The sequence below is a fragment of the Anomalospiza imberbis genome, chromosome 7 (assembly GCF_031753505.1).
Source record: "Anomalospiza imberbis isolate Cuckoo-Finch-1a 21T00152 chromosome 7, ASM3175350v1, whole genome shotgun sequence".
Classification (NCBI taxonomy): Eukaryota; Metazoa; Chordata; class Aves; order Passeriformes; family Viduidae; genus Anomalospiza; species Anomalospiza imberbis.
The window spans coordinates 23,288,012-23,422,458 of NC_089687.1; the positions used below are offsets into that span (position 1 = coordinate 23,288,012).

A 134,447-nucleotide genomic window follows, 5' to 3' on the forward strand; every position below is an offset into this window, starting at 1 on the left:
CTGAAAGCAGAAGCATTGCAGTGGAAGACTTCTCCATTATGCTGACTTAGAGAGACTTTCTCTTTTCTGAAGACCTTCCTGCTACTAAGCAAGCATTAAACAAGGTTTGCTAATATATGTAACCACTCCTTTTGGTGGCTGACTTCCAAAAAATGTCTCAAAGCTGTTAGAAATATGACAATTAATACTCTATTTAATAAACTGAAGAATACTGTAGTTATAATTTTGTTTTAAATTCTAATTCTCTATATTACGTAGTGGGAATACCTATTGATAGAATTAATACCACTGATGGAATTTGTAGAATACAATAGTGGATACTAGTGAATCACCAAGGAGATCTGCAGTTTTGACAGAGAATGTTTATTTTCTCCATCATCACCTTCTGTTAGATTTGTCCAACAATCCAGAGCAAACCTAAACGAAATTATAAATCACTGTCTAATAAATGCTGTGCACAGGTGAATTTTAATAATGATTTATTTGTAAAGAAACAAAAACAAAAATTTAGATAAATATTGGATAGCACCCAAAATTCATCTGTTCCTCACCCATGGCCAGTATCTACTAATGGACACAGCAAATACCACAAACATGCTCAGGAATCAGGCATCTTGCAGTTCAGTACATCTTCTATTCCACTGCATCAGGCAGAAGAATGGGATCATGTCTCAAATCGAAGTTAATCTCTTATGGCCTCTCAAGTTCAAGATGCACTCCTTGAAACCAGAGTTTCTCTTTAAACCTGTTTGAAAAAGGTCAGTTAATATTGCCCATATTTTTAATGGTGGCATAGACAATTCTTTGCGGTCTAGTGAAAATAAAAGATTAGGGATCAAATAAACTTGATTACAGAGAAAACATAAAATATTCTAGATCTCATCTGACTGACCAGAAGACACTGTCTATAAACAACAGAAGATAAGAGAAAAAATTAGGATAAATCTAACCTTTCCATACAGTCTACATATTTTAATCATACTGAATTCTCTGTGTGACTTATGTAAAATTATGATGATCTTGAATGTCATTTTTCATTTAGGAATACCTGCAATATAGAAAAAAACCCTAAATAAAATATCTGGGATCAATGTCATGAAGCAAAGTGTGCAGACAGGTCCCAAGGAAAAGGACAAAGCTTTTGAATCAACACATACAAAACCTTTCCTTTATGTTTACATGTTGTGCTACATCGATATAGATAAACGTCAGAAATTTAAAGACAAAAATGCTCTTTCTTTTTTATCAGAATCTAAATTCACGAGGCAAGATTTCAACCTGTGCTGAAAGTCACGGGGATTAGTGACTTCATCTATCTCATTTATTTAATTTGAAATTGCACAGTGGGAAGTCCTGTTGATTGTTATCTTTAATCAATTAATGAACAACAACAGTTCTTGTCTTATTAGGATTGCTACTTATTCTTGAGAATAAGACTTGCTTAATAGAAATCCTCGGTTAGATATTCTGTTCAAGAAACTTCACATAACTGCATCAATTTGCACTTCTGTAGTACTTTGTGTTTTAAACTCTTCAATCTTACTTCAATATCTAGATTAAGATGACTAGATTTCAAAGAAACATTTTGCTAAACATAAATACCTTGCACAGGCTCAATTTTCTAATGTATTACTAGCTCTTTGATCTAAAAATTACATATCTTTTTATGAAGAAGTGAAAAAGGGAGTCACATATTATGCACATAATGTAGAAATTCATAGATGAGGAAGAGTGTTTGATGTGTGCTTTTTAAATTAAGGTTCTTACAGTTGTTGCAGTAGTACAAGTTGCAGCATGGAGTAAGATACAAGTTACCTTATTGGAGTACATTCAGCCACTAGCCTTTCTTCTCTGTCATGTGGTGTGTCCTGGGCTTGTACTAGCTCCTTTGTGGTGACATTCACTTCTTTTGAAAAGTATCCATCTTCACATTCTGGTTTAGCCTGAGTTACACTGGAAGTGTTGGGGCGTTTATTTTTCTCTGAAACAAAATATGTACATCAGTTGCTCATGTAATAAGGCAAGAGGGTGCTAAAAAGCATGCAGCTGGCAGGACGAATCACCTGTCACTGTCACGAAAGCAGAACAGTGTGCCTTTCCAATTTCATTGCTGGCAACGCAGATATATTTCCCAGTATCAGCAAGGACTACATTTCTTTTTAAAAGGTAATAGGTATCTCCTAATTTCTCAATCTGTAAAACAAGAGAATACACATAGGGGATAATTAGCACCATAAAGCAACATAAATTACCTTTCTCCCAAGAAAAATTTCAAGAACATTAAAACATACACTGATATCTCCAGATACCACTTGGATGTCATCTTTTGTCCAGCAGACATGTGGTTTGGGCTTTCCATGTATAGTGCAATGCAGGATTAAATCTTCTCCTTCTTGCAGAGTTCTATGTCCAAACTTTTGGATGAAGTTTGGCTGTTTTCCTTGTACTGGAAAAAAAAAAGTCAAATCAATATTCATTGTGTTTTAAAAGACACAGCTAAAGCAACTGAAGAAATACTCAGAACAACTCAGAATAACTTGTTTGCATGACAGTCGGCATATATCGTTTATCTATCTAATATAACATTTGTTAAAAAACGTGGATCTTAAGCACCCAAGAATTTCATGCATCAGCATAGTGGTATTAGTTCCCTAGAAGTGGTAAAGAATCACATTGTTTGGTACGATATTAGGCAAGTCTGTGTGAATTATTGCTTCAGTGAAGGCGGAAGATGAATCATTCCACACAAATTTAAAGTGACAAAGTCATGAGAGCAAATTTTATAATTTAGTGCATTCTTGTGCATTCTTGTACATCACACTTTCTTCACTTCCCTCCCCTCCATTCTTTTAGTTTAAAAAAAAAAGGTATTGTAAAGATTAAGAAAATTTGTATTTGCAACTAATATGAAGGGTAGAATGATGCCTCTCTACAACTTTGACCACATCATTATTTTGGCCATCATTAATATTGAAACCATGTGCTACCACATCATCCAGTACAAATTTGGTTCACATGAAGGATGGGCAATAATTGCTTTTCTATTGCAATACCCAAAGCACATGAGATTGATTTTGTGCTAGCCTCATGCTAACTGTGGAAGGACATATGACAACTGAACCACTACAAGGAATGATCAATACAAATTAACCCATCAAAATTGAAGAAATTTTGCTCATCAGCATCAGTTTGTACTGAATAAAAGCATTGCTTTCTGTGACTTGTAACTTAATGAGCTGTAAAGTTGGATTTATTGAATCATTGTATTACCACCTGTGGTTCCACTTATATTCCACCTATGAGGTTACACTAAAAAGAGACGACAAGCTTAGAATTGACTAAGTATTCTTTACACAGGGAATGTAAAGCAGAAGATGTTAACACAAGAAGAACACACAAAGACATCCTACAATAAAAACTATCTTTTTGCGTCTCTCTCACATGAAGAATTTGTCCTTCTTCCTCTTTAATATAAATTTTACCACATTTCCAAAATATTTGACAAAAGTTATCACTGGCCTTCTCTGAAATAGAAAAGTTTGGAGTTGCCATGCCACCATTACTCCACTGTTTAACGATGAAAATTTTTTCTTTATGCTATTATGAAACAAAAATCAGCTTATTTCACACAAGTGCCCATCAACTTCTAAACCCAAATATTGAGCCAAAGGCTATTTTTGCCAAGTGTGGGCCTGCTGGCATCACGAGGCAGACATTTTGACTACTGTATTAATAAATTCACTTCTTAGGTGAGCTCTTAGTTGCAATAAGCTTTCAAGTTTGGCTTCTTTTCTATTCTTCCTAGATACTGCAGGACTGCAGCACCAAGGCAAAGCAGAAGAATGTAAGTTTTGCTTTCCATATTCCTGCTAACCTTGTGTGACCTCCACATTAGCCAGCCAGAGCAGCTCAGACAACTCAGTTCTTAGCTATTGAAGGTAAGCATGTGCAAGCTGCCACCCCCATTGCATTGCATGCACCTGAAGCCCAGAAATGTGAGATCTTTAGCTTCATTTCAAGCAAGAGACTCAAGTTTGCATCCCTGCCTCTTTGCAGGCAGTTAGCAATAGGTCACAAATAGAACATGATTAGCTTGTATTTGTGGAAAACATTAAGTGGGCTTCAGCCAGTCCTTGGGATAATTTTGGCTGGATTCCATAACTTGTGTAGTTTGGATTACCTTGTTGTAGTCATGTTACATCTCATACCAGAATGATTTTTACCATTAAAAAAAAAAAATTGAGTGGAATGGTGACTGTAATAATGATCTCGACTTTATATCAGTAAGGCAGCAGACCATAAAAACTGAAAGGTTCGGTTTCTAGAGAGCAAAGGGAAAAGTATGTGCAAATAAATAAAACCATAAAGTGACAGTTCTTATAACTCTTTCAGGCACAGGCTTTACCTCAACAAAGTCTGCTGTAAAAGAAGATTTTATCATTTGACAGCAACCTTCAAAATAGAATGGATGGTTATATTTCACCAATGGTTTTCCCATGATATCATAATGAAAACTCAGAAGACAATTTGTTAATTTCAAATTATTTCTTGGCTGGCCATCCCATGTCCACATCCACAAAGGTTAGAAAGAACAGATCCATTCCTCCTTTGTGGGAAAAGTAATCAGGTAGCCAGTGGTACTGAAATACCACTCTTACACCTGCAGACAATAAATTTGTCAACTATTAAATATTCCATGAGTTATCTGTAGGAACTAGTAGAGTTATGCTGCAAACTGAAGAATAAGCACAGAAAATCATCAACCTGGAGCAATGCAAAAACTGCAGGAGAAAAGTTCACCTTCATCTGTCTATTACACAGCCATCACCCCTGCCTAAAGTCTCTCTTATACACAGGTGTGCAGGTCAAGCCAAACTGGTTTTAACAGCCAGTTTTTAAATTAAATTACTTCACCGTTATTCTCAATCTATTTACTGTAGTTTCCAGTCTCTGTAATTTCCAGTCTCTGATGTCTTGGAATGTGAAATTAGCAATTTTATGAACTTCCCCTGTCTTCTCTATGAATTTAGGCTAGGCACATTCCCACCATGCTGCTTAGAGACTTTGGATTTGCTCAGCGTTACTCTAAATCAACAGTGCACTTTATTGTTTTGAGATTTTGTCTCAGTCAAGCTCCTAACACTAACAGAAGGATTCCTTTATTAGGAATATTAAGCATGTCTCATGACCCAATTGATCTGAAATATTCATAACCCCAGAGCTCCAGTCTCCTTGAATACCATGTGTAACCTCTTTAAAGTCTTGGCAGTAATTTTTCAAGACACAGTTCCTCTAGACCACAGATGATAATACACACACAAAAATTACTCCTTTACCCTAGAAAAGTCTCCAGAGAAAGGTGTAGAAGCAAGCATACCTTACCAGTCATTTGAGAGGAACTCGCCTTCTCCTTTGCAGCTCCAGCCACATCTGATCCAATCTGGGTAATGACTCATCCTCCCTCTGCCTACTGACTCAAACCTGCGACCCCAGACATGCTGCTTCTCTTGAAAAATTAAAATAATTAATTCCTTTCCCCCTCCAAATTTAGGTACCTTTTGTAAACACACCTTCACACGACTCCATGTCTGGTAGTCAGGCAATATCTTTCACCATTTTCTTAAAGAGTGTCTTCATATGGGGAAGAAGGAAGGGAGTGTAGGTTAGTTATATGCTTAATGTCTTTCTTCTAAGGATGGGGGGACTGAGGCTTTAATCTTCACTATAAGGGAGCCATCGAGAAGATGTAAACGTTTTGGGATCTTGAAGTAACTGTAGACTCAGAACTGTGACAGCAATGAGGGGAAGTCAGCGCTATGAACCAAGAAAGAAGCAGAACCATACAAAACACCTAGATGTATTCCCTGCTCTACAGTATGGTTAAAAAAAGGAAGAGGTAAAGCATGCATAGTACAAACTATTAAAAAAACCCAATGAGAGTGGGAAGCATTATGTTAAGATTATTGCTGCAACAGAATGAATGTTTTTTCCTTCAAAGAAATACTAGTGCATCATGAGACTACATCACTCTCACTCCTTTCTTTCCCCCCGTTCTTTTAGATTATCTAAACAGAACACAGATGGAATTTTCCAGTAATTTTTTTAAGGACTCATTTGAGTCCTTAAATAAAGGGTATTTAAATCCAGACTGCCAGCACAGCAGTAACCAGTGTTGATTATGTCTTTGTTTACAATGCAGAACATTAAAACCATGAGAGTTTCAGAGTCCTGCTGTGAATCCAATATCTCTAATCACTCTTTTTGAAAACTTGTTTCTTGCAGCAATTAAAATTGTGGCTGATATCCACCCATTAAAAACTGTGCATTTAAAGCGATTCCTGATTGAAAGTAGATGCAATACCACACTCACAAAATCAACTTTTGTTTACCTAAAATTCACAGAACAGTCAAATTCTCAGAGGAAATTTTTAACAAACAAACAAACAAAGGTATTATATACTTCTACAATGATTTATTAAGATCTAAATTACCTTCATTGTGAAATGGAAAATACACTGCAGGAAAACAGGTGAAATTTATACCTGAGAAAATTCTTATGAATCTATATTTTTGGGAGATGACTGAACTTAGAAAGTGATTCATTAAAAGTAATACCAAGTTAGTTAGTGTGTTCCCCATCTGTTCACCACTTCCTCCTCCCACTCCCTCTCATTGCTGTGAGGTTATATCATAAGAACCTCTCTTTTTTCAAAGTTACAGGAATTTTTTTAATGTTGCAGTCACTAGGCCAAAAGATCTGACCCTCAGCAAATACAATATATATTCTTTTCATAGCATGCTACACAGTAAAAGGTTTATTTAATTCCAGCAAATTATGCAAGAGAAGGTACATATTTCCTCTTTAAACATTTTCTACAGCAATGCAATTGTAACACAAAAGCTGGTAATCAAAAAATGCAGGAAAAATCATGTAGCTGTTTGTCAACTCTTTTTACTGCATAAATACAACAAATACTGAGGCTGAAGAATGACATTTTATTTGAGGATTTATAAATTGAGTCTTCCACTGGCACAACTACATCGTTATGTAGTAGTTAAACAAATTAGAACTTTAATTAAAAATATATTTGTGGTTGTTCTTGTCTAGAAGGAAATACAAACTGTAGGTGAACAAAGTATTGGTTTGGATTTACTGTTTTGAATTTAAAAGATAATTCTGTTTGACTGGTTTTTTTTTTTAATTTTAATACACTTTTGGATATTTCCCTGATTTGGTTGATTCTGTTTGAAATCAGTGTGTTAAAATTTTCAAATGAGTGCAAATGCTCACTTCATAAATTATTAACTTTCTTGTATACTAACTAGAAGATTATTAGGAATATTTGTATCTTTAACTTTGTAAGAAGGCAGAGAAAGTATCACAGACATCTATTTAAGCAGAGTGGAATGTTGGAATGTTTCATTTTGTAAACATTTGTTCTATTGTGTACTAGATGCCACTAACACAAATCCTGATGGTTCTGGGTCAGTTCTGTAGCACAATCACAACTCTATTGAACTACTGCAGCTTTCCTTTGTGAAGACTGTATGCTGGGCTGAGACAGATTTAAATCTGATCTATGTTAGTTCAATCATGAATGGTATGATACCTTTCCTAAGAAGCTTTGTCCTAAAAATAATTTTTTTTGTAAGCATACATGCAAACATGTGCCTGGAAAAAACACATTCTGTGTTTAAAAAAAATTCCAACACCTTCCACACCCCATCCCAAGAGGAGACATATCCCAAAATATACAGTGATCTGAGCACTCTACCTGGGTCTATACTGGCATTTTTAGAAAGCAAAACTCAGCCTCAGATTCTAGAAAAATCTTCATAAAGTTTTTATCTCAGCATCACTATGAGAAAGTAGAATAAACACAGAATACTGGCAATAAAGAAACAAGCAATATATCCATTTTGCCATAAAAAGTGGTTTGGTACATGTTGTGAAAATGCAGTGTAAGAAAATAAATTCAACATGTGATAATTAAGTCCAGTGCAGTCAATATTGTACTTATTTTGTGACTAGCCAGTACATTAGTGATACACTAATATAGATGACACACAGCATTATCCAGTCTATTCTTGCAATAAGTGGCCTGTTACCTTGCACGTGAAGGATGGCACTTGAGGAGATAGTGCCGTTCAAATTTTTAGCCCGAGCAACATAGAGGCCAGCATCTTTATCACACACCTTCTGAATGAACAAAGTATGCTTTGTCTCCTTTTGTAAAAGCTTTAAGTGCTCATCTGCAGTCAGTTTCTGGCCCTTCTTGTACCTAAAGCAGAGAGTCAGTTTTCAAGTCAGAGTTTTATCACTGCATTCTACACAGATCTTTGCAAATTTAGACAATCTCTGTAACACTATAGTAACAGTAAGAGACAGAGAACTGCTGTACTCTCATTTCTTGAACTTTGTCAATATGCATGAACAGTTAAACAATGCAAATTACGGGATAATACATTCTTAACAGTAGAAAATTTGGTTCTGAAAATGGTTTTCAGCAGACAAGCTACAACTCTCTTACTGCAGCATTAGAGAGGTAACATGAGGACCTGGGCCCTGTTTTGTGCTGAAACATTTTTGCTAACAAGTTCTTAAGTCAGTCCACATCCAGCTCATGAAGAGGCTCCAAAGGATCAACAAACTTTCTAAACTTGTATCTTTTGCATAAAAGACAGCCAAGAACCTTCCTCCATCCCAGCCCACTTAACATTTACTTAGCTCACATCATCAAACAGGATAGAACAATGCATCAGGAGTTACTTCAGCAAACTGGTGCCATATTCTAACACTTGAGGATCTGTCACCGTGTATTGGTATTGACTCCTGATTTAAAAATGGAAATTAGAGAAAATTCTGGCTCTCCTTGCCCCATGATATTTCAGCATAGGCTACATTTAACCTAACACAAACATGAAAATATTTTTCCACATGTATATCCAAAGAAATTTCTGCATCAGTAAAAAATACATGTTATTGGTGATTTTTTAATTAAAAACATTTTTTTCTGTTTTCATTAATTTCTAATTTTCAAAATAATTGCAGTTGAATGCTATCTTTTTGAAAGACAAACTGTTAAGAGTGTATATATTTTTGGACTAAATTAATGCTTTCTTACAATAAAATTAATATCTTGTTTCACCAATAATACTCTTCAGTCTGTACAATACTGGTATTTAAAACAAGGTAACTTTATTGATACCAACAGAGTATAGCACCAAGGTTTCAGTGTACAGTATTCTTTTCAGTGCCACCGAAAAAAAATTCAGTTTAACAAAAGCTTATAGTTTAATTCTTTAAATGTGTAATACTAATATTAACATCAATTTTTTTCCAGTAAGAGGCATATTTAATTTTAATACATTAAAAGAAAGGCCTCCATTTTGAAAGACTAATGGAATAAGTGGAGAAAAGACAAATGAGGTAAAACTATGAAAAAAATCCTGAAATCCTGTCCCTCTTTCAGTCCCTCTTCCCTTTGGCAGGGAAGTTTTAGAGTTCAGATGTTTATATTACATCATCTGTATTTCTCACAAATCCAATAATAAAGTAATCTAAATAGACATGTAGCAATTAAGAGAGAGATAGACCATGCACACCAATATATGATATAAAACTGATTCTCTTAGTGTAGATATTTAGGTGGGGTTTTTTACATGCAACCTTAGTTTTGATACCTGACTTTCACATATGTGTACATGTGTCCCCATCTACATAGTGACTACATAAATATTTCTGTGTGCATGCACATCTATGTGTCTGTCCATATGTAGTGCCCAGAGCCTGGGAAAGCACAGGTGAATTTATTTATAGTAAATCTGAAGCATGCAATGATTTTAAGAAGTCATTGAACAAGTAGAATGCCATACTCCAGATTATGAAAACTGTACGATGATTTTGCTTGAAAACACTGGATAAGTTTGCAGTACTTTGATACTCTCATTTCTAAAACTTGGTACAGAGAGATTATTTCAAGCTGGTTAATTGTTGAAAACAATTCTGAAGGTGGAAATCATGCAGAAGTGTGGAGTAGAAGGATACAAGCCATTTATTCTAGCCTACAGACTAATTGATTTGGTTATAAGAGGTTCGTGGTGGCTCGCTACTAGGTATATTTACTACTTCTCATTGCAAGCTACCCACCATGTCAGTGTAGGCTCTGGGAATCCCGTTACTTCTACTTCCAAAGTTACTGGAGAACCTTCCATGACGGTTTTGTTAGACAGGAGCTGGGAGAAGTTAGGCGCCTGTCCAGTTAGGCTGGCCATGCTGTTCTTTTCTGGAGAACTTTTAATCTCTTCTCGGGTAACCATCTGCCTCTGACAGCTTCTGGTGGCGTCTGGTTGAAACATGAAACCTGAGAATGCATCAGGCAAAGCATGCAGCCTGTCCTGGTGTTTAGTACAGTTATTCAAAGCATGCAATTTTTCTTGCATTTCTGCCATGCTTTCATGAAGTTCAAGGTGTTGTAAATGTGTTTTGCATGTTTCACTCATCATGCTATCTACTGGTTTGGCTTTTATAGGGCAGGAAGCAGTGCTAGTTTCAGATATTCCTTGTGAGCTACAAGTCAAAGGAGATACTGCTCTGACTTTTGGACCAGAATCTGTGAAAGAAATACATAACTTTTGAAAGTGATCTGATGGGCTTTCCATTCTATTATTTGTTGCATCAGCAAAAGCAGAATTTGTTAAGGGGCCAGGTGCTTCCATCAGTTTTACCATTCTAGTGTTTTTCTGCATTTGCAAGCTATAGGAACTGACATGCAGACTATGAGAACTACAACAGAACTGCTCTTCTAGCTCTGTTTCCGAATGTAAGAGGTTGGATTCTGGTGTCTCAGAAAGTGGTGGCAAAGATATATCATCAGGTGATATACACTCATATTCATCTCCAGAGGGTGTTTCTTCCGCCAGGAATTCGGTCTGTAAACTATCCTCTTTGGTTGAAGATGACAGCTCTGTATCCTGTGATACAAGATCCTCACCAGCTGGACAGATAACTGAAATATCAGCCAATATCTTCCTCTCCTCAAACTAGGAGGGGGAAGAAGAGAAAGGAAAGAAGAAAAAGAAAAACAAAGAGTTATGATTAAATATGTGCCCTTGTCATGTAAAATCTAGCAACAATATTTCTTCTAATTCAGCTTGATGTATTCTGAGAGGCAGAAAGAAATGGGGCAAAAGGCACTTTGTCAGAAAAGGTTGCAGCAGCTTACTGAAATTTCAAACTGTTCAAATAGAACCTAGAAAATAGGATTACAACTATGTATAAGCATTTATTATAACAGCAACAATAAAACAAAAAGTACCTTTCCATAAACAAAGGGCAACCTGTGGATTTCCTGTAGCTGCTGTTTATACAAGCCTTTGCAAGGGAAAGGTGGTGGAGGAGGAGGAGTGGTTGGCCTAATTACATCTAAAGGGGACACAGTTACACGGTAATAAAAATATATTAACAGCCAAATTGCTGGACTTGCTCCTGTGAGAAAAAAGTTGTCAGTCAAGAGTTAAATAATTAAGCCAACATCTCTATAACATTTTCTGAGCATTTTATGTTTCCTTCTTTTTTTTTCTTTTTCCTTTTTTTTTTTTTTTTTTTTACTTTGCCAGCTGTTAAAAGATCCTCCCAAATATTAAAAGAAAAGCAATGTAAAAATTATTTTTGTGTTAACTTGGATCCAGAAAAAAAATCCCTCTCATCATGTTTCAAAGATAATTGGGTGAGGCATAAGTGCATTAATTTTAATCACAAAGCATCAAAGTCATCTGCTTTGTTAATTACTTCTCTGCCTCTTGATTTTTGTGTGAATGTAATCACATATTCAGATTGATTTCATTTGTGCAAAGGCTTTCAGTAAAGGTGTGCATAATGTTTCTCTTTGCTGAGTTCTGTACACAAATATGTAATCTACTAAGCAGCGTTTCTATTACTTATAAACTGCCCACTCAAATAAATTGGGTGATACACTGAATTTCATCGCTTTCCAAAACAGGTCTCTCTGGCAGTATCCAGTACAAGAGTGTGGTGGTATATTTATTTTGGTTTTCTTTTTCCTTTACTGCTCTAAATACAATCTAACAATTAGTGCAAAATTTTTTTAAAACACTCAGAAGTAATAGAACCTCATATGTGCCCTGGTTCTTTAGACATGCTAGTTTTAATATAGATGCTTTCCCAAGTTATTACCTTTGTTATTTCAAAGCAATGTCATTCATGCCAGACCTATGAAAAAATGACTGGAAGCAGGTTGGGATTGTACTGTGTCTATTTTACTAAACAGCTCAATTCATTTGTTAGATGAAGTTCAAGTTTTACTATAAAAATGCCCACAAGCATCCCCGATGAACTCTAACCCCTGAAGAGAAGAAGACACTGGGGAAAATGCTGTGGAAAGGAATGACAGGTGAGCTGTGAGTGAGCAAGCTGCCAGAGAGGCTTTGGCAGCATGAGACCAAAAAAGCAGGAGGATCAATGTGCTGTGAGAAGGTCTAGCACACTTTTAAGAGGGTTATATTTGAAGCAAATTAATACTGGGAAAGCAGCTTGCAGAAGTATAGACAAAATTAGAGATTGCTGGCCCACTATTCAAATCTCTAGTGAGATGAACCTGCTACTTCTTTAAGTGAAGTATGGAGTGATGAAAAGGGTAGAGGCATCATAGCTGCCACAATCCTCATATGATATTTCTGTTTCACATACCCTTGACTTCTCTCCTTGGCAGCTGAGACTCAGTCTGATGAGGACTGACAAAGCTGTGGCTTAGCAAAACAGAGCTATGGACATCTGCTGAAGTGATTCTCATGAGGGACGCTCTTTGGAGCAGTCTCAAAATTTTGAGTGAAATCTGGGCTCCGAGTCAATGCTGAAACTCCCACTGACTTGGAATGGAGGTAAGAAAATTAATTAGTTTTCATGTTGGCCCATCAGCAGATTACAGGACATTTTGTATTGAACTGAAGGGAATGATATTTGTTGAATTTCTACAAAACATCTCTGTTTAATACCTTGCAGTATTTGTCTATGTTAGCAGTTTGAAAAATGGAATTTTTAGATCTCTAAATCTGTTACCAATGGATCCTACCTTTCTAAGGACTTAAACCCACTCCAATTTATCAGACTATTTTACATAGGAAATTATTTATGTTTATGTCCAGGATCCCAAGCCTTCAAAATGTTCTTTAAACTAAAGTAATTAATCTCATAAAACATAGATCTGGCTTTGCTTTGCCTGTATTTCTAAGATTTCATTTATTCATTGATTATTTGGAAAATTTCATATTTTTTTATTGTATCTCCATGAATAAAAGATGTTTGTCTGGATTTTGATCATTCTAAATACATATTCAATCTTGTCTTATGTTTTGTGAATTGTCCTCAACATGGATACAATCTCTACTTTGGATTATTTATGATCTGTGATGCAGAGAATCCTGGCAACTGAAATCCAACTTAATTGTTTAGAGATGGGGATAAAGATGATTATTTGATGGTGAGTTCTGTTATTTCTTCTGTAGTGCCATACCAATATTACAGCAAATAATATTTGACATGATGTCCTACTGAACTACTGACAGCTGAAGTTGTGTTCCATCATTGTTTCTCTGTTTCCTGTTATTCACACTGTTTTTAAACTGAATCTATGTGCTTTTTTGTTTTTGGCAATACTGTAAATGGGAATATAATCAAAGCTTACCAATAGAACAATAGTCCTCACTTTTGATACACAACAAATTAGGGAGTAGAATTCCCTTGAGAGTACACAATGATGCCCATCAATCTGATTAAAGGTAAATTGGTATGAACAACACATACTTGTTTAGTGGCTGTAGGAGACAGAGTATTGCTTCTCTTCTCACCAATGCTTTCTGAATTTGCAAGCAATTCACCTGGTGCCATCTGAAAGAAAAATGTTTTAAAATCCCACTTTTTTTTACAATTAAGACTTTAATAATTCATCAAATAATCATCATTTCCACCATTATTTAGTACAAATTCTGAGCTATGTTTCTCTCATAGAATATTACTTATAAATCAAATATTTTCCTAACTTGTATCTAGGCATCATAAGAAGTCTAGGGCTCTGGGAATACTATCAGCAGTCTCCACTATTACTTATATTCCCTTAAGTTTTATTTTTAAAGGAGAGAATTCAACAAGTTCTCTTTTTTAAGGAGTAATGGTCACAAAGAGGACCTCTACATTAAGAATACTGTGGCAATAGGATCAAAAGAAAATTGGTAAAAGGTTACAAAAGGAATAGTTTTTAGGAAATAAAAGGATATACACAGGCATGTGGAAAATGCTAAAAAATAAAAATTCATAGGGGAGAATATGTGGACTGGATAGAAGGGAAAGGGGTAATTGAAAATAACTGAAAAACAATTGATCAAGACTGCACTGATAACACCCATCCAAATGGATGCCTTAAGACTGAGAAAGAAGAACCTTTCTAGCAATGCACAGAGCCTTTTAAGAAAGAGTTCTAGTTATTAAAAAAACAATTTAACTGAACTAACCCGCTGGTTTTGCTCCACTTCTTTAACAGTCTCACATGCTTCTTGACCATGTGTTTCTTCTTTTTTAACAGTAATCAGCTCTTCAGAAACATCAACTTTCTGCCATGTGAAGAGAAAATTAAGTAAGTTTATCCACAATAGAAGGTAGGAATTGTTAGCTCTATGCTGATTTATGCTCTGTACAACAGAGAAAACACTGTAGTGAAAATCTGTCATCAGCACAGGTGCAAATTGCTTCTGGCAAAAAAATACAGCAAAAACCCAATTAATTAATTCTTAGAAAAGCAATGACATTTTTTTGAAGCCGACAGGATCTTTGCAGAGGCACGGAAAGTATAGAAGACTATAATTCTTCAGTATATAAGACAGAAGAATTCCAGTGGCTAATCAAGAATCTGAGGAATATTATCCAATTTACACCCAGGCTCAGTAAGGGGGAATAAAGGATTAAGTAACACTGTTATATGAAAAAAGAGAAAAACAACAATGTCAGAAAAGATATCGGGATTTCAGGAAAACAGTTCTAGGGAGGAAAGAAACATCTGTGAACATCTATAATAAAATTGTTTTTTAAAGGTATAAAGGGAAGAATGCAGTCTAAGCATAAAACATAGAAATAGAAATCTGGACATCCACAATGTATTTTATGAAGACTTGATAAAACCTTCAAAACTGTCATGGAAGACTTATACAGACTTCAAAGAACCTAATAGTGACACAAGATAAAGAAAGTCAAAGGCTTTATAGTTACAGTTTTGTGTCTTCCATATCTTTAGCTGCCCAGCCAAAAGTTATAGTCTTAAACATGTTTCTTATAAGAAAATGCTGCATTATTAATTTGCCTTTCTAGCAATAAACAAGGGGAAAATTCCATGTGATCCTTTCAGTCTATTTTATTTTTCTTTTAGGAAGAAAAAGTAGTATTTAATTTTGCACTTTAAAAAATCTAAGTTTTTTTTCTGGCATTCAGAAGCCATGTAAAATTAGGAAATATTATGCAATACATTTCCCCTTAATTTGTCGTGCCTTAAAAATAACAGGAAGTAAAACTCAATTTATAGTCATGGTACTCCATACAGATGGCACAGACAATTTGCTAAATTATTTATTCTTCATAAGATACAGATATTGACTATTGATATATTCTGGAAATGTTCAATAAGAATATTAATTTTTAAATCTTAGAATACCACATAATGTAAAAAAAAACATCCATTTAAAATAGTTGTGAAACAATATTGTAAAAAAAAAAAAAATCAATTATTCTGTGGAAATTAGTCAAAATCAGGTAGTAAAATTAGTTTGAAATTCCACTTGTCCTGAAAAGATCGTACAATGTTGCTGTAGAAAAGATGAAAGGTTCAAGCCCTCTTCTGACAGAACCTGGGACTACTGTCCTCCACACAATAGTGTTTATGAAATACACAAATGGGGACAAGAAAGGGTATTTATGTTGAGGTTTCTATGTGGTCACAGTGCAAGACAAAGCCTTCTTCCCATTCACCTAATGACTTTTGGAATTCATGTATATTTTTGGCATCTCTTACTCCTTTAAAGTGTATTAATGGATAATTTCAGCGTTTGTCAATTTTATAGTATAATTCCATCAAAGAAAAGTGAAACAACATCCAGTACCAACAAAAGCAGGATATTTAAGCATCTTAATTTTCCCACTTCACAGAAGAATTAACTCGTCAGCTGCTGCTGTATGCAGATTTTTCAGATATTACTTTGAGAATGAAGGGCAGTGGAGTAGACAGAGTCTTAATTATCTACCCCATCACCAGGCTTCCATAATTCCTCTTTAGTTAATATGTTACATTTAAATATACCTACAGCCATGTATCAGAACATGAAACTAAAAATGCTGTTCTCTTAAATATTTATGTAAAACCAAGGCATTTCTAACTCAATTACTTTGGCCTTAACACAACTTGCTTTTCAGGATGTCTTTTCCAAGAGGGAGCCAAGCGAGGTTGGTTGGCATTTGGTAGCTCTGCAGTTACCTATATTACAATACCAAAGGAAGAAGTATGAAAAAAAATTATTTGCTAGATAAGATACTCAAATAGAATTTAACATTTTCTCCTAAAAGTTTCTTGAAAGGAGTAACAGTTTTGAAAGAAGCAAAGAAAAAGAAACTCAGAAGAAATATTTAGTGCCCAAACAAGTAGCACTTCATTGATTCATTACAATCATTACCTAAAGTAACAGAAAAGTGAACAATTAAGAAGTAATTCATGCTACCATAGATGTTCCTCACTAAAAGCACTGATTCAGACACCAAGCAAAAGTACCTTTATCTCCTTAAGTTCTCTCAGAGATCTGCACAACCCATCAACAGAATTCATGATTTCTTCATACTTTATTACGGTTTTTTCTACATACTTTTTTCCTTCTTCAATACCTACAAAGGCAAAACAACACAAAAGTAGAACAGAATGCTTCAAACCGACATGCAACAATCCGTGTAATTTGTTACCCCAAGGCACCACAATAAACACATTTTTCTGTGTTTCCTTTTGCTGGAGGAATTATGTAATCCGTAGTAATGTGCTTTCCCAGCTCATACTAGCTTGAGATGAATCCTCATAGTTTCTGCAGGTCTTCTCTCTGGTTAGCAATACTGCTTTAAAAGATGCTGACCTCATAAAATGTCCCCTAAACTCGTTGCTACATTATACTACATTATAGGAGGCACTTAGATCCCTGTTATAAGAATACAAAACAAAGGCTGGAGAAGGGTTTTCCCATGAAATGACTTAAAGACCACCAAGCAACTCCTTTCTCCTGGTCTTCCTAATAAGCTGTTGTCAAAAATCTGTTCTGTCATCTCCTTAATTTTTTTTAGCTTTACTACTGGAATTGATAGGCTACACAAAATCCCTGCACGTTTGGACTGGCACATTATCTTTGGAAAAATTAACTTGAAAAGGTATATAAAAATTACAATTAGGGAAAAAAAAGCAAAATACGAAACTTTTTTTACTTTCATTTTTTTTGATCAACAATATTCCAAATCAATCCAATTGCAAATACAGTATCTAAGTAACAGTCTATATTATTTGCTAATAAAAACTTGACAATCAAATCCTACCAGTTATTTACAGTTATGATGTAAAAATTAATTCAGCACTAAGGTATATCATTATAATATCCTCTGGTTTCAAAGGCTTGCTGTTATGAGAGAGCTTAAGCCATGAAATCCTAACTTGAAGCTCATTAATATTGCAAGGACATTTTGATTTCAAGGTGAACTCAGGCTGTATACAGAAAACTAAGTAAATATCAGACTGAAAGAATAGTTTCATATTTTTACTTTTTGTAAATATTTGTACTGAAATCCTTCACCTCTTCCAATTAATACTTTAAAACAACATTTATTTTTTTAAAAAATTCATCAGATTTTCATCTTAAATCAACAAATCTAGGAGTCTGCTTACTTCCATCCCAAGTTACTGCATTTTGTCCACACAGTACATTACCAAATATCTCCTCACCATATAACTGTCTAGCAAGGTCCATAATCTGCTGAATTTTTTCTTCTTGTTGAGGCACTGCAGGTTCAATAAACTTGTTGAATTGCTTATAGAGAGTCTCTATTGCTTCTCTTGTTTTGCATTCTGCAGAGTAGTTGCCAACTCTAATCACTGTTGCACTCACATCTTCAAACCAAAATTGACACTGGGGGATAAAAAAACCTGCATTATAATGAATTAGTGTCTGCAGCTCAAGCTGTTGAAGAATAGACTGGATTATTCTTAGACTTTCTGTAATCAGTGGCACATAGTATGTCTTAAATATTCTGACTTAAATTTAACCTGAAAAACATTTGTTCATTACTAATGGTGCTTCAAGCATTAGTGGCTGTTAAATTTCCATTAAATACTAGACCCATGCTCATCTTGCAAGCACAGTGAAGTTATTATTTAATGGTTCTACAAAAACATGTTTTATTTCTGAGTTCTTTCCACCTTGTATATCAATCGGCTAATTTCAAAAACTTCATGTTATGGCCTCAGCATAGCTGTGTAAGGGCATAAGAGTTCTTTAAATTTAGCATTCTAGCAGATAGGATTTTAGGTCTCAGCAATCACTGAAATCGTTAGGAATCTTACTAGTGACAAAATGGGCTTTAGAACATACCCATAATAAACATCTTTGGTTAACAATACTCAGAACAGAACACAAACTGGAGTTCACTCAGAACCATCAGTATTGCATCATTACAGGAAGTGGCTAAAAATCACCATTTCTAGCCACTGTTGAAATCAGCATTTAAGACTATTTGCTGAAAGAAAAGTTTTGAGTAAAAGGTGATACTTTACACTGAGTTAAAAAAAAAAAAAAAAAAAAAAAAAAAAGCAGTGTTAAACTTTAGCTCTTTAGGAAATAATTTATTTCTGTTAAGTAAGTGGGGAGTTTGAAAATGTAAATATTCAACAAATATTAACGAATTGCTATGCTAATGGTATATGTAAGAACACACTGATCAGGTCACTGGACATTGAAAACATCTCTTAAACAAAGCTTTAGTATTGTGATTCATTATTAAGGGAATTTGTCACATACTTAGATCCCTTTGGAAATAAGAACAATGTTATTTCTAAAAAAAAATGATATCCAGAATGAGCTTGCCCCATGGCAAGAGCACCAACACAACACAGCAAGAGTAAAAATATTTACAGCAAGTAAAATGCTGTTACAATACTGTCACAAACTTTTTTCTTTTAAAAAAGACAATGCATGAGACAGTCCTCAGACACATTAAAATAAAGTTATGGAAATATCCAATAAGAAATATTACAGTTCAGAAAAAAAAATTATAGATATATTTAAAAATTTAGTTTACTAAAAAACCCATATTCTTCTATTAAGGAACTGAGTGTTTCATATTTCAGTTCCATCTTTACAGAAACCACAGTGGGTACTGTGATAACTTGCCTCGCATAATTTGATGGCCACCAAAGAGGACTTGTGGCACTTTCTGTTGCCTCAGAGCTTACTTAGAGAAAATGTGCTCCTAAATATGACCACAGACGTGCTGAATGACTGTGGAAGTCATATGGTCCTATGGAGGTGGGGACCCCACTTGCATGAATATGGTCACACTGCACATTTATTTCCCCCTTTCACAGCAAATTTAGAAAGAAACAAAAAAATAATTTACCAATTTATTACTTTTGGAATGTACAGATTAACCTTGAGGGAGTTAAAGCACTTTTATCTATCCCTGTCCTGGATTGTTATTGCAGCCACAGTGGGGCTGTCAGGTTTACTAATACCTCTTTCATCATCTGCTGCAGATGCTCCATGAGATCCAGATTTTGCTTGTAATCTTCCACAACCATGTTAAAATCATTCAGCTGTTTTTGTAAGTCACTGATAGAGCCTAAGAGAACTTGAACTTTAGCCTTAGGTTCATTTGCAAAAGGGTCAGTGACTTTCTTCTCTAAATTAGCCATCTTCTTTTTAAGAATCTGTTTAAAAGACATAGCAATGTTAAATACCACTACAAAATGCTTCAATTTTTAGAAATTTAATATAAAAAAGCAGCGGGAAACCATGCATACATACTTCTTGTCCTATGTTTTAAAAACTACAAGCTGCTCTTTCAAAAATCAAAGGAAACTGAAGGGCCTCTGCAAAGCTGATTAAAATTTATATAAATTATATTTATTAAAGGTATAATTGAGTCAACTTTTTTCAGCTTAAAAATAAACAAATAACTGCAGTAATAAAACATGGTCATGCAAGACTTGCAACTAAAAAGGCCATTGAAGGAACAGTTTCTGAAGAATGCAAAAAATAGGTGAGGCTAACAGGATTCTAAGGTGCCAATGAACATGATCAACTCCAGGCAATGAATATAGCCAAATGCTCTGAAGAAAAAAATTATCTTTTACATGATGAAATCAGAAAGACAAGAGATAGCTTGATGCAAGACATGATTATTTTGGGTTTCTTTAAGGAGAAGAAAGACTAGGTCACACAATAGAGGCAAGAAGAATAAAAGATTAAACAGAAAAATAATGGTGGATTAAAGGAGTGAAGTCAGGAATTGAGTTAACATCATTTCACTGAAGTAAATGGCAGAACAACAGGAATAGAATAGTGAAAAATGTTTCAGTCAATGACAGACAGGGAGGATATAATGAGAAAAGTAAGAGGGAAGTGCACCATAAATTTTGTGATGTGCCAATCTCCTGTGATGTGTTTGGCATAGGCCAAGTAATTCAACTGGTGAAGCTTTTAGTAAAAAGCTTTTGGATTTTCTGTTACCTGTAGCTTCTCTGCATATGTATCTACTTGCTGAATCTGTACTTTAAGTACTTTCATATTTCGAGCTTTTTCAGTTTTCTTCATATAGTTAAACTTCAAATTGTTGAATTTCTTTTTGAGATCCTTAAATGATTCTCTGAGCTGCAACAGTGTAAACATATTAGTTAGTAAAAAAAAAAAAAAGCAGACATTAATTTATGTTTTTTCAAGAGCTGTTTAATGGACAATTTAAACACTGAAAATTTAATACAGAAATTAGTAATACTATGCCATGTCATAAAGCATCCTTAGGTCCTCAGGATTTCTTTATATTAATGGAAACTCATAATCTTGCTAAAATGATGTTTTTGCATTTTGAATGAAAAGTTCTGTTTCCAGAATAACTAGGACAAAAAAAGCATTGGAACAAGAGATGAGATTATTATTGCTCAGACAATCTATGAAAAAATCCTGTCCAGGAGCTTCCATTGTTTTTAACTAGAGATAGATGCCCTTCACATACTTTAGTCCATTTAGTAGAAATGGTAGCCATGTAAGTGTCCCATTCCTCATCCCTTTTTCAAAAGTCCTACTTCTGAAAAGAAGTTATACACGGGCTTAATTTTATACACTGTGCAAGTCCAAACATTCTAGTACAATAACTCACAGCATACAAAGAGGAACACAGCTCTTTGCAGGATGAAGATGCAGACTGCATGACCACCTGACTTTCCAACAACTGTGCTCTGAGTATGGCAGCAGGGAGATCCTGCCTAACAGATACAGAAAGCCTTGTCTAACTACTGCTAGATGTACTGTGTGAGAATACTTCTGCCAGTCAGCACTGACTTGGTGCAACAAGCCCAACATTAGGAAAAATTATTCTTACAACAATATAAATTAAAATTAACTAGTAGGTCCAATTATGAAGTATCCATGCCTTTCAAGACTTTTCAGATGAACTCATACCAGCTACCTACTATTAAATCCAGTTACATTGAATTTGTTCTAAAACTCTTTTTTTAATTAGATGGAATATAGCTACACTTTCTTTAATCTACAGAAAATATTATGAAGTGCCAGAATGATAGGAACTACACTGATGAAGCTCTAGAAAGCTGCAATTTGATTTACACACATACGGATCAGATACATTGCCAATTTACCAGAAAGAGTTTAATACATACCAAAAAGAAGAGCCATATCTGATGAACAGAATTTTAAACCCAGTGTTTATTTACCATAGGAACTATTTAAAATATAGGGTAGCTATAGTCTTTATCTTTTGTTTTCAAGTGACAATTATGTTTCCTTTAATATTGTCTTACAAGTAGGCTTTTAATAAACCATGTCATTTTTTTCATTATCAATTTTATATAAATAAGCATATCAAAACTGTTTAGATAAACCATTGTTAAAGGCCTATGAAAATTTTAAGCATAGTTTTCATAATATTTTTTCTCTGAAAGCTGTTCAACTTCCAATTTTTATTTACAACTTTAAAAACTCCTTTCAGATATTACTGTTACTTTTTAATTTATTTAAGCAAGAGATACAAGAATCAGACAAGTATAAAACCTGCTTAAAATCAGTATTAATTGATTAATAAAATTTGAAATAAAAGAATATAAAAATGACCAATATATTGATTTTAAGAATTTCAAATCCTTTAGGTAGATAATATTTTGTTTTTAGGATAATGTATAATAATAATAATACATAAATTATGTAAAAGTATGTTTATTTAAAGACACTGATACAAAGAAATGCAGAAATTCTAATGCTTTAGGAACCATTACTCCATACACACAAATGAAAAGAACTTACTTAACTAGTGTTAACAAGTTCAGGTCGCATCTACAATTGGATATCTAAAAATGTATTTGAGGCTTTTTTAATATAAAAAACATCCTACAGACTTCACCCTCCACGCCCTCCTCCTTCATGCCAAAGAATCCAGGGAGTAACAAAGGCTTATTTTGCAGCCACTCTCATTGGAATAGCTAACAATCAATCATTATTATTATTATTATATACTAATGTTAATCCATCAAGGGATATATTTTTCATTTTCATTTCATCTAGTGGGATGTTGCCACATTATTTCAGCAGTGAATAAACAGATGGTGCTCAGTCAGTGTAATGGAAAGGAAGGGAATTCTATCACTGGCCCTGTGATCTCCATTTAGTTTAAGCTCTTTATCCCGATTAAGTACACAGAATAATAAAGTCTATCTAAAAGCCCTCTGTTAATATAATCACTTCTGCAGAACATTATTTTTTTATTCAGAAAACAAGAGTCTTATTTGCTGCTTCAAGTCTGTGGGAAAGAAAAGATGAATAAGAGTTTGTTTTAGTTTGTTTCACTGGCTTGTGCACATGCAGACTAGCAGTGATAATTTATAAGGCCAGAGGCTCTCCTCATAGCAGTATGTGAAATTAGATCTCCTTGTTTCAGATATGATGGCTTGTGTGTCAAAGGTCTGCAGCTGCTGTCACTCTTCTCTTTTAGCCTCAGTGGAAAAACCAGGTTCAGCTCTGACTTGTGCATCAGACTGCATTTGCACAACTCCTGTTGTCATCAGCAATTGTACCAAGGACAATGTGTGGCTTCCAATTTTTAGAAATCTAAGCATATCTGAGTTTTGCAAGATTAAATGAGAAATACTGAAGGGACTATGCTTCCAAATATGCTTCAGTGACTTCAGCCCATTGCTTTAACTGGACTTTGTACCTTGTCTATTGTGTCATAGTCTTTAATCAGGCAGCTGTTCTAACTATAGTTGCCCTGTCAAGGGTGGAGAATGATAGTGGAGGAGAGGGGTTGAAGTACCAATTGCTTCATTTTATCACAGGACCACAACAATAAATGGAAAAATCAAGTTATAAAATGCTTTAAACATTTTTTGTTAACAGTACCATTCCAGTAAAAGCTTTGATTGCTGTGTGAGCCACTCTAGAAGAAACTTCAATGTTGTTAATCCCTCACCTTTCCCTTTCTATTCATATACAAAACTTTTCGTAGCATCAATACTCAAAATACCCTAAAAAGCAGGTTGCTGAAAACAGATTTTCAGTCACAAAGAATAAGAAACAGTAAAACAAAAAGTGGGAAAAAATGCTGTCCAAGTCATTAATGACTATATGATTCCTGGGGCAACAATTAGAATAAATTACAAGGTGAAAAATGTGGCTTCATACCTGTTCCTACTGACCTGTGAATAAAGACAATCATTACCATTTGTGGTTAAACTCCATATTTCCAGTCATATCTTTCCACAAGCATATAAGTAATGGCATGGTGAAGAAGAAATGAGATGACTGGGAAGAGCTGTGAACCTGCTTAAGGAGCTGTTGCTTTTTTGTTGCAAGTTTTACGTGGACGTGCATAAATGTTATTTTTAAAGTGAACACCTAAAGAAAAGGCTTTTTCATTGCAAAAGCTACCATGGGTGATTAACAGTGTTGCTCATAATCCCCTGAGCAGATCCAGTGCAGCATTCCTCTATCCAGTATATCAGTATACCTGAGGCTGAGCTCACAAATGACTGCAGTGTAACACAGTGGAGGCGCAGCTCTTCAGAGGCTGCTGCACAAACTACCTCGTGAAAAAAGAAGCCCCAGCTGGCAAATACAGACCCCAAAGACGAGCTTTCCTCATATTTCTCAAAGGTGTTGAGGATATATACACTTATTTTTGCCTTTTCCCTTCTCTTTCAATTAGACAAGGCACAGAAAAGGCATGCATTTTACTCTTGTCTCCTCCAAGGCTGTTTAAAACTCATGCTATATATTCTAGTCTATAAATTTCAGTATTTGTTTCCTTGTTTCTTTTAGAAGCACCAACATCTTACAAACACAGGAAACTTCCTATGTCCTCTAAGGATCTCTTCAAACACCACTGAGTCCTAAGCCCTAATGCACATGCTGTATTTACACACTTAATCACATCAAACATAAATTAATGTATTTACAGCAGAATCCCAAATATTTTCAATCAGCTTTAAACTTTGCTCTGTAAACTGGTAAATCACAACTAAATTATCTGATTGGCTGTTTACTATGTGACAGCCATGAACAGCTGCTGCTTGCTGCTGGCACATGAAATATTCATTTGATTAGACACAGTAGACAGTAAAGAAATTGTTCGTTTAGACAAGTCTAGCAATATTCATACTAGCATACTAGCAATTTTCAATTCCTGATGAAAAAAATTGACAGAATTTAAAATAATGAAGTTAATACTCATAAATAATATTCTTGAAGTAGTCTGGTGTCTGATATCTTGATCCCTAAACAGAACTAGTTAGAAATATTTAATGGAAAAAAAAAAAAAAAAAAAAAAAAAAAAAAGAAGAAGAAAATGGCAGTATATTAGTGCATATACGGGCACATTAGCCAAATATTTGTTTAGGAAATACCTTCATCTTCTCTGCTTACCTACTTACTGAAAAAGGTATCCACATGCCAAATTAGTATATTTCAGTAAGTTCATGTACAAGATTTAATTAGATTTGGGGATGACAGATTTTAACAAATCAACATAGCTTTCCCAGCTGAAACAGAAAATAAACTAAAAACCCTAAGAGTGACCACTGTAATTGCTATGCAGTTATTTTAAAGAGAGTATCCAATAACCATCAGAAGACAAAAGATACATTTTGCCATATATGGTATGTGGTGAGTAACCCACCTAAATTTGAGAGACAGATTGGCTTTTTCCTCTACCTTGTGCTTTCCCTTGTAGTCTAACAAGCAATAAAAATAGAAAAATAATTCTTCTTAGAAGGGAGTCACATTTGGTCCCAGGACCAAAGGACGGAAACAAGAGATTGTTTTATTTAACAGTGTGTGTGAATAGGGCCAGCCTTACATACAGACTCCTTTTCTTTATTAAATTTGCAGGGTTTTCAGTAAAAACCTAGAACACTTTATTTTAAACCTCAAATACTCTGATTCTGCCATGACACTGTGAAGTATAGTGGGATTTCTTAGATACTTCATGCTTCATTCTCTTCTACAGCATGGTTCTCTCTGCCAGAGTGCTTCTCCTGACCAGCTCCTCTTCCTGCCACGTCTTACCATCAGACAAGGAGAAACAGAAGACCAATGTGAAACACCCTCAGCTAATAACCAAAGTGCAACTCATATTCAAAGCAACTTTCTTGATGAAAACATTTTTTTCAATTTCAAATTATCTTTTAGTGAAAATTGATACTTTTTACAAACACACAAAATACTTTTTAAAAGGAAAAAAAAAACCCAAAAAACAATTTTCTCATTAAAAATAGTTGGGAAAAAAAATCTCAGTCATCTCTTCTTTAGTGATTTTCAGAAAACACAGTGTGTCTTTACATAGGTGTGGATTTACTTAGCAAAAGATAAAAAAAAAGAATATATAACTTTCAGTGTCCTGTATTTTTATTACATATGCTTCATGCTACATTTCCCTGTAGCATGAAATGTGAAAATCCTTCCAGCTCAGAATCCACCTTCTGTACTCCACTGATGCAGAGGAGTACAATCTACAGAACATCAAGTGTAGAGCCCATCAGCCTCTTACTTTAATGTATCCGTCTGGGAAAGTTAGTTCTTTGAAATGTTTTTCCTAAATTAATTTTTTTAGAGACATCTAACGAATGTAGCTTTCTAAATTGCAAATTCATTTGTATTTGGCCTACCAAGATGTTACACTGATAGTCATATTACCTGAGTAATTATTCCTAACCTAAGTTCCATAATGCTAATTCTAACATCTCTTGTGCCAATGAACATTTTCTTTCCTCCTAGTAGTTTTTCAAGTATATATTTTGTTTCTGAAAAAATGTTAGTACTAAATTATTCTGAACATTTCACTGAAATACTGAAAGTTCTTTCCAATGTCCTGACAATATGTACAAATCCTACTTTTGTTTGAAACTTTAGCTTCATAAGAAAAAATTATGCAGACTCATCTTTCAGATGAAGCTGACTCAGCTGAAAGCCAAAGAAAATATAGCTGCTCTATTTCTAGTCCTCTTGGTACAGTGAAGGCATTTTATTGCCAGGCCAACAGCTTGATGGAATCCTGAACAGCAGTGCCATGAAACATAGATTACTGTTCCTGCTGTGTTGATCCAAGGTTGCTGCTAAAATGAAAGTCTGTTTTTCTGTATACATATGAAGCATTTAGGGGAATGGTAAACAGTAATGTATATTACAGAGCACAACAGCTCTTTTAACAGTCGTTCAGTGAGTTGGGATTCATCTCATTTACCTCATTTATATCCTCTTGAGTGGTGCAGTGTTGGAAATACTGTGACAATTCTTCCTCATACTTATCAACTCTGGAGCTCCAGTTTATGCTATCACATTCAAATCTAGCAAGTTCTTGCTTCAGATTCTTTACAGAAACATTCAAGCAATTCTAATGAGGAAAGAAACAAATTTATCAGTCTCAGGAAATGTATTGATTTAACTAATCCAAAATTAAAATCATTGAGGCAGAACGTGCACAGCCAGCCACAATGGGCTAAAGTAAACTATTAAAACTCCAGTGGAAGGAGAGCAAGGACATAGCAGTTTCAGTCACTGGTAGTCTGGGGAGTAGTTTTGGGTCAAAGTCACAACGTAAACATGGTGTCTTCTCTGAGCAAAGAGGGAGTGACCTACTCCAGTCCTTTGCCACCTGGAGAATAGCTCCTTTCAGCCATCCATCACTTTATGGTGTCTGAAGAGCAGACTGCCAATATGAATGATCTTGCCAAATCATAAGGAAAGCCTTGCTTTCTTAGTAAGTGAATGAATACTGGACAATGAAAATTCTTCCCTGAATAAATAATTCCTTTCTAAAATTATATCCATCCTGTCATGCAAATCAGTCTTGAATCCACTGATAAGGTAACACTGTTACTACATTTTCTCTTTTGTTCTTACGTTATCCTTTCTTTACAGGAGAACAAATCTGCAAAGCAACCTTTACAAAATAGCAGGATTGTAATGTAGAGATTCAAGGAATCACCATCAGGGCCTTGAACTTCACAAAACTAAAGTAAATTATGGCTTGTGGTTTTTCCAAGCAATGATATTTTAAGATTGATTTCCTTAAGGCTCTCTCTGTATTTTTCTCAGAGTAGTAATACATATTTTCACATCTAAAATTCAGCCAGATAAGTCCAATAATCTTTCATATTTATCCTTGATTTCATAAATCATTCTATTTATACTCACAGGTTGCTGCACTGCAGACAAGATATCCACTCCCTGGGTAATAAGTAGAGTATATAGCTGTCTAATATGTGCATGCTTCTCCTGAGACTTCACGAGGTAGGCTTTGGCCTGGTGCACATTTTCAGGGTCCCCATATATTTCAGGAATATCCAGTTCTCCTAATTTTGATAGACATTCCAGCTGAAATATACAAAAACCAAAAATCAATGTCTGTTTAAAATAATTTTTTTTCCTTCCCTTTGAGTTTAAGTAATTAAAATTGGTTTCAGATCTGAGTTTTAAATTCAATTGTTTTATGCAGTTTTAGATGCAAGATTTTAATTCTGATCACCAGGCTGATTAGTCTTATTTCTCTGGTGAAAAGGAAAGAAAAGCAACAGCAACCAAAACCAAAGAGATTTTAACTACAATGGGAAGAATGTATGTTTTAAAATGTTATACTCACTTCTTTTTTAATGTGATGGAATTTGACTGTCTTGCTGAAAATCTCATCATATTCTATCATTGCATCCTTTAATGTTTGATGGAAATGAATAAGCTCACTTATTCTCTCAGAATTCTCTTTCACAGGAAATCCCTTCTGGCTTGGTAATTCCAATAATTTTGTCAGGTACTCAAGCTCAGCATTCAGTTGCTAACAAAAATCAGAGAAGTTACTCAATTTGCATAAACATTGCAATTTTTCCTTTACATTTGATGAAATAGCCACCTAACAATGGTAAATTGCCTTGGAGAGAAGTCAATGCCCTGCACTTTAAAACACTACATTCTGTACTTTTTGGTAGGCATGAATCTCAGCTATCACCCAGCCTTACATAAAAACAAGTCAAACAGAATTAAAGGACAATGGCAGAGTGAATTGCTCAAACTCAGAGACAGTATTCATAGGAGGCAGAAAGGCAACTATGATGTACCTCAGCCTCTGAGCTGCTCTAAATTCAAAAGCTTGGAGCTGATGCTGTCCTCGTACTTCCACCAGCCCAGTGCTTGTGTGTCCCTTGAATACACAGCTAACACAGCACAAGATATTCTCTGGACACTGAAGGCAAACTCTCTTCTTCCCTACCTTATAAACACACACAAACACTTCCTCCTGGAAAGCTGTTGTGAAACATAAAACACTTAAACCCCAGACAGACTGTCTGGCATTAATGAGTGTGTGGATCTTTACGGGACCAAAAAGAGATTTGGATGTACCCATCACTCCATTAGCTTGGTTTCTCACCTCATAGTGTGGTTTCATTTGGTTCAGCTTTTTCTGGAGTTCCAAAACAATTAAAAGGTCACTTCCAAGGTCAACTGGTACTGCAAGCTGGAGGGCCTCTTGAAGAATCTCTAATCCACGGGTAGTCTAAAAAAGGATCAAACATTTCAGCATTTCTAACTGCAATAAATTAAAAAACCCCAAATTTAAAGTCAAAGCTAAATTTGTAACAAAACCTTCTTCAAACCAGGCACCCAAATGCTGTCAGTAAAGCCTCTCTGTCACAAACCTTCTGAGTGACAAGGGTGATAAGATATCTTTAAGACAGCATGAAAAAGACACCAGGCCTGCAGGACCACAGACACACGATTTCTGTGACAACAGATGTGCTGCTGTACTGCTGAGTGGCACTAGAGATGCAGCAGCTACAGGCCTAGCTGGTGTTTCTGGTTCTGCTACTAGCCCAGCTAGTGTTTCTTTTAAAGAACACTGCACACTCTCCCTGTGCCAAGAAGGTTTCAATCCTCTTTCTGCATGAACCATGTTGGACTTCAGTTTACTAACTATTAGGACACAGTTGAGTTTAGCAACTCAAAAGCGTCCAAAAAAGGACGCTTTTAAAAAGAATTTTAAAATCACTGCTGATAAAGCATTGATTAAATTTTATAAAAACGTAGAATTTGAGGTGGAGACTTGGACTTGTATGCATTTGAGTAACGAGAAAAAGATCAAAAATATTTCATGGTTCCTGATGACTGACTGACAGAACAGAGAACAGAATACGGACAAGAATCATGTCTTACTGATCATCACTCTTAAATAATACCTGTAATAATTAATGAGAGAGCCACAGAGAAGCTAATAAAATGCTAGAAATATCTGCCACAGTTGCTTTCTTCCTAGCTATTTTACTTACGATTTTTAGTTGTTCTTTAAATATCTGGCACTGTTGCTTGATGGGTTTTACTTGAGTAATTTTAAAATTCCAGATTGCCCAAAGATCAGTCAGCTCTTTCCTCTCTTTATTCAGATTAATAATGATATCTTCTGTTACTTTTATCGCTTTTTCTACTTCTAGTATTAAACTCTCATTTACCTGGCAAATAAACAGACACATTTTTTTCCACACATATTTTTATAACATACAATTAAAACTTCATCATTTTAAATAAAGCTTAATAAAACCTCAACTATTCTAACGTAACTTTTAATAAAAAATTTATACTTTTGAATGCACCTTTCCCTTAATATTGTCTAGAAATAGGCACAGATTGACAGAATTTGTAAACTGAGGACATATAAAGCTGGTGTTTAAAACATAGAACATAATTTAGTAATGACTGAATTATAGCCATCTGATATCTGTTTCACACTCAGACAAAATAAAAGAATTTCTGACTAAACAGAACTACCCAAAATGGCCTTTTGGAGAATAAATAGCAACTGGAAAAGAAAGTAGGTGAAGAAAAGATCACCCCTTTGTGTTGATAAACATAGCAGCACTGAAGTGGAGGAGAGCTAAAGTGTTTAGTATTTGAATATTTGGTATTTTTTCCTCTTTTCAGTATAACCTCTATGAGAAATATCAGAAAACTGGGTAATGCCATTTCTGGATTTCCCATTTAATTATTTTTTTTTTCTAAGAGACGCTGTTTTTGTAAATTACTAGTATGATCTGTATCTTCCAGATATTTAAAAGCTACAATCTGGGAGTATCATGGGAACAGAGTAGTAGAAAATATGGTGACAACACATATCCAGGCCGTTAGGGAGGTAATGTCTGAAGATGTGTCAAGATTTTAAGTGACTTTGCCATTACTCTGTCTTACCTTTGCTTGGCTGCATCCAGCTGGGACACACACCCTGCAGCTGTACTAACAGCCTGAGCACCTTCCCTCCCTCAGCTGGGTTTTCCAATTCACCTTGCACCCTGCTGTAGTTTACCAACACCACCTCCCCCTTCCCAGCTTAATGTCTAACTGTTCCCTAGTGTGTCCTATAAAAGCAGAAAGAACAGCTGGGTATTCAGGCTGACCTCATTAATTTGGATTACATTAGGAGGTGTAGCTTACGGAATGATTGCACATCTCAAACGATCACCTCATGAAGTGTTGTTGGAAAATTAAACTGGGATGCATAGGCAGTGTAGCAGTTGGACAGAATGTAAAGACACTGGGAAAGATTGTCTGCAAGGAAGTAGCTCTTACATCCATTTCTTCAGAAGAATCCATATGCTCAGTCAGTAAAGACTGCCTGCCTCTTAGTGGAAATAAAATAAACTTAATATTTTACTTGTGTATATGCTGCTTTCCAACATGAAAAAAAAACCAGATATGAGAATGTATTACATTTGTATGCATGGACTGGGTCAATAAGGGCTCTGTCATTGCTAACCACAAAACTTTTTATATTACCATAACCTCTCAAATACTTTCTTCTTCTGAAAGTATGTATCAGCATTAGCCCCTTTAAAACTAGGTACACAATCCATCAGGCATAGAACTAGGACTGGACCTCATCACAGGCAAGTATAAAATATTCAATATGGTTTATCAGATCATACTCACCACATTTACTAAATTAAGAAAATAGCAACCCATATTTTGGGTGGAAAAAGTCTTCTTTATAGTCTGTTGCCACTGAGTATTAGCTGACTCTATTGCAATTTTATTTTCAGTCTCTCTGTTTGTTGATAGGGGTTTTGAATTATAGAATTCCTTCAGATTTTTAATATCATCATTCACCTATAGAAAGACATCAAATAAATATCAAAAAATAAATCAAACTTTGAGGTGCTATAATCAGAAGTTATAGAGATATGATAAGTTTGAATAGCACCCTCTGATTCTTCTCTTAATTTTAAGATCTATGAGTCCCTAAAATATTTACAACCACCAAATAATAAAATAGTTTTAAATAACTTTCCCACTGGTAGATGGCAAGCAGACAGGTGGCAGCAATTAGCTCAATTTCTGTCACATATCCTTACATGGATTTTATGTACCAGTATATCAATGCACTGATTTTCACTGATTTGCATAATATGAAGTAACTGAAGTCAACAATAATCAGAAGTAGATGTAATACAATATTTTTTGTAGCTTATCATGCAATAAATAAATCCTATGTCTAATGTTATCTGATAGGTTCCATGCCATCCTCAATTTTTTCTAAATGTCAAATAACAGCTATCATATTATAGAATCTTAAAATGGAATCCAAATCAAAATGAAAATTAACTATCCTGGACATCACTAGCTCAGCTACCAAAATTATGTTGGTATTGAATTGATTATGCGTTGAGCTAGAGCTGGTTTTCATTTCATTTTTAAAAACAATCATATGAATTAGCATGTCAGTGGAAATAGTATAAGACAGCAACAAAGATCCCTATGAACATATCATAGGACATTTTTTAAAGTTATATGAAGCAAATGAGTAAATTTAATATTCAAAATAACTACATGGAAGCATTTTTATCATGTATATAATGAGAGTGCACATGCGGAGAGGAGAAAAATCTAAATCAATTACAATCCTTCCGACAATGGAAGCAAATTTTTTAATTGTAAGATTTTTACAGTCTAGTCAGAGAATAAATAAGTAATCCATACCTCTACAGCTGAATGTAAAAAGGCCACATAAGTTTCTAGAATTTCTAGCTTTGAGCTAATATTTTTTTCAATTTTTTTCAGCTCTTTATTGAGAAAATCAGCTCTGCTAGAAAAACCTGCCATCTGCTCAGGTTCCAACTCTTCCATATTTTTGATGATTCCCTCAGCTGCTCTCAGTTCACATGAAGTTTCCTTTGAAGGTAGAAGCATAGAAAAAAAATGTATAATGACTGGAAAGGACTTGTGACTATTGATATCACATTGTTAATTTTCATTAGGATTGCTATTTTATGTGTAATTACTTGTTTGAAGAAGAGCTCACAATGGAGACTAAATCACAGAAATATCTATTTATTTCCTAAAAATGATAGGTGTAGTCATTGAAATAGTTATTTTGAAAGCCAGCACATCACAGTCCCAAGAAGGAATAGTTAGAAGAGGCATAGAGCTATAAGAGTGTATATATCTGTCAGGACAAAGTAGATACTGCAGCAAACAAAAGTAAAACCCTGACATGCAAAATTTTGGCAGAAAAGACACTTAAAACTATTATAAGGTCTTGAGGAATAAAAAGATGTTCTTGCTTATCTGCTGAAATTTTAATATTGTTACTATGTGCTCTTCAGAACTGTTTTAATGTGAATTTAATTTCCACAGGTACTGTACAGATCCATCTCTTGGACCCCATAAGCTGTTGCCTGAAACAAAAAGGAGCTCTGCAGGAGTAATGGAATTTTAAGTACTGAAAATATATAGGATACTCCTAAAATACACACTGCCATGTTGTTCAGCTCAGGCTGAAATATGCACCTATGCCGAGGCTATGGAAGGCATTCAAGTGGTTTTACCCCACTTCCAGATACTGCAGGGCTGCTATGGGACTGGGAAAGGCCCTGGATAAAAACAGCCTCAAGTGACAGAGCTGAGTGCTGCAGGGCTCTCATCAAATGGCTGCACTTCCAACATGAACAATGGATCTCTTTACAGCTCTCTTCACAGCTTCTCTAAATGGGAACTACTTTTTTCTTTTTTTGCCAATTCATCCCTTCTATTTGGCACAATAAACCACAAGAAGTTTTTTCTCTGACTCTGGCTGTCTAGACGATTATTAAACCTGGTGCCTCACATAGGAGTAGCAATCCTATGTGACATTTCAAGAGTCTTCCTACTGAGAATCGGTACGTGGATCCTGAGGCAGTAACAAATAACACAGTGAGATAGAGACAGTGGAGAAAACCAGTGATTTAATGACTGTAATGTTATCTGTGGTTTTGTTCATTAACTACAGTTTTAAAACAAACCACAGACCTATTTTCTTTGCAAGAAACTCTCAGCCTCTCGCCTTATTTAGAATTGCATACAGGAAACATTTGTTTCTAAAAGCACTCAACACTATTGAAAAGTTTTTTTACCTTTGTTTGTTTAGCCAGTTCTAGGTGCTTATTCAAAACTCTTTCTGACTCACACAAATACGAGCCAATCTCCATTCCAACTGCGAGCATCGGGGCGAGTTTTTTAATTGATTGCGACACCTGTATTTGAAAGTATTATTCACATGGTTAATTTATATAAATAGACATCATAAACCAGTATAAAATATCACTTTTTATACAAAAAAAATGAGGTAACACTTCTCTGTTGGTGCATAGATTATGTTTCTGGGCATAATGTTGTGGTTTAAACCCAAATGACAACTGTACCACACAGCTGCTCTCACACACTTCTCAACCCTAAATGGTGGGATGGAGAGAAGAAATGAAGAAAAGGTAAAACTTGTGCTTTTATATCATGTATACTCAGAGAAAGATGGGAATTATATTAAAGAAGACAACTCTACTATTTTTTCCACAGGCATGATCAAAACCCCTTCTTGTTTGCTCTCGTTTTATTGACATTGCTTTCCTTTCCCCTAAATATCTGAGGCTTGTGATTTCAATATGGCACAACTGCATTATAATCTTGCTATTATAGCCCCAGCAGAAATATTTTGATTCTGTTCCAGGCTTTTTTCAGAAAGCACATTTAAATCTTCTCTGACAGGACAAGAGACCTATTTTTGTGCAGACACATGTACAGAATTTGCTTCCACTGTCACTAAGATATTATGTATGCACTATAATAACAAAACAGGTTATGAAGAGCACAGGCAGATGACACCAGACACAACACACATAGTTATTATTAGACATGTGAATTTACATCTAACATTTTTATTAAGAACTGGCTGCCAACTGAGGTTCAAACTTTATTATATGAGGCTGAGGGACAATTGAATTTGGCACCAGATTCCTTGGGATACTTTGCTTTAGAGAGTTGGGATTAAAAGTGTATTGCTTGGAAACAATATTGCAATAAGCACTCTTTACTGCAATGAACAATCTTTTTATGACACAATGGGCTCTAATGCAAGGCTGGGAACAAAGTGATTGGAACAAATGGCACATTGAAACCCTATGTTCAAATTAAGGTTATATTTTAAGTAAAAGTTGCCTTCATAATTTAACTTTTAGGTTAAGATTCACAACAAGATAATGACATAATTTCTATAAACATAAATGGTATGGAAAAGAGCCAATTTGTAGCAAATTAAATTCACATTTGATTGATAATGGTTCATTATAAACATCATGCAAATACAAAACATCAGATTGGAGACTTAATTATTCAGCCAATAAATTTTACTTTTCTCGTCTCCACTCCTGGTTTCTTTCATATGAACCTTGCTAAAAGACTATACTTTTTTATTTGAATTTATACACGGAAACTTATTTAGGAGCTATTTGTCTATTCCATCTCTGACGAGTCATTTAGAAGGTCTGTAGTACTATATGACACTCAACCATTTATAGAAGGTTGTCATGTCCTTGATGCATCAATACCTTAATTAACAAAAGGAATTTTTTATAGTGAATAGAATCTTGTCTCCTTCACATTTACTGAAAACTTGCTGTGGTTCAGTCACTGTGCTTATTAAACCTCAATTCTTGCCACACTTATTTTTATCTTCAGCCACATAAAACAGAAGACAGAAGCAGTATAAGAAACCTGCTTACGGGTCACAGGACTGATTGCTCACTTTTCTGAAAGAACAAATTATAATAGTTCATTATCCAAGCAAATTCATGCTTAATTGAACATCACTGGTAAAATGTTCTTGTAGAAATGGCTCAGTTTTTCAGAACAGCTTTTGGTTTCTTTGTGTTGATAAAAGCATTCAGCATTCTAACTACAATTGTGCTCTCTCTAAAAAACTTATTATTTGATTCAACTTCAAGATTCACTGTAGCTAAATTATGGAAATACAATGCACTGTTCATGAATGCACTAAGAAGATGTGCTACAATGATGGTAATAACCATCACAAAGATGATCAGAATGCTGGAGCACCTCTCCTGTGGTGACAGGCTGAGAGAGCTGCAGTTGTTCAGCCTGGAGAGCAGAAGACTTTGGGAAGTCTTTATAGGAGACCCTTGCAGTACCTAAAGAGGCCTATAAGAAAGCTCAAGGGTGACTTGGAGTGACAGAGCATGGGATAATGGCTTCAAACTGAAACAAGGTAGGTCTAGATTAGATACAAGGAAGAAATTCTTCACTATCAGGGTGGTAAGACATTGGCACAGGTTGCCCAGAGAAGCTGTGGCTGCCCTGTCCCCAGAAGCATTCAAGGCCAGGCTGGATGGGGCTTTGAACCACATGGTCTAGTGGAAGGTGTCCTTGCCTATAGCAGAGGGGTTGGAATGAGATGTTCTTTAAGGTCCCTTTCAGCCAAAGCCGTTCTATGAATCTATGATATACCTTACTCAGATGATCTTCAAGTGAGGCAGTCCATTGTTGTTTCTTCAAAGTAAGTTCTTCATAATCTGGACACTGGCTGTTTAATTGATCTACTTTTTTTTGAACATATTCCATCATTTTCTGAATTCCTGCCACCCAAGAGCTAAAATAGAAAAGTAAAACTGCCATTTATTTCTCTTTTTTTGCTCAACATAGAGGATGATTATGATTTAAAAAAAACAACACTCATTCTGTTGATTTGTATGATGAGTAACTTACAAATTTTAAACTGTTACCCTTAAAAGAAAAATAACCAAGAAAAAAATTAAAATTAATCCAAATTAAATTGATAATTAGTAAAACACAGGAATGAAATTTCCAAACAAATAATTTGTCACCAGTACCTAAGGTTGATTCATAAGACAGATACATTAATTCTCACAAGACACATAGCATGATTCACTGAGAAATAGCTCATTTCCCTTTTCACTCTAGCTATACTATCTAAAAACTAAAATGACAAATGGAAGAGCTTAAAAGGGAAAATATATGGAATACCAGTTCTATTTTAAAGATAATATTTTCTTTGGACTCTAAAATATTTTAGTGTTTTTACAGTAGCTGATAAAAAGAATGCCATATACATTCTAAGTCAATCTCTCCTTAAGGGTGTTATTTTAATGGGACAAAAAACCCCACCAATTTACAAAACAGTGGCTTGCATTATAACTTAAACCATAATATCAGGGAAGCAATTCAGAACCCAAATACTTGAGGCATTCCACTTTAGATTGTAAAGAAGTTGTCTCATACAATTAAGAACTGAAAGTTTGATATTAATCCCCTCTCCCCACACATCAAGTTATTTCCTACTTAAATTTATATTTGTCATAAGAATTTTTGTAAAACTAACATGTTCAAAATAAGTTTTTTCATTACTTTCGTTTCATCAGAAACTTATGTTAATACCTGTGAGAATCTGCTTTATTAACTAAAGTTTGTCCCTTCTGCATGGTAGTTGCTGTACAACCTTTAATTGCTTCCTGCAATTCCTTGTATTTCACTGTCAATATAGGTAAATGTAAGCCTTCTGAAATAGAGATTTTATGGTAATTTTCAATACTTTCAAGACCATCAAGTACCTGAAGAAAAAAAGAAAAGCATATGTTATCAATATTTCTGTTGGAACCATAATTGGAAATTATCTGTTTTTAAAACTTCTATAAATTATCTCAAAAAATATACCTGAAGAAAAATACAAGACGGCCATTTGGTCTTTGGACACCCTAAAATATAAACTTTTCTAAATAGTCTTCTAACTGAAAGATTTTTGGAAAAAAGGTTGCATTATTAATAATACTGATTATAATTAGCTCCTGGGGAGACCACTGCAAGTATAGGCATTGTTTCTGGTGTCCCCAGAAAACAATCTTAGAGCCCAATTCTTGGCAAAAAAAAATTCCCAAATACCTTATTTTGAAACCAAGCCCTACATATACTTAAAGGAAATAAAAAAGAAAATACATTTTTGAATGGATTTGCTATTTTGGATAGGAGTTTGAGGCAAAAAGTCATATGAAAAGGGTAATTGGGTTTGAAATTTTCCACTTCAAATTACTTTGCCTACTGTTTGCAAAATCTCACTTCCACCAGCCTTCAAGAGCACACTAATAGTTTCATTGTCAGGTTATTATGAAACACTTGGCTTCTTACCTACCTTGACAGCAGCACGAAAAAAGTCATTGGCCTCTTGCAGCAGGGCTTTCCTTTCTTCCATGTGGAAGCATACTTCTTCTTGCAACAGACAGATTTTCTGATTTGAAAGTTTTAGATGTTCTTTTTCTGTATAGTCCTCTGAAAGCAAGATCCTCAATGCTTCATCTTCCAATTGTTCCACAGTGTAATTCCATTCCTAGTGGGAAAAATTCCACTTTAGTCAATTACACATAGAAAAATAATATATTGCATGGTAATAATATAAGCATTGGAAAATGTGTGTTTTTATAGGCATGAAAGCTATCATTATTTAAAACAGTATTTCTACTTGGAGGAGCTTCCCAGCAAATCATGGTTTTAGTGATAAGAGTTTCCAGCAGTGGCATTCTACATTTTTGACACAATTTCACAGGCAGGAGCAGCAGTTACTAAGGTGTCTGCTGCGAAAAATGGTTGGGATAACAAAGACAAGAAACCTCCTGGTAAGACCACACTCTCATGGCAAACAGCCCTTCAGCCCACCTGTTTCATCAAGAACAAATTAAAATATTGCCTAGACGACAGCTCCTTGCAGTGAGAGAATTTCTGCTAAGAGATGCCTGGTAATCACTTCAATCAAATGACCCTCCCTTACAGCAGGTTGTGCCATCATCCTTGGCATTCTCCATTGCACAGTTTCCCTGATTTCCTACACAAAATCTTAAGTCCACTCAAAAAATATCTCTGTATTATTTGGTCTTGAACCTTTCTAGTGGCAGTGACAGAAGGAAAAAAAGGAAGATTACACTTAAGAATTTCAAGTCATAGAGCCAGAAACATTTCTGACAATTGAGCCAGGTATTTTAAAACTAAGGTTCTTTAAAATGGATTCTGTTGAATCAGCACAAGTTTGCATATAGGTTTTTGGTCTACATTGCACCACTTGGAAGCACATTTAGTTAATTATGACTGATTGTCTATTTAACTCCTCTTTTTTTTTTTTCAACTACTCACACTGACCTGACTTGTGCTTCTACTGTGGTGACCCAAATATACACCAACTTTTGGAATGTTATTTCTCTACTGTGGTGAATACTCCCACCTTTCTGCCATGGAAAGACTAAGTAACAGTAAAAATCTATAGAACTAAATTAATGCTTTTTTCTTTACTTTTTGCATATTAAACCTACCTTTGCCTTTAACTTTTACTTAAAGTTAACTTTATAGTATTACCAATTTTAAAAAAGTGTTATAATAAAAAAATTCAATAGCCTTAAAATGTTTCAATCAGATTTTAAGGGCTTTAGTAAAAAGACTAATTTCACATATTTCAACAAACCTATCTTTGTTTTATTTTTGTGTTCTGGTTTTGCTTCAATATACCTGCACTGTATGCCTACAAAGATGCAAATTTGTCTCACTCATTTTAACTCTTCTTTCCTTCCATAAGGGAATGTAGAGGGAAAGCCTTCTCAGATAATTTTAAAGTTCATCTCTTCCCCAAACAAGCATCTGCCCACTGTATTTCCTTCTATGCTTCTTAAAATACTGCTGGTTGAGAATATCCTGCAAAGAAATTGCTCACTTTCTCAAGAAAACACTCCAAAAATCGCCCAAATATCTTGAGTTGGATACTCTCAGCTTCCTACTGAAATTGAGATGAATCCTGAGAACAAGAAAAGCAATTTTTCTTCTCATTTTGTCTATTACTGATAAACAGCTATAGCAAAATCTTTCTAATTTTTTAAATTTCTTTTTTCAAATTAAAATAATGACCATTACAGACATCTAGATGCAATAATCATCCTGTACTTTTAATTAAGTGAAACCTTGCACTCTATTATTTAATGCACAGTTCCCCTTTCATAAAATCCTTTGTCTCTCTATCCTAAGCAATATTAAGCAAGAATGAGGATTTTAGGCATAATAAATCACAGTCTTCTGTGCTGTATTTGTAACTTTTTACCTGACAAATTTATCTTGGGGGGAAAAAAATAGTAAGGATGTGTCCCCATACACACTGCTGAAGTGACTTGATTTCCAATTATATCAGCACTAGAAAATTGTCATGTTCCAATATTTGCAGCTGGAATGACTGATATGAATTGCATGGTCAGATTTTAATAGTAATTTTACTTACATTTAAACATATAGATATTTATGATAATTAGAAAACAAGCCTGAAGACAGGAGCTTTTAACTGGGATTAATAATAATTCACCACAAAAATGGCAAAAAAAGTGCAGTTGAATATGTGAATCCTCATTTTGCTATTATTTTTAATTGCATCATAATTAAAAAATAATATTTTATGCAAGAATTAAAAATGCACAAGAATGAAAAATGCTCATGTATTAGTGGAAAGAAAATTGTCCATAATTAGCTTAGAAGCAAATATGGAAAGACAAAAGTTCTGAATTGTTCCAGTGTATTATATGCTTAAATTATAATTATAGCAGGCAAGACTAATTATAAGAGAATTAATCAACTTACAGTGAAATTATTCCATGTAAGAGTATTTCATTGTAACAAAATTCATAAGTTTGTTTGGTACAAGATGCCCAACAGCAGCTTCTAGGTGATCTAAGAGCAGATATTAAACTCTGCCTTGTTTATGTTGAGGCAAGGCTCTTCTCTGACTTTTCACACAAGCTCAAAAACCCAATTTATTATAGTAATTTATATTTTAAAACATTCCACAAACATTACAACCTTGCACACTTTCTGAGGGCATTAAATTTGGTTAGACTCATTTGCTATCCTGTTTAAACATTCCTCAGCTTGTTGAATTTTCTATGAAACAGCTAGGGACAACTTCATTTTCAGCTTTCTATTTATAAGGAAATGTTTCTACACATAAAAAGCCAAGGCTTTCCATCAACAGGACATAAAAACTCAGTGGAAAAATCTTAGTTAACTTCTTCTGTTCTTCAGACCCCAACATGTTAAATTCATAACAGTCTGCCAGTCAGCACTAACGTATTTCTTACTCATTTTCCTTGAAAGAAACACACAGCCTTCTCTTACACTGACTCTTCAATTTACCAGGAGATGCTTATGAATTGCTCTGGCACGTTAAAGACACATTGAATGTGCCTCCGTAGCTCTTGTCACTATTGTTTTCCTCACACTAGTAAGTCTTAAAAACTTGCATTCGCTATTCTATTTGGTGAGGAAAATGAGTCCTTTCTAGGTTCTTTGATTAAACAGGTATTTTTCAAGAGTGTTAAAACTGATGAATTAAAAATATTGTAGCTTTAATTAAAAGTCTTGAACATTTTCTGCCTTCTAAAATATTCAACACAAGTCTGGGGGGGAAAATGTGAAAATACCTAAAAATTTACCTTGTTATTAAACAATTATTGTGGGATAAATTTACTTTTCTTGTCCATACAATAAAATATTTGAACTTTGAATTAAAACCTCAGAATCTGTATCAAAGTTTTTTCACTGGCATGTTCTAGATTTAAGCTTAGAAAACATGGAAGCACATTTATTTGACTTCACATCATGATCCATATATTAGATAAAATAGCAATTAAAACACAAGTCAATTAAACATAAAAGCATGCATTTTTTTCAGAATGTGTGATAAATTAGCTTATTCTTTCATATGCAAAAATGTCCACATCTGAACTTTTTCTGAGCTTTTTCAAATCTGTCTGTCATTGGTTCACTGCATACATCAGCACATTGATAAATTAGTCCTTGTGAATATTCTAAAGGCTTTCCCCTTCAGGAACTACACTGCAGTATAACTACCAAGATAATCACATCATATTATTATAATCAAAGTTCAAAAGAAGTAGTGGGCACTAATAAAACCACAAGGGGCTATGACCATTACCATATGATGTGTCTTCTGGGAAGTTCAGTGAACGGCTGTAGCAGTGCATTTAACAGTGAGCTGATAAAATCAACAAGCAGAAAGAGCAAAAAGAATTCAAAGTCTGTCAGCCCCAGAAAATTGCTGAGATATGTTGAAAATTATTTGGCCACAAAGTGGTGCTAGCAGTTCTTCTTTACCATGTCAAGCACTTCCAAGATGCAGAAATGTAACAGCAGGCAGGTAATCAGTGCTAGCACACCCTTATTGAAATATGAGCTCCTAAATGTGCCTCTTCTCTCAAATCTTGGTGGCAACAGGTGGGGGCAGCTGGGAAAGTCCTTGCAGGAATGGGAGGCAGGAGGGTTCTTTTAAAGTCTGTGAGGGTTGAGGGTTTTTTTTCCCCAGTCATGATTTCTTAGGTTTGTTTTTGGTCTTGATTATTTTACAAACTAGTGATAATGTTTCTATGGGCTTTACCCCTTAGCAAGGTGAAGTTCAACATAAGACACCAGCTTGAGAAAATAATAATAATAATGACTCATTCTCCTTTCTCCTCTCAGCCCAGTCCCATAAATTAGATACTAGGCCTATAAATCCCTCTTAGGCTGGCCTCTGAACAATGTAAGAAACCATTTCTCCTGTTCAACCTAATGTAACAATACATGTAAGTAAACACATTGTGTGACATTTCAGACATTGGAAATTTCCACTTTCTTACTCCCTGTGAGAATATTGGACTTGCTCTGCATATCTTCTACGCACAAACATTTTGCTCTGAGCTACAGTACACATGAAATGATACTTGAAAAGATTTATTTATGCTACTTTGGAACAGGTACCTCTTTTATTCTGTTTTCAACATCTGCAGTTCAGTGCTGCAAAAACCAGTGCCTATAACTGACAGCTTTCTCAAAGCCCCATAACTCACAGCTTTCTCAATTATATTTTCAGCGTGCAGTTTCAACCTGGCCACTCTTCTGCACATCATAAGCAAAACCCACATGCTCAGTAATATTCCCTTCAAGAATTTAATTTTCCTCTGCTGCAACATGCTGTTAGTAAGAAATGCAGAAGGCTTAAAGATAAGATGCTCTAAATCATAATTCACCTGGATGCGTAATAAAAAGGCTTAATGCTAAACACTTCAAAATGATCTCATTAAAAAAAGCAATTAATTATAATGATATGAATGATCTATTGCATAATGTATGGGAGAAGAAATTTTAGGTGAAATTGCAATAATAAGTGTTATTATTATAAGTTAGTTTCTAGATACTCAATCATGAAAAATATTATTATGCAAAATGAAAATGCATATTATTTTCCTTTCTGCACTTACACCCAATTTCTAAATCAGACAGCAAATTACAAGAATAGCCTGTGAAAATGAAATGTGGAGAAGATTAATTATTATTTGGTTAAAATTCAGGATGCTTTAGAACACCTATTGTTGTGTGTCTCTCTGAAAACACTCCACAGTGTACTCGTTTACTGCTTTATCTGTTTTTCTTGTGTCAAAGGTCTGTTCAGAAGAATTTATCTTTACATGTTCATCTTCCCTTTAAAAACAAAAAGTATTTTTGACATGCTGCTTGGAGAAGCATTAGAAATATTGTTGTATTGTGTTTACATGACAGCCTTGAAGCAGTTACCTGTTAATTATGCAAACAGGCAAACATGTGACATTTAACTACAAAGCTTACAAGGAAACAGATCTGTGAACAATCAGAAGCCTCTTACTATCAACACAAGAACCTTTTAAAAGACATTTAGTTCTAGTGGAATAGTTTCTGGATGAAAAAGGCCTCCTTGGTCATCCAGGTTATCCAAATTCAATTGCATGGAAATGATATATTGGGGAATGGTCCTGACCCAGCAACGGCACTTACCTGATTATGGCACAGTTCAGTTACCTAAAAAAGGTTCTAAATATAGGCAATTTATTTCCTACTAAGATTCTTTCTTTTTATAGCAACATTTTCTTTAATATCACCTTTCTTTTATGAGTGGCAATAACAGATTCATTCTCTGGAAAACTCATATTAGCTATGAAAGTGGCATTTTCAATTACTTTTAATCACAAGAAATAAATGGGCAAATACCTCTTCCAATCATGTACTCAGTTCACTGACAATTAATTATGGTAGAAATGGCTGGAGTTTTGTCCTTTATAAACATTAAAATTTATTAAAATGGTAATAAAATTGTTTTTTTGATTTTTCACCACAGGATTTTACATGTGAATTACCATTGTCGAATTCGATCACTAGATTTAAAAACCAACTAAACAATATTAAGGGTTATTCTTCTTATAACTTATGGGTAGCTTTTAAAATTTTAAATGGGAAAAAAAATGTGAGAAACATGGAGGCCTTGCATTAAAAGCAGTAAAATTGCTAAAATAATTTAGACATATAGATATATATATCTCATGTACATATAGAAAATACCTACTCCTATATGTGCTTGTTCAATGCCCATGATCATGTTTTGCTACACATTTTTAAAGTTGTTTCACCAACCAATTATGGTATTTCTTACTTTCACTTTGACTTCCATTTCTTCAAGTTCCTGAAGTAACTCTTCATTTTCCAATAGTGATGAGCCTAAGTTTTGCTTCTGAAAATAATCTCTGATGTTTTTCTTATACCAAGACGTTACCTAATTAAATAATAAAAAGAACTCAGTGAGAAGCTTGAGAAGTCCATTTTAAAAAATATGTACAAGGTAGTTTAATTAAAAAAAAAAAAGCTCACATTTTCATTCCTTTCATTTTTCATTCCTAATGTTCATCTTCTATTTAAACGCTTACATTTGTGTCATAACAAAGGCAGAAGGAAAGGACTAATACCAAAGCAAACACACAGTGGATTTATATGACAAAACAGACAAAAATGTATTCATCAAGTATGAGCAGATTGTAAATTAACACAGTAAAAAAAGAATCAAGTTATAGCCACGCACAGAATAAATGCATGTTTTTTGATACCATAAAGATATTGTACATTCTCCATTGACATACAGTAACTTAAATATTTGCATACACTAAAATACTACAAATCTGAGTATTTCTGACCTAATAGAACCTCTCCATCCCTGGCTTGAAAAACCCAGTAAAGATAACGGGATACTATTGTGTGGAACCATCTTATGTAGATTTACAAATTTATTACATCTTACAAACCTCTTCAGCAAGTATATGCAGCAAACATGTGCAGTGTACAATTAAATCTTCTAAATTCCACAGAATTACTTGCATTTGTATCTGCTTGATTCATAGTAGGTACCTCTCACATTTTTGGTAAACAACACATGGCAAGAATTCCTGAGTGAAGTTCCGCATTTTAAAATAGTATCCAGAATTAGTTATTGGTATCAAGAGGACTTCCTCCAATATTTCCAGTCTGGAAAATCACCACTATACTTAGATCATAGGCAACATACTAAGAATTTCTGTACTCTACAGATTTTAGTAGCCCATTAGAGATTTTGTGGTGTTGTTTTATCTGCTTATGTAGAATCATGCTATTTTTAATAAATTTAAGTAATTACAAAAAAAAAAAAAAGAAAAAACTTTTAAAATATATTGGAAGTATTTTTAGTTACACATTAAAAATATTCACATTGAGTCCAAGAGACCTAGGGAAGTAAGAAAATGATTTTAATACTAAGCCTTCATTTCTTGAGTATATCCTCCAGATGTGTACTTACTGACTGAAACATTTTTCCTGGAAGCACATTTTCACAGAATATTTACTATGAGATCATCAAAAAACAAATAAATGGAGTGGACAATAAAAACTGTGCTAAAAGGGAAATAAAAATTTATTTCCAAATTAGGGCAGGGGATTTTTATCATGTATCTGTTTAGTAAAACAAGCCAGTATTTCTGTAATGTTAGGCAGAGGAAGAAGTAATTTTTTAACCCTGTTATAGCAAAGTGTTCACCCCTTTACCATTTGGCAATATTCCTTTCCATTACAGTGAGTTTAATCAGCTGGCTTCCACTATAGCTAAGACCTCTGAGTGATTTCACTGTGCTACCCTAGCCCTGAAGGAACAGCTGAGAATTCTCAACTTGCTTTATAAGCAAGAAACCCACAGAATTTCACTTTTGGTGATTTTGTTGAAGGTATGGGAAAGGAGACAAGGTTAACACAGCTGTTAGAAAAAGACAGTGGTTTTCCTTGATTGGTTGAAATCTAAAATCACTCCTGTTTTTCAAGAATCAGATTTTATCTTTCATTTATAATAATTATTGACTAAATGAATTACTTTCTTCTTCCAGAGATAACTAATTATGCATAAAATAGGCCAATCTGCCTTTGATTTTCATTAATGAAAAAGATATCAGAAAATATGATGCTGACACTTCCATAAAGGAAACTATGTAAAATAAATATGCTTTATTTATTTATGACTATCAGATCATCACATTCCAGTTAGAGATCAAAGGGAGATGTTGCATTTTCAGTGTTCCATAACCTGGAAGCAAGGGCTAAACAACACACAGACTGTGCATCCTTCTAGACTACACAGTTGTGCCTAGCAAAACAGAAGCAACACAAAGAGCAAAAATCTACTCTTAAATTCAATACAGCAGAGCATGTCTCCAGTACTCTGCTTCATCTGTATCCCCTCAACTCTCACTAACATCAGTCAAACATTCAAAAGTTAGGATTTCCTCAAACAGAAGTAGCCCAGAAATATAGGCCTAATAAATATATTTAAGCTCCTTTTCTGTTCGACAGTTGCTAGGTTGGTTTTTATACTGTGATTTCCCTTGATATTGTATGTGTTACCTGGGTCTCTTGTTGGTGCCACAAACAAATTTGCAGAACCTGCTCCAGTCCTTGGCGCTGATGTCTGAGGAATTTGTCCAGCTGTCGTCTCCTGTCCTGCAGCATCTCAAGGAGATTGTCAATCTTCAGGCAGCTGCTGTGGGCCCCTTGAATCAGCTCTGGATTTGCATTTGGCCCCTCACATTTGAATTCTTCTATGAATTGAGTTAGGTCATGGCTTTTGTTTAAAAGAGCAAATGACTTCTCCAGAAGTTCTGTAAGAAAATAATTTCATCAGGAAAAACCCAGAATGCTTTGTGATTCTAGTACCATATTTCAAATATTACTCATGTATCTGTCAAACTATCTATTTGCATACACAACCACAACATATTTTCATGAACTGCATGAACATGAATGCTCACTTTAGAATATATATATATTCTAAGATCTTTCAATTTGGACAGCTCTTATGTAAACCTACGAAAGTACAATGGGGTATACACAAACATATATACACACACCTGTAATGGTGTACTGAGAGACATCAAAACAAAACACAGAAGTCTCATTGTTTTCTCAAAACTGAGTTCTTTTTGATGGTTTCCCAACCAGTGGGTAAGCCAAAGTGGAATTTTCTACCTTGCTTCCCATGTAGATCATTACCCTCTGCAGTTTTTCACTAGTGATGCAAGCTAAGTTTAGGTCTTTACATCCCTCACAGGCACTGGGGGAAAAAAGTGTTCTCATGCCTGGGGGCTGTTATAAATAAGTCAGGGGTATCAGGAACTCTTAATTTCTGCTATAGCTTTTCCCTAGACACATTCAGGGTTAAAATTCTGGTTAAAAGTGGACTACTCCACTTTAATGACCTATTAGTGACGTGTCTATCTTTGTTCCATCTCCTGAAAGTCATATAGTTCAAAATCTATTGGATGGACAATGATCAATATTTCTAAATTTTTCAAATGAAAAGGGAAATTTTTTTTCCCTTTTCCTTATTCCACAGAATAAGGAAGAAGGGGAGACAAATCAATGTAAGTGGCAAGGTAGACATGAAGAAAAGTATAAAGAAAGGAATATTTACCAGGATCTTCCAAAAAAAACAAGAAGCAATTCCCCTGAAACTTTGAACTCTGAACTCTTCCCAGCTGAGTACTTGTACTGATAATTCAAGGCAAAGCACCCTAAATCCCCACCTTTCACAAAAACACTAAGGGAAGAAGCAGAGTGGGAGGTCTCTAGTTCTTCAGTCACCAAGGGCTAACAAGAGAGATTAGTTTCCATGAGCTCACTGCAAAAAGCCTGTCCATTTCACTTCTTGCCTTCCAGAAAACTGGTATTAATCAGAAATGTTTCATCTCAGTCCATCCCAAATTGAACACACATAGAAATGGATAAACAAATGTATTTCATAAATTTTCACTTTTTTATTCCATTTTGGAGTGCATTTATGGTTTTTTTTTTTTTTTTAATTCCAGAGATATAAGCATTTGTGATAAGCTACTTAACACATACTGGTAGAGTCAACACTTGGTCAGGGTTGTATTTTCAGACACCTTTCTTTGGAGTGGGTAGAGAGTATCCTTCTTGTAGAAAACATTGGTTTTTATCAAATAGCTCAATATCAGCTTTCAGAATTTTTATTTTATTTTAGGGTAGAATAAGAAGTCAATAAATTGCAGCCACTTTCCTCCATCTGAAGGAAGTCTTATTTCCATCAAAGCAGACTTTGTCAGGCAAATGATTTCATCTGATCCTTACAGTTATAGATGATCTTTTCAGCAGTAAATTACTGCCAGATACTTCAAGTTTAAATTGGTATGCAGTGAGCATTTGGCTCCCATGAAGATCTATTTGGAACACTCAAAACCCATATTAGTGTTATCCAAGTTTGATTCTCTATTCAGCCTTCCAGAAAGAATACCTGGTGTTCAAGGTAGCTAAAAACGCTTTAGCTAGTGCTTCACTAGTGAACAATAAAGTACACACTGATATTCTGACAAGTTTAATTTTAAAATTTGATTAAAATTACAAAGACAGAGTCTTAAGACTTATAAAAAAATGCAGAACCATATAGAATTGCCTGAAGAGCCACACAATGAGATTAGTTCTAAAAACCTTTTTCTCTTTTTGATTTGAATGTGTCACAATATAGTAAAAGGTGCTTCACATGAAAGCTTGAATAAAGAAAAATAATTTATGTGAAAGAAACTTTATGGGCAAAGGTATGTGCAGGAAAGTTGTTGAAGGCAAGATGCAAGGGCTAGCTTGAAACCAGGAGTTTCACATCTTTCAGCAAGTCTGCTAAAATCTATCTCACCATTATATTTTTCCAAACAAAACATATGCATATTTGTTATAAGATTTTTTTTTTAATATGCACAGAAAGAATAGAATTACCCCATCAAGAAGTCAGCACAAAACCACATGCCATCAGAAGTGGAGTACTGTTTGTACCTTTTGTATGATGCTCTTGTTGCAGAAGAAGTTCTCTCAAAGAGTCAATATTATCAAACTCTTGAGCGTTTTTCAGGAAATCTTCAACTTGGTCAATTTTAACAGCAAACTGCATTAAGGAAACAAAGGATAGTGAGAAGCACACTGTAATTGTGTTTTGCCTAACTACATCATAATCTCTGTGTTATTAGAAAAGTTCATGTGAATTTGTAAATTCTTGGAGAAAGACATTTTTAGTGACTGCCAGATACAGATGCTTTGTGGCCTCTATGCACTTTCTGAGTTGTTTTTTTCTTTCAGGTACTGATTGAAGGATTTTAGTTGACACAATCTGTAATTACAATTTGCCACTTTGCTAATCATCTTTCCTTGTGCCAAATCTAATTTCTTTTTATAATACACATTATCAGGACACAATAATTAGTAGATTGTTCATCTTGGACTTCTTAGGATAGTCATTAATCCCATGGTTGCTTTGGCAACTTATAGGGGACACTGGAAACAAAATTATCAGGGAGAATTATTAAACTCTTCAAGTTCCAGGATGTGGGGACAGTTGATCATGAGGCTACATAGAGTGGGCAAAAACCTGCAGGGTCTGGAATCCCTCCCTTCTTTAGCTCCCTGTGTGTATCAGTGAATTAGTATGAGAGAAATGGGCAAACAGGGATCACACAGTTTTTCTTTTGTGTCCACCTGTACACCAAAGTCTGAAGTAAAGCACTGTCATGTTCGACTAATGTTTGCTTTATGAAATTACAATACCTTATGGATATTTTGGTGTAAATCTTTCAGTGACCAATCATCAATGTGCATCAGTGAAGGCATCTGAGAATAAGTTCTTTCAATGCCAAATATTTTTAATCATAAGGGATGAAAGCTATTCTGCAGAATGTCCATTGCCACTGAAATAGGTATTTTAGGGCTTGGTCCAGTTCCACTTTTCATTGGCATTTTCTGTCAAGTACAGATTTGGGAGACATCGTGACTAAAATATTTCTTAAAGTCAACATGGTGTTTTGTTCAGCTTCATCCTACACTATCTGAAAGGTGGAAAAGGAAGGATCCTGAGGAAGTATCCCAGGAATTTAATTTTCTTGTTTGCGCCAAACTTTAGGAATACAATGAACAACATAAAACACATTAAAGTTACAGTGGTCAGAGTACTTGTAAGATGAGGGCGGCTTCAAATTAAGTTATTTCATTTAAATACAAACCTCCAGAGCGTTTTCAAAGAACACTGAAGTAAGTTCCAGAAGTGCCTGTCGCTTCTCTAACATAATGATGAGAGCATCCCATGCATCCCCAAGGGTCTCTGCCATGGCATCATAAACCTGACTCTTTTCCTTGTTCTCCTCTGCAACCTTGTCTGCTTCCTGCAGCAGGTCCCATACCTTGTCTTCCAAAGCCTGAGAAGGAAATACACCAAAACAATACAGAACAAACATAAGAAATGTGTACACAAAATCCGAAAGACCGTGCTGATACCGGTGTCAGGATATTTTTACAGTGGGTCTGTACAGAAGCCACAGGCCTCCTACTCCTGCTTTATTTCCAGTTCCTAGTGATAGGAGAGTAGCTATTTCAGCATGTTTTATAGCAAGCTTCTGAATTTCTACTGCACTTAAGAGTTTGTATGTGAATTTACAAAATTCACAAAAAAACAAAATTTAAGAGAGTTTATCATGTTATCTCTAATATTTACACTCCAAAGTTTTTACGTCTCTATAAACACGTCTTCCTGGAAATGGCAGCAGTGCAGATATTTTGATTCCTCCTTAATAAATCATCATATTACATTACTGGACATTAGAAGTTTGTGAGGTAATTTACTCAAAGGTTTCTGATGACTACAATGCAATCCAGACAAGAGTGGTTTGAACATAAGCACCTATTCTCCAAAAAAACTACACCTAATTTATGTAATGTTTCAAGTTCAGCTTGCTGCATTGCTCAAGCTGGCCACCAAATAATAATGCTCTATTGTCAAAATAATTCTTCTATGTTTCATTCCTAATCTCACCCCAAGAAAAATAACTGCTGGCCAGCTTATGTTACAAATCTTCAGTGTGTCAGAAAAATTGAGAAACATTTGTTCTGTGTTATTCCCCACCCCCATCTTGGGTTTTATCATGAGCATGAGTTAATGAAGTGTCACCTTTTTTTGTTATTAGAGGTGCTACCACATTAATATGTAATATAAAAAGAAATTTTTATTAGGCAATTCAAACAGCCATTCGTATACTACTGGATAAAAATTTGATAATCAACTCTAGGAGAAGGCTTTATGATGATTCCTTCTTGATGAGGCATAAAATTGTTACATGCATAACAACTCAGTAAAAGCAGTGGCATTCATTAATCATCCAACATGAGATATTAACATTCTAGACTGGCTCTGTAACAAATATAACAGGAATTAAATGAGTAGATGAGATACTGATAGTCTCTTTACTAACTCAACATCTTGATATCAATTAATGAGAAGCATTATAGTCATGACAATGCTGATATTAAAAAAAATGGGGTAAAATATTCTCAGAACCTTACACCCAAACTGCTTGTCACTAGAAGGTTAATTTTACCAAAACATCAGACCACTTTCATAGCTGTTCTGAATACACTGTAGAAAACCAGATGACATCTGAGGTAGTTCCATGTGAAATTTCTTGGCAAAGACTAGTTTTCAAAGATCTGGCTATTTTATATTTTGAAATAAAACTAGGTATGCTTTTATCCTAATATTACATCAGCTTCAGCATATTAAAAGACATTTCAAATGCTAAATCTTTCCTAACTACACAAGATGAATGCTACAAAAATGGTATAGGACCTAGAAGTAGCTTTTCTTCTTTTAGAAGCCTTTTATCTGAACAGGTTGTTAATTACCATTTATCCCTGGCAAGTAGGCTCTGTTTTCTAGTAATTGATTAGCTGTGAGGCATAGCTAATCCCTAAGACACAGAGAAAACCGGAATATTCTTCAAGGTTATCAGACATGCTCCCTGACTTTTAAAATTCAGTTACTATGGGATGAATTCAAATCCAGCCAAAGAAAATTAGAAAGTTAAAGTAAATCAAACTACTGCATTTAATGAAATGCAAAACTAGCGTGCATAAAGTTACAAAAAAAATTATGAAACTGTTCATGTGTAATAGTCTTTTAGTGTTTAGAACTGATTAATGGAAGTTTTCAAATACAGACTTATTTTTTTCTTTAGCATGGATTGAACATGGTTCACTCATTTGAAATGGGAGTGTATTTTATTGCCTTCAAATAAAAGTTCCTGTAATGCTACAAAACCCCGAATATACTATTACAAGAGTTGTCATATTGTCTGTTTCCTCAGCAACAGAAAAAGTTACCTTTTGAGAAGACAGACTAATTTAAAAAAAGAGAGAGGAACATTTTACAGGAAACTACTCTTTCTTTGAGGAACAGTTCAAATACCTAAGATGGTCAGAATTACATTAAAGTTTTATTGCCTTGAGTTTAAAATTATGCTTCCCACAACTATCAAAGCCACTAGTTACTGTGAACTTTCAAAAAAATTATCCTCAACTGTGTTAGTTTCTATAGATTACATATGTGAATAGTTTATTTTTAAATAAAGTTGACTGATATTACTGATTTTCTACTTTTTCTCTTTGAAATATAACCCTTTTATCAACACAGAGCCAAGGAATAATTTGGACAGGACTCTTCAGGTCATCTGTCTAACCCCTTGCTCTAGTTACTCAAGGACTTAGCCCCTGAAGTCTTAAATATCCCTAACAATGGAAATTCCAGAACTTTACTGCACAACCTGTTCTAGAATGAACTCATTTTTGTGGTCAAACTTTTTTCCCTAATAACCAGTTGGTATTTTCATTTTTCCAATTTGTGTCTCTTGATCTAGAAGTAAACGTAGGAAGAGGAAAAATGTGTATTTCCATCAAAAAAATGATTTCACAGAAATCTGAATTTTAATGAGGTTTTTATCAATTGAGTGAACTTAACAGAGCTTTCCAGTAAAGACTTAAAATTATTTCAAACATTTTTGGAATCTCATGTTTCATTCCCTGTGAACACAAAAAAATGGAAGAGTAGAGTTCTTTTTGGACTCTGAGAAGCTGGAATGAAGCCTGACAATAAAAGGAATGCCTACCATGTAGTCAAAAAGGAGATCATGCAAACATGCAACTTCTGTTGCTGTCAGTAAAACCATGTCAAAAAAGCATTGCTCTGAAAACAGCAGACCAAGTTCAATTTCTATTAAATATCTGTGATATGTCTAATTCTACCATACCAAAAGAAGAGCACTAGAAGCTTAAAGGGGGCAATGTTCTGGTTCAGATGGACTGAAGGGATACTGGGTGGATGCAATCCCAGGCCTGCAGCAGGAATGCTCCCTGCCTGGTGATGCAGCTGCTGTGCAGCCACACCTCTCCCCCCTCTCCGTCTCAGGGTAAATTTGCCTCTGATATTGCAGCAAACACAGAAAAGTCTTTCATGTAAGTTGTGTGGGATAGTATAACTTTTGTATTAATTTGTTCACAGTCCATTATTAGAGTATTTTTCCTTCTGTTAAAAGAGCAAGGAATGAGAGGGGGAAATTATCTTTTGCCTTTCCTGAGCTGTTGTACACTGACTACATAGCTTGGAATTTTCAGAGGTGTAAACTACCCTCCCATTCTCTTAGCACTGAGCTGCTGCTAAAATTAACCTTTAGTTAGTGCTAAAAGGCAGTGCTGAGATAATACAGCACAGTTGTTAACTTGAAGCCCCGAAAATAGTCATAGAGCTACCTCAAGACAAATATTATTTTGGTGGGAATTTTGTTCATACTAATATTGAAATTGATGAGTGAACTGAAAAAACACTGAAAAAAGATGTTTATTACATTTTACCTTTTCCTTTTTTTTTTTTTCAGATCACTTGCAAGAGTCATCTCTGGTTTGATAAAAATGCCGCTGAACTTTTATGCTAATTGTACTCTTGAGCACCTCAACAACTAATTGCCAACAATTCAGAAAATATTAACAAATAATTTCTTCCATAAGAAAATTACTTAAAAATAAGAATTTTGAAAATATTTTTGCTTGAAATAACTGAAAGGCTTATTTAAAAGATATCAAATGCAAAAAATTAGTGTATTATATTAGTGCTTTTTTGAAGAATGTAATTTTCTAATTTTTTTCTCTTGGCTATTAGCATATAAATTAATATTTAGTAATTTATGCTCTGTAAATTAAAGTAAATAAAATAATTAGGAGCAATCCTCAGGTTCATGAGCCAAATTAATAACAATAATGGTTTTAAACTTAAGTTTATGGGCTGGATTCTCTTCACTTTTGTGGCTGTTCTGCCACAGTCTCTCTCATGATAAAAAACAGAATTTTGGAAGCAAACCAAGAATGCCTTATTAGGAATTTTCACATTTTTATGGACGTGCACACACACACTTTTTCTTTTTTTTTTTCTTTTTTTTTCAGAAGAAACAGTGAATTTTAATATTGAGAGACCCAAGCACTAAGAAATGTTATCTCCAAGTAGCGCTTCTCTTGGAAACCACAAGAGAATGGCAGAGAACTGTCTGTGCAAAGTACAATCTATATCATTTTACCTCCTGGAAGTTTTGTCTCAGGTTTTATAGGCTTGATTCTTCTCATTTTTCTTTTTAAATTGTGAAGAATGAGACATCCAAATGCACATCTACATATTTCCAGAACATATAAACCTGCTGAAAGTTACCTAAAGAAGGATGAGTCAGATATTGGGACAGAGACTTCCATGAAATCACAGAAGCTGATGGTTTCAACAGAACTGGTGCTGCTGATATGGTCTGATTTAGCAAAACAGAAACAGACTATATTAGCTTAGAATCAGAGCCTATTAGATGAGACTACTGAGGAGAATTTTAACTGGATGTAAATATTGTATACACGTTCTCTGTTTAGTTTCAGTTTTAATCTTTGCTGTTCAACATTTATTCTTTCAACTCTATTATTAATAACAAAACATATGTTTCCTAATCCCTAAACATTTGAAGTAGGGCCCTTTTCAAAACTTGTATTTGGCTTTTTGTTTAAGTAGTAGGGTGTTCCCAATTCCTAAATTTAATGGAACAAATGTAAATCAGTTATGAATAAGCTAGAGTACATTCTATCAAAGCAAAGTATTTTGGATATGTTTTTCCCTAAGGCCCTGAAGACCACACACCAATTTTTATAATTATAATTCTGAACATTAAAAGAACTTCCAAAATGTTCTAAAAATTACTGTTTTCTCTTTCAACAAATCTATTCCAATTGCTGTTTAAAGTACCATCTGCCTTACTAAATGTAAAACTGTTTGTTTGGGCTTTTTTAACCCTGTTAGCATTGCTAAGTCAAAACCAATTCCCTGAAATATTGAGCTCGATTACATTACTTTTCCTCTAGCATCAGAAGTACTGTATGTAAACTGATCATTGTGCCAGATTTTGTCTTTACTTACCCCTGTGAATCTTCAACATATTGAGCTGACAGAAGAATTTGGCCTGACTATTTTGATTATAACTTGCAATAAATATACTGAGATGAAAATAATGAAGTTAAAAAGCAAAGGGGTGATCAAAACGTAGAACAAGTTTACAGAAGAACATGGGATAATGCAGAATGAACAACTATTCCATAAATTATCTTCTAAAATGTGATAGGTTTGTCTCTACTGATTCCAAATGTGTATTTAGTATGAATCATCTAACTTTTGCCTTAAGCAGGACTAGTTTCGTGATTGCATCATTACTCGTTCAGGAATTTTTACCTGACCTGCACAAAAATCTAATTTTGAATTGGGTTAGTCTAATCAGCAAAGTTAAGCATATGCATATCAAGTATGGGTATTTGTCAGGATTTATTTTCCTTTTTTTTTTTTACGACAATAAAAAATAAATGGGGAAACAATTCAAACTGCCTCTTACCCATCTTCACATAGCTAAGGTATAATTCATTATCAAATGCTAAGTGGAAAAGAATTACTATAAACAATATTTCAAAAACTGAGAATCAATCTTGGAAAAACTTTTTACGAGTGGGTTTAGTGACCTAAGACTATGTAATTACTGACAAGTGTTAACAACTTGCTATAAGTCACAAATGGTCATGGCTGTAAAACACACAGCCAGGAAGAATTATAAGAACATTGCAGTCCTTTATTATTACAGCTCATGTTATTGAGGAAAAAGTAGTCATTTTGAACTTAATTCTTTTTAAGAATATTCATTAATCAATGCTGAATTTAAAGGCCCACAGGCATAAAACGTGAAATAATGAGTGTTTGTTCCCAATGTATTTGGATGACAAGCACTCTTTAACAGTTTATGCATAATAAATTTTCTGATCTGATTTGACTTGATAGTAAAATCCACTCTTTAGTATTTATTTTTAAAAATTAGGAGAAAAAGAATCAGCTTCTTCCTGTCATCAGGGAATAAGAATTCAGCTAATTCTGAATTGCTCAAACAGGACACAGCAGCTCGTTCCAAGAACAACCAAATGTTGCATTAGTGACAATAAAGATGAGGCACTTTGCATAAAAAAGGAAAACAAAACCACCTCTCTCTAGGATTTGGGTATTTTGGTTGGTTTTAGGTGTTTGGTGTTTTTTTTTCCCCATAATTCTATTCTTCATACTCTTCAAAATCCACACAGTGCAATGTATTAGCTACAGTCTCTATATACTGTACTGAATTCCCTGAGACTCACTGGATATTTTTAATGATTGGGGAAGTAGCATAGTCCTTGGTATTAAATCAAATACTTGATCCTATCCAAATCATGTTTGTTCTTTCAGATCTCAAATTTATGAAATCCCCAAAAAATTAAATAGATAAGTTACTGTTCATAGCTTCAAAGATGTTAGAGGAGTTCATTTGTCTATATATATAAAGTCAACCTGCCCTATCAAAACATTAAAACGTTTCTTTTTAGGTGACTTCAGACTTCTCTCAGTGTCAAATACCCACACTTAAAATTATTCAGTTCTTTCATGCAAGCCTGTCACTCAGTGTCCAAATGCCACCATTGCTGTAATCTGCTCTCAATAATGCCAGAATCTGATTTTAGGACTGTTACTTAACTAAAATATTCCTAGATCAAGACCAGCTGTTTTAATCCTACAGTATCATTCCCAATGCATCTAACATTAATTAAGATTCAGTTAAAATGTTTGTGGAATATCTACTTCAGAATTACAAGGGGCTTGCTTGTGTTCACAGCTGTTATAAAATAATCAGACTTTTCATAACATTAGAGAATTTAAAAAATGCATTTACATTCCTTTATATTTGGCAGTTACTGAGGGCTATAGGATTTTTTCACTTGACACTGATGTATAAAGTAGAAAAAACTGTGCCTTTCCTGCTGCTGTCAGAAGCATATTTTTCCTGGGAAGAAGCCTAATTTCCAGAGAATTATAGAATATCCTGAATTGGAAGGAACCCACAAGGACCATCGAAGATCTGCTACACTGACAAAGGCTGAACATATTTTTTTCTGTGCGGAGTTTAACCTAACCACCATACTGCAATAGGAGGCACTGACAGCTACATCAGCTGTTGTACCTGAACTGTAATGACTTGAGGAATTTTATTACATCTTACCTTCAGCTTGGATAGGAGGAATTCATGATCTTGAAGTAATTTTTTAGTCTCATCTTGATTGCTGCCAATTTCTAATATATTTGGTGTTGATTCAGCTAGCTGAAGCTTCACCCATTTTCCACACTGTAATAAGCAAACAATTACAGCCTTCAGAAAACACAAGGTTTGCTTCACTTATTTACTCACACGGATTCCCAGCTCACACATACTTTTCATGGTCATAGGAGCACAGGGACCATACACACAAGGAAGTCATAGAGAATACAGTACAAACTTCATTTGAAACATGTAACAAAATCCCAGACTAGTGTTATCCAGAAGATGCTCCAATATTGATTTTGCCCATGAAGAGTAAAATTATCACAATGAGCCAAAATTTTTTCTCTGACTCATCTCCCCTTTTAGCTGAAGATGATACAGATAATTAAGTGAATTTGGTGGGTGAGTGGGGCAAGCAGAAATAACAAATGTATTACAGGAGATGCAAAAAACCATCCTCAGATCTTATTTCTACAGCATGGGTCCAATGTACCTCTGTAGTGAATATATAGAACAAGACATTGCACAGGTAGCAGCAGGGACACTTAACAGCCTTTGGGACAGGGACCAAAGGATGCCGATAAGGACCGAAGCTGTGATGTCACTGGAAGCTAGCAAGGTTCCACAGCACAGACAGGGAAAATGACTTCACCATCAACTTGAGTCTCCTTGCAATAAAATTACTCCCCTGCAACAGCAGACCACCTCACAGGCGGGGTGAAAGCTGACCTCAAAAAAACCTTCCCACAACTGAGGTAAGCCATGCTGAATAAGCACCTGAATTAGGTGACAACTCAACTCATTATCACCTTATTCTGCTTTACAAACAGACTCTAATGGCTGAGGCTAGCACGTTTTCCAGGTTGCCTGGAGAACGAAAATCAAACTGCCAATAAATTCCAGCTGGTATTCATTACTAGCATCCAGATTTACTCCCAATGCCGAATTTTATGCCAACTGAAGGTGTGGATTCCAGCTCACAAGACAGGCCTTTCCGTACTTATAAACACAACTGTATGTACACAAGAGCTTACTGAAACATGTGGGATGGTGGATTCACAGCTTTCAAAAATAACTACTCATTTTTAAGTTTAGCCTTTTTTTTTTTCCCCAGAAAATACTTCATCTGTGGAGTTTGTACACTTATCGTGTTAAATTATTACTGAGTACAGGTTAAAGCAATTCAAGGAGGCTGAATTGCAATCATCATGCTTTAAACACATTATTATGCCACTCTTCATTTAACTCTTTTTAAACAGAGTAAGAGAAATTCCTTCCAAGACCCTACATATTTTGACCAAACTATCGTATTGGAAAAAACCCGCCAGCAGCCCAAAAGCCACCAAGAGTAATTGTGAACAGAAAACAAGTGTTAAACTTCCAAGAAAAGTCTATAAGATATTACTAATCAAATGGCTTTGCTGTGTCATTTCATGCTAACTACTCATTTGCAGAGAATATTTAAAAGCGTTAATCCCAGAGTAGCAGAAAGACAAGAGCGGACGTGGCAGCAGTTGCTGCCTTACCTTAAGCACAGCTATAACAATACTGGCATCCCCAGCCTGCACAGCAACTGAGCTGACTGTTGTTGTAGAAGGCTTCTGCTCCGAGCTGGCTTCGTCTGACATGGCGTTTCACAATGGGACTGCAGACATCAAAGCAGACTTGAGACACTCTCTCAGGGTCCACTGCTCATTTCAGAAAGCACCAGAGTCGCTTGGATTCATTCAGTGAAACGGCTCAGCTAACACTGATTAGTCTGCCAAAAGGAAAGAACAGGAGGTTAAAAATAGACAACTCCATTGAGTTTATCATTCTTGAGAGAGATTTGACACACCCCTAGTTTGGTAGCATTAAGCTGCCTGTTTTTTTTTGTCACCGTCTGAAGTGTGAAGGGCTTCTTCCACGGACATCACCTGACATTAGTTAACCAAATCAAAAAAAGTTCTCAAATTAAGACAGCTAGGAAAAAAAATTACCATTGATTCTGTATTGACAAACCCAGTGTTATGAGGTTTCGAACACGCAACCATCAAATCTACATTTTCACATTATACCAGTAAAATACTTTCTCACTTACTAGCTACTGAATATATATGTCCAACATGATTCTTCTGCTGAATCAAACTCTAAACAGGATGAGCATGTGTATATATATCAAATGCTAAATCAAAAGAAGGGATTTTTAATCCAAAAATACTTAAAGGTATAGTGACCATAACAATCAGAGAGAGAAACCAAGCACTTTGAATCCTTAAGGAATATTTTATTCTTAAGATTAAGAAAATTTACCTGCTTTTCAATTTAATCTTTAATTGTTTCTAGAGTCTTCATTTTGTTCTAAACGAGCATAAAGAAGACCTCTCTAATAGCTGCTTAAACACTTCTTAAGTTTTTTATTCAGTGTGGGGAATTATAGACACGTTTAGATTACAATATTGGTTTGACATATTAATTTTATTGCCATTAGTCCAGAGCATGCCACAAGTAGCCCACACTATGGGACAACAGCTGCTGGGTTTCCTTCCACAGAACAGCTGAGAAAGTGACACTGGTGTTTAGGCTTGCAGGTCACTCTGGAAAAACAATTCCACCCAAGAAACTACATGCATAAGTCTCCCCTAAGCATCTGCTTGTTTGTTTTTTTAAAAATATGTAGCATTTAAACATTACCTTTTTATATCAACTAGATTTCTAATTACATACAAGAACATGCACACCTGCAATGGAACCAATATCTGGAAGCAAATTCTAAAATATTTTGGATTAGAAGAAACTTAAGGTAGTTACAGGGAATTTCAATTTATGCGTCAAGGTAGGATTTTTCTTCTTCTTTGTTCATTTCTCCCTCCCTCCAACTATTGGCAGATTATATTCTTAATTTGAGTACCACCTTCAAACCATGAGTTTCAAACAGGATATGAAGAAGCCCTTTATTGTGGTTTGTGCTGAACAAAATTAGCTTGGCAAAGCAAAATCCATCCCTTGTGCCAAAACACAACCATGAACCCTCAAACTGCCAACCAAGGAACAAACATCACACAGTTTTCTGAAACACTTTCTAACACCTGTAAGAGACCCAGGGACCCTGCCATTGAAATATTAGTCAGATCTCCTTGTGACTTGTATGTATTCCTCTAATAAGTATGCAGAACACAAATTTGATAATTAATCCCAACACAAAACTTGGGAGACAGAAGTCCTAAAGAAAACTTCAGGATTGAAACATAAGAGAGCCCTGTTTTGGTCTGAATGGAAGATAGATCCATTCTACAAAACCTGGTAAATACTCCAGCTTTCAAAAAAACATTCCCGAAGACAAGGGACTTTGGGTTTCTTCTTGCCCTGCAGGCAGGACTGCACTTGGAGGACAAACAGCACCTGGCTGTTGGAAAAACTAATTAGGAAAACACAGGCAAACCTCTTTTTACTCTCACAAAAGGAGTTACAACCCAATTTTGGTATTATGTCCTTGAGTTTTTGTTCACTCAGAAGTGCATTCTAAGTGTATTTTTTCATGGCACAAGTTGGGCCAATCCATCATCTCCCTGGGGTAGCCAGACATAAGAGCTGTTTTTCACTCAAGTTAAATGTGGTATCATTTTTCATAGTGCTGACAGCTGGAAATAAGGGAAAAATGCCACACTCAATAAGTTGACTATAAGCAAATTTGGTAACAACTGAGACAAGTGACTCAGAATGTCTGATAACAAATGTGTGGATATTGTATGTATTCAACTTATGCTAAGCATAGAAGATAGAAGCAAAGAAACATCAGAGTAGTGGCGGAGAAATGTTATCAAGGAATCAAAACATATCTTAGAACATAACCCTGGGAGAAAAAAAAGAGGATTTTGGCATTGCATGATGAGCAGTTTCAGCTGTGTCCAAGGGAGCAAAATTTAACAAGTATGCCTTTCTCTCTCTTGCTTACTTATCTGTCTGTTCCTCTGTCTGAAACAAACAAAAATCCTGGTAGCAGCCGGAAAAAGATGGGCTATTTGTGTCAGGAGAGAAAAGTATTTTCCCTTTGCTACTGCTGTGTGAAAGAAGAGAGTAAGAATGACAAGAGGAAAGGAATATTCACCAGCTGTCCACAGGAAACAACAAAATTGAACACAGGAACAAAGGAAACAATCTCAGGAAAACAGAAAAAAAGATCAAGTCTCTCTAGTGTAAATACTGTCATGTATTATCTGAAACAACTGTATGTAAAAAGGACTTGAGAGGTAAATATGATAAAATTCACTTCATTTTTAACACATAGGGTGTCCAATCTACAGCTTTTTCTCATGTGTAGCAAGCAAAATGTGCTAATCACAGTTTTGATAGAGATACATAGAAAAAGGGTCTGACTTTGTTGGAGATAAGTTTCTTTCTGTTGAGAGCTTTTAAGCTACTGGTGTACTATGAAAATGCCTCTGGGAGAAAAAAAGCTTACTCCCTGGAGCCACAAAGACACAAGGTGCTTCACTTTGGTTTGTAAATGTGGTGGGTCTCCTCTTTCTTCCTTGTCTCAGACCTGGGAGAACAGGCATACACAGCAAAGAAGGGAAGGAAGCATGCCTCAGACTTCTGGGCTTCATGAGGCTTGCAAAAAGGTGCTTCCAGTAAACACTGCTCCACAGCCCCACCTGAACCAGGGACAAAGACATCAGTCCTCTCCAAGACTGTGCTTGTTGCTTTTCACTGGTTCCTATGGTCTTACCTTTTGAGTAAGGACCATTTCCAGGTATCATCAGGAATAAGGGCATGAAAGCAAGCAGTCTTGCAAGTCCCCCAGGCTCATAAAACAGCCATGGAGGTCACATCAAGGGTGAGCATTGAGCAAAAGGTGGGTTTTCCTCCTGGAAGAGGTCTCTTTTTACCCTACACTGGTTGAATAAGTTTCTAGGGTGACAAACTGGTTGAAATTCTAACCCGTTATTCCTAAAACCCAAAACCAAGAATGATAAAAAGATGAAAACCAAGAATGATAAAAACCATCCTGGCAACAGTTAGGGGTCACAGGCATGAAACAGAGGTCAGACATGGATGGCCTGTGCGGAACAGTAACTTGGAATATCATCTCCTTCTTAGCACTGAGGTAGAAAGAAGTTTTCTTGCAGAGAGCTGCCCTGGAGAGAAGGTTGACAGGAAACAGAGGGGATCTGCAGCCCTTGCAGATTTTTCTCTTTTACTGAGGGCCAGAGGGACAGGACCAACAGCAGCTGGGCACAAACCAAATTCTGGGCACGGAATTGCAGGGCAAGGACTAGCACAAGCTACTCCACAGCCCCAGCAGGGCCCTGACACTGGGGAAGTCTGTCCTCCCACAAACCCGGGAGCAATGGGCACCCACATGGGCCTGGCTCCCGCACAGCAGTGAGGGGCCACTGCTGCCAAGTCCTGGAGGCAGGACAGGAGCTGTGAGCAGGGCAAGAGGGAGAGAAAGGGTCAGCCAGGGTAAACGACATTAACTTCAGCAGGTAAGAGCTGCAGCACAGGCAGAAGGCATTTCTGTGTCAGTTGAGAGCTCAGCAACTTAGGAAAAGGCGGCTCTAAAGCAGCCCAGGCCCCTGCCAACCCCAAAAGGAGGTTGTCCTGTCCTTGCCATGGAAGAAGAAAGCATAAAAGTCCCAGTAAAGGGCTAGGAAAAAGCTGTGGAAAAGTGAAAAAGGGGTAAAAGAGACAACCTGCTTCTCTCCAGCAAAAAGTTTCAAGAACACACTATAGTCTGTATAGCCTGGGGTATTTTTTCAGTTCCAGAAACAATAGTTCCAGATTAATTTTATTTTAAAACATCAAAGTATAGTGAAGAATTATATTCTTGTATATTCCTATTCTTCCTGTGCATCACCCCTAACAAAAACTTTTCTACTCTTTTTCCTTCATCACCTGTCCCAAATACATTTCATATCACACTAAGAAATCAGCATGAAAAGAAAAAGCTACCCCAAAAGCACCATCACACAAAGCAGAGAAACTGCCAAAAGGAAAGTTATCCCTCCCACACTGAACATCTCAATGAAAGAAAATAAAGCAACCCTGCTAACTATAAAACCAGCAGTGTATCAGAGATTAAGAAACCAGCAAACACCTTAACACTGCTAATTCAGTGCAGTGGTAAGAGCAAAAATCACTATTTGTTTGCTTCCAAGGACAACAACATTTTAAAAAACCTATACAGTAACAGACATGTGGAGCAATGACAGCTGAAATATTTCAGTCCACTGGTCATAAATTTATGACCACTCTTTCATCCTGAAGCTTTCTCTGCCCTGTATCCCTCTTTATGGATCTTAGAGGATTTCCACAATGTATACATGCTATTTGTACCCAGAACCGGTAAATAAGAAATAGTGCCTAAATCTCTATTGTTTATTGAATGATAGAAAAATCCAGCAAATTTAACTAGGATTAAATGTCACTTCAGCCTCCACATTAATTTTAAGAAAGCTCATATAACCTTTAAATTTAGAACTCCAGATTCTAAGTGTTGTATAAACAAACACTGTTCTTTCTAGCATCTGTTATTTAAAAAATTGTCTTCCAGTTCTTTACTAGTCTTATATACAAGATAAAGAGGTATGCAGCACATAGGGTCTGCTTACATTTTTATTCATTAGGCTTGAATTCTAGAAGAGGGTATAACTGCCCTGTTTTCAGAAATACAGAAACAACAACAACAATAATAATAATATTATGTAATAATTAGTAATAAATAAATAATAATAAATAACTAAGCTTGGCAGAAATGCACTCATCTAATCTGCTTTCTGCATATCTTGTTATCTTAGCACATTATTCAAGATGGGCAGCATAAAAAACTAAGGTGTTGGATTCTCCACTTAAGAACCCTTGCAGCAAAACAAATTTCTTGTTCTGAGAATGGATTAACACATTAGTTAATATGTTTCAGAAAGAAAATTTTCAGAAAGCTTTCAGAAAGAACTTCCTTTTCCTTGCTAAAACTAACCTCATGCAAAAAAAAAAAAAATCCTTCAGATTCTTTACTTGCAGATAACCTTGAGGTAATTTCATACAATGATAAACTAGAGGAAGAGGATAAAAAGTACTTTGAGGAAAGGAAAAGAAAGAGAGGGGAACATGGGCCCCTGCAATAATTCTGAAGCCATTGACATCTCTGCGTGATTAACAGCTGTATCTCAAAGTCAAGCTGTTTGAACAGGTTTCTTCAAATTGAAAGACATTAGTTACTTGCTATCATAATTTTTAGCAAGTTTAATTTGATTTTGCTGTCACAGACAATAAAAAATACAAGTTGGATTTACACCTTTCCTCAAAGTGATAGCTAGAGAAAAGACATAAGAAAGAAGTGACTTGATGACTGTTCAAGTGTACATATAATGGCAAAATATAGACAGTGAAAATTTTAACTTTTGAATGGGGTAAAAAAAAAATCAAACAAAACAGAGAACAATTCACAAGGGTGAATTGCAAAGTGATCATGTCGTATTCTCTCTCATGTTTGAGGTGAAGACATCAGCACATCTTCTTAAGTTTACTGAAGAAATGGCAGTGAGGCTCTCCAGTTTCCAGAGAATCAGCCGGTGAACAGACTTACCCCATCAGCACCCCTGGAGAAGCTCAACATTTCTGTCTCACTGGGTGTTGTCCAAAACAAATGCTGCACAGCCTATGGAGCTCTACCCTGGTGAACGCAAAAGTGAAGCCGTTTTAGCAGCTCACAGGTGGCATGTGCACAAGTCAGCCCAGCTGAAAGGTTGTCAACAAAGACGGTGGCCCAGGGTATTCAGCTCTGTCAGGAGGGTGAAAAGACATCAGAGGGTTCATTAGTCCGTTGTTGAGGCTCCAGCAGCAGCAGCAGAAAGAGAAGAGTTTATTTCACAGGATTACTGTGTTCCCTTGCCCATGCATGTAAGGAAAGCCAACAGGACTTTTGTTACTGAATTCCTTGGGAGCATTTGAAATTCCTTCCTGATGTGGTGTGTTAGCACAGTGGAGTATGCACTCTGCACCAAATATAGACGTGAGACAGGCTACTCTTTCTCTTTAAAGAGGGAAGATTAAGATATAGATTGGTAATCTACATCGAACTCTCAGGGCAACTACAAACTACCACTAACAAGGTAACTCTGGGGCACTTTGGCCCCATGTCCCTACTTTCTGTGTTTAACTTGCATTTACATTTCAGCTGTATTAAAAAACTATTTCAGTTTAATTTTTTTTCAATGTTTATACATAAATACAGATGTATGTACTAAACTTGTGAAACAAAAACATTAGTTAAAAATCACACAGACTGTTCAGAATTGAAGCAGTGTAACAGGGTTCTTAGGACCATCTTTTAAGAGTGAAAAGTCTCTGTTCAGACCTGTGAAACACAATCAGCCAGGAGATGCAAAAAGATCAGTATGAGCCATTCAATTAACAGGGGACTAATTAAATAGATACGATCATGCAAACCACACCAAAACACAAAAGCCATATTGTTGCTATTGTTTGGAAAAGTTGAGTTACACAACTTTCAGAAGGCTAAATTTAGAATATGTGAACAAATATGTTTTCCAGACACACTTGTAATAGAACATTACTTCACACCTTTGATATTTATCCAGAAAAGAAATATTCAGCAGGGCAGTTGAATTTTAGGTGCTAGAGAACCATGAGGCTTTAGAATCCTTTTTAAAAAAGTCATTTATCAGTGGAGTTATAAATAGCATGCTTTATTTTATTTTAAAAAGATAAATCCATCCTGCAAAACTGCTGCTTGAAGGTTGACACTGCTGAGGATTCCTTTGTATGTTCTGATCACACATTGCCCTCTTCCAGGCCTTGATACCTCAAACACGGATCCTGCCTGTCCCTGTCAGGTAAGTACCGAATTGTGTCACATACTTAGGAGAGGATATCTTGGAATTCCAGCTCCACCCAACCCAGTTTATTTGTCTGGAGCTCTGTTAAACAAATGGTGCTTACCCAATGTACCAGGAGTGTGGCTACAGGGTATGAGGATCCTCCCACCGTCCTCCCAGATTAGGTGACCCCTCACTCTACAAAGGTTAGCATATAACACTTCAGAATTCAAGACCCACATAAATCTAGGAAGCATTGCATACAATTAAAAAAAAACAAAAAAAGCCTCCCCCCCACACCCAGTACTGTTTAAACACTGAAGAGTAGAGAAGAGGGATTTGTGTGTTCCGGAGCCATTGTTTGCCGTCCATAGCAAAAACACCATCACCAAGAGCAGGCGATTTATTCCTTGTTCTGGGTGCTCAAATTGCTTTGGATTTGAGTGCTGCTGTCTGCAGCAGCAGGTGGGTTTTCCTCTCCTCTTGAACCTCTCCTCACCTGCAAAAGGAGAGATTCAAAGGACAGAAACTCAGGACCAGGACTTTACATAGATCAGTGTTCTTCAGGCTGCTTCCAAGGGACACCATGATGAGTGAGCTGCCTGCATGATGGTGTGTTACAAGACACCAGGGTGTCTCTCTGTAGGGACATCAGCTGGAATGAATGTATGCTTATCTTAGTGGAAAACTTTAGGAAAATAAAGCCCCAAAGTGGTTTTAGATTTTTTTTAATACCCTGGAGTGGCTTTTCTTACGGTCTAACTATGCAAAAGAGCTCTGAGCATGGGAAATTGAATGCAGGTTGATGTCATGTTCATGTAATTAGAACAGCATTACCTTCCCTGTGTCACAGCTGGTGCTTTTGAATTCTTCTTCCAGAATCTGAAAAGTGAGGTGTTCTCCTTCCTTCTGAGGGTTTGAACCTGCTCTGTAGGTCTTGGTTACTGAGAAGTTGTCATCTCCTACTGCTCTATGCCTGCTTGGGTGGATGAGGTAGGGTAGGGATGCTGTCTTCTTGGGTAAGAAGTAACAGCAAAAATGAGAGATGAGAAGCTCTCATTTTTATCATGCAAGCTTCAGCTTTTGTTTGAAACACTACTCAGGGAGTGGCAATGTCCTTCAAACTCATAATGGGCCATCAGTTGTCTTTGCCTATGCTTGCTACTCCAGTGTGTCCTCACAGCTGGGCGGCTACTGTTCCAGAAATTATTCCTTCCCCACCCACAAATACACAAGAATCCAAGGTGTTCTCATGTCTTTTCCCAATAGAAAACTTGACAGTCTGTGAACTAGGACCATACAGAATAGAAAGCTCTGTTAACTTGGTGTTCTGCACATTTGGCTCACTTGGGCACCAGGACAGGGTATCCTACATAGAGTAGGACATGGGCAAGTGTACTTTAACAAGAGGATTTCTGTCACAGCTCGGGGTCCTGAAGGGATTGATTTCAAAAGCATAGCAGCCCATGATCCCAGGCCAGAGACAGGTGTCACTTTTCCACACCACTGCACCCAGTGCTGTAATTCCAGCAGAAGACTCACCCCAGAGATATGCACAGAATATCACTACCTTTACCTGGCTGTAGCAGTGGTCTGCCAGCATGTCCTTGTTGGGACAAGGACCCTGGATCAGCTCCAGAAGGTGCACACGTCTTTGGCATCTCCCATGCTGTGATCCCAGGTCTGAAAGCCCATCTTGGCAGGGCATTCCCATCTGACAGTCCGTTCAGGCTCCTTATACTGGCTATGTGGATGTAATGCTGCATTCCTATGCTTTGCCACATGTCCAGAATGTTTCTCTCAGGACAAAAGTATTTTCCTGTGAAACATAGACTAATTTACTTTTGACCACTTCATCTGATTTCTCAAACCAGCTGCTTCTGAAATATCAGTCCTCTAGTGAACTCTGCAGTCAGCTCCTTGATTAAGGGTTCCCATTGCTTAATTACCTTGAATTTCACACTTGAAAATAGACTTATCTGGGACAATAATCACCATCTTTGTTTGAAAAAAGGACAAAAATTGAGATTTAATGGTATGGTGGATACAAGATGTGATGATTTCACATTGTGGAAACAAAGGGCAGACAAATATTGTAGTTGAAATTTGCAATCAGAAACAAAACTGCACTTGGGGCCCTCTATATATAATGGGATTGAGAAAGAGAGGAGAGCAAATACCAAACCAACTACATCTGTAAACTTCTTGCATCTTTCAAATGGCACAAAGATCCTTGCTTTGTTTTTAACCTTAACACAATTTCAATGTTAGAATTCAGGAGGCAGAATCCTGTGGCATACATGCTCAACCATCACTTGCCTGATGTTATGGCCTGAGAGCAGTTCTGTGCTCTCACTGACAATAATAACATTGCTAGGATGCTGAGGTAAAACTCTCATAATGCAAAATAACTTCCAGATTGAGGCTTTGACTGGCCATATTGAAAATTCATGGACATTTTTATGGAAAGTTTACAGGAGAATTGTGGTGTCACTGCTGTGCAGTAGGTTTTGCTCCAGTCTGCACCTGACCTCTAACCTGCAACTGACCATAATAAGCATGTTACTTTGAGGCCATGAGGTAAAAGAGGTGTATATCAAGAAATTTTAAAATAATAACAATTGTAACTGTTGTAATTTGCTAATGTAATTGCAAATCTCCACTGTTTCATATTTGTCTATTTTTGCACTGGTTGTTTAAAATAATGTAACATGTTTTACAGTACTATTGAGATTTAAAAAAAAAACTTAAGTAATCCTCTCAAGTTGCATGATGGAATATTTGATTTTTTACAGTTATACAATCCCTGTGGGCTATTTCTTTCGCTAAATCAAGAGAAAAATTTATTTTTTAATTATTTCACTGCCTCCGTTTTTTAATGCACAGAGCTTGAATCCAACACAAGGATTTCCAGGAGAGAGCTGAAAGACTGAAATCCACATTTTAATGAGGACTCCCAGAATTTGGCCTAAATTAACAGACACTTTTGAGGAGTCCTCTGTCTTCTTTTCATTACATGCAAGTCTTTTCAGAAGAAGAGACAGATGATGTACTGTAAGTCATCCCTTGTCAATGCAGCAGGATCTGCAGTAACCATGTTTCAGAACCTTACTTTCAGTGTTCCCAGGATAAAAATACCATGCAAGAGTACTTGATGGGCTGTGTATCTTTTTTTTTGTCCACTTGATCTGGTATTTGATAATTATCCTGTAACTAAACTCCTTTCTCTATGTTAGCTCTCTCTGTGTGAATATTCCGTCTTTTTGCAGGTTGTTTGATTAACTGACTTCAAAGGATGAGCTTGATCTTCCAAAACATTAAAGGCCAACTACTGAAACCAAAATATTTTTATAAATACTTTCACTGTATGTGAAACACTTACACCATTCACCAAATGGTTCCCCCCTTTTTTTGCTTGCTACTGCTCTTCAGGTCTCACTATTATATATATAGGGAAAAACCCCATCATCCCAGTGTTCTAAGATGAAAATTATTTCAGCTGTGCTTTTTATATCCTCTCTGTGTGTGCACAATTTTCATGACTATAACGTCTTGCCACTCCTTCACATTGATGAGGTTTACTTTCCAGCAACACTGTGAAGAGGGGAATGCAGCTGCCACCCCCATCCCAACACACATTGGCAGTACCAACCATTTCATCCCAGAAGTAAACTCCTCTTTGAAAACAATGAAGAAACTCTTTAAATGTCTGATGGATCACTCTTTGATGAAATTGCTGCTGAAGAAGAGAGTTTAGTGGTATAGACACGTGGACATAACTCTGATAAAATCCTGAAGACAAAGCAATACCTAGAAAGGAGGTAAAAGCTAACAGTTAATACAAAATCACTCCAATAGTTTACATTTCTTCCACCTGCATGAACAAATGCCCTGGCTTCTTCATGTGTGGCTGGTTCTGCAGAGGCAATGCACCATGAAATGATGCCTGCAAACAGCAGCTACCTAACAAATTGGCCACATGCAATGAAAGGACATACAATCCAACAAGGCTCATTGAACACGTGGCTCACTGCAGCCCTTTGATGCCATTTCAAGCAAAGCAGTAATATTAACCTTGGCTTACATGTCACAAATTACTGTGTTCCTTTGGATACATTAGTCCTGGGGAGGAGGAGAGGAGGAAGGCCATGCTCTGAGAGGCACCAAGTGATATAAAGCAGACAGTGGGCATCACATTCACATTGTCACCACTGATATGTGGAGTGGCACTCAGATGTGTTGAATACATTGCACAATCCTCACCCTGCTGAGCCCAGCTTGCAGTTATGTACTCTCCAATAGAGGCACACAGAGCTGTATACAAGGGTTGAGAAAAAGAACAGGCTGCTCTTAGTACCAGTTTAGAATATGGCTTGTTCCCAAGTCTGTGAAAGTCAGACTCATATCACACAATCATATTAAATATCAAGTAACCATGCTGTAAGGCTTGCCTGTGAAAATGGCTGAGACACCATGAAAGCTACTCTCGTTCCTAGCAGTCTAAAAACCTTAAGGGGAGAATAGAATGTTAAAAGATGCTTATCACACATAAATCCTGGCACAATATTTGAGAGAAATGTTCTACTAGAGCTCAACAGCCCACTGGAACTCTGTAGCCTCTTATCCTGTGAGGCACAGGAATCATGAGCAATCCTGGCATGCCTGGAAATTCAGCAATGACAGTGGGAATATGCTGGCACCCAGCATCTGCAACTCATGCTAGGAAAATGAACATGGGAAGCAGAAACCCCAAAATTGAGATGGCAACTCATTCACTGCAGACCAAGCATAACATGGTGAACCATGCCTGAAAATTACACCTTTGAAATTAACACACTGACTGCTCCTGCCAAAATGGAGAACACTAACAAAATAAAATCAAGGTTTTGATAGGTATTCATTCATGCTTCATTCTAATATAGTGACTCAAGTTACAGGTCTTCTCTCAGTTCTTACAAAAGTCTGTTCTTAAGAGCTAAGATAAGCTTTCCTTTCCACTTTATTTTCATAATTTATAGATTATTAGAATAAACATTTGGTGTAAAGTCTAGGAAAAGGCTCAAGAGTTTTTAAGGCCCAACCTATAAACATTTATATCCATTCAAATGGAGCCAGTGTTTCTCAGGACTTCACTGAAGTCGCAGGGCTGTTCTACCATGAGCTGTCACAGCCTTACTCCAAGCACAAAACACATCTACACAGCTGGCCAAGCATCTTCCTGTGTATGTTCTAGGACCTACAGCTACCATGAAACCTTTTCACTATTTTCTAATCCACATAATGTATGTTGTCTTCTGACAGTGACAGCATTGTACAAGAGTGGGATTTGTACCATTGGGAGCCACAGAAGAGCCAAGTGTACTTATATGTCATAAGTAGACAACATGTTTTAGCAGGATGCGCAAAGGAGTCAGTCATCTGGGCCATGAACAGTCAGTGACATGGTTTGCTATAGGAGTTTGACACACAATCTGGGGCTAAATCTGCCTTCTCAAACAGAGTTTTACATTCTGAGTATTAGAAAGTAGGGGTGGTTACATTAGGTCCACTCAAATATTTTAAGCACAGATGTATGACCTTAGTAAATCAATAGGATATCTTACAGAGCCGGCAGCATTCCCCCCCTTTATACACAAATCCAATGTGCATTAAGAGGTTTCCCAACAGGAGCACGCATCAGTGGTGTCTGATAGCAATTACCAGCTAGCTGCTGGTGGAAAAGCTAAAAGGCTTCCTAATATGTAAAAAATTCTATTCAACACTGTATAATGATAAATAAAAATGCATAATAATTTTAAATTAAGCATTTAAGCACAATTACTTTGAAGCACATTTTGTCTATTAGTTACCTGTACACAAAAAGGCAGTTTCTCCTTGGCATTCAGTAATCACAGGACATTTGATGTTGCAATGTTGTCATTAAACTGCCAATGAAACTGCATTAGTATTTAAAAACTGTGGTTTATCTGCACTAAAAAGAATGTAAATTATCTGCACAACTTTTGCTAACCCAACCAATTGTTTCCACCTAACAACCTTCTTTCAATGTATCCCAAAATGATACCAAATAAAATTTCCTTTGCTTTTCTTCATGATTCAAAAGTCAGAAATGTTAGCCCTGCTCTTTGGCCTATAAACTGTAAATATCACTAGTATCTGCAAAATTAGCTGAACTTTTCTCATTGAACTTAAATTAAAATGGGGATTTTCACTTTCCTTTGTAATGTTTTCTAATATATTTCCTCAGCACATATGGAATTTTAAGAAAGCATTTTTTTTTTCACAAGAGGTATTTATCTCCTGACTCAGCCTTCCTCTTGTCTCTGTGTTATATTCCCATAGTTTTTGCTGTAATAGAGACCCATGTACACTGAAGTCAACAGACAGGAAAAGAGAAGGCTGTCACATTAATTTTCCTTGCTGTTTTGAGCTCAAGTGTTTCATTGGTGCTTTAAATATACTAAAAACCTTGTAATATATGCTGTTTCTATTCATTCTTGTATCAACATAACTAAAATTTTAGTCATAAAACCATCTATTTTGATGAGTATCTTTGATATGTGATGTGTTGCCTTCCAATTTCACAGAATCAGATATATTCTCACAAGTTCCTTCAGTGATTCACTTTCATGTTCCAAATTAATCTTGGAATCACAGAAAAATGGTCCTAAAATACCCTTTGTTTGGGAGATCTGTATAAAGGGACCCAATAGAAGTGTGAAATTAATTTCCCTTTTCTGTGGTTATTTAGTCTTACCTGAATTTCCACACAGTAAACCTAGATGAAAAGTATCTTGAAGTACCCCTTGAGTCCATAGCATTGCAGAAGATAGGCAATTAGATTTCTAATAGAATTTTCAATGAAGATGCAGTCTTGACAGGCATCAGTCACTATTTAACCGAAGGAAACAAAAGTGGGATGCCTGTGGAAATCAATAATTTAAAAATGATATCACATATTTTCCTAACATCTGATTTTGATCCTGCAGAAGGAACTCTGCAATTGCCTGTGCTGCTACACATCAGGAAATCGTGGAAATGGCACACTACAGAACAGTCAATCCACAAATAGAAGAACTGCTTGACTATTTGCCTTTTTATCTTATTTCAGAGTGTACCAGTTCTCCACAAACCTGGAAAAGATGATACCTCTTCAAAGAGATAATGAATGAATGAATTAGTTGGAACCATGTTATGCAAATTCCAGATACTCAAACAGTTTGTGGCTCTGCAGCTCACATTCAGGACTTTTGCAGCTATTACATATGTATGGACTTTTATTCTACATATTTCAATAATTTTTTTTAACTAGATATTTTTTAAAACTAGAACAGAAATCTAACAACCTACCATTTTTCAGTATTAACTCCCTTTTTACCAATCAAAAAATCTGCAGAGATAATAAGTCAATACTTCAGAAGTTAGGGATTACCAAATCTTTGCTTTCATCCATCTCTCAGCATTTTAGCTTCAGAGCTATTAGAGAATTTCATCTGTAGCTCCAAAAGCTTTCCTTCTTCCTTCTTCTTAATAATCTCCTTAAACAAATTTAAATTACCCTGTAGAAAGAATTCAGGAAACTAGAGGCTATTATAACACCATTACATGTCATTACTTTTGCAGAAAGCCCATGACAACCTCGCTTTGTGATCGTGACCTACTAACACTTTTATTTTTTACTGTGATGGAAAAAAATGTTCCCCTCACCTTTTTGTCAGCTGGCACCGATATCCTTGGCCAACACGATGGAACAAGAAGTGCTATATGATCCTGCTCTGCACACAGCCCTTCTCCACCCACTGCTGCACCTCCAGAGTGGCTTTATTTGAATGCTGAACTAGTCAGTCCCACAAAGCTATAGAAGTCCATGGTCCAAATCTATTTCTTTTCCAATAAAAATGTAACCCCATTAATCCTACTAAACACAATATAAAGTTAAGTGGTGAACAGCACCAAACATTTTTACGGACACTAAAACAACAATCCACACACATTTTGCAACATAAGCTTGTAGGTATAAGCATTTTCTATGGCTGTCAGTCTGCCCAACTGATGCCCTAGGAAAAAGGGATGGCATGTACTGAGTCAATCACCTTTCCATTCACTGTCACAAAACTGCACACTCAGGATTACTTTACCAGCAAGAGCAACAAATAATCATCATATTTTTAAACATTTCAAATAATTCCAAATTTGGCTAACAGGAACACAGAAAATCTCAGTGCTCATTTCATTACCATGAACAGAATTGACTTCATCACTTCCAAGTCATTAGTTGTAATGTACCGAGGGGCATAACAATTACAGTCCTTACAATCAATCCTTCCCGCTTGAAACATTTGCATCTTTTGGAATTCCACTGTTTGAATTATTTTTGCAACCAAAAAAATGCAGAGGAAGAGCTACAAGTAAAGCTACCTTTCTTTTTGCAGTAGTAAATGCACAGACAAGTAAAAATGGATTACTTGAGCAGAGGGTTTTTTGCTTTTTAGTAAATCTGTATCTCATTGACTTTGTGGGCTATTAAAGGTTGTCTAGTTCTAAAGGTTCAGTACCAAGTACAACCACAGAGGATGGAGTAAGAGTAACGATCAGCACAAAAATCCCAAAAGCAGTATTAACAGAAAACATTTATTCCATTGTTTCAGTAAGCTAGGAAGTTTCAGAGCTCATAGGATTTGAAATACCTGGCAGACTCTTGTGCAACATGACTCAGAAAACTACTTGCTCTCAATTCCTAATGCATAGAAAGTGGGCAAATGGCAGAGTGCTGGTAAATAGCCCTTTGCCAGACACTTGGTTTGCCTAAAGGCAAGGAATTCCAGAGGGAGAGAGCAGAAAGGCAGAGCAAAGCTGGCACTGCCCAAGATGCTGTACTGGAGACTCAAGCAGAGTCAACGGGGTGAAAGTCAGGATCCACTGGCCCCTAGGAATGTCAAAGGACAAGTAAGAGCAGCATCAAGATTGGACTACACACACTGAGCCAAAATTAACATCAGGGTTACTGGGGTGAGCAGTCACCAGTCCCAAGTTGTGCATGCAGCTGTCACAGGAATGACTGAAGAGCTTCTGATACTGCCCTGGATTTGCATACAGCATTGAGCCCTTAAACATAGTAAAAAAACCCCAAAAAAACAAAAAACCAAAAAAACAAAATTAAAAAAACCCTAAAATAAAATAAAACATAAAATAAAACCCTGAAAATAAAGTGTTTGTAATACTTGCTTACTCTAATATTTTAATGAGATTTTATACTGCAGACCGTTATTTACTGTAAGCAGATTCAATTTACAAATGCTGCAGAACTGGAGACAGTGCTTATTAATAACTTACGTGTTTGCACTTTATATTAAATATATGCATACTTTTCATGTTTCAGTTCTTTCTAAATGAGTTTATATCCTCCAAATATTAGCTGTAATAACATCAGCTTTCTCAAATGCAATTAAACAACTAAATTAAATTTGAAAAGACTGTGTAAAAAAAGTCTCTTTATAAATAAAGTCTGTAAAACTTCAGTTAGTTCTAAATTAATATTAAAGTAACATTTTAACATTGCATTAAGTACATTAAAAAAAAGAAATTCCTCTGCCAAAACACTCTAAGAGGAAAAATACCTTTATCACTGAATTTACAGGAAAGCCATTAATTTGGAATTACTGTTTTTTTTTTTTAAGTGGCTTGATTTAAAACATCACATTCCTCTGGAAAAAATACATAAAACTAAGAAAAATAAGTAAATACAGTATTTGAAGACAGATCCATCAGGAAAATCTGCAGAGTAATAGCAATGCCTGTAGGAAGAGAGCATTATCTTTACTGTGAGCGAAGTATAGTGAGATAACAGAGTTCTCAGACTTACGTTGTTTGTTCCACACAGAGTACTCTAAAATGGTCAGATCCCACACCATCTTCCAAAAGTATAATAATTGATGTATCCAGTTTGCATCCTGAAGATTAAAAAGTTAACCAAGCCATGTAGACAGCTGATTTGGTTTCAATCCAATTCCCTTCTCTGAATAAATTTCATTTTATTACTAATCTCATGGTTTTAAGTTATGAACCTCATGTTAATTTCTCTTTCATTACACAAAAACCTTTAACCACAAAGGTACCAACAGGGATATTCACATTATTCAGGGCTCTCCATTGAAAGGGAAACAAAGGACTTAGAAATACAGCACAGGAGACATGTGCCAGTCGTACAAGGGAACAAAACTATGATTAATATAACACTGACTTATGCAAATACCATCTTACTTTTATGCAAGTACTGCTACCAGGAAGAAAGAAAAAAATAACCAGGACTTTCACACCCAACAATAATATTCAAGAGCAGTTCCCTTATAGCTACAATGTAGTTCATAAGAAAAATTATACAGACTTTCTGAACATATTGGGGGAGTAATTATTTTTACTACCATTTATCATAAAAATGTAACATAAACAATATTTGGAAACACAGACCAGAACAAATTTATCTTAGATTTTAAAAAGATGATTTTTATTAAGCACAAACAGCTTTTAATACATTATCAATACAAATAGGAAAACATCTGTTTAATGAATTTGATATATCAAAGATCTGATGGGCAGGTTGCATACTGGCACAATAAAACTGATTTTTTTTTTTTAAGTATTTAAAATTAAAATTACAGGGTTACCACAGTCTACACTGCAGGTACTTTCCTTACAGTCTAAAATTACTACATCACCTGGGCATGGGGGAAACAAAGAACTAGAGTTTCATAATATGGAACTTCTAACACTTTAATTAGCACCACTCAAAGCTTGCATCAGCTGTCTAACTAAGAAGCAGCTGACAGGTCAGGTAAAGCTTTACAGCAAATTTCAGTGCAAAGTTTACAGTTCCTTTTCATAAGATACTTGGAGTCTATGGTTTCATAGCATGTTAAATAATTATGGCTTGATAGATGTACAGTATTAAGATGCTGAGAACATTTACTTTGAAAAAAAGATGAGACTCATAACAGCTGTGAAATGCATTTTAATATATTATACCAAATTCTGTAATATGCAAACAACATGCTGGATTACAAACTGAAGTCCTGTTATGAATTCATAGACAAGGTCAGTATTAGCTCTCTGGGGTAGTGGCTTCTGGTTGTCTCAGCTGCTGCTTTTTCAGGCTAACTAACTTCATCTTCTCCCTGATGTGTTCTGCTGCAGAAGCCATATCACTTGGGCTCCCAAAGTACTGCTCAGACCTAGAAAAAACCCAAACCACAATAAATTATCAGTAGTAAGTAAGTCAGTACATGAATACATCTGTTAATTGCAGTAGAAAACACAAAGCGCATAAGAAAAATAACCACTTTTTCCTCTTGTCGTTTAAAAGCCATCTTTAAAAAGCTTTGGAGACTTACTAATAAAGACCCAACACCAAATTTTTATGAAACTGTTACAAATACTCAATGAGCCTTTCATATCCAAAAGACACTCTCAACAGAAGTTTGAGGGTGGTGAGACATTGCTGGTCTAGTGAAAGGTGCCCCTGCCCATGGCAGGGGGATTGGAACTGGATGATTTTTAATGTCCCTTCCAACCCAAACCAATCTATGATTTGAACAGCAAGGCACTATTCTAGAAGCACAACTGGATGCTTCTCAACTCTCTTTCTTACCTCCCTTCTCTGGCTCTCCCCCAAGTCCATCTGACAATTTTGCATACTGTGACAATCTATGATACCTGCCTATCCATGAATTCTGAGTTTATAAAATTGCTGCATTATTAAAGGACTCTTCACATGTTAAGTCAACCACATTCTGTCAAATTATGCCATCTACCTCTCAAGCTGAAAACATGGCTGTGTAGTTCAAATACAAAAAAGAACAGCTGAAATGTTAGGCAAACCACTAACCAAACTGTCAGCAAAGGGAGGGTTTGAACAGAAAATGTGTTTCAGAAGAGCAGGTATTAAATCTAGTTACAAAGCAGAGAAGCTGTACACTTTGGAAATGGCAGTAGGACAAAGGACTTTCAGACAGGCAAAACTGGACAGAAAAGTTATTCTGCAGGAATAGACTCATTTGAGGAGGTAACTGGTCAGACTGCATAACTGCACACGGATCACAGCAATTCCTCATACAGAGCAGAAGCCATGAGCAGGACAGGGAACAGTGACCTGAGCTTCCAAAAAGATACTGGCAAAAGTCTGAAGAGGGGAACAGGCTGATGAAAACGCCTCCAACCATTTATCACATTTTGCATGTTCTTAAATCTCAAACTATTTCTAATAATGAGCAAACCCTTTGCAAACTATTTGCTAAACACTTCAAAACCAGAATGCCAGGATGATGAGCAGGAGGTCCTGAGATACAGGACAACTACCACACCATTTTTGTGAAGGGGGATATGCAAAACTCTACTGAAATGCCAGAGGGGTCAAAAATAATATTCAGGATTGAACAGTTGCTACTTTTACCAGGTCACTAGAATACGCTATACAGAAGTGATACAAAAACACTTCAACAAACACTTCTTGATCTGGTTTTTGGTCAGTTTTTTGTTTGTTTTATTTTTTTTTCCACAGCTATAAAATCCTCCACTATTTTCAAATAAACTACTGAAAGAACAGTGAAAATCACTACTAATTCAGGCCTTGGCTCATCTTCATGATTAGCACTCTGCATTGAAGAATCTACTCTACAGAAGGCAGATGGCATTTTGGAAATATGATGACAATAAATTTTCATGACCAGCTTCCTGCAATTGTGTTTTTCAGGTAGACTTCAGGTAATGCTTAATGCAGTTGCCTGATGTTATCTCACAAGATTTCAGCCTCTAATTCAATATGCTTATTTCAGACCTTTTTCATTATGGTGTGGCATCCTACACACCAGAGAGACTTGCTCCATAGCTTGGCTGTAACTCATGCAGAAATTTACTATGAGCTCAGAATAACAATAGACATCATTAAACACACAGAACTGAGTTTTATTATGGCTGAGATTCCAAATTCAATTTGCTTTTGTAGCTCAAGAGAACGACTAATTTAAAGTTAATATGAATAATTCTCGAGGGAAGTACTGTTTTGTTTACCGAAAAAATAAAATATAAATTTATCTTCAATATATTGGCTTAGATAGAATTGCAAATAAATAGAAATCCTGTAATTCTCATCTGGTATCTTTTTGCAGGGAGAAGAGACTGGGACTGGTCATTCTTCTGTTACTTCTGCATACTGTGCTGGTGCCAAGACTGCATAAATCTAATAATCATTCAGTTTGAAAAAGTCACTACTTTAAAAAGGCAGTGCATTAATACTCATTAAAAATTCCCATTTTTTCACAGAAAGCAGATAGGTCCTATTTCAAATTTTATAAAAACAACATGCTCACTTTTCTATTTCAGCAATAAGCCTTCAGGATTCTTCTACGTATGAGACTATTATACAACTTTACCAAAAGCATTATTCCAAAGGCATTAGAAACCATTCTACATACCCATCAGGATAAACTACAGGCACTGTTAGTCTGTCCAACAGTGATTTCCCAACTGCTTCAATTTCATCAAATTGATCCATTTCATTAAAAGCTTCAGGCTGCTCTGGACATTCCTGCAAAATCTGTTTAATGGAAGTAAGAAAATACAGAATAAAGTACACAAGGGATAGCATGTAGTTTTTTAAGTGCCATTAACTGCCAGAGTGAATGCTCTTTTGGCATTTCCACTAACACATTTACATGAGATCAACTGACATATATAATTCAAGAAAAGCAAATAATGATTAAGAAGATAGTTCAGGGCTACCAGTGTTTTGTATTAGAATGTTTTACATTACTACTGAGAGGGAATAAAAAGTAGTCTTCCTAGACAATATTCCTGCAACAAATATGAAATGCCTTAAAATAACGACCGACATCATTAAACATACAAGACAATAATGTAAAGTGGAAACACCATGGTCAATGAAGACTCCTACAACAGGTTTCAAAACTAAAAACTACATCTGGCACAGAACAAGTAGGACTAAAAAAATCTGAACACAAGTCTTTCCAGATGGGATGGTAATCCAATCCTAGCACTCAGTACTCTATTTTCTTCTACTTCTCACACTGCCACTTCTTACTTTTTATCAAAGCAGCATGGATATTAACAATCTATTTTCCACACAGACTCATATGTCCAACAGTGAATGAGAATAAGGTTTTTGAACAAGAGCATTGTTTTTTCAGCCATTAATTTACTTTTCTTTAAACTCAAGACTGCCTAAACCCAGCAATTAACTACTGCAATAATGAAAGAATGCTCATAATATGGATTGAGAGATTCAACTCTTCTAGGAGTTCATGAACTACTGAAATTTCATTTGGTATCAGGTAAATCTCTGGAAGCATAGATGATATATTTCTGCTTTTGTGAACCTCCATCAACTCCCAATGCCTGCAAATTCGAAGTATCTTCCACTAATACAAATAAGAAATGAATAAAACCAAGGAGCAAACTCTGAATCCATGCTCTCTTTCAATGACAGAATGATTTTCTTTTACCAAGATCTGGGTTTTTTGCAGTTATATGCAATTTTATTATCAATATTTGAGATGCATACTCTAAACTGATTTTTTAAAACACACCACTTCATAAAAAAAAGCAGCTGTGTATAAAAAGGCCCCACCTCATGACCTACATTAGAGGACATTGTCTCAAATTTAAGCATTTGAAAGCTCTCAATATTTTTCCTCTTCAGCAAGCTGTTACTGAATTGCAACTAATCCTCATCACACTGCTGCTGACTGCTCATCCTCCACTGTGCTTCTTGCATCACTTGACTGGGTGCAGCAGTGAGACATTTGGTTATAGGAGTCTGAAAACCATACCAAGGTAGAGATGTGCTCAGGAAGAACGCATGTTCAAACCCTGCCAGGAGCAAAATACAAGATGGAACAAGACAGCATGTGGGGAAATTAAAGTGGCATGAGCTGCCCTCATTTACAGTTTGTGAGAAGGTTATCCCATCTCAAATCCATACAGCTTAAAGGGCAATACACCTTTAACTCTCCAAAGAACTTAAATGACCTTATAGCTTTGTATCATACCTTGCACAAAGAAGTGTTCCTGGCTTTTAAGAATTACAGTCTAAAAGACACAAAGAAATACTTTATCATCAATATCAGAGTTCCCATTTGAACAGTGCCGTTCTCCTTTTTGTTAAGCAGGTCCTATACCAATATAGGTATATAAAAAATTATTACATTAAGTACTGAAGTTAATGCTTGCAAAAATATAAGTGAATTCTTCTTTCTGCCATTTAAAAAAATATTTAGAAAGGGTAAACGTACACATTGGCAACTTCATATTTCTTACATTTTGTTTGCCTGAACTCAGGTAAGAAATTTTGATTCTTAATAAAACACAACACTCACCTTTTCAGCAGTTGAATGAAATGCAACAGCTGTTTCCAACCGGTGTACTCTCTCTTCAGAAGTCACTGTAAACTGTTTCCACACTCTGTTCAGTCTGGGAAGTGTGTCCCCTGAGGACCTTGAAGTGCATCGCAAGGACTGGCATAGGACCACTGTTGCCTGTAGTAACTGTCTCCCATAATCGTAAGTACTCTAAAAATTAGAGGGGATGGGAGAGTAAGTGCATGTAAAAACCCTGCACTTTACCTGGCAATGAAACAGCATCTTAAAGCAGCAATAGCAGGCAAGTTTATGGAAGCTCCACAATTTAGATTCACAAAGTACATTGAACTAATCTGGTCTACTAGAAAATGCTGATAAAGTAAGAATAAAATTGTAATGACCAAACAGTGCTCTCACTTAAAAAAAAAATCCAATATCTGCTGCTGCCTAGTGCTCACACTGGCAAAAGAAGAGAGCTTCCCAAGAATTTCGAATAGCTGTTTGGATCTTCCAAGGGATACTCGATATCCACTGCTGAGAGGACTGTCTCCCTGACTCCACTGGCACCATGTCTATGGTCAGCCAGCATCCAGGTGCCCTGAGGCACATCACTGTAACAGCAAATGACCCTCCCGTCATCATCAACTCTTATTCATCAAAAGAGGAAATTCCAGTGCAACAGGTGGAATTAGAAAATACCACATCTGTTAATTAACAAGTCCAAATTAGACACTCCTAAAAGCAGTAAACTACTAACAAAATATCTGACCAGATGCTTTGGCCCAGCTTGTCAGAAGTTATTTTAAAGACTGTTTGAGATATATCTTTCACAAAAGCCAATGAACTTTGGTTGGTTGTTTGCATTGCCTCTGTGAAGATTAACTAAGGTAGTGACCTGCAGCATTGCTGCTCTTGACGAACTGCCACATCCCATTAGGCCCATCGCCGACTTCAGCAATCAATTTCTTCACTCAGGCATTAAGGCAAACCAGTAAGACCAGTGACAGCTGTTCAATGGCTGTCCATATAGATATTGATTCTGTTTAGGAGAGGATGTGACACTGCACAAACCCCGTATTGCTAAAAAAAAAGAACACATTTCACCTGTGCAACATCAACAAATTTTCGATGTTTCTCCAGTAAAACTTTTGTTTCTTGAGCATCATCTCCCAGTCGGATGTGTGTCTTCAGCAGAGCATCCAACAGTTCACTTAACCATTCTACCGCCTTAAAAACAAGCCAAAAGAATAAAAACCAATACATTAAAAAGAAATTAAACCAGAAGGGTGACATTACTTCAGTACTAGCATATACTTTTGATACAGAAAAAAAGTTAAATGAGCTGTCACAAGCTGGTAGATCATGCATGCAGTCCTCAAATATACTATTTGCAGACATTGCTATATCCTTTATTTTCACTGTACATATTCCCTAAATAAAACTACATTTGAAAGTTGCAAAAAAAGTACTGTAAAATTATCAGCCCCCATAAATCAACCCAGTGGACTACAAAGATCAGAATGATGAAATTCTAGAGGTATTTCCATACCTGAGCAGCATCCTCTTCACATTTAAATAGCTGCACCATCTGAAGCATCTTCAGTCGCCGCACATCCACCATATCCTCGCACCTTAAACAGCAGCACAGAAAGATTCATCAACACCTGTACAGCAGACACAAAACACTCTGACATTGACAACAATACTTTCAAGTGAGAAACATTAATATACAAGCACTCATGAAAAGGTGGTCAAAGCTGCTTAGCTTGGCCAAAATACCTCATGCCACAGACAATAAAAACTTGCAATAAATAGAACTGAGCACTCCAAGTCACCAAAATCATGATCCTCAAGATTCCTGATATGGCTAAGCTGGAGGCAGTAACACCAGAGATAGCTACAAGGTCTTGCAGCAGCATCCCAGGTTCCTTACCCTTCTGCACTAGTAAGCTCTGCAAAACAGAGGCTTATGTGGTTAAGACAGACTTTATCCTATTAAAATTCAGATTAAAGTGGGCTTCAACCTGGCATAATTCTGAATTGTACTGTTTGTTGGGGGCAATGTTTTCTTGATGAATACAATGAGGCTGTTTAAAAGATAATACATTTTTCCATTTTTCTTTTTAGCTGATTACAGAAGGTAATACCTGAACCCTTATGATGATGTTCTTTGCTTTATTTGTCAGGAAGCATTTCAAAATCTAATTGATATAAAAACCGATCCTAATTATCTTGTTCTGAGTTGAGCACAGTTTTCAGTTCCTTCTCCAGAATTCCAACAAAAGTGTTGGAAGTTCTTCTCCTTCCACAATGAGACCTAAGCTAATACATCTAGCAGAATGCTTTCCACTTTAATTTCAGAGCCTACTAAGTAGACAGCAAGACTCATGCTCCTGTTCAGCGCAAATGGAATTACTAATGTCAACAACAGTTGGCTATATAAGCAAACGCAAAAGACTGTGTGCATGATCTTTTCCAAACTGGTTACAAACATAAGCTTTTCCAAAGAACAGTTTGTTAGCACACTGTGTTTTGTTACATGTCTTGCAATGCTCACAGAAAGGACATCAGCTGCTCTAATAATGTAAGAAAACAGTTTATGGATTCCAAAATCATAATTAAAGCAGCAAAATGCCTCTAAAAATAAACATTACAACACATGTGTATGTAAACAACAAGAAACATTCAAAGAACTTGGAAAAAAAATTAAATGTCACAAAAAATACTACTATATGCTACTGAGAGAGAGATAGTCCTTTTACTTTTTTGTCTCTCATCAAGGCTAAATAATCTTGTCTAATCTTTCACAATCTGAAAGCTGCCTCATACCTTTGTCTGGAAACATTATTGATGTTTTAGTCCTCTGATTTCCCACAATTCTATAACCCTTCTGAGAATACGGACCAGAATTGTGTAACACAAACAGAAATTGACTACCAATCTATACAGTGACACAATGACATTCTTCTTTCAATTTTTATTCCTTTCCTAATAATTCTTGGCATTCTACTTGATTTTCCCTGTGTGTTTGAACACTAAAGCAATTTCTGCAAGTTTTCCAATGTTTATCTTTGAGTTCACAGCTGATTCAGAGTCCATTACTGTGTATACAAAGTCCTTCTTTCTCCCATGCACATCTCTTTTCTTACTATGGAAATCCCACTGCCATTTTACTGCACATCCTCTGTAGCTTTTTGCAGCTGGCCCTCTAAACACAAGTATTGCGTAAATTAATAGCATTCAGAGGGCAGGCTTAAAACAGTATTTTCTCTAAGCACTACCAAAACACATAGCTCCTTATACTAAGCTCCCTAAGAAAACAATTTAAGAATAGTGGAATTAATTTGTAAAATGGGTAATTTGATGCTCACTAGTCCTTGCTATTGCCTAGAGGCACCTCTTTGCTCAGCCAATGCCCTTGAATGTCAGGCCCTTTCTGTGGACAGCATTACATTGTCTCAGGGCTTCCAGCAGTAATACTGGCAATAGCATCTAATTCTTTCACACTGTTGAGTAGGAAAAAAAAAGAAGTACTAGAGAAAATCCAGTACTACTACATCTTTAATTATAAATAATCAAATTTTGGAGGAAGAGGATGACCAGCAAAATCCATCCTTTTTATAAATTCAGCTCCCTCCAACATTTTTGCCAACCTCATCCCCCCACTCTATATGATTTTCCAAAACTCATACCCCATGTCCTGGGTGACTGTATGGTCCTGTATCCTATCATCTGCTCTTTTGAACTCTGTGCCTCCATTTTGTACCCTCACCTCATTTGTCTTCCTATCTCTTCAGGAATGAAAATACCATATGCAAAGGACACAGTTTGTGATAAAGAGGATAAACAAGGCTGTTTGTTATGTAATTTTACACCCATCACCACTACTGTAATTATATTATACTTCCATCTCAAACTGCTGAGATATAAAAGACACCTCTTACATATTTTCATAACTCCATCTAAAAGGAAATTCTCACTTCAGGGCATTTACAAAGACAGGAAAGCATTCAAGTACTCCATCCAGTACCAAAATATAAAAGCTGCTTGTTTTTAGGAATACACTACAACAGATTAGTCAGGGAAGTTTCTGTCCCATTCAAATACACTACAACTATAAATGACAGTTGTACTGTATCCCTTAACTGAACATAAAATAAAATGGCTTTTTTACAACAAACTAAATTGCATAAAAAGTGACTTGTTAACACACAAAATTCTTAATGACTCTAATTGTTACTCTTACCTTTGTTTTCTTAGCTGCATATCTTCCATCACTCCTTGGATATGGTCCACATTTTCTTTGTTTTCAATGGTCACATCTTTCCCATAGGCCCATGATGCCTGGTTAGATATCTGATCAAGAAGACTTTGACCTTTCTCACGCAAGCCCTGCAAGCCTAAGTCTAATATGAGAAAGGGAATAAAAAGGTCGGTGATCACTCAGAGTTTTGGTGGGTTTTTATCTCAATGGAGAGAGAAAATGCAACAGAATCATACAGGAATGAAGACTGGAACCTGGAAAATGAAAAGGACATTACTATGTCCTTCACTGCCCTTTCCAACTCACATTTGAGCAAGCATTTGTCTATATGAACAAAGAACTAAGGCTTTGGTATTTTATGACCTAGCAGATAACAAGAAAAGGAATAGAAGTTGACAGCATGTCAGCTTTTCAGCATATACATAGCTAATTAATCCTTTCATCCACACAGTTACATAATTCCTAAAATATTTATCACTGCTAAGCAGTTGCAACCTAAGTGTTCTTCCATTGCTGGCAGAAGTTACTACTTTATAATACATCTGATATGGCTGACACAATTTTCTACACTGAAATTTGTCAACCCTTGGGATCTGCTGTTACATCCCCTATTTGGCAGCTCTACTATCTGTTTTCCTGAAGGAATATCTCATTTATGCATCAAACTGTTATACTGCAATCATACCTACTTCTACCATAAATTATTTTTCTTTGCAGCTCTTTCTCCCACAACTTAATGAACAAGCTGATCACTGCAGACTCCTTCCAACTGAAATAATTCCATATGCTTGACAGTGTAACAACCTTCAATGTGCCATTTATTAACATATACATTCAAAGTTACTGCAAAACACCCAGCACAAACATTCGAAAACTGAGTGGATAAAACCTTAATCATCAAGGCATCAGTTCTGGAGACAAAAAGATCATCTAAGCACTATAATCCTAAGTCACTAAAGAAGATTAATGGGGGAAAGAAGTTTGTTTGCAGATGAAATGCATGATAATGGCATATAACAAATATATATATTAGATGTAAAACATTTAAAAGATAACCATTCCAGATCAGTTCCCCAGATAAAACTACCACACAGTAAATGGCATAAATCAGCCCAAAGTAGCTCAGTGGAACATTACATAGTGAGGAATCAGAAGCTGTAAGATCTTTTCCCCCCGCTTTTTTGGTGATTTTTTTAAAAAGGGATTACTCTTTCTTCCCCCTGTAATGCACTCATTAGAATGTGTGTGTCTGAAATGCAGAAATATCTTCCTTACCAACACTTTTCAATTTCTCTTCCAGTAGTTTCAATGTTTGTTGAATTGATGCTCCATCTGCTGGTGCTACATCCACACACAACATTCCTAGTAAACCATCCAATTGCTGAGACAACTAAAATGTAAGAACATAAATGCTGATATTTAAAATGAAGTTTGAGCTTCAGATGGTTGATTCTACAATATTCTAGATGTTTAGAAATTTGTCATTTTCAAATTTCTCTTTGCAGCTACAGGAAATTCAAGTCAGGATGAAAGATAAATGAGCCATCTGCTTTGTAGAAATCCAAGAGCACACATCTTTAAATGGTGGGAGAGTAGAAGCCAAGATTCCACTTGTTTTTTAAGAAAAATATAGGATACGAACATGCCATTTTACAAAAAGAAACTATGAAAAGTACAACAAATTCCAGTCCAATCAATGCACATGCCTCTAAATAAAAAAAAAATGAGGGGCAAAAAGTTACTTTTCAACTAGTAACCTGTTTATTTCAAATACTACTGAAATGTAAGACATATTACAAAGTACCTCCCTCCTAAAAACAAGGGGGAGCCAATTTTCTCAGTGTTTCAATTACAGTAAATGATGACTTACAGCATTTTCCAAGTGACATATTTCCTCCCATCTCCCTGAAAATTTTTCCAATGTATTCAACACTTACAATATTAAGGCACTAATTTATTGACAGTGCCTTAAAAAAATAAAAAGAAACACTTACATCCTGGGCAACACTGTGGAATTCTAGTGCTGCTTGTAATAGGTTCTGCCTGAATTCCAGCTGACTGGCCTGCCTGTAACACACATCACTCAGCTGTTGCTGCAATGCTTTCAATTCCACAAGGTCCTCCTCATCCCCTGCATTTAGAAGAGCTGCTATCTGCTGATTAAGCTCAACATAAACAGCAAACCACTCCTAGAAACACAAGAAGATGAAGAATTAAAAATGCCAAATATAACTTTATTTCTCTTAAATGGTCAACATCCAACTGCAGACTAATACTCAGATTGAATAAGGTTATTACAGATTGCACTATCTCACAGAGAAGGAAAAAATATTCCTGATTTCAAATCAACTCTCAATAAAGTGCTTAGTAGATGGTAATACACACATTTAGAATAAGAAATTTAGTGTAGAAAGATAGGAAGAGTTCAATGCATGGCTCCTAGTCCCAGCACAAACTTTCACCAGAGAAGGAATTTCACCATTTTAAAACAAATTTCTAGTGCTTAAATGTCTGTACTGGTCTACTGAAACAAAAGATCATTCTTGCCAAGTAATCTGTTATTATAAAAAGCTGTTCACAGGACAATCCAGGCATTACTTTCAGTGACATGACTGAAACTAGCAATTAATTTCCTTAAAATATTTAGAAAAATACTGCTGTTGACAAAGTGAAAGTAATCTCTATCTTCTGAACAAGAGTCCATGCACAGAAACTTCAAAATGATCCTTGTTACTTATTTAAGGAACATTTTATACTATTTAATTCAAAATGTGCAGATTTCTTTTTCACATGGCTTGATTACTGAATACATATACAAGATTTAGTTATCTTGTCCTGTTGGTGTATTTGCAGAGGAAAACAGTTCAAATATTTAACAATTGGGTGAGATTTAAAAACAGCTCGATTCATCCAGATCATGTTCATGTCTTGCATGACTGAGATGTCTGTAAAGGAAAATGTGTTTGCTCAACAGCTCTAATTTTGACCTTGAAATGTCCTATGCATTTCTATGGAACAGCACCATCTACTGGCCTACAATATTTGATTTAATTTGTATTCTTGTCTCGCTTCTATTGGGATGCTTAGAAGTTTGTAAATTATGTCTTCAGCTTTTGCATCATTTATTTACAAATCATGCAAAACGGAGTATAAATATCCATATTGTGAATTTTTTTCTTTTTTCCCCAAAGCTGCCTCTACCATCTGCTCACAGAAAAAAAAGAGTATGAAAAGAGCAAGAAGGGAAACAAAGAGAAAGTAATGAAAAAGTTAAATTAGCAATCAGTCAAAAATTTAAGAGCTGAATAAATGATGACAAAATGTGAAAACATCTTCCATTGTGACCTATGTACTACAGATACACAGATTCAGCACAATCAGTTCACAAAAATAGCTCTTCAACACTGAACATACAAATCCAGCTAAATGTAACATACAAACTACAATATGAGAAATAAAAAACATTAGATTAATATGTTTAGGGCTTTTGGGTTTTGTTTCTCTTTTTTTCCAGTTTTATTTTTAGCATTAAAGTAAGTAAGAGTTGCAGTAATTAATTTTGATCAAGCTATCAGTAAAATTAAGATACCAGCAAACCAGATACAAAAAGTGTGCTTCTCATCTTTTTCATGGGAGAATTTAGGCACAGTTGTATGTGACAGCTCAAACCCATGGAGCAAAGACCTGCTCAAAAACAACAGTTATAGTGTATTGCACATGAATAAAACTATCAGAAAATTAAAACCCTCCCAAAATCCAACCACCCTCTCCCTACAAAAAACTAAACAAGAACACACCCTATGGAAATTATTTTTGTCACTTCAGAGTAAGTTGAAGTAAAAAAGCATCTTCCAAACAAATCAAACATTTTTACAATCTCTTCAAAATACTATAATCAATATTAAACAGAAGGGGATGAAAAAAAGCAAGCATACAAACTGTCAATTCAGTTATTAGGAGAGAAAAAACAGGAAAACAATGAAAGAGGAAACATACACTAAAAATCAAAGGAAAAGGCAAAGTACATTTTTCTAGCACTGTTGACAAAAAATTATTTTCATCTCTGAACAGGCATCCAAATGTAAGGCAGAATAGCGGTCTTCCAATTAATTCTTTTGATATAAAATATTTTTTCTGACTCTTATTTCTGCAAACTCCTGCCAGCAGCTGAGAACCAAGCTCTGCTCCATGCTGCCAGTGCTTCAGCACACTGTAGGGCAGCCTGCAAACTTCAGTGGGATTTCACTGATTGCATTTAGCCCCGGCTAAATCACAGTTCTCGGTTACAGATATCCAAGTGAAAACAAAGTATGCTCAGTCTTCGTTTCTCTTTTCAGTTTGAAATACCAATATAACTAAAAGACACTGAAATTTACTTTTGTCAATGAAGTAGGTAGTCTAGGTTGTTTGTGGGGCTTTTTTTCCCCCCTTCCAATTAGGATATCAACTGCATGATGTTTTACACTCCAGAAGATACTGATTTCCACAATGCTTGAAGAGCTTGAAGCAATGACAAGATAGAGGAGATGGGATTTACTTAACCTAACAAGGACACCTACACTGCTGCATCCAGCAAGGAAACCATACTCACTGAAGGTGGAGTCAACAGACTACTGTAGTCTAGGGTGCTATGTTTCTCAGTCTAAAGGTCTGGTTTTTTTTGTTTTTTTTTTCCCTTAAATTACATCTGAAAAACTATAACCCAGTGACTATTTTTGTTGTCATGACTACAAACAGCAATTAGGAAAAGTGGACAGAATTTCCATTGTCTACATAGGAAAGTCAGAAAAGGTGAACAGCACTGTGAACAAAACTCCTTTTGGGAGCACTGAATATTCATAACCTAATTACAGTTAATCATCTGATGGAAGACAAAATTCTACTGAAGCTTAGGAAGTACTCAAAATTAGAAGCAAAGGCATCAGGTTAGTGTAGTTACAAAATAGCATTCTCATGATTTCTTTATGAACATGAATTCTTGATCAATGAAAGCCTTAAGCCAGTTTCAGCTATTGCTAAGAGTTGTCTAATAGCGACAAGAACATTAAGTTATTCACCTGACAAGTGCGGGACTTGTCAGACATTTTGGTAGAGAGGAGAACGTAAATTTACTCCTTCTACTCTACATGAAAATTTAAGAACTGCTGTAACATACTAAACCCAAGAAAAATCGCAGACAGAAATCTGTGTTTTTCTACAATGGAAAAAAATAAGATGCAAATCTATATAATATGACCATATTAGTTCTATAACTGCTCAGGTAATTTCCTCTGTAACTCAGAACATCATGCACTATGCAAAATTCCTAGATACTCATAACCAAAATACCTTGCTCATAACTACATGCATTTAGAATTATTTTGATACTTGAAAAGGGTATAGGAAATCTCACACTGTGCTGACTCTCAATCTCTTCATGCTTCTGTTGCAAAGCTTGTGAAGCTCTAATGGAATCTCCTATTCCCCACTGGGTTCTTAGCTGTTCTGATCCAGGTCCTTCAAGCCAATTGACAACCTGTCAGTATGACAAAGATGATAAAAACAAAGTAGCAAATCAATTATACAAAAAATGGTATAAGCAGAATTTTGTAAAACAAGCAGAAATTAGAAACCCCCATATGTTTATGAAAAAAAGATATTTTCCAGCTCTGTAAAAATCTTGTTATTGAATCCATTCACATCCTTCAAAGTTTTAAGTATAATCTACTTTTTGTTAACCTTAGCCTGTCAACTTCATGAAAACAGGTGGAAGCTACGACAAGATTTTTCAAACAATTGTCATTTCCTATCTCTTGTCAATGAAAGAGCTCAAAGCACAATGATAATGGATCTCTTGTGTTCAAACCAGATTTTTTTTTGCCCACGTCATTACAATGCACAGTTGTATCCAACCCCACACCTGAGAGCTTTCTCCTTTTTTTGCTGAATAAACTAACACTCAAGTACAGGATACATACCTGTTCGAAAATTAAACTTGCACATCAACTCACTCTATTCAAATAACAGAAACCTGTTACTAAGTTTTTGTGGCCACGTCTCATGGAATTTGTCTTTGCAGGGTCACAGCAACACAACTTTTGACTACAGTATTGGATTTCTTTTATTATTATTATTATTATTATTTTGAAACTATTTTTTGATGTAAATATTACTCAAAGCAAAGCAGAATGTCTTAAATTCTGGTTTCCTTACACAAATTTGAATTATCAGATGATATCTATGGAAAAATTTCCTGAAAAAATTTTAAATATCTGGGAAACAGAGATAGCTGCAATGAAACCAAGTGCAGAAGCCACTACTGGAGTCCTGAAGTAAGGACATGCAGGAACACCTCTAGATTCTGAACCTTAATAAAAAGGCATAGGAAGCCAACTTCCTGTCTTTAATGTTAGTCATCAATCACAAAACAGCTTCACACAGATTTTCAGGAAACATAATACAATACACAATGGAACCCCACAACCATGAAGACAAATGAAACTGGGACTAATTGGACCATTTTCCCAGTGCTGCTAGACTGCACTGCAACAGCAATCAGGAACAATCATCATTACAGAAGGCTACTCAATTCACTCCATCTGTGAGTCATTACGTATCTGCCTTCACGCTGCCCATTTTTGCCCCATGCCAAAACACCGTTTCAGAGCATATATTCATTGCTCCAAAAGCATTCTGAGTCTTCCCTGCTTTTATCATTTCTAGGACAAATTAAGACTCTACAGTTGCAGGTTCTTTTTGTTTAAAGAGAAACTTCCTGTTGTGCTCAGCACCTCTGCACAGCTGTTACGGGTTAAATATGGAACTGACCTAGAAGTGAAGGGACCCAGATGTCCCCCTCTAAGGTCAGAGTTGGCCTGGAAAACTTACACATGGAAATGACAGTTCTCATTCAAGTCTGAAACAGTGGACAAAGCTACTGCTCAGCAGTTGCCCTCTCTGGCCAAGACCACCTCCCCATTACAAGTTTGCAGCAACTACTGCATTGACTCTGCAACTGCTTAGGCCAGCACACGGCCGTTCTTGTGACAGATGCTTAAACTGAGGAGGGAAGAGTTACTAGGGGACATGAAGAAAAATGTGATGTAATTTTCATAAAAGAAACTTTAAAATCATTAATGACAAGACTACTGCAAGAGGTCACATTTATTTTTGTGAATTAAGATTAGAAAACCAGTAATTAACACTCATGCCTAAGGAGGGACAAAGCCAGAGTTTATCCTAGCCTACACAGTTATAATAAAAAGCAGCGTTTAGAAAAACTGCTTATTACAAAACATCTGACAATCATTGCAGCCTTTACATTACAAAATTAAAGACAAAGGAGAGGGAAACAAAACCATGGAACAGAAGCAAAAGGGGTAATTCAAAAGAGAGGGTAGGATATTGAAGGCATAAGGGAGAGAATTGGTTTTGGATAAGAGGGCTTTGAGCACACCACAGTAAGGAGAAGCAGAAAATAGTGAAATTGAAACAGGAACACAAAAGCAATCCAGGAGTGGTCAGCAATATAAGATGGTACACAAATAATGAAATATGAATGTAACTGTAAAGAAAGCTAGCAGAAAATCAAAACACAGACAAAAGAAAACAACAGCAGCACAAGGGAAAAACATCCACTCTAATTAAAGTACTGCAAGTACTGTTATATGGCAACTTCTGTTTACTTTGTCAAAACAAATTCCAAAGCACTTGGCCTCTGTCGGCTTCCTTCTGTACATCATTAGCTTCCTACTTTTAGCCTTTAACTCTATTAGCCTAATTTTTTGCTGAAAACCCAAGGAAATTAAATAATTTCCTAGATTTAGAAAGTTTTTCTCAAATATTTGTATGCCATTTAAAAAGCTTTTAAGTACACTTAAAAAAAAGACCTGATTTGTTTGGCAAAAGAGCAAAACACTTTCTTCCTGTGCATTGAAACTCAATTCGCTTGCCAGGTAACATCTGTAGTTTACACACAGCAAAAAAAGTAACTATTTCTACTACAAATATTGCAAAATGAGGCTGAGTAATTGTAAACTATTCTATTTAAATGCATTAACAATGTCAGTTTGCCAAAGTACAATAAAAATCACATCTTGTTCAACCACTAAAACTTAAACACAGGGAAAAAAACTTCACCTAATAATATCCAAAGCTGTGCTGATATGCTCTATATAGGATTATATAAATATTTCATATATTTTTAATACTTCCAGCTCAATATATCAACAAATGACATCTGCTTTTTAGATTTTTTTTTTACAGTAATCGAATTACTATAGAAATTAAAATTATCTCCTTGGTAGATTTCTATTTTCAATGCTAGACATCACAAAATTGATTAGTTTTTATTTTTACCCATATCTACAATGTTGTAAAGTGCACGTACTCGACATGCACTCTGCTCATGCATTAGAAATGCCAATGTTAAAAGGTTAAAAGCAATTATCAATTCAATTTTCTGCATATTCAAACTACACAGAATCTTAAAAATACACATATCTAATTTCAAGTGATAAATACAAGATGAATAAATTAATTCCATTTCCTTGATTTTTCTCTACTGAGACTCTTCTGTGAAAATGCTGAAAGTGTTGATTACATGGCTGTTTCCAAAGGACCAAGAGAGTACATCATGACCTTTAACATGCAATTGATTAGGAAGTTTATATTCATTCTTGTCAGGGTGTTCCTGAAATACAGTTAGTTTAAGCATTTCAGCTTAGTTTAAACCACCAAGCATCAGACAAAGAAAGGACTAAATAATGGCTTATCGTCAGTAATGGGAACTTTTAATGACGTGGGTAGGGGAAGGTTTTCAACTCTCAAGGAAAGCTGATGCTCAGTCAAAGGTGTTCCTCTCTTTGCCAGCAGGGCAGGCATTTGCGCCTCCAACAATGCAGCCATGCACTGCCACAGTGCCCAGCCAAGGGACAGCCCCAAAGCAAGAGAGCACATTTATAGCAACCTCCACATATCAGAATAGCCTTTGGAAAATCACTGTAGCAGCCAAAATGTAAAGCACTGTGTGAAACCAGCACACTGACATTTGTGAAGTGAGGGGAGGCATGAAGGTCTCCCCTCGAATTTTTGTAGAAATCACAGTCTGAGACTTGAGCTTAAAACTCCACCTCACTGCATTCAAGAAGAGCTCCAAGCTTACCTGCATCACCTTCTGCTGAATCTCCTCTAGCTGTGTGCGTTTGCTTCGCTGCCTACAAACCTCCTGGTAGCGGGTGTACTGCTCTCTGAGGGAGTCCAACAGCTTCATGACCTGTGGCTGAGCCAGCAGCTCATCGTCCATCGGAGACCAGGAGACCCCTCCGTCAGATCCATTGAACCGACGCTGCTGTAACTCAGAGAGTAACTCGTGACCTTCAAGAATACACAGAATGATGTGGTTAATCTAGATTCAAAGAAAAAAACCATAAAAATAAGTAGTAAGATTGCCTGCTTTTAAACTGCCACAAGTGCATTTTTGCAGCAAAATGCTTTCTGTATTGTAACCATTTGGTGGCTACTGAGATGAATTCATTCTATAAGGCAAATATATTGACATCAGCAAGAAACAAAGCATTCCCAAAATTAAACATAAAAGTTATGGTAATATTGTAAAGATGTTAGTGGGATTATAGAAAAAGTATTTAAAAAGACATGTTTGGAGTTCTTCCATTTCTTAGCATCACTTTTTTAAACCCAAAGAATACAGCAGTCGATAAGCTTGTTACATTGTGAAGATGGCCAAGATAACAACTGTGCCGTCTGTGCTTCCATTTTAGGACACTGAGTCCTAAAATGAATTATGTCACTTTACTGACCAACATTCTAATTTTTTGACTTACTATACCTGTCTGCAATACTGTCTCAGGATCAACTGATGGAAGGAAGTTCAAATCTATTGATCTTTGGAAAAAAAAACAAAAACAAACAAACACATTATTAAAATTTTTATTGTAATAGCACTAAAACCTTCAGCTAAGGCTGGAACTACCTAAGGGTCTTAAAAGACTAGGTTTTTTTCTCAGTTAGTGAAGTCCTCAATTTTTTAACTCATTAAATCAAAACACAAGTGGAGGTGCATGTAATCAGTTGAATGAGTGTCCATCTACACACTCACTTACTTTGTAGTCTACATTATAAAGGTTTAGAAATTCTTTACACGTTTCAAGGTATTTAAGGTGCATCATTTTTTCAGTATTTTTCTGAAATTCAAATGCAATTTTATAATCCAAAAGCACTGATTTCAAAAAGTGAATCACATACCTCTCTCTCTCTTGTTGAGTTCCTTTATCACTTCCATTGTTAATTAGCGCAAGCTCATCCAGTAAAGATGTTGATTCTTTAGTGAACTTTTCAAATACCTAAATAAGAGGAAGGTTTTAATTTAAGAAATAATTTTAGCTAGCTGAAGGCATCAGTGTAAATTTATTCAGTAATTCCATTAGTATACTTCAGTCTCTATACAGTGTAATTATTTCCCAGCATTCAGATGGTAGGGAGGAAACAGCAAAAAACCAAGTTTTGTTCATTGAACACTTAAGAGCACGAAGATTCCTTAGGGAGAAAGTAAATATTACACTGAATATAATGAATACTGAAAAAAATTGAGATATCTGCAAAACTTGTAAAATCTTAGGGACCTATTTATTCTACATCTTCATTTAAGCCTTTAATAATGCTAGAGAATCAAGGCATGTTACACAACTACTGGCCAGCTTACTTGCAAGGATTAAAATAATTTTGTAAAGATTCCAGCTTCTAATCACTATTAAAATGGACCATATTGTAATAAATAACTAAAATAAAAGAAAATGTATTATACAGAAAGATTATCTAGAATAAAATATCCTCATCAGTTTCATTGAACTCAGGGGCTTCTGATCTCAGATAACACCTGTACAGACAAGACACTGTGCAGTGTTCAGACAATTCCTCTGTACCTGACTTCTGAGGGTTGGTTTTGCTTTTTAACAGAACTGAGCATGATTGGGTGTCTTACGTGACATGCACAGTAACTTTCAGGTATTTCTGCTGTTATTAAATTATTAATCAATAGCTTGCCCATGAACTTTCCTTAACTTATCTAGGACTACTTAAATTTCAGAGGAAAGCAGGCGCAGTTGCAACACACCTGGAGATCCTATATGGAGACACACATTTTAAGAACAGATTACACAGGAAGGGAACACGCTGTGTCAGTGAAGATTAAATATTGTTTGAAAATTCTATTTAAATAATTGAAAAGCAAGTATCAATGAAGAAAATATTAAGAACATTCTGGACAGCTATGCACACCAACAGCTGCTTAAAAAATTTGTGCTGATTAATAATTAAAGGGTGCAGTTGCTCCTGGACATTTACTACTTCTTGGTCTGTGGGGGAACCTGCACTGACAGCAAAGGTTTTGGTGTAGAACAGCTTAAACCCACAGGAACCAAGACCTAAGAGATAAACCTGAAGGATCTGCAGAGTCCAGGTTTTTTTCTCTTTGTTTTGATCTTTTCTTAGAGTAGCCAATTTCCCTTTATAGCAACTATACCACATACTCAGGGTCTTCTAGAGTTAGTGTTACTAAAAGAGCTTCATTAAGGAACTGGTTGTTCAACAAATTGATGACATTAGCTTTGTCATCCCTTGAGTAAAGGCAGTGTTACTTATCACAAGACTATTCATGTAAATGAACTGCACAACTACAAATGTGACCATTTCCTACACACTCTGCAGTTCATACACAAATAAAAATTTCAGGGCTCAAGAAGGAGACATTAAAAAACCCCCAAACCCCAAAAACACAGATAACTAACCAGCCTCTTATTCAACCAATCCATGTGATCATAGGTGAGAGTTCCTCCAAAATCTTCCGTTAGTTGGCACGGTTCTATATATCGTGTCAGCTTGTTAGCAGATACTAAAATAACCTGCAACAATAAAAGAGGTCATTTGTAGGTAATGCTCACACTTACCTTAAGTATCTGAGAGGTGTGCCTAGAGATACTGAGCAAATCTTTCTGTGATTCAGATTTTACTGCTAAATGTTTTAATGAAATATGGCTCTTTGCAATTAATGTGGGCCTCAACCAGACAGGAAATTCTGACATGCAGTGTATGCCTCATGCATAATCCTTTAAGTGCATCATCTCTACCACCTTGTCTATTTACAGTGGAAATAAGCAATGTGTTCCCTGGATATCTGTTTTCCTGCTGGAAGCTGATGCTTTGTGATTAAGTCATATACCACATGATCTATTTCTAGTGAATATAGTAGCAGGCTATCATACTGCAAAGCATTCGGTATTTTTACCACTCTCTGGCAATACTTTCAGTCCCAGAGGTGAGTTTGTGCCATAAAAGTTAAGTGCCTGCATTTACTGTGCAAACATGCTCAGCAAAAATTGGATCAATCATACTCTTTCCATGAGTAGTCAAGAATTCAGATCTTAGTATGCTTAAAAGCCTGAGTTGTTCACCCAGGAGACAAATTTAGTTCATCAGCTACATCAGGGCATACAGGAAAACACAGGTCCACTGCTAGGTGGAAAACTAAATTCTTGCCTTCGTTTCTGCATTCTAGAGGCTCCTGAATGTGCCTTATTCATATAAGCCCAAACCAAAAGTTGGCAGCACAGCTTGCTTTGATGAATGATAGGCCAAGCCTGGAATAACTCCTGTGGAAAAACACCCAAAAACAACCTCTCTACTGAAGCAGGCATATTGGGAATATATAACAAGAAACAAAAGAAAAAAAAGAAAAGAAAATTTCTATAACCCATCAAATCATCTACATACTTTTGCAGGGCACAAGAATACGCGGAAAGAGCTAGAGAGAGACTTCTATTCCAGTTCCATTTCCCTGCAGATACTGAAACTACAGAATTCAGAGTAGCTCCAAACAAATGGTCTATTATTGCAGAGGAAAACCTTTCAGCAACATCCAAATATACACTACTGTTCTGTACTCTTAATGGTACATGGCTGCTGTAAATGGAATTGGCTAGTAGTTTCTTTAGGTAATGCCAGTAACCAGCCCAAACCCCAGAGGATTCTACATCCAAGAAAGGAGAAAAAAAAAGCCTTTGTTCTTCCTTCTTTTGGCACACTTAATAGTTTAGGTAATTTTTAACATTCATCTCTATGAGTTCATTAAAAAAAAGAAAACTAATTTTGGTATGGACATTCTGGTATGGGAACTAAAGCAAACAGGGCAGTTGGTTCTTATTACTGAAATACAAGTTCTGAAAAGACCCAAATAGACTTGACAAAATAGATGGACTGCATTAAGACCACTCATTTAGATTTTTTTAAACTGAGATCCTTCAGGAAGGAGAGTGGGCAAGGGATAGCCCTCAAACTTCCACTAGGGAGATGTTTTTCTAAAATAAAAAAAATTCTGAAAGAGCAAAGCCTGCACAAAAACTTACTTCACTCATATGAAAAAATAATCTTCTGACAAAAAATAAACACCTAGAAAAGAGATTTGGTCAAGACCCAAATTTTCTACATCTTATTAGAAAAACTCTGAAAAATAAAACTTCCACCTCATTAATAAACCTTGTTATAACTTAAAGCATTACTCCCAAACCCATTCATTCTCTATGTTTCTCATTTAAAAAGCACTTATTTCTTAAACTGTTTATTGACTGTTCACTGGGCTACTTGCTAAAATCCTGTGTGAACCTTTCACAATATAAACAAACATTTGAATTTTTCACTAGGTTGTGGCAGAAATGAGGGCTCCTGATCAGAATTTAGCTCTTGCTCTAAACCTGAAGTAGTGGCAGTGCTATCCTAACATCCTCTATATGTTTTAAATTAGTAAATCAGCTTGGATATTTTTGAGGTGTCAAAAGTGCAGTTTGCCTCTCTGAAGCTTCAGAAATAATTAATCAGCTACTATAGATTAACAGCCTGTAAGTACACGGACCAAGAGCCAAAGAAGAAAAAAGTGCTGAAAAATGCAATGTGGACAGTGAGAAGACACTTCACTTTTACAGATCTGAATTCTACTTCAAGCTCAGCAAACTTCTGCTGTCAGGTTTCCAAAATGTTTCAAAATCCAGAGTAATTATATTTGACCTTTTGTGAAAATAGAAGTCAAAATACCACATCCTAGAAAAAGCTGTTCTTTATGAATTAGTGTTTCACCCTTGCTTTTGAATTTCACCCTTCAAAGTATTACCACAGGTAAAGATAAGGTAATTTACAGCTGTAAAATCAGAAATAACCCTGTCTGCTTGCACCTGAAATGATTTTTTGTTCTCCTTGTTTTCCAAGTCAAACTATGTTGACTCCAGAAAAAGAGAGAAAAAAAGCAGCTTTCATAATCCAAATAAAAGCCTTTGGACAGCAGATTATAGCTAGATGTTAAAATGAAGAGCTTAAATTTCCCAAGGGAGAAACCAGTAGATCTGGACAGATGGTAAAACAGGGGAAAAAAAAAGTATAAATTATTGAATCCTTTAATCTTTGCTTCCCTTCCCACTTGATCCACCCACTTGTGCCAACAGGGACAGCTAATAAGCTCACAGTGGCAGCAGGTTTCAAACATGTCCTATTTGCTACTGACCAGAGTCATGGAATCATCATCTGCACTCAGATTCCATTCTTTATAAAACCTGGAGGAGTGGTAGCAGCTCTCATCCTTGCTCTACTCTAATCAGTAAACTTGCTCTATCCAATATTGGCCTGCTAAATCCTTGTGAAAGCCTTTAAAGGAATAACTCAGAACAGTGTTTTGGGAAAAGTAGAAGTGCTGTATTTTTAATAAAATCAAAACAGCCTCTGTAAAAGCTGTCAAGCAAAAGAAGAAAGACAAAGCTAAAAACAGGACTGCAAAGTCTTGTGCCTTAAGTGCAAAATTCTATTTCTCAGGAGTGAAAATACATGATTTTGACTCATGCAACATGTATCTTTTGTAATAAAAAAGCTTTAAATACTGTTTGCAGTAAGCTGACCTCTCTATGTAATTTCTGTTTTCTGCAATTTTCATTGATCATCTACAAGGAGATAGAGGCAGAAGTCAAGATGAGAGAATTCTAGATATTGAAAAGAACATGTAAAAGTGCCCCCAAAATGTTAAATACATCCATCTGAACTTTCTCTCTTAAGGGAGAAATGAAAAAGCTCTTTAATACAAATGTCATAGAGTCAAACCCAGGAGCTACTTGAGAACAGGATGCTGTAAAATTTCAGTAACAAGGAGCTTTTTTCTGAAGTGTGTAATATCAGAGCAGCCACACTACTGAATCTGAAAAGGAGTAGTTACTTTCCAAAAGAGAACAACACACATGTCCCTTGAGAATATAAAATTTAAACAAGTGTAATCTAAATATGATCTTCATTGCCACAGAACTGTAAAGCAAAGGCTACCTCCTCCTGAGGAGAATAATCCTATTTTTTGATACTATTACCATCATTTTTTTGGAATACTATTTGATTAAACACTGAGTAGCGTAGGGTATTATTTATTTAATATGGAACACTAATCTAAACAAAGATAATTTTCTTTAACATTACACCAAGAAATATTAGGTAAATATTTATCTGGCCAGTGCAATAGAAATCTGTCATACTAGAAACCCAAGAACAGTTGGCAGAACCTAGATAAACATAAGATGAATTCCACTCCCAGGAACTGCCTCCTTCACTTGTGGTTTTACCCTCTCACTCACCTTACCCTCCAGGGCTCACAATAATTAGCACACTCTCATTTTTACATCTCAGAGAAGAGAAAATAGGCAAAGATTCTTGCATTTTTCAACACACTTTCTTTGGACAGAATACAGGATGTGACATAAATGCAGGCTTACATGCCCCAGCTCCACAAAAACAATTCCTTAATTTGCCCAAGAACCAATTGCCTCCCATATTAAAACAGCAACAGAGATGCATACAGATGAAAAGACATGCAGTTAAATAAACAATTTTGACTGGAACTTCCATATGCTTTTTTAGGAAAGTCCATGAAAGCTATAAATTCTGGTGCCTCAGTCTTAAAACACTAAACTGAAAATGGACAAAAATTAGATACTTTCTACAAAGTGTTACTCATTCTTTAGTCTGTGGAGCAATACTCTGCTCATTAGCATAATTCTTAAAAGGTAAATTAAGACTTGGTATTTTTCAGAGCAGATGCTGCAGATAAATTATCATGAGACATTTCTGACACTCTTTACTAGAGACTTAGAGCTGTCAGCTGCTACAGTAGAAGTGTGCAGCATTTAGAACTACTTAGACTTTGGACTTCAGGATTATAAAGATCTTTATGCTACACACTCTAATTTTTTCAACTAGTCCATACTAGTTTACCACCCAATTTTTCCTTTCTCTTATTCCTTTTTTTCATGCACTTAATTTCTATTCTCCAAATTCTCAGTGAACTTTTAAAATTTTGCTCCCTGATTTCCACAAGGATAAGGACAGCAAGCAGATCCTCTTCTTTCCTGCTCCTGACAAACTGATTTTCAAAGTACTGATCTAATATCTAAATCAGGCTCAGAGATTATTTTTCCTCTATGTTCCTTAAATGACTGACATGTGTGAAATAACCTCACCAATCTATAGGCAATTTTGCATTGTGTACAAATTTGTACATTTCTTCTATTTTTCTGGTAATTTTTTTCTTCCAGTAATGCTCATTGTTTTTGTAAGAAAAGTTCATGCTCAAATACAACACACTACATCTACTGAAGGAGTGATTTGTTTCACATTACTATGTAGAGTATATTAATAAAAAAGTAAAAAGCACCACCTCCCAACTCTCTAAAACACAGCAATTTTTATACTGAAATCCTGTCCTTCAATCTTTCAAAGCATTAACGGTATTAAGTATTACAGTGTCATATATGCAACATTTCAGCTGAAAGACAGCTTTATAACAATGAAGACAATTCTCCTCTTGTGAAGCATGGCTCAGGACCAGATATAACTGCTTCAATTAACACATGAACTGATTGCTAATAAGGGAGGAATGAAGTTACAGAAGAAAGTTCTGCTGGAGGACAAACAGGAGTTGTCCTGAGGCAGGTCCAAAACCAAACACTAATACTAACCAGAAATAAATATATGAGCTTTTATTCAGCTGAATCAGCCCACCTCTTTGTACTTATCCACCCAGTACTGTTTGATCTCAGTTCCCACATTTACTTTCAGTGCTTTGCAACTCATCATCACCACATCTCACTCTGAAGCAGAGGATCTCTGCCTTTGAACAGAAAGGAAGACACTGTGATTAATGGCTTCATATGGGAATATTAAGCAAGGTATTAAGAACAGATCAGGTAGTAGGAAATAGGAGGTAGATGTGATGCCCCATTAGAAATCACAGTTACACAGCATTTACTTCAAATAAAAGGAGATTACACCCAAGTGAATAAAAAGATTTCATATTTTAATTACAATTTTAGTTCATAATTATTTCACTGGCGTAAAACCAATCCTGAATTTTCCTAGCAGTTACACATATCTAATCTGTGATCCAAAACATGAGTTGGGTGTTGTTTGTTTTTACTGCCAGTAATGCAAAATTATGCACCTGTAGATTTGTGCTTGTGTTGGAGCCTTCCATGGCCTTATCAGTGCTCTGCACTCGTATTTGGAATAGAGGAAAGACATACTCCTGCCTCTGACACAAATATTTGGAGCCCAGAGAAGGTGGGTCATTTTTACTGAAACAATTTTCCTGACTGCAACCAAGTAACATAAACCAAAAGGTTTGGGTACATAATTCCAGTGGTTTATGCTGACAATGCCAACATGATTCTAGCACAGAACATGCTTTATAAAATTACTAAGATTACTAAATTAAAGGATTATCATTTAATGACAGTTAGCCAAACTTTAAAATGAAACAAAAAATCTTTTTATTATCATAGTCATGTAAAATTGTCCCTGCTTTGTTGATATATTTTCTGTAAGCTTTCTGCTTATTTGTATAAAAATATATTCTAGCTGAGTCATGTTAAAGAAAAACCCAGGAAGAATCTTCTAGAAGGACTAACTTCCAAACTATCAACCCTATCATATATACACTAACAACTGCTATGGCACATACTTTCATATCATGACTTCAAAGACTTCCTGAACTTACCCAAGAACCTTACAGGAGTGTAGCTGGGAAAAGAGAGCCTAAATCACACAGCAGTGACTTCTACAGAGGGGCTTTGCCTTTATTACTGCTGCTCTCTGGACTCTGACATTTACCTTACGTTGTGAAAGATCTGTGTGAAACTGAATATTGCAAACTTAAGTCACTTTCTAACCAGCAGCTCTTAAATCATATTTTTGAGTACAGATGGTTAGTTCAGAGGCTTTTTAAATTCTCATCTTGGATGTGGCTCCAAGCAATATGCTAGTTTATAAAAGTGGGTACCACCACACTCATGTTTTTGATTAAAGACAATGTGACTGGGCTGCATGCTACATGCCTGTTGTAGTTCAAACAAGATTAGCTTAAAAAAAAAAAAGTGGAAAGTTTGATGACACAGATATTTACTAAAAAGACAGGAAAATTTGAGGTTTCCATTAACCTCCCAAAGACAACAAGGGAAGTGCTAACATTAATGTGTAGTCTCTTGTACACAATCTGGCTCACAACTCAGAACAGTGTCAGCTTGAATTTGGCAAGGGATCTGTAACCTGTTTGTGATGTCAAAGAACTCACAAAATGAGAGAAGATGCATGCAATACAAACAAGGTATTTGTCAGAATGGTTACAGCTGATAGAGTGACACCATACACCATGTATCTCTATTAGAGATACATGGTTAGCCTATTAGAGAAGTCATGAAAAAATTCACACTAAATCCTGTACAACTGTTTCTGACTCAAAACACCCACAATATGTATCACAGAAATTTATTTTCTTGCTAAGCAGAGAATTAAATGCCATACATTTTTAAGTTAAGAATATTCAATGAAGAAAGTCTCATTAAAAATTGGAAAATTTTAAAAGCCACAGTGGTTTGTTAAGGGTATCCACAAAGCAGCAAGAATACAGCTACTTTAAAGACACTTTAGTTGTCATCCAATTACATCAGTATTTTAGAAACAGTATTTTCGACTGAAGTAGACAAAAGCTCAACATACCTCAAAGCCAAGTCTATCTTTCTCTTTCCAAAAGCAGAAATGTGTAACCTTCTTATCCCAAAATTCATCTGGCTTTACTACACAAACAAGTGACACCTCAGCTGGAACAACATTCTGTAAAACAAATGAAAAAATAAGTAAAATATTCAAGATTAAACCACCTTTTACCACAGAACTGAATTCCACTTAGATTTCATCATCTATACAAGAATGTAAAAATTGCAGACAGAAATTGAAGCCTGCTTCATCTACATCATGTATTTGCTCCACCCTGCTTTGTAACATTGCACAAGATTTCATAGCAAACTGTGTCAAAACTGAAAAGAAAATATAACCTCTTTATACCAGTCCTAAGGACAAACCATTAGTCTGTGCTGTGTTAGTACAGAAAACTGAACTATTAGCTAGACTTAATTTAATTTATGGTATTTCATTAAAAAGAAGAAGAAATATTAAAAACAAAGCTTTCCCCCAATGTTATATTCTACATAGAAGGAAACAGTAATCATAAAGTTAGGAAAAAATTGTTTATTTGTTATTAGATTACATGTCAAGATTATATCCTATACTTCTTTAGTACATATTACTTAGACTAAAATGAAAAGGTTGAATATTAACATTTCAACATATTAATTTATTAAAGTACTACCACGAAAACACTTCTCAGTTAAAGAAATAACTTTCAAAAGAAGTTAAAGAAATCAGCAACAAAAGCACCTAATTCATTCTTGCTCCATTTTAACAAATATGCAAAACCTATTTATAAGTAGGCAATATTTTGAACACAGAAGTGTTTTTGAGAATTACAAATGATGAAGCAGACAGAAATCTCATGTGATCTGCACAAGCGATCAATTCACATAGGAGAATCTTCCTTATGGTTTCCATCTCAAACTCCAGCCAGATGTGTAACCCATGTTTCTGCAAGCCTTGCAGAGGCAGGATTGAGTGCTGCCAGGAAGCCAGGAAAACAGGAGTGTGGGCAAAGAGCTGACCTTCCCCACTAGCTGCACCTCCCACTGAACCTCACAACCACACGGTGGCTGAAGCAAAACCCAGTCATGATCATAATCTGAACACAAGGGATTCAAATACTCTATTAATAGGAAAACCATCTTAGTCAAGAATAGGTGAAAGACACCTTGACACAGACTTCAAAACCCAGAAGCAACAATGACCCAGCAGGACAAAAATAAATAGAAATTATTTGTGTTTGACACACTTTCTGAGGCTTCACCTAAGTCTGAGAGGAAAACTACTCTGATAAAGAGGAACCATCTGTGCAGTAAGAAAGGCAGTAGTCCAAGTGTTCTAATGTGTTAAAAATACTGTATCTCACATTTTCTTTGACCACTGAGACCAGAAAATAATCTATAGTGCTCAGCAAAAATAAGACTCCATTTGTGAGCCCTGAAGAGTTAAAATAATATTTCTTAGAATATTTTATTGGAAATTGTCATTTCTCTTCTTGTCCTACTTTTTGAAGTACACACAACATAATTTGTGATTGGAATTATGATCCACAACTAAGTCAACTATATCCTACTGCAAAGGAACCCAGGCAGTACAGCATATACTGCATCAAAACCTGCTCAGCTGCAATATCTGTGTGAACTGCAGCCCTGCACACATTCCTACTGCTCACAGTTGGTGATGCCAGGAGCATATTTGTGTACTTTTTAAACTAAAACTCCATTTCAGAAAAAGGTCTACAATTGTGTGTTCTCAGCATATAAAGAATTGGTCTCTCTCTTGAGTGAGCTGCTCTCTTGAGCATCTGCTTTTCAGAATTTCTTCCTGTTGCACAGAACTCATCACATAACCACATTTCAAGGAAATTACTGTCTCTACAATAACACAGCCATTGGATTCACATCATAAAACTGATCAGTCAACTATGAATGTATAAATATTTATTTACCTGGAGCATTAACACAACTGTCTTTACCACATTCCACTGAGATTTTCTACCATCCACTATCACAGTGAATCCTCGAGCTTTACACTTCTCACTAAAAGGGAAAAAAAAACACTTAGAAAAATATAAAATTCACTCTAACAAGTGTCATACCATGACAACTTTGGATTTCAAGCCCCTCGTAAAATACAGCTACATAGCTTTTTTCCTCATAGAAACACTGTCTTATAAACCTTAAGTTTACTCATTTATAAAATAACTTCCAATCTTAATGCTCTGTAGTAACTGTAGCAACTCTGAAAAGATCTCATAACTGTTAACATGACAAAATCCTCAGAAAAGAGATCAATTTACAGTGTCATAAGGAAGACAAAGGGATGTCAGTTTTTACAAGGAGCATCCAGAAGAGGACTTGCAAGTGAGCCCATGGTTTAACATTAGTTGTTACCACACTAGATGTCATGTCCTAGGTTGAAATTCTTGTCTTGGCAAAGTTATAAGCAAATAAAACCCATGACATTTATGAGAGATAGGAAAGCATTATGTAATCTTTTCCAAATCTGCAATTATAAAACAAAGCTACTTCTGTGATCTCCTTAGCTTACAAAAAACAAGGCATGCAACAGTAAGCATTATGCTTCACAACAAGAAATTAACTGTTATTTATTTCACATTTAAGCTGAGCTTCATAATGTATGGGTGGAAGACAAATTCACCTTGAAGTTAAAAAAAAAAAAAAAGGGGAAAAAGGGCACTTCACTAGCCAATCTAGGAAAAAATAATTCAACTTGGCTATTTAAACACTCCATGAATGCTTTTGATTTTAAGGAACCTCTAAGATGACACATGATTTTTCTGGAAGCAGTTTGAACATTTGGGCTTCACTAGCGCAATTTCCAATCAAAACCAACTCAAAAGGCACAATGCTATTGCTCTGAAGAATAAGGTGAAGTGTGTTACTACAGCATCTTGAGACATGACTTCCTTAGGCTCACTGAAATCCAGCAGTATCAGCATCTGCTCCTCTACTACTAACCCTATTAAAACCCCCCAAACCCAACAAAATACACAACCCTTCAAATTCAGAAGTCTCTTATCACTTCTAGAAAGGTTAGCCAATGTCAGTGTTTGTATGTAAGTTAAAATAAAAAGTTAAAAGTTTGGTGATTTGAGCCACAACAGAGAGAATACAACAAAGGAAGCAGACTTTAGTATGAGCAGACAACACATCATAATGTTGCCACTTTTATTCTTCAGTTCTGAACAGACCTCTTCAGAATCTGAGAATTTTAAATACCATCAAAGAAAGGCATAACAGTATACTTCAACACTAGGAATAAGTTGTCTGAAATTTTAGAATGGCTTTACACACATATTCCAAAGAAATTCTACCCAAGACACTTTTAAGCAGTTATGCCTCGCCAATTCTGGACACAGCCAGCAATCCACACTAGACTGCAGATCTCAAACCAGTTGTAGGTGCATTGTATACCACGCACAACTGAATTAAAAGTCAAATATATTACATTACCTTACACATAGAACTTGGGGAAAAAAGTACTATGTATGTTGCTTGGACAGCTATCTGGGTTTGGGACAATATCCCTCCCCTATTTTCCTCAAACACTGTTCAGAAAATCTTTCCAGAACAAAAAAAAAAAAAGAGAAGTGCTTAGGCCAAAGTTTGCATTTCCCACTGAAAAACAACATGCGAACCAAAACGACAATGATTTTTCCATACTGCCACCATAGAAGAGAGGTCATTTTTTCCACAACTGACAGAGAGCATTAAATGTGGGAACACTGACTTCACTTTCAAATAGATTTCCCAGTTTCTACTGAATACAAAGAGCACTTTGGTTCAGCTTTTAGACAGTTATTGTTACACTAATGTATGTAAAGACATACATCAGGATGAGACTGTGGAATAATTAATGCTTACTAGAACAAGAATGCCTGCATCTGTTCCACAAATACAGCCAAGTCCTCAAGTCAATGACATGACTTGTGTGGATGACCATTTGGTGTTTCACTACTTTACAAAAGAAAACAAGCTGTTTAAAAAACTTACACAACTAAAATGTTGTGCAGTATACTCATATACCTTTTGATGTTTTACTTTTAAATAATCTGAATTTATTCTTTGCTTCTCTCTCACCAATCACGATTTTTAGAAGTCCTATCTACCAAAAAAACCCCAACACTGGATCCTCTAACTGTGTTTTATAAACATTTATAGATTACAATATGCAAAGTACACCGGGTATCTTTAGTTATGCCATTATTGCTCTGTTTCCAGAAGAGAAATTTGAAAAGATACAAAAGCAAACATTTATCTGAGAGGCTCCTTTTCTTTATAAAACAGTGGCACATGAGAGAAAAAAAAATATGATAAAGATCAATCCCTGGAAGCCAGGACCAAAAACTGTCCCTATAAGCTGTCAGTGGCACATGCACAGAACTTGAACAATGATTTTACAACAAGCTACGAATGACAGCATACTCAAGTTGTTAGGCAGCACATTTAAGCAGTACCATGAGCTGCTCACTGTAGTAAGACTACATTTTTAACTTAGTGCACTTTTAAACTGAAGCCCTACAAGCTACAAAGTTTAGCCATGTAGCACAGAAAGGGCAATGCTTGATTGGAATGGCTCATTAATTGACTTAGCAATTTAAGTGCCTTGTCATTAAAAAGAAATTATGAAAAAAGCTGTCCCAAGAAAGGAGAACATAAGGACAAAAAGGACAAAGACAAGCCTTAGTACATATTCCTTAGCTTATTGGGAAGTGTGTTTCTAGCTCAGTGAGACAGTACCACATTCTAAACAAACATCTACGAAAAATTAATATGTTAAAGAGGAGCAAATAAAATTAAAAACAACAGAAAGATCCCTTCTACAAATGGAAAAAAAAACCCCAGCTCTGAACAAAATGCCTTCCAAATCACCTCGGTATACTTAGAAGATAGTCTAGTGTGACACTCAGCTCATCCATGCTCGTCTGTTCAAGGCATAATGGAATCGTCAGAATGAGGCCACTTCTTCTGTCCTTCCCTCCTGTTTCAGAAAGAAAAAGTAATTACAAAGTTAATGTGATCAGGTTTAAGGAGAAGAAATACTTTGCAGTTAAGTAGTCTCAAACTTCATCACAAAAGGGATCATTAAAGTTGCTGTGAAAACCTCAACTGGTATTTCACCTCTCAGTTGTGAAGATTCATTCACCACATGGACATTTAAAACATCGCCAGGGCATCAGAGCACAGCCCACATCCACAGCTGTCACAATTTTTCATCTAATACTTTCAATATAAACAACACAAATCAAGTGTTCCAGAAGCTTTTTTTTTTTTTTTGCATTTTTACATTATATTATAAAAAAGCATCTCCTAGACCTTCTATGCTACCAGCCTATCAGAAACCTAGTCCACTCCCAAGCTGAACATGTGCCTGGAGTTCCTAGAAAAAGAGGACTTTCCTAGTCCAACTGACTACTACAGGAGGATCTTGCACCACACAGGCTGCCCATGACACGTTCTCTAAACTGGCACTTACTTCAAACACAGAGCAATTTCAAGACCTACTTACAAACAGCTAACAGTCACCTTACAATTAAGAGATGTATTTCCAAATGCTTGCCTTAATCTTCATCTGCATTTTCAAACCTTTCTGGTAAAACTTATACAAACAATATTAGAAACAGTAAATTTTGATATATTATCTATGTTATTAAGGAAAAAACCCACAACGACAACATACTTAAGCACATGTCAATTACTAAACAATCTCCGCTATATTTTAGAAAAAAACTACACAAAGACATCTGTAATCACAGGTTTATTTGGGTAAAAATCAAGCAAAGTGAATTCCCGCAATCTGAGAAAGAACATCTTTATTCTCAAACTGTTTTTCACATGGTTAAAGCAATTAAATTATGCTCTTGCTTCATAAAGTTCTTCAGTAGAACTGAAGTTCCATCTAATCAGTAAGAACAACTTTTTACAGAATTGTAACAGCCGTGCAGAAACAAGAAAAGGCACAAGCACAGCAATGCTTGCAGACTCATACACATATGTCGACATAATTTGATACGAATTCTCCCCATCCATCAGGTGCATGCAAGATAATGAACAAACACTATTTACACAACATATGTTAGACTCTTAATTGCAACAGGCCTTTTTTCCTTGTTTCCAAAGCTGTGCAAACACTCTAAATTTGGAGTTTTAAAGATCCACTGATACACAGATATTTTCCACATTTTTGTAAAGGACCTACTACTTCCAGTGGTCCACTGCAGTAGTTGTGCTCCCTTCCCTTCCTCTCCTTTGTGAGAAAATTGTTGCTGGAAAATAGCAACACACTTTTTAATAACTGTATTTCTAAACTGAAGAACTGAAGAGTGGTGCTGTATGAGAAAGGACAAATGGACAGATGCTTCCAGCAGAAACAATCTACAGCAACAGTTACTTACAGACTGTCTACCCTTCTGTTTCTGAATGGCAAAAAGCCTGAAAATCGGAGTGAGGAAGCAGAGAAAAAGGGAAAATGCTTGGATTTAAACAGCATTTGCTGAACTGACTAAACAACGCAAAACCCAAATGCCAGAAATATAATCCCTTGACATTTCACAAAAAGAAATAATTACCTAAATTATTATTTTATGACAAGACTTCTTGTGTAACAACTGACAGGTTTTTCCCCCAGCTTGTAAACACTGCTAAGGAAGCAACTGAGAGCATCACAAAAGGAAGGAAAAAAAAAAAAAAAAGGAGAAATTTTTTAGTTCATTTTGCACCAAAGTGGTTGTTCATGGCTTTTTGTTGATTTAGGAGCTTGCCTTTTCTTCTGTGCTATGTGTAATGACTTATCAGCATGAAAACTACTCCAGCCATGGACTTCCATTAGAAACCACTGTTTTGCTTCCAGAAAAAGGCAGGATCAACATTATTTGTACCGATTTAACTCAAAAATGACAACAGACTTCAGCACATAAACACTGCAGGACTTTCCTAAAATACTCTTTTTCTGAGTACATGTTTCTAATCATTAATGAAACTAGTATGAAACTATATAGAGTAAAACTGATGTAAAGAGACATGATGAACTGTTTTTGTCTGTCAAGTTACTTACACTGAAGAAGGCTAAAAAATCCTGCTGCATCAAGCTTTACCACTCATTAAATTAAAGCATCCATTAATACTAATCAATTCCAAAATGATCAAACCTACTTAGAAATACATAGGTCCAAAATGGTTCCTAGCATTTAAAATGCCACTCAGTAAATTACTTTCCACTAAGAACATCTGTATTTCGAAATGGATCAGGCAGCTATAATAGCAATTTGAAAATGCACTCTAGTTAATGAGAATATCCCCTTGCAATATAATGCTGAACAACCAACTCACTGCACATCTGCTGTTACTGTGGAAGAACTGTGCCCGGATTTAACGTGAGTTGAGTTTTAGGGGTTTGACTGTTTTTAAAAAGGAATTGTTAGATTTGCAATTGCTGGGGACAGTAGGTGAATTCAAAGCAAAATAAATTCCATTAAAAAAAAGAGCAGGTTTCACTTCTCAGGTGATTGGAGCAGGCTAAACTAGACTGGCTATAAACAAAAATAAACTAAACTAGAAGAATATTTATGGCAATACTTGTCAGTTTTTGAAGTTGACAAGTGTTCTGCAAGTTACCTACCTACACTACTAGATCAGACAATCAAACACCAAGAACTAACACAGCTACCTACAACAGCAGTGAAATCAGCAAGGGATTGCCATTCACCATTTGAAGCATTTCCTTTTTTTTTTTTTTTTTCCTTCTTTCTGGCAGAGGGAGAAGAAAAAGTTACCTTCAACATAAGATTCAGGAAGTTTTAATAAATACAGTGATAATTACAGCTTTCCCTGAATTAACTAATTGGCAATAATCAAACTGTTGCAATGCATGGCAATCCCATGTGTTTTCTAGGCTAGAGAAAAGACAGGTGAAAAGGAAAGAAAAATTTTCTACAGAAAATCCTGAAAATATTCACTCTGTTTTTCTAAAACCAAAAAAAACTAAAAAGCCAAACCAGCAAGGATCATTTTTGGATGTCTATTAAATCATCAGTCTCTTATTTACAGACTGAAACGTTTTAAAAATCTGCAGGTTGAGCTAGAGGATACAGCAAACCCAAGTCCTAAACACCAACACCAACAGCTTGGCTACCAGATAAAGGGTTCCAGAGATTCTTTTGGAATATGACGAAGCACTAACCAACAACACATTTTTGTTAAATACATCCAGAAAATACAAATAACCAACTTAAATATCCCATCCAAATTATGCAGGGTGGAATCAGTTGAGGAAAACTGAAACTGTACCTGAAAGAAATGCCAACTTTTTCTTCAGAATGGGTAATATTACTGACGCTTCCATTCTACTTCAGATACTTTTTGCAGCTCTGAAACACAAAAAGTTGAAGTTGTCAGGCATGGGAAATCAGTTACAGTGTTTTGCAGTGTTACACTTTTGTATTCTTCTGAAGGAAGAACAGAACACTGTAACCAAGATCTAAAATACTGTAAAAACTTAGAAAAAATCATTATAGGCATTATTAATACAAATCTTTAATTAAAGATTTCTTTTCCCTCATTGTGGGGAACAAACAGTCCTACCACAAAAACCAAAGCAGAATCTCAATCAAGGACAGCATGATAATTTATATAAAATCCCATTTCCCAACCCTAATAAGCTACAATTAATTTTCAGGTAGGTCATCTGTTTACTCATTCAGATGTAAAATGAGTGCAAATAAGATTGTGCTTTTGCACAGTCTGTCTGGTATTACCAAGAATATAATAATTATCTAAATATGTTATGCTACATTTCTGTCAGGACACTGCCATTACCCTGCCATTAGCAGGGCTTCAGTTGAATAAAAACATCCAATATCCAACAGTCTGAATAACTACATCCTACCTAGAATCTATACCTGGAAATGCTCCTTCTGCTTTTGCCTGCTTACCCTCATGCATTTTTTATTGCACTGTGAACTGCAATTCACCATGATGAAGCTTTTTTGCTTCACTGACAAATCCACAGGATGCCTGAACTGCAACCTCCTCTTCCTGCCAACACAAAGTAGGAACTGTATCTGCTTGTAACTTTCTGAGGTCCTACTTCCACAGATCTATCCATATAATTAAAAAACCTAATTCTGCTCAGAAATACTCTATTCAAGATATATGCCAGTATCAGTCAAAATAAAAACAGACCAAAATGAATTTTTTTTGGTTTTTCATTCCAGGCCCAGGGCTTTGGACTGCAACCTGGAATTCTCCCTCTGGATACTTCAGAATGCACACAAAGAGAACTTTTTTTCCTGGCACAAAGGAAGTTAACTGAATAAAAACTATAAATGATTTAGGGAAAAAAAAAAAAAAGAAAACCCAAAAAATCCTGAGAAATCCAAATAGTCTGAGGTAAAATAGTTATTAGTTTTCATGTTAAAACAATGAGCTTTATAACAAAACAAAAAAAGAACTATCATGTTATTATAAAAAGAAAAAACATAAAATATATTAAACATATTATTATAAAAACATATTATCATGAAAAGAAAAAGGAAAAACATGTTCCAATGTGTAGTGTGTCACAATGTTCATTCCCACCTCCTATCCCAAAATCTCCACACTGAAGTGCAATTTTTGCCAATTACATAGAATTCACACTTCATATATTAAAGAAGGAAACAAACAACTTTTAGTTCTCTCAGGGAACTGAGTCCCATGACAGCCTGCACTTTGAACAATTACTCAAAAAAGCATCCTATTAAAACTTCCTGTATGCTTTCGACAAAGATTTGTAGTTATTTGTTGCATAAAACACAAAATTCAAGAATTATGCAAGCAGTCATTTTTGTCTCTCAAACCACTCTGTGTAAGCTTTTTAACTTGGGAACTTTTTATTTTCCTTTTTTCAAGATGTGGAACACATACCTGAATGATTTCTTCCCCCTCCTCCATAAGTTACATTTCCAAACTACTACAAATGCCTCTTTATTAAAATCAATGAAGGAAGTTCAAACCTACACACACTTCATTATCTTCATAGTTTCACACAGGAACAAAAGTCTGCATCAGCTTACTGACTCTAGGGAACATGTTTTTCTGCTGCTCTGAAAAGATCTATTTATTTAATATGAAAGCATCGCTTGGCTTTCTGCCACAGTGGTGGCACTGTCCATGGATCAAAATAGTTCTTTTATTCAGTATTTCCTGGAACCAAAAGAAGCATTCTGTTCAGAGTGGAGGGAGGTGAGTCAGACCAGTTAGAACAACTGCTGGTAATTCCAAACACCTAGCCTTTGTTCCATAAACTCCTGAAGCGTACAATTACCTCTCCTCTGTGAGAGCTTTGATAATTTCATCTAGAAGCAAACTCTCATCAGAGCAGGTTATCAGAACATACCAGAAAAAAAGAAAATCTTCAGTTTAAAAAACAGGCTTAGCATCCTTCTCTATTTTTGACATCCAAAGAGTCTCAGGATAAATTAAACAAAATGTCTTTTTTTAATATTGGAAAGTGAAACCATTTCAAGAAAGCTGGCATCTACTTGCCAACAGGAGCTACTAAAGGTGTTTTGAAAAGGTACAGTGCTTTGTGCCTTTGCAATGTATTTAGACATACAAAATATATGCAAAGTCTTCAATTTGTTGGAAAAAGACAAAATTAAAATTTTCCATCAAGCTCTCAATTTAGCATGAGGAAAGAGTGACTTGTTGCTCAATATTTTACCACTATTTAACTGAAGGAAACAGATTCAGTGTCTATTCATCAATAAAAAACCCATTTGGTTTCATTAAACACAGAAAAGCTACTGAAGAAAAACAAAAGCACTGAAGAGAACAGATTTCATGAGAGGAAACTGAAATACTTCAGGAAGCTGCATTTTATCACTTCCAAATCAAAAGACCTAACTTTTATATGCTGAAATGTTACAGATATTAAACAAATAAAGAGGTTACATTTGTTTGCTGAATTTCAGAAATAATCTAGAGTGCTGTGTGCCCACCTAGAATCTACTTTGCCATAATACCATAAAACACCATATAGCAAACTGTAGAACTTGTAGTTTTTTCATTGAACGTGTTTCCTGGACACATTGAATACGCTTTGAAGAACCTCACTGAACTTGTTTGGAATGACATAGGCTTCCAGGTTATTAAATCTATATAGCAATGTCAGTCTCCAACAAAGAAAAAATATTATGTGAATTTAGTGTTGCCACCTTCTTGTGGAAATCTTCAAAAGAATCTCCATTGCCACACAAGAAGGTGGCAACACTAAATTCACATAATATTTCTATTTAAAACCCAAATACTTGAAAGGCATTCCAGTGAAACAGAAAATTCTTCCAATCCCCTTGACAAGCAGAAATTAATACTATTTGTGGAGAAAATTCTCTTACATACAAACATGAAACATGCATACATTAAGGAGAGAATGGGAAATAGTACACAAATAGTTCAAAAAAATTACAAAACAGGTAAAAATTGCAAAACAATATTTGAGGCTGCACTCCAATGTGAAATCAAATCACAATTTAGTAGGCTGCATCCTCCATCATTTCTAGACTCCAGAACAACTGCAAATTACAATGTTTTACTCCACACATCTAAAATTTTGGAAGTTCTTCCAACAATAAAAACCAAACAAAAACAAATAATGCTCCCCAATAAATATACAAAAAAAAAACCCAACCAAAAAAAAAAAAAACCCAGCCAAAAAACCAAAAAAACTCACACACAATAAATACTATGTGAAATTCACCGAAGTGCAAAATTTGTGATGAACGCCAAGTTTTGCCTGTGTTCTGTGCCATCCATCTTCACTCCCACTGAATTAAAAAAAATTAAACAAGAACCAATGTCCAGACACTGTTTAAAGCCATTATAAAAGTCTATTAAGGACAGGGGAAGACAGACAGGTTGACTGGACAACTAACTAGAAGTAAGATGTCAGAGAGAAGCTCTCCTGCAAGTAACAGGTGTTTTCTTTCTAAGCAACCCAGTAGAAACCACTGCTGCAAAACATTAACAATCAAAACAAATTCAGGCTTAATGAGAATTAATATTAACATGTTTATTCATGTCTGTTAGACCTGAAACCTTTAATACTCAATACATGGGGCAAGGTCCTGAAATGGCTTAGTCTGCACATGAGCATCTGTTCCAAGACTGAAAGAACAAGTTCTATCTTCATTCCTTTAGCATATACCTGGTCTGTTAAGCACAGGACTACAAGTAAGAAAAAAAGAATCTGGTTTCTGTTCTCTGTTCTGCTATGAAATATACATATGGCTTTCAGCAAGTCATTTATCCTCTTTTAGTCACCATTCAGTTTCTCCATTTAATTCTCTTTTTACAAGAGTATTGTGATGTTTAATTCATTAATGTTTTTGAAGACTTGAGGGATTAGAAGGAGCTCCACAAATCTGCCTATAAATAACCAAGGAGCAGATGGGAAGCTAGGTTCAAAACTGTAGCAGCTTGCAAGTCCAAACAATAGCACAAATAACAATAGACATTCTGAAGTACCAAAGGGAAAAAAGCCTCAAATCATGTAGAATGAAAACTTTTTTTTCTTTTTAGATCAACTTTTGAATTGCAGACCTTCAAAATGAACATCTTCATTCTCTGAAGCCAGCATGCAGGCTTTTTCAGATGCTAACTTCAACCCACAAAGCATTACCCTCTTTTTCCCTGAATCAGCTTAAAACTAGTTCATCTGTTCCACACAGAAATAATATCCACATGTAAAAGAGAGGGAGAAAGCTGTGTGTCACAATTATCTATGCAGATTATTATTTCAACTTCCTTTAAAGCTACATTAAAGGATGTCATCTCTCCCACAGCAAAGTTTTGTACAAAGAGAGAACACAAATGAAGGTGTCTCCAGGGTAATTTGAGAAGCATAAACCTGCCCCAAAAATAGAAAAAGGCTGTAAATATTTATTAGTTAATGCTGTCTTCAATTAAAAAGCACCTGGAACTCAGCTACTCAGCTGGACAGTTTCAAAATAACAATAAAATCTGATGGAGGAACATCAGCTCACATATGCAAATACAGTGTTTGGTTTTTATTCTTGAAGATATTATGAGCAGCACTAATAAATATTTAACATTAGAGCCCTCAGGAGAAAAGGTAACTTCAGATATTTAACGAATATCAAGCTTTTTGCTTTTTCAACCACTTCCATATTTTAAATTTTTTTACTATCAGTAAAAACTATCCAGAAAAACCCACAGAAGTTTTATACTATGTCTGAAGTTGTACACAAAAAAAAATCCTTTTTTTTTTTCTTTAACCTTCTTTAATCTTCTTTAACCTGCTAATTCACACTAAAGAAGTCAGCAAATAAAAAACACAGACTAATTTCACAAGTATGTGAGCTGCTTTAACTCTAAAGGAAGATGCAACCACTCAATGCCATTTCCATTACACATGCACTGTTAGTACCCTAACTCAGCAACTTGCCATGGCAGCTCAAAGAACACACTGAAAATGTGCTCTGACTTGGGTTAAAGCTGAGGTAAACAGCATGCTTGACCATGACCCAAAAGCACATTGTCACAGCCACAACAAATTTAAGCTTGGAAAAATTCCAATTCCACTCCATTTTCACCTGAAGGTTCAAATCTTAACTTGTCTTCTAACTAAAGTTAATAATAGAATTCGTAAGAACTGTCTGTTAACTACTTCCTATATTTAACCCATCTTCCATATTCATTTCCCACCCTTTTCAATCCCTCAGCATTCTGTGAAAAGTGAAATAAAAAGACAAGCAACAAAAGGAAGTGATGAGCAATACAATGAATAGCAAACCAGCAAATGGAGAACAGGTGAGCAAGAGGTTATGCCATCTGAGAAGAAAAACTCATTGTGTGTCTGAGTTCTAACTTTGATCACAGTCAGCTATTCATTTCACACAAAAGCAGAGCTTTTCCTCAGACTTCAAGCAAGTGCCAGAGGGGGAAAAAAGGAAGAGTACCAAGCACAGAAACAATGAAACTCAGGATGCACAATAACACCTGCATGTGCAGCTGTGAGACAATACCAACACCTCCGTCAGTCCAGAGAACAGGGCCAGCCACAGGGTCCTGTGCAGCAATGAGCACGCTCTCAAAGAACAGCACTCCTTGGACTCACTGGCCATGTTCAGAGAGTGAACTTGCCCAACCCAAAGGAACACATGCAGACATTCATAACGATGCTGCAACACGAGACATCAAAGGTGACAGCTAGCTAGAGTTTTCTACCCTGTCCAGCCTCAGTCCAACCACAACACCGTCTATGCTAAGTTACAGCAGTTTTCAGGCCTCTTTAATCTAGAATAGTAGAGAAGATAAGCCACAGGTTTTGGATGCATCTCCATATTCCCTTTTGTGCAACATTCCTGCCACATTTGCCATTCTCTCACATACAATGAGAGGTTGCAGAAGGCAATGAGGTTCCTGCAGAACCTTACAGCTTTGCCCACCAGCATCAGAAGACCAATCTACCTCATACCCTCCTTCCCTTACAACAAGCAACCAAACCAGCAGAAGTTGCAACCATCTGGTATAGTCCCATCTCTCTTGACACTATCAAGTAACCACAGAACACAGAAGATAATGCAAGTTGAGAGGCTGTTTCTTCCACCACTTTCTACATAGCAATATGTCAATTGAAGTGCTATGCTCAAAGCATAGCCAAGACATTTTCTCTTCCTCATCACACTGTGCTAAAACTCATTAAAAGAAAATTCTAATTTTTAGGTCTTACAATTTTCCTTAGTCAGAAGTCTCATGGGAATAGTACAGAATCACATGGATTGCAACTTCTATCATAGAAATACTTCATGAGGTTAGGGGGAAGAAAAATAACCTACAGAGAGTAAAATAAAATTTCATAGTCCTCTCCTAGCTCTCTCTTCTTAAAAAACAAAAACAGACACAAAAACCCCCAACAAACAAAACCAAACCAATATACAAGTCACAAGTGCTTGGAAAAATAAGTACCTTGTCACCAGCTCTTTAAGGAACTGTCCAAAACCAGCTTGTGATGAAAGATCAGAAAGCTCCTATGCCTTCAGTACTCTATAATATGAATTAGGACAGTGGGTGGAATGAAACTGGACAATCCAGACCATGGACAGCCAAGTCAAAAGACGAAGTCAAAAGACAAACAGCTGTACTGATGAGTGCAACTGCTGGCAGTCTGGAACAAATGAAAAACACTGTCCTCTGGGGTGCAAGATTAGAACTTCTTGTTCTTTTTGCAACACTTATATAAGAAAACAATCTACCACTTCATAACAATACACATATTTGGCACTAGTTACAAGAGCATGTGGCTCAGGGCCTCAGGATTCAATTCCCAGCTCAGCAAAGTGACACTCCACCGAGTAGAAGCAAAAAGAAATGCTCCCCTACACCAAAAGCCATCTCGTACAGCAGACACAAAACCAGTCATTCTTTTGGAGTGGAGGAAACTGACCACAAGAAGATGACAATGAAGAAGGGGCTAATACAAAGACTGTTTACAAATCCCTAAAACTCTGGGTTTGCTACCTGACCAAAAAATTACCAGCTCAAGAGTATGATTTTGTGCAGACCTTGAAACACCCTGAACAATTTCATCTGCCCCCCCCAAAAAAAATTTAAAAAATTACTGTTGTGTCCTTGCTGCACAATTTAGAAAGTATCCATGATAAGGGTAATAATAAAATCCCTTCAATAAGAAATAAATAACTTGAAAATTTTGCTAATGTTGATCAAACATGAAAGTACAAGAGACTGAAATATTCCAGATCTGGTAAATAAATACCTTATTCACATATTTCAGAAATCCATTAATTCACTGCTCTACAAAGCAAAAATAATTACCTAAGATGACCTTAAATTAGTGGGTACAGAAGAAATAAATCTTAACTTTCACGGATGTCTTCAGTTTTTGTACTCAGATTGAAAATCTGAACACTTCAACTGCAAATCACAAATTCAATCAGCCACAGCAACCACCTGCAGTAATCACAACACCTCTCCCTCTCTCCTACCCCCTCAAAATAAAACATGTAGCTTTCCACTACCAAGAAATAAATCAATAAACCAATACATAAAAGGTCACATGCTTCAGAGAAAATAAAATCAAGCTCTCTAAGCTGCTGCCTGGAATATCCTGCATAGATGCAACACTCATACATTTTCCAATGATACTATTATAAGTGAGAATGCAAAATGAAAGAATTGGCAAACAGAACACCAACAGAAAGAAAACAGACAACCTGCACTGAGGTCTCAAATCCAGCCATAGATATCCTTTAGTGACCAAAACATCAAGCTAACATCAAACCCATTTATCTTATTCTTGGAACACATTTTTTGCTTCGGCCTTACTTGGTCTGGTCAACACTTATCCTTCATGATACCTCACTAAGAACTCATCTCAAATACAACTCTGCCAACATCATAGGAAGTGATCTTGGCTCTGAATTCTCATGTACCTACTACATCTATTTGCAGAAATTATTGTTTCTGCAAAGCCCTAAGTCATACCTTCATCTCCTCTTAACTATTGTAATTTCCTTCTTAATGGGTTCTTTATGTCCCAGCATTCCAAACGTCAGCTTGTCCAAAATGCAGCAGTTCATCTTCTCACCTGGAAACAGGAAAACAACACTCCAGATTGATTTACACTTGCTTCCTTGTTGAGTTTAGCATCTGCTGTAACATTATCCTCACTTCAAAAATCTCTTATTTAGTCTGAAAAGCAAAAAGCTTTGCCAACACATTTTTCTACTTGCTCAATCAAGGTTCCCAAGTCTCTCATTCATCTTCCAGCATAAGCTTATCAACACCATCAGAGCAGCAACAATTACCTCAATGCTATTAAAACTTCTTTCCTTACTCTCACCCACTACCATAGAATCCTCTTAAAAGTAGAATTCACTTATCTCCAGTCTTATGCTTAAACACCCTCTTACACATCTGCAGCCACTCCTCTCCTTGTGAGACACTACCACTACGTGAGACACAGGAACACAAGCTGCACTGTGAGCTGCACAGCCAAACAACATAATTTAAAATCAGTTTTGTTTATGTTATAGTGCCTTTTAAAGATTTGTTAGAAGTCACAGAATGAAAACAAAGTAGGTAAGTTAAAGGCATGAGTTAAAGCGTAAGTAAGTTTCTACAAAACCAACTGCAATGTTGTTCTAGGCAGTATATCCATCACTTTCAAAGCTTCATAAGAAGCAAATATAATGCATGAAAATTATACAGATTTATTTTTGGAAGAGACCTATCTTACTTACCATTAGTACTGGAATGCAAAACTGTCTGCTAGGGTTACAAGTTTGGGCTCCAAATCCTGGGTTCTGTAAATTTAAATGAAAAAGTATTTGACCATATTTTTTGATTTTGCTACTCAATCTAAAACTTTATTTCCTTGGAGGTTGAAAATAAGAGTTTCTTACGGAGCTACATGATAGGGGAGTCAACATTTCTGTTTTATATTCACAAATACTAGTAAGCTAGGCATTTGAGTTTAGTGGGACAGCAGGAATCCCGCACTTTCTACCAAAACATATGGAAGACATCAACATTGTTTATAGTTAGCAGGCAATGCTCCTGAGGCAGCACCGGAAGCAGTGGGAAAGCAACAAGAACCAGAATCCCTGTAGTATGCTTTCAATCAGAGGTAACCTCCACGAAGTTTTAGGCTAAATTGAAAATACAACGCTAGTAGAATTCTTTGTGGAGAGGAAGAAGGTATTCCTACAAAGGTACTCACTGCTATAAAATTTTAAGAGGCAAAGTATAACTTGAGTAAGAAAATATAAATAGTCCCTCTTTGTATGAGAAGATATGGAATTAACATATAAGCATAAAACGTGAAACCTCAGAAAATGTTGTAAGACTTGAATGAAACCTTGTAACTTGATCAAATTCCACCCATGAAATGAAACCCAACAGCAAAACCCCAAAAGTTCAAATTAGTGTATACTGTGTAAAAGGCAAAGTCAAGATGACAAACACACTTCAGTGATTTTACAGTAAATCTGATAGATCAGTTATTACAGTAATCTAGCTCACAGTAAATTTTAAATTAAAAACACTCTTCTATTAATGGAAGTTTTCTAGTCAGCCTCAAAAAGATGGGAGAGAAGGCAAGAAAACACACCTGTAGACTGGGAACAAAAATACAAACAGCAAGTCCTTAAGACAGCTTAAGTACAGACACACTGGAAATCCTGCAACATCATTTCCACGGTAGGCTCTGCCTACTTTATCAGAAGCTGCCTACTGAAGGTTTTCTGTATTTCCCCACCCATCATAACTAGGGAATAAAGGCATTCCTCTTCGTAATCTATTCCTAAAGATTCTTGACAGTTAGGTAGCATTGTATTAAAGTTCTTACAGAAATTCCTCTCATTTCTCTTCCTACTACCACTCTCAAGCAACAACCAACTGAAACTGAGCTGAAATTCACCTGACTCCTTTATTTTGTTGACAGAAAATGTCAACATAAGCTGTTTACATAAGCTTGACTGAGAAATTTGAATCCATAGCCAATTTAGAATTACAGCCTAAAAATTTAAAAATACATCTAATTTTAGTATTTAAATTGTATTTCTAGGAAAGCTGATGTTACTGATCAATTAAACTTCAAACAAAATATCATCTTTTAGCAAACTACTCCAGGAAAAACAGCCAGCTGAGATGATTTTACAGCACTCCTCAAGCAGCAATCAATGACAAAGAATTGTGCAAAATCAGAAAATCCACACTGTAATTACTCTTAGTTTGGGTGGAAGATTTTCACAGAATCACGGGATTATTAAGATTGGAAGGGACCTCAGGAGTTCATCTATTTGAATGGTTCTAATGGAACCCCATTTGGACACATTCCTGTGTAACTGCTGGTGGTGATCCAGCCCAGGCAGGGGGTTTGATGTCTCCAGAAAGGAAAACTCCACAATCTCCCTGAGCAGCCTGTTCCAGTGCTCTGCCTCGTTGCTTTTCTCCTGAAAAAGCAAGGCATGACCAGCAACACATTAAGCCATAGGCCTCTCGAAGCAATCTTCAGTTCTATTCTGTAGTCCACCTGCCCCCTTTTCTCTCTTCAGTTTCTGCTTGGTAAAGACAATGGCATTAGGACTATAAATGTTCATATTCAAATACAGGAGAACCCTTATTAGCACAGTAATTAATAACTACCCGTAATTCTATAATGTAGTAACAGTATTCATTATTTACTATACACTTAATCTTAGCAAGCAATGTCACGGAAGGGAGAAATGGGGGAAAAACTCAGTACTTCCTCATCACAAGTGAATTTTAATGCATGATCCAATTGTGAGGACACTGCAGACACTGCAATACTAAAAATGGAGAGGACCAATATTTCCTTTGGGATGCAGAGAGATGAGAGAGCAACAGACAAAAGCATCTATTAATATATATCCACATAAACCTCATCAATTTTGCTCATTATAAAACTTACAAAAAGTAAAAAAAACCCAGAACCACTCTCCCCTAGTTGTTTCCACGCTTGCTTCCATACACTTGTTTAAATTCTTTAACAAAAACAGTTGCTTTCGTGCATCGCCTTCGTACAATTGCCTGCCAAAAAAGCTCTGTAGCAAGGGACACTACAATTATGGGGGAAAAAACAAAACTGCTGGACAATAGACCTGTCAAAAATCAAAGAAAGGGTAACCACAGCTATGAGCAACCACGTCTACAGCAGTGAATCAGCTTCCCGACCAGGCAGCGCTTCCAGAAACCCAGGAGCGTCCGACGCCGCGGCAGTGACACGGCCGTGACTCGTCCCCAGCCCACCGGACGGACCGGCGGCCACGCACCGCCAAAATCCCCGCCGGGAGCCAACACCCGCCCCCGGCTGCCTCCGGCTGGGCCCCCTTGCCCGAACCCCTCTCCTTCCCTGCCGGGCCTGCCCCGACACCCGCGGCGCCGCTCGCCGGGAGCGGCGGCCGCCCTCCCGCGCCCGCACAAAGGCCAAAGCTCCGCCGGCGGCGGCCACTCGGGAGCCCCCCTGGGAAGCCCCGCCGCCGCCACCGCGGCCGCACGAACAATGCCCGAACCTGTTGCACGGGTTCCCCCGGGCCGCACCGACCCGCCGTGGCCCCGGCACGCGAGCGGGCAGCGGCACGCACCGCGGGGCAGCGAGCGGGGCGAGCTCGCAGCCGGGGCTGCTCTGCAGCACGGCCCCGCCACCGCCGCCCCGGGAGCGCCGGAGCCGCCGCACGCCGGAGCGGAGCGGAGCGCAGCGCCCCGCGGCGCCAGCAGCGCCGGCGCCGCCCGCGAACAAAGCGCGGCCAGGCCGCAGGGCCTGCGCCGCCCTCCGCGGGGCTGGGGCCAGGGCAGAGCCGCTCCGGAGCGCGGGTACTCACCCGATGCGGCGCTGCGGGTGACCGGGCTGGGAGGACGCGGGGCGGAGCCTGGACTCGCCCGCTCCGGCCGGGCTGCGGCGGCTAACCTCGGTCGCCGCGCACCGCCTCGCTAGCCCAGCGGCAGCCCCTGGGGACGGGGGCGGCTCCGACCCCTCCTCCGTCGGCAAGGAGACGGCGAGCGCCGGGCGCTGGCGGACCCGCCCCCTCTCCGCTGCCCTCGCTCAGCGCCGCCCCCGCCCGCGGGCGCGGAGCCGCCGCACCGCCCGCCCGCCCCTCGCGGAGCCGCCGCGGCCGCTCGCCCCGAGCCGCCCCGAGCCGCCCCGCCCCGCCGGGAGACAATGCGGCCGTGCCGAGCGCTGCGCCCGCAGGCCCCGGCCCCGCCCGGCCCGGGCCCCCGCCGCTACGGACGGTCCTGATAAATGCCCAGCGTGGGACAAGCGGCAGTATGTCCGACTGCGGAGTTTGCAGCGCTGGCAGCTGCCTTAGGATAACAGTACTCTGCTCGGCTCTTCTCTTTGGAGAGACGCGCTGTGCGTGCTGAATGCGCGGCCAGCGGCTCCCAGGTGAGCGCTGCGAGTGCCTCAGGCAGGTGTCGGCTGCCCCCGGGGCCGTTCGCCACCAGTGTTTCAGCACTCGCAGTATCGCAGAATGTCCTCAATATATCACAGAATACCCTAAGTTGGAGGGACCCACAAGGATAATTTAGTCCAGTTCAGCACTGACGTGTATTTTGTTTCACCTCCGATGGCAGATAATAACCCATTGTCTATCTTAGCTCCTGTACAAACACCCTAAAACTCTGTCATGCCAAGATTAAAATAATAGAAGCAAAAATGCAGAAAGAAAGGCTGTGAAGAAAGCTGGGTGGGAACTTGCCTTACATTCAGCCTAACCGCTCTAGGACAGATTGAAGTCTCTTAAATCTCCTAGCTGAATACATCATTAGGTGACCTAATGGCTCTTTAAAAAAATGGTTTCTGCAAACTCTTATTTTGTTCCTGGTTTTTCCAGAGCAGTTGAATATAATTTACTGAATCTCATTCTGCGTATGAAAACTGTCTCACAGAGGCTGCAACTGCTTAGTTTCTTCTGTCAAAACAAGAGTTTGCAGAACTGCCTCTGTTCACCACCTTTCCTGGTTGCTGTCCAGTCAACACCTGCTGCAGCCATCACCATTGGGGCACGCCTGTGGTACTGAGCTCATCCCTGGCCTCTGCTAATTCAGAAAGCTGTCCCTCTCTCAGCAACACCACCCACTGGACAGGCACGAGCAAAAGACACTGTCATTCAGATTTTCAGATGAGGACTATCGGCCAAGGCCTGTCAGCCTCGATAACATACCTTCTCTGTTGGGCCTTTCTTTCCCGGAAGAATACTTAAAACAGCAGCAGCAAAGACAGAGGAAGGGCAAAATTACTTCCTTCACAACCTGTAGATATAAACAGAGATAAATTATCTTCATCAGCTTCCCAACAAAAGTAATTGCTGTACAGAACCAAATAAATTATTTTTCACTTTATTAAAAGAGGAAAACTTTAGCAATATTTTAAATGTGTTCACTAATGATTTAAGAATGTGCCAGATAGAACTTTTAGATCACTCTTCTACATTTATGCTTATTGCATACTTGTGGGCAAAAGTTAAGATAATAGAAGCTTACACTATTCATCAATATTTACTTGAGATCCCTCAGGCTCTATCTTTGTAAGCTCTGACTGAAGGACAAATAGTAATTCAGAACACTAGGTATGTGATCTGATGCCCAACACATATGAAAGCTCAGTGGGACTCACTGGCACATATATCTTTAAAAGGAGCAAGACAAAAATCAACAAAGGAAAAACTGCAGCTGTTTGTCAGCTATGAATTTCTCTTTCTAATTTCACATGTCTAAGATCCTCCACAGTGCAGTTATTACACTCTGTGTACCATTCCTATCTCATAGCCTATATTATAAATTGGGTGGTTTTGCTTTGCCTTGCAGATCTCTAATTTTCAGTACACATGAACTCATTAAGCCTAATAAATTTTCTTATGGTTACTTTTGGGAGAGGAGAGGAGTGGGAGAGAGAGATGAAGAGGGAGAGAGAAAGGAATTCAGGCCAAAAGGATATAGACCCTATTTCTCCATTTTTCTGATCCCAGCTGGAGTCTTTTCTCAAGGACAGAACAAGGCTTCTCCTGCAGAGGAGGGACAGAATTCTTGCAGTGCCTTCCATAAGAGAGAATTACCCAAAAGTAACTAATTTGTACTTTGGTTGGAGATACGCTAGTTTAAATATAAAGATATTGCAACAGGTTTTCTGACTTTTGTTTTCTGTGCATACTCTTCTGAATGAGTGGCCAGGACAGAATCTGACATAATTAATTTTTTAAGGTCGTGCCATCAGTTTAGAGTTGTAGTTAATTGCCTTTTCCATGCAAACTGCCAGTAGGAAGAAATCAGAGTATCAAGGATCCATTTGATTAAAATGACCCTTAATATATGGTGTTATTCTCCAGCAGCTGTGCCATATTAACTCAAATACAAATGAAAGCAAATAGGCTGAAAACATCCTGAGCTTTGGGCACTGTGCTGTGTGCCAGCACAACAGAGCCTTTGTTACAAGGCAGAGCAGTGCTCTGACAACAGAGTTACTGCTTCCAGCTTCAGTTGTTGCACTTCTAGAAAAATCAGCCTTCAAAGAAAAACAAACAAAACCCCCATACACTTGTGCTGGACACCAACTCATGGTGGCACTGGTCACACAAATGTGACACTGGCCATCCTGTGCAGCACCCCACAGGCCTGCAATATGCCTTCCCTCTTGCTCCTCTTGTCCCTGGGCAAGGGAGGTGCTGCTAGGCACAGCCTTGCACCTGGTGGGCTGGAAATCCTCCACCTGGAATGATTTACCTTGCTGCCTTGCTTGTTATTTGCTTCCACATCTCCCTGCAAGAGATAGGCAATTGATTTTACTTGTAGCACAAAAATGAATATGAGCAGTTAAGTTAATGTAAGCCAGCAGCATCCAGTGTATTGGCAAGAGATGTAACTTACAGAATAGTCCAGTTCATAAAAGGTATATACTGAAAATAAGCAAATAACTATATGCAGTGGGATAAGTATAGGCTGGCAGCAATGAATTGTAAATAAAAGCTGTGGAATTTTTTCCATATGGAGCTTTCTGATCATGACAAGATAGTATCATCATACTCACAGGTAAGAAGCAGAGGCACCTACTAAGGGAGTTCAGGAAGGGTGGGCATACTTCAAAACAGAGATCTTGAGGGCACAGGAACAGACTATTCCTGTGTACCGAAAGATGAGTTGACGAGGTAAACGTCCAGCCTGGATGGTCAAGGAGGTATTGGAGGAACTTAGGAATAAAAAAAAGGATGTATCATCTCTGGAAGGACGGTCAGGTTTCTCAGGAAGTATTTAAGAGGGTTGCTAGAGCATGTAGGAAAATAATTAGGGAGGCTAAAGCTCAGCTTGAATTTAAGATGGCGGCTTCCATAAAGAATAATAAAAAATGTTTTTACAAATATATAAATGGTAAAAGGAAGGGTAAGACCAACCTTTGTTCTTTACTGGATGAGGGAGGGAACTCAGTATCTGCAGAGAAGGAGAAGGCAGAAGTACTTAATGCCTTCTTTGCCTCAGTCTTTAGCAGAAAGATGGCTGGTCCTCAGGACAACTGACCTCTTGGGTTGGTTAATAGCGTCAGCGAACAGAATGGTCCCCCTGTTATCCAGAAGCAGGCAGTCAGAGATCTGCTGGGATGCTTGTATATTCATAAATGTATGGGACCAGATGGGATCCATCCCAGGGTGATAAGGGAGCTGGCAGATGAGCTTGTGAAGCCACTCTCCATCATCTACCAACAGTCCTGGCTCACCGGTGAGGTTCCAGATGACTGGAAGCTGGCCAGTGTGACACCCATTCACAAAAAGGGTAGGAAGGAGGATCCTCGTAACTATAGGCCAATTAGCCTGACCTCAGTACCTGGTAAGGTGATGGAACAGCTTGTACTGAGTGTCATCACACAGAATTTACAGGATGGCCAGGGTATCAGACCCAGCCAGCATGGGTTTAGGAGGGGTAGGTCCTGTTTGACCAACCTGATCTCCTTTTATGACCAGGTCACCCGCCTGGTGGATGCAGGAAGGGCTGTGGATGTTGTCTATTTGGACTTCAGCAAGGCCTTTGACACTGTCTCCCACAGCATACTCCTGGAAAAGCTGGCAGCCCACGGCTTGGACAGGAGCACTCTCTGCTGGGTTAGAAACTGGCTGGATGGCCGGGCCCAAAGAGTAGTGGTGAACAGTGCTGCATCCAGCTGGCAGCCATTCACCAGTGGTGTCCCTCAGGGGTCTGTGCTGGGACCAATTCTGTTCAATATTTTTATTGATGACATGGATGAGGGGATTGAGTCTTTCATTAGTAAATTTGCAGATGACACTAAGCTGGGAGCTTGTGTCGATTTACCGGAAGGAAGAAGGGCTTTGCAGAGAGACCTGGATCGGTTGGATGGATGGGCAGAGTCCAATGGGATGAAGTTTAATAAGTCCAAGTGCCGGGTACTGCATTTTGGCCACAATAATCCCCTGCAACGTCATAGGCTGGGGACAGTGTGGCTGGACAGTGGCCAGGCAGAAAGGGACCTGGGGGTACTGGTAGATAGTCGGCTGAATATGAGCCAGCAGTGTGCCCTGGTGGCCAAGAAGGCCAACGGCATCCTGGCCTGTATCAGGAATAGTGTGGCCAGCAGGAGCAGGGAGGTCATTCTTCCCTTGTACTCGGCACTGGTGAGGCCACACCTTGAGTACTGTGTCCAGTTCTGGGCCCGTTAGTTTAAGAAGGACGTTGAGATGCTTGAGCGTGTCCAAAGGAGAGCAACGAGGCTGGTGAGGGGCTTGGAACACAAGCCCTATGAGGAACGACTGAGGGAGCTGGGGGTGTTTAGCCTGGAGAAAAGGAGACTCAGAGGTGACCTTATCACTCTCTACAACTTCCTGAAGGGTGGTTATAGTCAGGTGGGGGTTGACCTCTTTCACCAGGTGGCAACTGACAGAACAAGAGGACACAGTCTCAAGCTGCATCAAGGGAAATATAGGTTGGATATTAGGAAAAAGTTTTTTACAGAAAGGGTGATAAAGTACTGGAATGGACTGCCTGGGGAGGTGGTGGAATCACCGTCCCTGGATGTGTTTAAAAAAAGACTGGATATGGCACTCGATGCCACGATCTAGTTGAGGTGCTAGGGCATGGGTTGGACTCGATGATCTTGAAGGTCTCTTCCAACCCAGACATTCTGTGAATTCTGTGAATACTTTAAAACCTTATGTATTTGTCATACAGCCAAATTCATGTTGGAAAAACAGTGAAAAAAGCCCCTTCTATGAGGATAGACAGTATCAGGAGGTTTGGGAAGTGAAAGTGACAGAAAAATACAAGCATTCAATGCACATTCAAAACATCACAGAAACAAACAAAAGATCTGCAGAATTTAGTACATGAGCTACCATTCACTGGCTTCTGAAGGTAAGCCACATTCACCTATTAGCATTGAGATTTGAAATGCCCCTTTAAACACAAATACTAGGTTTTAATCCTGAACTGAGGAGTGATTGTTTCTTCTGAAACAATTACAACAAAGCCTTAAATTGTGCTCTTAATAGAATTTGAAACTCCAATCCCAAATAGCCCAAACCCATGAGATTTTGTTTACTGACTAGCACAGGCTGAAAGCCTGGCACTCTGTATAGGCAACACTCTGCAGGTTTTGAAGGATCTATGTTTTATTGTACTTATCAGAGGGTGTGTAAAACAATATTTTAAAAGCTTTATCATAATTGTAAAGTTCTTCTGTTCAATTATATATAAAAAACATAAACCCTTCAGTTTATAAAGGTATGAATTATATGCCTGTAATGAGATACAGCAGTATGAAACTTTGCAAGATTCTGAAGAATCTGGAGTGTTTTGTGGGTTTTTTCATATGCTTCTTAATGCCCAAGTACAAACAATGAAGTATCCCCATATCTCATCCTGTACTTCGAAGTGCTAGAGGCTGTTGGATTGTGCTTCCTGCAGCAAACTCGGCAGTGACTTTTGTTACTTTCTTTAATTATTTTTTATTTTCTGTGAAATACAGTCTTCATAACTTGGTCTTTCTTGTATAAAATAAAATAGAAGCCTAAAGGCTGCATTTCCTGAGAAATATTTAAAAGGAAGCAAAGCTATCTGCGCTTAGTATTTTGCTGCTCAGATTTCTTAAATGTGAATGTGGTTTCCTTACAAATTTATTTCATCTTGTGAAGGGAAAATGGTTTATGGCTGGCAGCAGACCTTGAGCATTTTTGCTACAAGGGGGAATGCCTTCCTTTCTGCACAGCACCTAACATAACAAGAAAGTTGCTTCTCATGTCCTTCCCCTGTGGCCACAAAGATGACCTGTGGACACAAAGATGAAAGGGCAGGGATCTTGATCCTATAGCTTCAGTCAGAAGGTACACAGCAGCAGAATGGCATGTCTCAGGTCATGTTTGTGGCCACGGGGGAAGGATACGAGGACCAACTTTCTTGCTCTGTTAGGTGCTTGTGCCATCCCACTGAGCAGGTTTGGTGGGATGTCTGCAGCATACTACTCTGTCTCCCAATGGCTCAATCTGATCAGGGATTACTGCTGATGTTTGCTGAAGAAGAGGAACTGTACTTACCATACTAGTTATCACATGAGGCATAGCAGCTCTGAGAAGACATGACTCTGAAATGCTAACTGTGGAAGTAACACAGAGAGAGAGAGCTGATAGTCAATGACATTTTGAATTACTCCTGTACAAAGCACCTAATATTCTGCTGGAACCATATTTGCAGCTCCATGATGCTTTCTTCTGCTTGCACCCCAAAAAAGGAAAGAACAGGGATTTTTCTAATGAGACTTGATTACCATCTCCCTGCAACTGCCTTGCTCTTCAGCCATGGAGTGTATTAGCACTGCAGAGGCAGCCACACTCAGTATCACCACCATTTTTGCTTACATTAGATTTACATTTCATTTCCAGCTTCAAAATTAGCTATTAGCGTAATGTTCACAGCATAAAAGAGGTTAGATGGCAATGTTGGTCAGGGATTGAGAACTGGATGTCCTGTACTGTAGCTGTTACTTTGTGTGGTCTTAGAAAAGAGGAAGACAAAGACAGCTTTACAATTTTTGTGTGCATTATTGTGTGATTCTACATTTTAGCACAGTTCTGACATGGTGATGTTACCAAGCACCTTCTTGAGAAAAAAAACTCTTCTCTAAGTTTCTTTAGAGGGCCATAATGGGGTGTTTGGAAAGAGGATAAACTAAAAGGAGTTTCCCAATAATAGGCTTTTCTCTAAGTCTAAATAAATAATCTTTCTACATTGACAAAACCTATTCATTTACACAAAGAAGTAAAGGTTCTGCATAGGTTCCTCTTCATATGGCTTGAATCTCTTAAATTACAAACAACAGCATACTTCAAGGTTAGGTTATACACTAACACTAATCACAGTCATTGTTAGCAAAAGTGAATTGAAAGAGGATAAATAATATGAGCTATTTTTAGAAGCAATAAGAGGCAGAGCTCTTCACTTTCAGAGAAGAGTAATTTTTAGGAATGAGTGGCTGAGCTGGTAAAAATTCTTCTCTGTATCTGCATAAATGTCCTTAGAGCTACCTGATTTCATAGTTTATTATGTTTATGTAGAAGCTTTAAATTGTAACCCTTTGAGTCAAAAAGAGCTTATTTTATAGAGAGATTCAGTGTTATTTGATGTTCAATTACTTAATATTCAATGTTCACCCAGAGTCAGAAATTCTCTTCAAGACAGAGAGAATGTCATGGCTTAAAATCCAACTATTTTTCCAAAAAAAGTAATTACACCTGTAGGTATAATTAAAATATAAAGTATCTTGGAATGATTGGAGTATATTTCTCACTGCTTTATCAAAACTTTTGTGTACAAGCTTTAATGCATTTTGAAAGGGTAATTTCAAATATAATGAAGGATGTTTATCTTTAACATAAATTATTTCTGAAGTCTTTGTCAGAATGGCAAGGATTTTCAAACACATCCAAAAGCCCTGGGAGCCTAATCATAGTACATGTTTCTAATCAACATAGTGTTTTAAAATCCCACTGATTGATCCTTGTTTTCTTGGTTTTTTGCATAGTTCACAAGTAGTTTGTAAAACTATTCCCATATATTTTTTTTCTGCACAATTGTGGGCAATCAGGCTGCAATAGTTATCTTAGTCACAGAGGTCACACACATTACAAACAGTTTGTTAAAGTCATTCAGGCCACCTTGAGAATAAAGTGCAATTTAAATGCAATTTGAATACTACTATCTAATCCAAAGTGCTGATAATTTTCCAGTCTGAGGCAAGTATTTCTTGAGCTTGTCATCTTTAGAGTATTTGGTGTTATACAATAACTGAAATTTGGATGTAACTGCTGAGTACTAAATTAGGTACTTGGCACTTTGTCTTCTAGAACATGAACATAATTTCAGAACAGCTCATACTGAGAGAGTGGAAAATA

At 36.6% G+C, this 134,447-nt stretch overlaps 2 protein-coding genes across 11 annotated transcripts; both read right to left on the minus strand.

Annotated features, from left to right (window-relative positions):
* Positions 1-462: 462 nt before the first annotated feature.
* CCDC141 (coiled-coil domain containing 141) lies at positions 463-65,976 on the minus strand. 5 transcript variants are annotated; one of them, XM_068196002.1, is made up of 31 exons: positions 65,584-65,960; positions 59,543-59,775; positions 57,978-58,100; positions 50,571-50,762; positions 49,354-49,462; positions 46,915-47,168; positions 44,654-44,773; positions 38,306-38,500; positions 37,558-37,730; positions 36,610-36,751; positions 34,227-34,346; positions 32,815-33,006; positions 31,768-31,944; positions 30,117-30,296; positions 29,222-29,347; positions 28,442-28,630; positions 27,997-28,176; positions 27,044-27,193; positions 20,809-20,949; positions 19,812-20,006; positions 18,027-18,210; positions 16,824-16,933; positions 14,527-14,625; positions 13,823-13,906; positions 10,887-11,043; positions 10,151-10,346; positions 8,110-8,282; positions 2,292-2,446; positions 2,064-2,193; positions 1,816-1,981; positions 463-745 (listed from the first exon to the last, which is right to left on the minus strand). In XM_068196002.1, the coding sequence occupies exons 2-31, from the start codon at positions 59,642-59,644 to the stop codon at positions 691-693; spliced, it is 4,569 nt and encodes a 1,522-aa protein (XP_068052103.1). In that variant the 5' UTR covers positions 59,645-59,775; positions 65,584-65,960; the 3' UTR covers positions 463-690. The 5 variants fall into 5 exon arrangements, with proteins under 5 accessions (XP_068052103.1, XP_068052102.1, XP_068052100.1 ...); XM_068196001.1 differs by having other exon boundaries at positions 10,151-10,364; XM_068195999.1 differs by having other exon boundaries at positions 10,151-11,043; positions 65,584-65,961.
* Positions 65,977-77,311: 11,335 nt separating this feature from the next.
* SESTD1 (SEC14 and spectrin domain containing 1) lies at positions 77,312-126,139 on the minus strand. 6 transcript variants are annotated; one of them, XM_068196009.1, is made up of 21 exons: positions 125,889-126,139; positions 122,787-122,849; positions 122,029-122,131; positions 120,493-120,691; positions 113,812-113,891; positions 110,398-110,506; positions 107,451-107,541; positions 105,530-105,643; positions 98,251-98,364; positions 96,710-96,807; positions 96,294-96,349; positions 95,619-95,821; positions 91,860-91,982; positions 88,462-88,656; positions 87,743-87,857; positions 86,450-86,609; positions 83,753-83,834; positions 83,308-83,430; positions 82,222-82,413; positions 80,302-80,423; positions 77,312-78,063 (listed from the first exon to the last, which is right to left on the minus strand). In XM_068196009.1, exons 5-21 carry the CDS (start codon positions 113,864-113,866, stop codon positions 77,934-77,936), a joined length of 2,082 nt encoding a protein of 693 aa, XP_068052110.1. In that variant the 5' UTR covers positions 113,867-113,891; positions 120,493-120,691; positions 122,029-122,131; positions 122,787-122,849; positions 125,889-126,139; the 3' UTR covers positions 77,312-77,933. The 6 variants fall into 6 exon arrangements, with proteins under 6 accessions (XP_068052110.1, XP_068052105.1, XP_068052107.1 ...); XM_068196004.1 differs by having other exon boundaries at positions 95,610-95,821; positions 125,889-126,137; XM_068196006.1 differs by lacking the exon at positions 125,889-126,139 and adding an exon at positions 125,580-125,641 and having other exon boundaries at positions 95,610-95,821.
* Between the last annotated feature and the right edge of the window lie 8,308 nt (positions 126,140-134,447).

Bases quoted from the DNA above. Each gene is read 5' to 3' on its own strand.
- CCDC141 (XM_068195999.1), bottom strand. From the start codon at position 59,644: ATGTCAGACGAAGCCAGCTCGGAGCAGAAGCCTTCTACAACAACAGTC. The intron at 49,463-50,570 runs GTTTGTATTTAA...TCCTTAATGCAG, and splicing joins TCTTTGAAAACGCTCTGGAG to TTTGCTGTTAAAATTGACCA. The intron at 30,297-31,767 runs GTGAGTATGATC...TTTATTTGCCAG, and splicing joins TTCTTAATTTAGTAAATGTG to GTAAATGAGAGTTTAATACT.
- SESTD1 (XM_068196008.1), bottom strand. From the start codon at position 113,866: ATGGAAGCGTCAGTAATATTACCCATTCTGAAGAAAAAGTTGGCATTT. The intron at 82,414-83,307 runs GTGAAATGTGTT...TCTAATTTTTAG, and splicing joins AATTTGTTGATGTTGCACAG to AGTACTTACGATTATGGGAG. The intron at 78,064-80,301 runs GTATGTAGAATG...GGTTTTTTCTAG, and splicing joins CCTGTAGTTTATCCTGATGG to GTCTGAGCAGTACTTTGGGA.